This window comes from Bos mutus, chromosome 1 (assembly GCF_027580195.1).
Source record: "Bos mutus isolate GX-2022 chromosome 1, NWIPB_WYAK_1.1, whole genome shotgun sequence".
Lineage (NCBI taxonomy): Eukaryota > Metazoa > Chordata > Mammalia > Artiodactyla > Bovidae > Bos > Bos mutus.
In genome coordinates this window covers 143,287,563-143,423,320 of record NC_091617.1, presented here as the reverse complement: position 1 = coordinate 143,423,320, position 135,758 = coordinate 143,287,563, and the positions used below count along the sequence as shown (strand labels likewise).

General features: G+C 47.8%; 2 protein-coding genes across 2 annotated transcripts in view; one reads left to right on the top strand and one right to left on the bottom strand.

The window, feature by feature from the left end:
• Positions 1-16,077: 16,077 nt before the first annotated feature.
• On the top strand, positions 16,078-112,622 carry KAT2B (lysine acetyltransferase 2B). The gene is made up of 18 exons (XM_070364330.1): positions 16,078-16,317; positions 42,022-42,148; positions 59,604-59,749; positions 64,004-64,096; positions 65,398-65,579; positions 73,152-73,343; positions 78,160-78,266; positions 82,485-82,610; positions 84,944-85,080; positions 87,268-87,476; positions 88,817-88,943; positions 96,444-96,554; positions 99,547-99,690; positions 104,891-105,005; positions 106,491-106,527; positions 106,765-106,828; positions 106,927-107,011; positions 110,579-112,622. The coding sequence occupies exons 1-18, from the start codon at positions 16,078-16,080 to the stop codon at positions 110,770-110,772; spliced, it is 2,436 nt and encodes an 811-aa protein (XP_070220431.1). The 3' UTR covers positions 110,773-112,622.
• A 15,413-nt stretch (positions 112,623-128,035) lies between these two features.
• The window catches only part of SGO1 (shugoshin 1), a 19,741-nt gene continuing 12,018 nt past the window's right edge, over positions 128,036-135,758 (bottom strand). Inside the window, exons 7-8 of the mRNA XM_005898350.3 lie at positions 131,083-131,275; positions 128,036-130,860 (exon numbers count right to left, since the gene is read on the bottom strand). Coding sequence (XP_005898412.2) covers positions 130,758-130,860; positions 131,083-131,275 — 296 coding nt within the window. The 3' untranslated portion in view covers positions 128,036-130,757. The remainder of the gene's footprint in view (positions 130,861-131,082; positions 131,276-135,758) is intronic.

Genomic DNA, 135,758 nt, shown 5'->3' with positions numbered 1-135,758 from the left:
CTACAGCAGAGCGCATGGGAACTCTACTCGGTGCTCTGCAATAACCTATATGGAAAAGAATCTTAAAAAGAGTGGACTATGTGAATGTATAACTAATTTACTCTGCTGTACACTTGCAACTTGCACAACATTGTAAACCAACTGTGCTCTGATAAAAATTAAAAGCAAAGCAGTAGCCACTGTTGTGTCTGAAAGTTAAAATGATTAAGAACAAGAAAGAGACTGGTCTAAGTTACTTATGTTCTCTGAGCCGCAAGTTCCTCACCCCGCAGCTGGGGATACTGTAGTAGCTTTCACATCCAGGTAAGGATTAGATGGGGCGCTTTGCAGAAATGGGCTAATGCAGTGCCTACCATGTGGTAAGTGAACCAAAACTGTTAGCTGAAAGCGAAAGTGAAAGTTGCTCAGTCGTGTCCAACTCTTTTCGACCCCCTGGACTGTCCATGGGATTCTCCAGGCCAGAGTACTGGAGTGGGTAGCCGGTCCCTTCTCCAGGGGATCTGCCCAACCCAGGGATTAAACCCAGGTGTTGCACATTGCAGGCGGATGCTTTACTAACTGAGCCACCTGCTGCTGCTGCTGCTAAGTCGCTTCAGTCATGTCCGACTCTGTGCAACCCCATAGGTGGCAGCCCACGAGGCTCCCCCGTCCCTGGGATTCTCCAGGCAAGAACACTAGAGTGGGTTGCCAGTTCCTTCTCCAATGCATGAAAGTGGAAAGTGAAAGTGAAGTCACTCAGTCTTGTCCGACTCTTCGAGACCCCATGGACTGCAGCCCACCGGGCTCCTCCGTCCATGGGATTTTCCAGGTAAGAGTGCTGGAGTGGGTGCCACTGCCTTCTCCGAAGTGAGCCACCAGGGAAGCCCAAAACTGTTAGTTATCCTTCCTTTATTGTTGCTGAGCGCTACAACAAATTTGATTTTCTCATAGATCAACTCAGAAATTGGATTCCAGCTGTGAAAACATTCCACGTGTGTGCCTAAAGCTGTGAGGATGTGGCTGGCAGGGCTAACTTCCTGAAGCTTTCATTTGGTTTGCTGAGGACTCAGCCCAACTTGTAAATCCAATGGTTAGTAAGAATCAGTTAGATTCCTTTAATCAGACCCACATCTCTGGGATGCCCAAGACGGCTCACCAGGCTAAGGAGCGCCCGACTTATGCTGTAGGTCAGAATTCTGCAAAAAGAACTGGTTATCTCTAACAATTGAGCTTTTAATTAAGCCACAATAAGGCTCCGTAAGGTCTCCTGTCAGTTCTGGCTCTGTTTTCTTCCAAATTTTAGACTTGTTTCCATAAGGCAACCAAGTTCCAAACAGGATACGTATGTTTGTATTTGGAGAGTGGAGAGTGGGAAAAAAAGAGCGAGGGAAAGGATGTTTAATCTGATGTCAAGTTAAAACCAAGAGAGGAAAGGTGTGGGTGGCAGACAGGGAGCCCTAATATTTCTTTAATACCCACCATTTGCTAGACAATGTTCTGAGTACTTTTTCTTGTGGACTTTCTTTTTTCTTATTTTTTTTTAATTCAAAAGAATACTTAACCATATGGTCAAAATATAATTATATTTAAAGTCTATAAAATTTAAATGCATGTTTATATTAAAAAGGTAAATGACATGAATATAAAATTTTTTAAAATTAAAACTATTTTTTACATTAAAAAAATGCTATTTTTCTTCTACCAGAGGCAAAATGACCTTTCAAAACTAAAAAACAAAGTGAAGTCATAACCACTGTCAGATTTTTAGTCGAAGATACTAAAATAAGCTGTTTTATTAGCTTTTTAGAAAATTCAATGATGTCTTCCTAAATAATTTTATAAAATTGTTCACATTCTTTGCACTCAAAAGTTCATCTATTAATGAAAAAGAAAATCTACTTCATGCTTCCCAGATGTAAGGTTTAGATGTATAAGCACATACATTTAAGGATAACATGAATTCTTTACCATTACAAAGTGTCTAGGCACTGTGCGGCATTAGCGAATGCGGGTCTCCTGGAAGAGAAGCTTCAGAACCGTGAACTGAAGACAAAGGGAAGCCAGGAAGCGCGCCCGGAGCTCTGGGAAACAGCACTTTGTTATGCAAGAGTCTTCTGCATTCATGCTTAGGAGGATTTGACAAGTTAATTAATTTGTCTTTTCTCTTACCTAAGCATTCCTGCCACTCAAAACTTGCCTGCACTCCAAAACGGTGCCTCTTTCAGATGCAAAACTTCTCAGTATTCTGATGCGGGCGACTTCTGTTTCCAGGCTCCAGGATGAGATGCGGGGAACAGCGCCTCAAGTGCGGGCTTGCTGCTGCGTGGAAGGTTCGGGCTCGGCTCACTAGGAACTGCACCGTCCGGAGCTCACATCAAGTGACAAATAAAAAGATGAGTGTTAACGATTCGAGGGATTCTCTGAGCTGTGGATCCCAGCATAGGGCTCCTCTTGCCTGAGGCTAAGGGTGATCCTGCTTTAAAAAGAAATTAAACAGCACGCAATCTTTCATAGGGGTGTGAAGACTATTCTTAAAAGGCAATATTACAGTGAACTCTCAGTGAAGACTGAGCTAGAAGGCCATGCAATAAGGCACTCCTTTTGCTCCAAACATCTCACACGATGGTTTAGAAATAAAATACAAAGAGAGAGTTTAATATGATGACGACCGTGACCACGGCCATCTCACTATACTCAGTAACTGAGACACAAAAAAGATGTGCATGTGAAAGATAAGGTCGGTAAGGCTCACACAGCGGGTAGGAGAGTGCCTGTACAAACAGGGCTAGGCAAAGAGTTCTTAAATGGGACACACGGAAGCTCCAGACATAAAACACCGACAAATTACATCTTAAAAGTAAAAGCTTCTGATCGTTAAAGGACACTATTAAGAGTCAAAGGCAAATCACAGACTAAGAGGAGAGATTTACAACATACATGCCCATCAACGAGCTTCCCCGGTGGCTCAGTGGGAAAGAACTGGCCTGCCAAAGCAGGAGACAAAAGACAAAAGGTTCGATCCCTGGGTTGGGAAGTTCCCCTGTAGAAGGAAATGGCAACCCACTGTAGTGTTCTTGCCCGGGAAATCCCATGGACAGAGAAGCCTGGTGGGCAAAGTCCAATGGGGTCACAAAAGAGTCAGACACGACTCAGTGACTAAACAACACAGCCATTGAAGGATTCAAATCTAGGCTGTGCACTAAAAAAAAAGCGAAGTTGCTCAGTCGTGTCCAACTCTTGTGACCCCACGGACTGTAGCCCACCGGGCTCCTGCGTCCATGGGATTCTCCAGGCAAGAATACTGGAATGGGTTGCCATTTCCTTCTCCAGGGGATCTTCCTGACCCCGGAATCGAACCCAGGTCTCCCACACTGCAGGCAGATGCTTTATCGTCTGAGACACTAAAAGTCCACCACAAATAATAAAAAAGACAAACTGATTTTAAAATGGGTAAAAGACTAGCTGCTGCTAAGTTGCTTCAGTCGTGTCCGACTCTGTGTGACCCCACAGACGGCAGCCCATCAGGCTCTCCCATCCGAGGGATTCTCCAGGCAAGAACACTGGAGTGGGTTGCCATTTCCTTCTCCAATGCATGAAAGTGAAAAGTGAAAGTGAAGTCGCTCAGTCATGTCTGACTCTTAGCGACCCCATGGACTCCAGCCCACCAGGCTCCTTCATCCATGGGATTTTCAGGCAAGAGTACTGGAGTGGGGTGCCATTGCCTTCTCTAGGTAAAAGACTAGAGCAGACATTTATTTGATGAAAGAGGATATCCTAAATGCCAGTTTACAAATGAAAACGTGCTCAAGGCTATTACACATGTTGTAAACGCTAATGAAAATAAAAGAAAATAGAGCCACCCCAACAGTGAAAATTAAACAGACTGACAGCACCAAAGCCCAGTGAAGAGGGCACATAAGTTGGTACAGTCGTTTTGAAGAACTGGCAGGACCTCTTAAAGTTTGACACGCACTTTCCCTATGAGCTAGCAACTAACTGCTCCCCTAGGTACCTACCCTGGAGAAATGAGCATATTCTGTTAGGGGAAACACCGACTGAAACCTCCCACCCTGGCCAGGTGACCATCTGCATGAGTCATTTTACAACAGGAGGTCCTGGTAAGGAACGCAGAACTCACAAGTCACTACCAACCGGAAGAATCGGGAAAGGGCGAAAGAGGAGAGGACGCGCCAGTCCACGTGTCCTCCCGGAATCCTCCTTGCTGGAATCCATGTTGGCTGAGCGGTGAGGGCGCCCCCAGGAGGGACCCTGGGTCAGAAAGATCGGCCACAGACAACCCGAAACGAATCCCCTCACCATAAACCCGGGACCGCGCGCCGCGTGCGGAGCCGTCCTCCCGGGGCTCCTCACCCCGCTACTCTCGCCCCGGCCCCTGCCCAATGACGTCTCCTGCTTCGTGAGCACATGTCTCCTTGGATAATTCATTTCTGAGCTTCGATGAGAGTCCACTTTCCGGATCTCCCTTCCTGCAACGGTATGACTACAGACATTATAAAAATAGTCTTAGAAATTTTATTCATAGTAATAAAAAAAAAACATTGGAACTGTTCACCAATAAAAGAAGGAATACACACGTGGTACAGTCATGTAATGGAATACTAAACAATAAAAAGTAACATATGGGTACATGGAACAACATAACAGATATCATAATATTAGTACTCCAAAAAATGCCTGACAATGAGAGCCCATGCTGTATGGTCATATTTATACGAAGTTCAAAACCTACAAGACTAATCTACAGTGATGAAGCCAGAATAATGATTGCCTTAGGGTCCTGACTAAAGGGTCCTGGAGAAGGCAATGGCAACCCACTCCACTATTCTTGCCTGGAGAATCCCATGGACCGAGGAGCTTGGTGGGCTACAGTCCACGGGTCGCAAAGAGTCGGACACGACTGAGCGACTTCACTTTAGGGTCCTGACTAGAAAGGAGCAAAAAGAAGTCTCCTTGGGTATTAGGAAAATTCTTTGTATCAATCTGGAGAGGCCAAGTAAATGCATTTATAAAAATTCATTAAGCTGGACAATTAATGTCAATGTGCTTACCCCAATGTTCATAAAGCAATGTTTTCAATTATTTGCCAAGACATGGAAGCAGCCTAAATGTCCACTGACAGATTAATGGATAAAGAAGATGTGGTCGTGTCCGACCCTGTTCGACCCCAGAGACGGCAGCCTGCCAGGCTCCCTGTCCCTGGGATTCTCCAGGCAAGAACACTGGAGTGGGGTGCCATTTCCTTCTCCAATGCATGAAAGTGAAAAGTGAAAGTCAAGTCTGACTCTTAGAGACCCCATGGACTGCAGCCTACCAGGCTCCTCCATCCATGGGATTTTCCAGGCAAGCGTACTGGAGTGGGGTGCCATTGCCTTCTCTGATATATAAATATAAATATATATATATGTAAATACAAAATGAGCTAGTAACTTTAAAAAAAGAATGAAATAACGCCATTTGCGGCAGGACCTAGAGACTATCATACTAGGTGAAGTCTGTTGGTCTGTTTCTGTTTTGTAAGCACGTGCATTTGTATCATTTTTTCAGATTCTGCATGTGATGTGTGTTAGCTGTTCAGTTGTGTCTGACTCTGAGATCCCAAGGACTGAAGCCCCCAGGTTCTTCCATCCATGGGATTTTCCAGGCACGAATACTGGAGTGGGCTGCCATTCTCTTCTCCAGGGGATCTTCCTGACCCAGGAATCGAACCCGGATCTCCTGCATTACAGGCAGATTCTTTACCATCTGGCGACTAGGGAAGCCTACCGTCCATGGGATTTTCCAGGCAAGAATACTGGAGTGGGCTGCCAGTTCCTTCTCCAGACATATGTGTTACCATATGATATTTGTCTTTCTCTGTCCAAGAATATGTATATATTTATAAAATGAAGTATTACTCATTAAAATAAAAGAATGAAAAAATGCCATTTGCAGCCGCACGGATGGAAATGTTTCACCTCCTTTAGATTTAAGGCCTTCCTTTAATAGAAGACCGAAAGAACTGCTAAACAATGCATTCAGCAAGAAAAGAAAAAAAAAGCAAATCTAGACTGAAGGCGTATCATGCAAGAAACAGGGAGCTTGGGCTTTGTTAAAATATGTTGGCATACTGGGGAAGGATAGAAGGAAGAGATAGCTAGGGAGTTTGGGATGGACGTGTACACACTGCTGTATTTAAAATGGATCACCAAAAATAAAATAAATAAATAAATAAAATAAAATAAAATGGATCACCAACAAGGGCCTACTGAACAGCACAGGGAACTCTGCTCCATGTTCTGTGGCAGCCTGGGTGGAGGGGGTTCCAGGGGAGAATGGATACATGTATGTGTATGGCTGAGTCTCTCTGCTGTCCACCTGATGCAATCACAGCATTGTTAATCAGCTGTACCCCAATACAAAAGAAACAGTTTTTAAACAGTTGGCATAAATTGTTAAATATGTTAATTAAGTTTGTCCTGCATGTTATGGACTGAATTGTGGGCCCCCCTCAAAAAAACTTTATATGGTAAAGTCCTAAACCTTAGTACCCCCAATGAGATTATCCTCTGGGACAGGATCTTTTAAGAGACAAGGCTAAATGAGGTCACTGGGCTGGGCCTTCAGCCACCACGGCTGGATCCTGATAGGAAGAGGAGATTAGGACATGAACACACAGACGAAGAGCATGTGAGGACACAGGCAGAACACATCCGTCTAGGCACCAAGGAGGGACCTCAGGAGAAGCCAGCCCTGTCGGAACCTTGATCTTGGACTTCCCGCCTTCAGCACTGTGAGGAAAGAGACCTGCTGTTTGAGCCACCGGTCTGTGGCACTTTGCTGCAGCAGCCCTAGCAAACAAATGTGTTGTCCAGTCGCTCAGTCATGTCCCGCTCTTTGCAACCTCGTGGACTGCAGCACACCAGACTTCTCTATCCTTCACCATCTCCCAGAGCTTGTTCAAACTCATGTCCGTTGAGTCAGTGCTGCCATCCAACCATCTCATCCTCTGTCATCCCCTTCTCCTTCTGCCTTCAGTCTTTCCCAGCATCAGGGGCTTTTCTGATGAGTCAGTTCTTCACATCAGGTGGCCAAAGTATTGGAGCTTCAACTTCACCATCAGTCCTTCCAGTGAATATTAAGGACTGATTTCCTTTAGGATCGACTGGTTTGATCTTGCAGTCCACGGGACTCTCAAGAGTCTTCTCCAACACCACAGTTCAAAAGCATCAATTCTTCAGCACTCAGCCTTCTTTATAGTCCAGTTCTCACATCCATACATGACCACTGGAAAAGACATAGTTTTGACTGTACGGACCTTTGCTGGCAAAGTGATGTCTCTGCTTTTTAATATGCTGTCTAGTTTTGTCATAGCTATTCTTCAAAGAAGCAAGTGTCTTGTAATTTTGTGGCTAAAGTCACCGTCCGCATTGATTTTGGAGCCCAAGAAAATGAAATCTGACACTGTTTCCTCATTTTCCCCATCTATTTGCCATGAAGTGATAAGACCAGATGCCACAATCTTGATATTTTGAATGTTGATTTTTAAGCCAGCTTTCTCACTCTCCTCTTTCATCTTCATCAAGAGGCTTTTTAGTTCCTCTTCACTTTCTGCCATTAAAGTAGTATCATCTGCATATCTGAGGTTGCTGATATTTCTCCCAGCAATCTTGATTCCAGCTTGTGCTTCATCCAGCCCAGCATTTCTCATGATGTACTCTGCATATAAGTTAAATAAGCAGAGTGACAATATACAGCCTTGACGTACTCCTTTCCCAATTTGGAACCAGTCTATTGTTCCATGTCCAGTTCTAACTGTTGCTTCTTGTCCTGCATACAGATTTCTCAGGAGGCAGGTAAGGTGGTCTGGTATTCCCATCTCATTAAGAATATTCCACACACACACACAAAAAGAATATTCCACAGTTTGTTGTGATCCACACAGTGAAATGTTTTAGCATAGTCAATGAAGCATAAGTAGATGTTATTTTGGAATTCCCTTACCTTTTCTGTGATCCAGTGGATGTTGGCAATTTGATCTCTGGTTCCTCTCCCTTTTCTAAATCCAGTTTCAACCTCTGGAAGTTAAAGGTTCATGTATTGATGAACCTGGCTTGAAGGATTTTGAGCATAATCTTGCAGGCATGGGAAATGATTGCAATTGTATGGTAATTTGAACATTCTTTGGCATTGCCTTTCTTTGAGATTGGAATGAAAACTGACCTTTTCTAGTCCTGTGGCCACTGCTGAGTTTTCCCAATTTGCTGGCATATTGAGTGCTGCACTTTAACAGCATCATCTTTTAGGATTTGAAATATCTCAACTGGAATTCCATCACCTCCACTAGCTTTGTTTCTAGTAAAGTTCCCTAAGGCCCACTTGACTTCACACTCCAGGATATCTGGTTCTAGGTGAGTGACCACATCATCATGGTCATTTGGGTCATTAAGAGCTTTTTTGTACAGTTCTGTGTATTCTTGCCACATTTTCTTTTCTTAATCTGTTCTGCTTCTGTTAGGTCCTTCCTGTTTTTGTCCTTTATTGTACCTATCTTTGTATGACATGTTCCCTTGGTATCTCCAGTTTTCTTAAAGAGATCTCTAGTCTTGGCGTTGGTCACTTAAGGAGGCTTTCTTATCTGTCCTTGCTATTTTCTGGAACTCTGCATTCTGTTAGGCATAGCCTTCCCTTTCTCCTTTGTCTTTCGATTCTCTTTTTTTCTTTTCTCTTCTTTTTGTTTCTCTTCTCTTCTTTTGTTTTGAGGAACACAATGAAGCAGGGCAAAGCCTGACAGAGTTTTGCCAAGAGAATGCACTGGTCATAGCAAACACCCTCTTCCAACAACACAAGAGACAACTCTACATATGAACATCACCAGATGGTCAGTACCAAAATCAGATTGCTTATATTCTTAGCAGCCAAAGATGAAGAAACTCTATACAGTCAGCAAAAACAAGACCTGGAGTTGACTGTGGCTCAGATCATCAGCTCCTTATTGCAAAATTTAGGCTCAAATTAAAGAAAGTAGGGAAAACCACTAGGCCATTCATGTATGACCTAAATCAGATCCCTCATGATTACACAGTGGAGGTGAGCAGTAGATTCAAGGGACTAGATCTGGTAGACAGAGTGCCTGAAGAACTAGGGATGGAGGTTCGTAACATTGTACAGGAGTGATGACCAAAACCATCCCAAAGAAAAAGAAATGCAAGCAAACAAATATATTGTGGTAAAGTGAGAAGTTGCTTTTTGTCGTACAAAATGTGGATCAAGTATTCTTCTAGACAAGAGGAAAGATGTGCCTGTTTGGCCAGGAGTGGAAATGTGTGTGCATCCTGCTTAGTTTCTATGTCAGAGAGAGAAGGGTTCCTTCCCAGAACACTGTTGGCAGTTGCGTGCTTCTAATAGAGACTGACCCTCAAAGCCTAAAGTACCTGGATCTAGGCCCGCAGAGTAAAGGTGCGTCTAACCCTTGTCCACAGGCTTCATTCTGTACATGCTGAGAAACATGAGCAAGAAGGAAGCAGCCTTCCTTAGAGTGTTTACTTCTGGGGAGGCAGGCATCTGGGGAATGAGGTAAAAGCAGTGAGGAAGGAGGACTTCCTTCTTTTTCTCTCCTCGGCCATGCGGCTTGGGGGACCTTCTCCTGGACCAGGGCTGGGTCCAGGCCCCCTGCAGTGGAAGCGCAGAGTCTTAGCCACTGGCCCCCCACCGAGGACGATGGCTTCTTTAATAATACACATCTCTCTGGCAAATGAACACATTAAGAAAGCGTGGTTGGTGAGCGTGCAGATATTAAATCACTCTCTCTGATTTTCTATAAGTTTGAGACATTTTATAACAATGCGCACAGCTTTGTGCTTTGGGGGGGGTGTCATGTTACCATGCCTCACCTTGTTTTCGTTTGTTTTCTTCATCCAAAGTGTTTGCTGACGTACAGCACTTCTTTTATAAATTTTGAAACACTCCCCTCTGGATTTTGATTTTAGCCCCAGAGGGTCAGCCAGCCAGGACTTAAGATTACAGAACTGAAGAGACAGACTTTCCCTTGATAAGGAGACCCTAAACTGGGAAACCTGTCCTAATACAAGCTTTTTCTTAATGGATGTGAAAGTTGGACTGTGAGGAAAGCTGAGCGCCGAAGAATTGATGCTTTTGAACTGTGGTGTTGGAGAAGACTCTTGAGAGTCCCTTGGACTGCAAGGAGATCCAACCAGTCTATTCTGAAGGAGATCAGCCCTGGGATTTCTTTGGAAGGAATGATGCTAAAGCTGAAACTCCAGTACTTTGGCCACCTCATGTGAAGAGTTGACTCATTGGAAAAGACTCTGATGCTGGGAGGGATTGGAGGCAGGAGGAGAAGGGGACGACAGAGGATGAGATGGCTGGATGGCATCACTGACTCGATGGACATTGAGTCTGAGTGAACTCCGGGAGTTGGTGATGGACAGGGAGGCCTGTCGTGCTGTGATTCATGGGGTCGCAAAGAGTTGGACACGACTGAGTGACTGAACTGAACTGAACTGAACTGAAACTGGGAAACCTGTCCTAATACAAACTTTTTCTTAATTTGTGAAATTATGTGTATGAACATTTTTATAGAGTTTGAGGATTAGACTCCCTCTTACAATGATCTGACACTAACATTAGTAAAATTCATGATATTCAGACTTTTTTACAGAAAATCTAGGTCACACCAAAGTTTGGTTCTTTGGAAATTTGATTTTATCATATAATGTTGAAGTTGCTCAAAGAGATAAATATTCATATATTGCTTTAGATAAGCAGTCAGTCATTTAGCCGGAGTTCAGAAAAAGGAAACTTTCTTTTACTTACTTTGCACCTTTATTGTACACGACAGGTAGGTTGGTAAAACAGGTGTATGTATTAGTAATTATAAATAAAAAACAAAAGTGAAAAATCTTCTCTCTTTTCAAATGCCATGCTCAGCCAAACACGGAAAATCCCATGGACGGCAGAGCCTGGTAGGCTGCAGTCCGTGGGGTTGCTAAAAGTCGGACATGACTGAGCAACTTCCCCAACATTAGATATGAAAATTTCTATTAAGAACACCTAAAAATAAAAATGAATAAAATTTAGCACTAATAGTATTTGGGGCATAGTTAAGGCTCACACTGGAAATCATGATTTAATTGCAAAAATGCTTGAAAACCAAGGAAGGAGATTTTATGTCTCCCCATCCTAGGACTCATTTGATGCTTATTTTTCAATAATTTTTCCTTAGAAGGATAGACCTTATTTTATGTATATATGTGCTCAGTCACGTATGACTCTTTGTGACCCTATGGACTGTAGCCCGCCAGGCTCCTCTGTTCACGGAATTTTCCAGGCAAGAATACTGGTGTGAGTTGCCATTTCCTTCTCTTTCTTCTTTATTTTATTGGTTATCAAAATAAAAGTCCAGTGATCACAGTCACTTTCTCCAGTGGGAAGCTGGCCCAAGGATCTCCACGCTAAGGCCTCTGCCTGCCCCGTCTTCATCTTATACTCCTGGCGAGCCTCTGACTCCAGAAGCAGGCGGCTGTGCTGGGAGGGATGATGTCAGTCACCAGGCACCTGCTCTGCCACCTGGTGCAGACCCAGCCCTTGGAGAGGAGACGCGCCCTTGGTGGGAACAGCGTCAATCCGCTTGTGGCCTTCAGGGTTGGTGTTTTACAGAAGCTGAGTAGGAAGTATGACCCAAAGGTACTAGATGTTGGAGCAGCAACTGATGGTCCCAAACCTGCCTTTCTTGGATGGAAAGGTGTCTCCAGCCAAAGGATCCTGGATGAACAGGGGCCAGCCGTACTGTTTGGGGGAGGGTGTCAGGCCGGACAGAAAACGTGAAGGCCCTCAGGCAGGAAAAGCTTTCTGAGTTAAACCACTCATTTGGGAGAAGGGCCCAGAGAGGTGGCCCCTGCCAATCGGGTTATGGGGTTGAGAGTGTATTTGCAATGTTATGAGAAGCTATCCGGGGGTTTCAGGCAGGGGGTTGTGGGATCAGGCTTGCATTTACAGTTTGAAGGCTCAACTATGAAGAGGGGATTGTGGTAGAACGAGGGCAAAAGCAGACAGACCAGAAGGGGAGCTGTCAGTGGCCTGGGCAATAAGTGAGAGCCATGGAGACAGAGTGGGGAAGGAAATGGCAGCCACTCCAACGTCCTTGCTGGGAAACCCCACGGGCAGAGAGGCGTGGTGGGCGACAGTCCAAGGGGCCACAGAAGAGCTGGAGCTGGACACGGCTTGGCGATGAAACAACAGCAACGTGGAGACAGAGATGAACAGACTGGAGACTGAGTTTACAGGAAAAGGAAAATGGGGAAAAGATGGCGTATGGCAGAAACCAGCGCAGTATTGCAAAGCAATTATCCTTTGATTAAAAACAAATTTTTAATCAAAAAATTGATTAAAGGATAATCACTTTATCCTTTGAGGATTCACTCTCAAAGGAGTCCAGTGAATGGCAACTCCATCTAGAAGCTGGCTGCAAATGTTTCTAGGTCTTTGTTTTGCTTTTGCGTTTTTATTTTTATTTGTTTTTTTTTAAATAGTCGATTGCTTTATTTATTTAATTGTAGTTGTGCTGGGTCTTCATTGTGGCACAAGGGCGCTTCAGTTTAGCACACAGCTTCTCTAGTTGCGGTGCATGGACTCTCTAGTTGCGCTGTGTGGGTGCTTTTGCGTTTTTAAATGCACTGATCGGACACAGAATTGTGCTTGTATGCCAGCATGAGTTTGTTTTGTTTTTGGCCGTGCGTCGAGGCACGTGAAATCTTGGTTCCTCAACCCGGGATGGAACCTATGCGCCCTGCAGTGGAAGCATGGAGTCTTAACCACTGGGCAGTAAGGGAAGCTTCAGTGTGAGTTTGGCTTTAACATAGACGGTATCACCTTGTACAGGGTTCATTCAGTAGTATTTCTGGAGATTTACCTATGCTATTACCCTTGTATGAGAAGGAAATGGCAACCCACTGCAGTACTCGTACCTGGAAAATTCCATGGATGGAGGAGCCTGGTGGGCTACAGTCCATGGGGTTGCAAAGAGTTGGATAGGCCCGAGTGACTTCACTTCACTTTCACTTACTTGTCCTTGCGTAAATTCTACAGCATTTATAAGCCAGAAGTAATTTCCAGACGGTGACCTGCTCCCTTAATTCCTTTTCTCCAAGCCTTTTCTTTCCTAATTGTGGTTTTCTTCCTTCAGCAAGTTGTGTCAGGCTAAATAAAGAGGTAAACTGAGGCAAGCTAGAACTACCAGAAACCGAGATTACTTGGGAATAGAATAGGAATTGCAGTTTGAGGAAATGCAGATCCCAGGAGGCTACAGGCGAGCGAGTTAGGTGGAGGGGCTGTAGCGGGGCGGGGGGAGCGGGGCGTGGTCAAGCAGGGTCAGCAGCTCGAGGACCGCTGAGACGCTCTGGCTGTTACCGGTCAGGAAGCAAGGGGGCCGTCTGCAGGACCAGCCTTTCGGGCGAATCCCTGGCTCAGTTCTTAAGTTCAACATTTCTTTCTTTTCAGGGCCCCGGGGGGTGAGAGTTACATTTTAGATCGTCCTTTCTCAGTTGTGAATTCTTTCTAATTGAAAACCTTGCCTTTTATTTTCTTGGTGCTTGCTTCATAAAAGGACGGCACCCGGTGCTTCCTAAATGCTCACAGCGCCTGATTATGTAGACGCAGCAAGCCTCCGGGATCCTGTGCCCTTGAACTGTACCGGCCTGGCGCTTACAACACATTTTGAAGCAGGCCTTGACACTGTGGGCCTTCAGCCTAAGGCAGAATGTCATCTGGACGCTCGAGCGGGGAAATGATGAAAAATAACATTCAGTGGATGTCACAAGCGATTCACCACTCGGACAGTGATGGTTTTCAGGGTAGGCCGAAATGAGGTTATTTTCTTCTGCTGCAAAACATCCTGGAAATAGCCTGCCTCCTGAATTCTGGGGACAGCTTGGGAGGGAGAGGTGATGGGCAAGTTAATATTGATGCTGGGTTCCCCCCACTATTTTATGATGAAAATTTCAAACGTACAGAGAAGATTTAAAAATTGCAGTGAACACTCATATACCTGTCTAGATTCAACATTCCGCTGTACTGGTTTTATCGTATATAACTATCTGATCATCTGCCTGCTTGGCCATTCACAGATGGATCAGTCCACCTTTTTTTTAATGATTCTTAAAGCACACGGTGTATATCGGGACACTGTGTCCCTAAACTTTCAGCAGGAGAACCACCAACTAGACTTTAATATTTATGATTTTTTTATTTATTTTAAAAATATTTATAATTTTTTAAATATTGAAGGGTATTTTTATCCAGTGAAATGAACAAATCTCAAGGGGACCATCAGTTTGACAAATGCCGCCAGGTGGAACCTAAGCTCCTCGCCTCATCCGCTGACATCCTGATGTTTGACTTTGCTCATGGGATCGCAGCCTTTAAGACATCCTGCTGAGACTGTCCTGATGGAACTGAAGTCTACCATTTCAGACCTTCGGCTGGGGCTCAAGTTGGGAGGGGCCCTTTCCTTTTGTGCTGTCTCCAGTACTCTTGCCTGGAAAATCCCATGGACCGAGGAACCTGGTGGGCTGCAGTCCATGGGGTCGCACAGAGTCGGACACGACTGAAGCGACTTAGCAGCAGCAGCCCCAGCAATGTCACTGGATTTACAAACTTAGAAAAAATAGAGTTCATTTTTATATATCACTCTATTAAAAGTAGAAAGAACACAGAGAACCTAGAAAAAGGCTAGAGAAAATTAACTGGAAAAAAATGGGATGGGAAAGGGAATAATTCCAGGGAAAAGCACATTCCTCCAAGCGTTCTGGCTGGAGTTGGGAGAGAACTATAAAGTATGCAAAGAATTTGATAACACACACATTAATGGCCCGTATTATGTAAAAATTACGACCGTTACAAAAGCAGAACACTTGTGGAGGGTCTTGAAATATAGTGCTGGGCTTTAAAAAGCTGCTTCGGAAAGGCCGACCCAGAGTGCACAACCTTCAAATGAAAAAAACTGAAACGTATTCTCCGAATTACTAACTACCATCCTCCTTGTCATCAACCATGGGAACGGTAGTCTGCGACAGTCTCAACAAAGCTGAAAACGCTGAGTTGAGTTTTTTTTTTTTTTTTTTTTAAGTTTGAGGCCAGAATCAACACATTCTTTTGGGTGCTGCCTAATTGTTTTCATGGTTAATATGCATGCTGGTGATATCAATTTTGAAAACTGTGAAACATTGCAGGAAAGGATACAGAAAGGAGTACGGTTCTAACCCCCACCTGCAGAGATGAGCCCGAGCAGCCAACTTCTCCCCCTGTGTTTAGTTCTCATACGGCGTTTCTTGGACGACCGTTCTTTCCACAACCAGCCCTTTCGAACAAAAATGTCAGAAAATATCGATTAACTGTCTTTCCCTTTCTCTCCCGGATGGGATCCAGAGATCGCTTATAGGCTCAAAGCGTTCTGGATTAAAAGAGAGACTTTGGAAGGCAAAGGAACTGCAAAGAGACACCCAAAACATCACGCCTTTATTTTGGTGAATTAGCAACAAAGAAAAGGATTAGCGTGGACGGGTACTTTTCAAAAATGTTTTTTTCCCTCGGGCTCCCGCTAGGGTGGAGGAAGTTGCCCGGCTCCGAGGGAGGGTGGACTGGAGTCGAGGGACGGACGGGGCGCGTCTCTCCCGCCTGCGCCCCCGCGGGGACGGCTTGGAGGGGGGGCGGCCGGCAGGTGCCCGGGTCTCCCTCCCTCTCCACCCCCTCCAACCCCCGGGCGGGCCTCGCCCCGGGCGGCCGCGGGGGAGGGGCCGGGGGAGGAGCGCGGGGAGCCGGGAGGAGGAGCGCGGGGAGGAGCGGGGAGGAGCGCCCGGGCGGGCGGGGAGGCCCGCGGGGAGGAGGCCCGGGCGGGCGGCGGGCGGCGCCGGCCCCTCCCTCCGCGAGCAGCTGCGGCCTCGGCGCGCGGCGCGCGGCGGGCGGCGGCGGGCGGCGGGCGGCGGGCGACGGGCGGGGTCCCGCGCTCCGGCGCCCAGAGCCGGGCGGAGACCCTGGCGGCGGCCGCGGCCCCGACTGGCGGCGCCTGCTGCGCTCCGGGCCGGCATGTCGGAGGCGGGCGGGCCCGCGCCCGGGCGCCCCCGCTGCCCCGCGCCCCGCAGGGCCCCCAGGCGCGGCGGCCGGGGCGCGGGCTCCTGCGGGCCGGCCGCGGCGGGGGCGGCGGCGGGCGCGGCCGAGGGCCCGGGCGGCGGCTGCTCGGCCCGGATCGCCGTGAAGAAGGCGCAGCTGCGCTCCGCCCCGCGGGCCAAGAAGCTGGAGAAACTCGGGGTGTACTCCGCCTGTAAGGTAGGCGCGCCGCCCGGCCCCCGCCCGCCCCCGGGCCGGAGGGCCGCCCCGGGCCGAGCCCCGTCAGGGGGCGCCGACCCCAAGAGGACCACCCCTTTCGGCCCCCCCGCAGGCTTTGCTCCGCGCCCGCTCTGCCCTGGGGCGCTGCTGCTCTGTAGGAGCTCGCCGGAGGCGCCTTCCGGGAGCGGAGCGGGTCCCTGGGAGCCCCTCTCGGGGACCTGCGCGCCCCGCTCGGTCCTCACCTCGCTGGGCGGAGCTGGGTGGAAGCGGGGGCGCGACCCCGGACTCGGGGCTCGCGGGCCGGGGGGAGCGGCCGCGGGGGCCCGGGGCGCTGCGCGTGCGGGCGGCCGGGCGCCCCGTGCTGTTACTGGTGCAGCCGGGACGCTGCCCCGGCTCTCGGCTGTAAACAGCACTCCGGCTCCCCTGCCCGTCCGGACGAGACGCCGCCGGGGGGCCGCTGTCAGCTCGGCTTGGACTGGGTGACGGCGGGGCGGGGACGGGCGTCCCGGCCCTGCGCCCCCAGCAGAGGCGGCCAGGCCGGGCGCTCGGGGTCGGTGACCCCGCGCGCGCGTCCCCCGGCCAGGAGGCTTCAGCGTCTGCAGGGGCTTCTCGGCTCCTGGGTGCGCTCCCCTCCGCGCCGCTCACGCCCTGTGTGGACCCTTCCCGGTTCCGTACAGGCTTGTCGCCTGGTGTAGCATCCACTCAAACTTGAGTGTTCACGGGCATCTCCCGGGAGCCGCTTCCATGCTCACTCCGTGTCCGAAGGGCTGGGACGAGGCTTAGAGGCTGCTCTCAGGTGGTGTGATGCTGGGCGGCTCACAGGCCCCATCCCGAGGGGCAAACCCCAGTGCCACCCGGGACGGTATCGGATTACTGAAACTGGGAGACAGCGGTGCCCCGAGGCTGGTGTTTGTGAAGGAGCAAAAGTGACCGAAGAGGAGAGTGTTTCTTAGAAGGGCCCGGAGGGTGCCTGCCAGGCGCCCTAGATGAGTGAGAACGAGGCGGGGGAGCCGCGGGCGCAAGGCAGGTCTGCGCCGGGCCGGGAACGGGCCCAGGTACCCCGCGGCCGCGGGTTCAGAACCAGAGGGGCTCGGCCCGGCGGCGCCTGTCCGCTCCCTGTTTCTAGTCTGGTTTTTTAATCGGGTTCCTTCTCACCCTGCTGCTACCCTAACTTGCCTGAAGTTTTGGTTCTGTCTAAAACCCTTGAGCATCTGTGCCCTGCATTCATATTTTTAATCCTTTCAAATGTTCATGAGTGAAATTAGCACCTTTTCTAAAGTTTGTAACTTGAGTGTTTTACGTTCCCATTGACAACCAAACCTATTGGAAGGGAAAACCTTGTCATCGAGGGTCTCTTTTCTTGGTCCTGGGAGGCTGCAAGTCTCCATATCTAGTTGCTCATTCACTCATTCATTCAGTGTTAGAGGGATTCCCATCAGGGGGCCAGGCATTGTGCTAGCTGGGACAGGGACACCCAGAATGTGTCCTTCTGGGGCTACTGGCCGGACGTGTGCACGGCCTTGCGTGCAAGTGGTGGGTGAACCAGTTACAATGAATCTCAGAAAACCTGCCTCCTTAGAATGCTGTTGGCACTCAGAGCAGGGCCTTCAGGGACTGAAGCTCGGGTTGGGCAGGAATAGCTTCCTGGAGGAAGTGTCAGTGGGTGCTAAGGACTCTTAGCGGTGCAGGGGTGAGCTGCGGCTTCTTGTAGTGGAGAAACTGAAAGTAGTTATGACAGCTTGGAGCTGGGCCAGCGGGACCTAGAGGGTTGGTGGGGAGGTGTGCGTGGCCAAGAGGGAGGCCAGGGGTCTTAATATTATCTCGGGCTTTTTGTTTGTTTGTTTTTTAACTGTTCTTGAGTGTGAGGAGGTGCAGGAGACCAGCATGTGTATTCTTTTCTGAGCTTGCCTGTACCTTTTATGTAAGAAAACCCCAAAGGACAGATTCCTCTACCTTCTGTCGCTGAGCGGCCACTTGGCAAAAGTGACATCTCTCTGGAAAGAGACAAGTACGTTCCTGGGGGTGAGGGGTGGGGCGGGTGTTGGAGCTATTGAAAGAAAATAAGCCTCAGACCTGATAAAAGATCTGGCCTTTAAACTTCACAAACAGACAGAAAAAGAAGGGAGCTAGTTCCTAGCCAGGGAGGGGCACCACACCCCAGAGAGGGAAAAAAAAGAAACAAACTTGTTTTGCAGGATCCAGAGTAGAGTTCTTTGAACTGTGTCCTGGCTCAGGTCGCTCAGGTGACCCAGGCAGAGCGATCGTTAAAAATGTAGGTCTGACCGTATTCTGTCCCTCGGTTTAGTTCAGTTCAGTGCAGTCGCTCAGTTGTGTCTGACTCTTTGCGACCCCATGAATCTCGGCACGCCAGGCCTCCCTGTCCATCACCAACTCCCGGAGTTCACTCAGACTCACCTCCATCGAGTCAGTGATGCCATCCAGCCATCTCATCCTCTGTTGTCCCCTTCTCCTCCTACCCCCAATCCCTCCCAGCATCAGTCTTTTCCAGTGAGTCAACTCTTCACATGAGGTGGCCAAAGTACTGGAGTTTCAGCTTTAGCATCATTCCTTCCAAAGAAATCCCAGGGCTGATCTCCTTCAGCATGGACTGGTTGGATCTCCTTGCAGTCCAAGGGACTCTCAAACCACAAGGCCCTGTGTGGGCTGGCCACTGCTGTCTCTCTGGCCCCTTTTGAGGGCCGTGCATGCAGGGTTCCCTTCTGCCTCAGGGCCTTTGCACGTACTGTTCACCAGGACCGAAAGCTCCTCTTCCCTCACCTTCAAGTGAACTCCCAGCTCTTCCTGAAAATCTCAGATTCCTTGCATCACATTTACAACCCTAGTCAGCCTTCCCATTCTAAATTTTCAGAAACCCCCTCTGTACTTATTTCTTCTTCCTGGTGCTTTTATCTTGACTTTTAATTGTGTGATTATTTGATAATGTGTTTGTCACTCTGAATAGATCCTAAGTGATGTGGTTATTGACTGGCTGAATGAGCTAGAAAAAACCGAGATGATTAACTGCTAGAAGACCAGTAGTGAAATTGTAGCCTGACCACTCCTTGACAGTTGGGTGGAGGGAATTGGCAATTTTTCACATAGGGCATTTCCAGGGCTCTCACAGATGTGCATAGGACTAGATTTTTAGTGTTATAGAAGGAACCCCGAGTAAGTTACAAGGAGCCCACATCCACATCTGTTTGAATGAGAGTGTAATTTATGTACCGGAAAACCAAAACCATTACCTGACTTTTCCTAGTGAAATAGGCTATTTCTTGACGAGAGGAGGCTGAAGGGGGTGGTGAGCGAGAGCCCCCTGAGTTCACATTTCAGGCCCCACTGCGTGACCCTGGACACGGACTTTACCTCACTCTCCGTTTCCTTGTCTACAACGCGGGCCTAGGAGCCTCCACCTCACAGGGTGACACTGAGGACTTCAGATGGGCTCCTGTGTCTGAGCACCAGCAGGTGTGTGGTCCATGCATCCTCTGAGCAGCTCAGAGGAGGGTACCCTGGAGACGTGGGAGTTGAGAAGGAACGAGGGGCTTAGTCTCCTGTCTCAGCTCTGCCACGTGTGTGGCCTTGGGCACCAGTCACGGAGTTTCCCTCTGAACCTGGCTTGCTTCATCTCTAAGACGGAGACCATGACTTCAGCCTTGAAGTTCAAAGACAGAAGGTCCCAGAATGTTCCTGGAACCTTAGACTGTTGGGTCCGCGCTGGCAAAATGAACCTGCCTGGTGCTGAAACAGAAATAGAGTTTCAGATGTAGAAAACAAACTTATAGTTACCAGGAGAGAAAGCCGTGGGGGGGATAAATTGGGAGATTGGGGTTGACGCGTGCACACTGCTGTGTATCATATAAGCACAGGAAATCATCCTCAACAAGCTGTGGTTCCCCACACGGGAAAAGACTCTGAGGAAGAGTGGGTGAATGTATATGTGTAACTGATTCACGGTGGTGTACACCTGAGCTAACGCAGCACTGTAAATCCACAATACTGCACTGCTGCTGCTGAGTCACTTCAGTCGTGTCCGACTCTGTGCGACCCCAGAGACGGCAGCCCACCAGGCTCCCCCGTCCCTGGGGTTCTCCAGGCTGGAGTGGGTTGCCATTTCCTTCCTCAATGCAGGAAGGTGAAAAGTGAAAGTGAAGTCGCTCAGTCGTGTCCGACTCTTAGCGACCCCATGGACTGCAGCCTACCAGGCTCCTCCGTCCATGGGATTTTCCAGGCAAGAGTACTGGAGTGGGGTGCCATTGCCTTCTCTGCAATACTGCACTAAAAATTACTAAAAACAAGAAAAGAAATTGCCTGGCGCTGTGCTCAGGGTCCCAGTCAGGGGCCACCAAGCAGTTACAGAGGACTCAGTTGATGGGATTCTGGGCTGAGAGCCATACTTGAGAGAGAGACGTGGGCACAGGGCTAGAAAATTAGTCATTTAAAAAATAATGGTTTATCATCTAGAAGGGGCCCTGAGTGTGAAACGCATCGGGCACAGGCACAGGTGCTGCTGTGAGAGAGAAAGCTCCCTGCGCTGGGGGTGTCGGGGCCGCTGGCAAACGGGGGGGCGAGAACCAGCCTTGAAGTTGCGGGGAGCGCGGGAAGCCTCTGTTTGCGTTTGTCCGTCCTCCTGGGAGCAGACTGCTGTTCCAGCATCTGGAGCAGCGGCTCTTCTTACCCAGGAGCCCTTGTGCCTGCCGCGGGATGTTTGGCAAAGTCTGGGGACATTTTCGGCCATTGTAACGGGGGGAGGCGGCCCTGGTGGCAGCTGGTGAACAGGCCTGGGGTGTTGGTGACGGCCCATAGTGCGGACCACCCCTCCCCACCCACCGCGGGGACCCGGCCCCTGAGACAACGGTGCAGAAGCCGAGAAACTGCCTCAGGAGAACGTTGATTTGTCCCCCAGTACCATAACTTTGCAGCCGGGGAAAAAATGAATACTTTTCATGTTAATTTGAATAGCACTCAAAACCTGAAAAAAATCTCATTTGTGAATCCTGGGCATATTTTTAAACAGCTTTATTTTGGTATAATTTATAGACCATGAAACTCATCAACTGTGTGCAGTCAGATGCTTTTGAGTAAACGTGTCCAGTAGTGCTTACAGGACTGCAGTCCAGTGTTATCACCGTGCCATCCCTCCCACCCCCCAAAAGTCTGGGCCCCACCCCCCACCTCCCACTGTGGGCACCCTTTTAAAAGGTGATGTTTTATAAAAGTAAGGTGATTGTTGGTTTGCAAACAGAAACTCAGCTGAAAGTGGAGACATTTTCAGATCAGCAATATTGTTACAGCAAAGCACAGCACACCCAGGTGGGTAGATAAAATGTTTAAAACAAAAAAACCTTCTCAGCCTCTAGCCACATTGCTCTAAAATGGGGTGCCGTGGAACCAGGCACTTGGGCAGAACGTTTCATTTGGCAGGCACCATACAGAAAGTGAGAAAGATGACCAAGTTGGATTATGTCCTCCTGAACTCTCAGAGAAGATTGAAATGCCAGCCTGCAAAGCCTTCAGATTACAATTTGCAGTTTTATGTAACTGAGAAAAGTAGTTTATAGGGCAAAACAGCACAAAAATCTGCTGAGGACTGTTTTGTTTTAGGAAGCCTGTGATTGCAAAAATAAGCGTTTTGTGAGCCCGTGCTGGTGGGTCTTGTGTGTGTGTGTGTTTACCGTTCAGTAGATCTAAACTTGGTTACCTTCCACACTGGCAGGATTTAATCCTGCGTCCATTTAATTCTGTAAATCCACGGGTCTGACCGGTCATAGGGATCGTTGAAGGTGAAACATGCAGTTTCATTCCAGGTACCGTGGAACAATCAGAACATCTCCTTCTCAGATGAGAGACCTGGATACTCAACTCAGTGCCAGTAAAGCCTGGGTGTCTGCGGCTCAGCGGCTTCTGACGGAGTTGTCTGTTCCATCCTGAGAGGAAGGTTCGGGAAGAGCTGTCAGAGGTTTCTGGCTCTGGACAGCCTCCTAATTTGAACCCTACTCCACGCTTTGAATCTGCCGCGGTGCCTGTGCGGGACTGCAGGCCAGCCGACCCCCTGGAGGGGGGCCTGCCCCCCAGCCTGGTGCCCCCGGGCAGGCCTCACCTGCCTGCCTTTCAGTCTCCTCGTGGGTGGAGCGGGTGGCAGGGGCCGCTTCGAAGGTTTACCGTGAAGACAAGATTGTCGAGCTTCTCCGAGCCTTCTTAGGACACAGGCGTTCCACGGACGTCTGTGCTATTTTTTAAGTTTCCTTTGCTGTCAGCAGTTTTGTCGCTAGCTAGCGTTTTGCTGCACATCATCTGATGCTTCCACCTGGGGGAACGAAAGGCTGGGAGGTCGTCTCAGCCACTGCAGGGCTGAGAGCGGAGGAGGGAGCCGCCCGCACCCGCGTCCTCGTGTCCCAGGCGGGGAGGGCGCCTTCCTGCAGATGGTTTATCGAGGCCTGCGTTCGTGGCAGGCCTTCTCCTGCTCCCGATTGGTGTGTACTGTGCTCCTGTTGAGAGAGATGTTCAAAGGCTTTCTCTAGTTCATTGAGACGCGCAGGCCGTAACGTGAGCAGAGTAAGTGTTCTTTATGACTGACCCGGGCAGACAGATGCATGCCCTAGATTGTTTTAAAGCTGACAATCAAGAGCGCCACCGCTCTGGCCCCAGAGAGTTCCCTGTGGAAGGGAGATGAAAGGGATATCGACTCCGGCCGTCCCAGGTGCCAGATGGGCTGGAGAGGTGAGGACTCGCAGGTCCTGGGAATTTAGGAGTCCCTGAACAGCTCCAGATAAGACTGCACATGCGGCAGAATTTCAGCACAATCCAGACGAAACAGTCTCTCTACACTTGTGCTGCGCAGCTGGTGCAGTGCTCAGGTCTTCAGTGTGTGTGAGGATTTGGGGGTGCGCGTTTGCATATTTGCACGTCTGTGCCACTGTCACGCAGATAATGCTGTGGAGCGTTTCCAGCCCCCAGAGGACCCGCATGCGCCCTCCCCACTGCCAGGACTCTCCTTCCTGATGCTCCTTGCCTCCTGGCAGCTTTGCCTCCTGTGGAGGTCACATCAGTGGAGTCACAGCACGGCAGAGCCTCCTTGCCTCTGGCTCTGGCGCTCCACGTGGCAGCCTAGGCTGCGTGTGTGTTCTCAGCTGTAGCCCTAGTTCATAAAAGCCCATGTTTTTAAGCTAGAAAACAAGTTAAAATTGGTTAACCATTTACAGAATGGAAGTCATTGGATGTGGACAGCTTACTAGGATGAATTTTAATTAGGCTTGTGAAACTTTTATTTTATTTTTTTTTGGTGGCTGCACCGCTCTGCGTGGCTTGTGGGCTCTCAGTCCCCTGACCAGGGATTGAACCCAGGCTCCCGGCAGTGACCATGGCCTCCTAACCCCTGGACTGCCGGGGAAGTCCCCTGATTAGGCTTCTGAAAGAAAAGATGGGAATTTGATCTTGAGATGTACAGGAAGAACCCACGAGGGTAAGACTGTGGCGGGAAATCTGGGAGGTGTGCTGGCTGCTCTGATGGAGACAGGGGCTGGATGAGACGCGGGCCCTGCAGCCTGTGGCCTCCCTCCTCCCTGCAGCCCTTGGGGAGCCCTTGCCGGTGAATGTCACGCCAGGTCCTGCCATCGCCCCCCTTGTCTCTGGACGGTGACTGAGCTGTACACTGTGTCCTGTGGGCCACGCAGAGCCATGCATATTGTGTGTGGTGGCTGGAGTCTGGTCCAGAAGGCTCCAGTGGACGCCGACACCTCCCTGTTACCTGCCCAGGGGGTGGACACGCAGCACAGAGACCGTTCCTCCTGGTTCACACCCACCCGGTCTCCAGAACTGTCTGCTGAGGCCGCTAAGGGCCCCGTCCTCCCCAGGAGTGGCAATGAGGCAGCTCGATTACTGTACAGCCTCTGGTTTTCCCAAACAACTCATCCTTGAAAACCCGTGTTAAATATTGAAGATAAGCTTACTATTTAATGGAATCATATGGACCATAAAGTAATCTTTTCTGTAGTTGATACGGTTAGCACACCTGGATTTTCATCTTTCTGTCTTGTGTGTGCGTATATATAACAGGGGGGTGTTATCCCCATTTATATATTCACTTAACATTTGTTTCCAAGGGCAATTTAGGAAGACTGCCACTCAGGTGGGCTTTCTTTTTTAAAACTGCTTACTGGAGTGCAGTTTCTGAACAGCGTTGTGTTAGCTTCCGGTGTCCAGCAGAGCGAATCAGTTACACACAAAACCACCCTGTTTTGATTCTTTCCCGCTCAGGTCATCACTGAACACTGTGCTGCACGGTACGTCCTTGAGTGAAAGTGAGAGTCGCTCAGTCGTGTCCCATAGTCCATGGAATTCTCCAGGCCAGAATACTGGAGTGGGTAGTCTTTCCCTTCTCCAAGGGATCTTCCCAACCAAGGGATCAAACCCAGGTTCTCCTGCATTGCAGGCGGATTCTTCACCAGCTGAGCCTCCAGGGAAGCCCACAGTGTGCCCTTGTTTTCTGTGTTACACATGGCAGTGTGTTTATGTCCATTCCAATCTCCCAATTTATTCCTCCCCACACGATAGGCTTTCTTTAATTTGTTCTTCTGTTTGTACCCAGAGGCCCAGACACAGGACTTACTATGTTTTTAAGCAGGAGTCAAATGCATTTATTTTGGAAAAAAAAGTGTGAGTGATGTCTCTAATGATTCCCTTGGAGTGACGCACCACCTCACCTTAGGAGGAGTTTTCCTGTAGTCTCTTCAGTGACCTCAGGGCAAGGTGTGAGGGGGTATTTCCATAGAGTCCACACCATCAAGCTGGCCCCCACCTACGCTGGGCATGGGCAGCCTCCTGGGAGGCTTCTGTGGTCTTCGGGAGAGTCCAGAAGTGCAGGGTGACTCCTAACATCCTAGTGACTGATGGCCGCTGCTCGGCTTGGCCGAGTTTGCATCGGCTCTAACAAGCCGGTGTTGAAACTGGCTGGCAGAAGGCCAGGGAAGCCAAGGTCAGCGCACTGAAACAGCGCCGTGAGTCCTGGCAGCCAGGCCTTGCGTGTCCCCGCAGGACCACCTGCCCTGCCATCCCCCGGGGATGTGTCCACGAGCGCTGGCAGGATGGGGGGTGGGGGGCTCCCCAACATGCTGTGAGTCTGCGGGGCGGTGAGGGTCCCGCCCCCTGCACAAGCCTTGGATCTCAGGGCTGTCAAGCGGAGAGAGGGGTCCTGCCAGCATCCCCGTTCATCCGGCAAACCCTCCTGGATCGCGCCGGGCGCTGGCCTAGACACAGGGACACAGCGACAGATGGGCGCTCGCTCTGGGAGAGCTTGCTTTCTGGTGGCAGAAGCAGACAGTAAACAAGAAAATAGCAGAGAGTGCTAAGTGCCGTGCACACACAGTGAAAACAGAGCCGTGGACAAGGCTCCCTGGGCGGCTCCGCCAGACGTGTGCCCGGAAAGCCCTCTCTGAAGAGGGGACTGTCCTGGACCTGAGTGATGGCAGGGAGCCAGCTCTGCATGGGGCCCCGGGACCCGGGGAGAGGCTGCCGCAGAGACTCCAACCCAGGGGGCTTGGCGGAGTCACAGGCAGCTGGGACCACTAGGCTGGGGGAGCGGGGGTGAGGTGGGGGAGCCGATGGGGCCCCTCCATTGGATCATCCTCACAGGGTGAAATGATCTGATCTCCCACTTCCGAGCAGTTTCAACAAATACATAGCCAGACCCAGAACGTTTTTGTCACCTTGGAAAGTCCCCCCAGAAGCAACCGCGGATCTAGTGTGTATCCCGCTAAGCTTAGTTTTGGTATTCCTGCATTTCTTACAAATGACCCCACATGGCACACACTGTTCCTTTTTCACTCTGCTCAGGGTTTTGGGGGTTCATTCATGTTGCTGCATGCATCAGTAGTTTACTTCTTTTTATTGTTGAGAAATAAATCCACCGTATGGATGTACTGTGGTTTATCTGTCTACCTGTTGATAGATCTGGCCTGTTTCCAGTATCTTCAGAGAAGACATGCTTATTTTAAGCATCCTCTTTGGCTGCTCTAAGAAGGATAAAGTGTGTAAGAGAAAGAGTAGAAAAAGAGGGCCATTTGAAGTTATTACAGGCTGGGTCTAAGTGGATGGTGGCTTGGATGAAGGCAGAGGACAGGTGAGGAGACAGCTTGAGGCTGTATTATGAGTTTAGAAGCAACAGGATTTGAGTTACTGGGGGGGTGTGCTGGCGTGTGAAGAAAAGACAGGTGAATGTGTGTGATGTGTAGGTTGTTGGCCTGAGCAGCTGAGAGGAGGGAATCCATTTATCAAGATGGTGAGAGAAACCACGGGAGAAACATTCAGATGGGTCGGAGTTGAGAACTCTCTTATGGACGTGTTACAGTGTGATTCTGAGTCAAGGGTGATGTTAAAGTGAGATGATTCATTTAGCAGTTGTGTGTAATATCTGGAGCATTCTAAATAGTTAGCAAATGGTGGCTACTATTCCCGGAGAAGGCAATGGCAACCCACTCCAGTCCTCTTGCCTGGAAAATCCCATGGACGGAGGAGCCTGGTAGGCTGCAGTCCATGGGGTCACGGAGAGTCGGATACGACTGAGCAACTTCACTTTCACTTTTCATTTTCATACATTGGAGAAGGAAATGGCAACCCACTCCAGTGTTCTTGCCTGGAGAATCCCAGGGACGGGGGAGCCTGGTGGGTGGCCATCTATGGGGTCGCACAGAGTCTGTGCGACTGAAGCGACTTAGCAGCAGCAGCAGCAGCTACTATTCCAGTTACAGGCAGCACTAATTAAATCTAAGTGTCTGCAAAGATGAATGGATAGAGAGGTGTGGTGTGTATACACACTGGGTTGTTCAGTTCAGTTCAGTTCAGCTCAGTCGCTCAGTCGTGTCCGACTCTTTGCAACCCCATCGCAGCACGCCAGGCCTCCCTATCCATCACCAACTCCCGGAGTTCACCAAAACTCATGTCCATCGAGTTGGTGATGCCATCTCATCCTCTGTCATCCCCTTCTCCTCCTGCCCCTAATCCTTCCCAGCATCAGAGTCTTTTCCAGTGAGTCAACTCTTTGCATGAGGTGGCCAAAGTATTGGAGTTTCAGCTTCAACATCAGTCCTTCCAAAGAACACCGAGGCCTGATCTCCTTTAGAATGGACTGGTTGGATCTCCTTGCAGTCCAAGGGACTCTCAAGAGTCTTCTCCAACACCACAGTTCAAAAGCATCAATTCTTCGGCGCTCAGCTTTCTTCACAGTCCAACTTTCACATCTATACATGACCACTGGAAAAACCATAGCCTTGACTAGACGGACCTTTGTTGGCAAAGTAATGTCTCTGCTTTTGAATATGCTATCTAGGTTGGTCATAACTTTCCTTCCAAGGAGTAAGCATCTTTTAATTTCATGGATGCAGTCACCATCTGCAGTGATTCTGGAGCCCCCCAAAATAAAGTCTGACACTGTTTCCACTGTTTCCCCATCTATTTCCCATGAAGTGATGGGACCAGATGCCTAGTTTTCGGAATGTTGAGCTTGAAGCCAACTTTTTCACTCTCCTCTTTCACTTTCATCAAGAGGCTTTTTAGTTCCTCTTCACTTTCTGCCACTGGGCTGTTGCTTAGTCCTAGAATGGATGAAATGATGTCACTTGCCACAGCAGGGATGGATCTAGGGATTATCCTACTAAGTGAAGTAAGACGAATGCCATATGGTATCACTTACATGTGGACGCTAAAATAGTACAAGTGAACTTACAAAACAGAAACAGACTCATAGAAAGCAAGCTTATGGTCCCCAGAGTGGGGGGTGGATACCTTAGGAGCCTGGGTTTAACGTATACACACTGCTGTGTGCAAAACAGGTGAACAGCAAGGCCCTGCTGTATAGCACAGGGCACTGGATTCAGTGTCTTGTGAGAACCTGTTAACACACAGTGTAACTGAGTTACTTTGCTGTACACCTGGAACGCACACAGTATTGTAAGTCAGCTAAACTTGAAAAAAAACCAGTGCTAAGTGGTGATTATTGATCTTAATACAGTGACTTGCCCAACTGGAGGCCAAGGAAGAGTGAGTAAACAGAAACAGTGGGAAACAGGGTCCCCTGGGTAAAGAGGAGAGCGGCTGACGGAAGGTCTTGGGTTTCAGGCAGAAAACTTCACACTGAATCCGCGTGCTAACAGTGTCTTTGCACCAGGAAGGAAACACAGGATATTTTAGAGCCAGGAGGTCGAGGTCGAGGTTTTGGCGTGGGGTGCTTGCTCCTTGGCCAGCTGGGTGAGCGCAACAAGCAGGCCTCTCTGAGCGCGGACTCGCGGGTCCTGCAGGCCCTGGGGTGGGGAGATAGGACGATGCAGGGGACAGTGGCCTTGGGAGCTGCAGACCCAAGGGCTTGGTTTTGCTGGTGGCGTTTTTGAGCGGAGCTCGTGTTCCGTGCAGGGCGGGGCGGGCGTGTGCTCAAGGTGGGGGGGGGCCGTTCCTTCCAGCCGCTGGTGGGGGGCTGCGGGGCCTGGTGGTGAGAGAGGAGTGAGCCAGGAGAGGCTTCGAAAGGAGAGCCAGGTGGCCTGGGATGGGGCCTCGCAGCCAGGTGGTCGTCCTGGGAGCTGGGGACGTGGATGTAGGGAAGGGCGGTGGGCAGGCTGCTGGGGCTGAGGGCAGCCTCGAGAACCTGGCGGAGGAGCCGGGTGGGGAGCGGGGTGGGGGCCTGCTCTGCAGCTGGTGGGGCTGCGAGGCTGACCGGCGCGGTCTGTGCCACTCGTCTGGTCGGTTCGGTGCCGAGACAGCAGGTGGGACCAAGGGGTCCCATCACCGGCAGCCCGAGGGGCCCCTGCCCGCCCTGGAGGCCGTGCCGGCCGCTTTGGGAGTCTCTGGCGAAGCCCACGGTGGGCACGCACGCCGGTCGAGGCCCCAGGAACGTCCACGGCTCTGCGCTCCGTGGCCGCAGCCTCCTGAGCCCCTCCGGGGGATGCTGCTGGCTTTGGGCCTGGAGGGCTGACTCGGCTGAGATGAGGGGTCCGGTCCCTCGTAGGCCGGCCGCGGCCCTGGAGTTGTTCTGACGGCGTCTGGAGGTCACGGGGGTCACCGTGAAGACTCAGGTCTTGACTTGACTCCAGCCTGGATGCAGGGACGGCTTCCGGAGCCAGGGCTCTCCTCCCAGAGCTTTCCCGTTGGTCTGATGTTGGTGCGTCTCGGAGGGTCTGCAAGGGTGCTGTGTGCATCCTGCCTGTACCCGGTGGTCTTCCCTGGGGTCATTTCTCAGGGCTGAGTTCTCTTCTCCTCTGTACCCCTGACCACTCTCCTCAGTCCTTTTTGTACTGGTTCCACGTGGCTTCCAGACCAGAATGGCACCTTTCCTCAAGGTCTGCAGAGACGCCTGTGTTTCCGAGTGCCTCACTGGTTGTCTGTTTTCTCCTTCCAATTCTGTTTCCACTTTTTTTCTTTTTTTGGCTGTACCCTGCTGCACGTGGGGTCTTGGTTCCTGAACCAGGGCTCAACCCTCCTCGCCCTGCAGGGGAAGCGCGGAGTCTTAACCGCTGACCACCATGGGATCCCCAGTTTTCACCTTCAGTCCCGGGCAAATTCCATCTCCTGAGGAAAGACTTTCTCCCCACTCCCACTTCCTTTTACCTGCGCTCAAAGCCCCCAAATCTTAAAGATCCCGGTTTCCAGTCACAGCTTTATGCTGTCTGCAGGCCGTCCACGGGCAGTTGTGTAAGCCAGAGGGATTATCACCGAGTGAGGAAAGAAAAAAGTTCGCGTCCCATAAAGGATGGCTTAGCCACTTAAATTCACAGCATATGTGGAAAGCTCCCGTTAATCAGGGAGAAGAGAGGTTTGTAACAGTCGCATCCCTGAGGCCACCTTCACATTTCGCTGCTCAAAGTGAGGTCCTCACCTCCCTTTTTAGAAATGAGATTCTGGGGCCTCATCCTGGCCCTCCTGATTCTGAATCTGCATTTTAACAAGATTGCTGAGGCAATTCGGGGGCAGATTAAAGTTTGAGAAACGTGGCTGCAAATCCCATGAGTATCATTCAAACTGCTTCCAAAGCGGTTCACTTCCAGAGACAGCATTTATTGGAATCACAGCTCATACAGCAGTCTCCGGGTGTTGTTGCTGTTTTAAAATAGGAGGAAAGAAATTTTTTTTTTCCAAATAAATACATGATTAAAAAAAAAAAAAAAGCCATGCTCACAGTTAAGAGCAGAATTCAGATGGCTCACAATGGTGGCAAATCAAATCTTAGACGCTCCCACCCCAGTCCTCCCAACCCCAGCTCGCTCTTCCTTCTCTTGGAATCATTTTCAGAAATTGTCGGTCTCCCTTCTTCTGCTCTCCTGAGGCTGCATCTTCCATTTTCTACTATAGTTTAAGGAGGGGAACTGGGGTCATTGTACAGAAACCCATTTCTGATTCCGGTAGAATGAATTTGCAAACAAGCTAGAAAGTTGCAGGGCAGCAGGTCAAAGGTGTCATTGAGAGAGGAACGCCAGCTAGAGGGCTTTTATTATTAGCCCGTCTTAATTGTTTCAGCCTCTCCACTAATTGTGAAAACAGGGCAGCCTACTTAAGGGCTTATTTCTGTCGCTTGTTATTTCTCCTTTGCTGGGGTGGATTCTGACAGGCGTGGTCACCTGGATGCTCTGACTTTTGCTTTTTCCCCGATCAGAAAGGACAGTGATGGAGACCCGCCCACCAGGGGCTGGTTTTTCATGGTGACGGTGGTTTTTAAATGTAACTTATTGAGGCTCTCCCATCTGTATTTGAGAAAATAAGCCTCAGTTTGGGACACACTGTGGAAGACTCATGTTCGAATAGATATGAGTTCAGTAGCGAGTTCTTGCCCTTTTAAACCACAGCTTTATCGAGGTATAATTTGCATGGCATAAATTCCTCTGGCTTTAAGTGTGCAATTCAATAATTTTAGGAAACTGTCTGAGTAGTCTAGTCATCACTGAAATCCAGTTTCCATTGCCCCAGAAAGGGCCTTGTGTCCTTTTGAAGTCAACCCCGTGTGCACTTCCAGCCCAGACTACCGTCGACTTTCTGCTGTTGCTGCTCAGCCGGGTCCGACGGTGCAACCCCGTGGACTGCAGCCCCCCAGGCTCCTCTGTCCGTGGGATGCTCCAGGTGAGAGTACTGGAGTGGGTTGCCATCCCTCCTCGAGCGGATCTTGCCAACCCAGGGATCGAACCCGGGTCTCCTGCATTGCAGGCAGTTGCTTTACCGATGAGCCGCCAGGGAAGCCCAGTCAACTTTCCACCTCCATACATTTGCCTTTTCTGGAGATTTATATAACTGAAATGTATTCTATGCGATGTTTTGGTGACTGGCTCCTTGCATAATGCTTTGCAGCTCTTCCCTGTGGTAGCTCGTATCATCCCATTGCTGGTTTCTGCCGTGTCGTATTCCAGGAGGTATGCGCCATTTTATGAATTCACCGGTTGATGGACTTTGGGTTCTTTTCACTTTTGGCCAATATGAATAATGTTACTGAAAATGATTTTTTTTAAGTTGTGGTAGAATACGTATCACATAAAATTTATCATCTTAACCATTTTTAAGTTCAGCAGTGTTGAGAAATTCACCCTGTTGTACAATCATCATTGTCTCTCTAGTGTATTTCATCCTGCAAACGGAAACTCTGTTCTTATTGAACAACAGCTCCCCACAGCTTCAGTTACTCAATTCCTGGCAGCCTCCCCTTGTCTCTATGATTTGACTACTTTTCACTCTGTGTTCTTCTGATGCACAGAAATTTTACATTTTGATTAAGTCGTGTTTTTGTTGTTGCTGTCTATGCTTTTGGTGTCCTGTCCAAGAAATCATCAACAAGTCTAATGTCAAGAAGCTTTTCCCTTATGTTTTCTGTTAAGAGTTTCATTGTTTTAGGTCTTTAATCCATTTGAGGTTAGTTTTTCTAACAACTTGATTCTTTTGCATGTGAATATTCAGTTTTTCCCTTTGTCGAAAAGGTTGCCCTTTTCCCATTGAATGGTCTTGGCCCCCTTGTCAAGAATCATTTGACCACCGATGTGAGGGTTTATTTGGGGGTTTTCTGTTAGTTTAACTTTTTATGAAACTGCTGAGTTGTCTTCCAAAGCAGCTGCTCCATGTTACAGGCCCCTTCAGCAGTGCCCAAGGACTCGTGTGTCTTCATGATCAGACGTATCACCTGCTCTTTGGATTGCGGTCATCCTCGTTGGGGAGAAGTTGTATCCCACTGTGGTTTTTGTTCTTAACCTTTGAACGTTTTGCTTTTGTCCAGCCTGGAACAGAGAAGTAGCAGAACAGACAGACACACGTGCACAACCACAGGGCCTGAACGCACTCGGTGCTTCTCAGGGCAGACTGAGCAAACGCGGGGAGGTGTCTTAACGTCTAGAGTTTCTGCCTTCTCTTCTGAGTAGCGGGAGCAATAAATCCCTTCCTCACACAGGCTGAGACGGGAATGTGTATGCAAGTGCCTGTTTTAGCCAGTGCCGTAATGTTGGAGTCACAGTTTTACTCCCTAATCCCGTCTGTATGTTTTCGCTGTGGGACATTCCCTGCCACTGGTCTAACTTCTTGGGGAAGCACGACTCTCTGGCATTTTAAGCCTGACAGCGTCCTGCTGGAGGGCCTGGCGCTCCTGCTGCGGCTCCTCTGGGTGCCAACCAGGACTCTTCAGGCCCGGAGCACCCCGCTCCCTGTCTGCCTGCCATCTAGGTCATGGTTACTTGTTTATCCAGTTCTGCTTCCTTCTGTCCTGGCTTCTGCATCCTCTGACCTCTCACCCTGGATCCTGCCGGGGCAGAGACCGTTTTTATGCCTTCAGCTTGTCGGCAGCACTGAGGCGGCCTTTTCTCTCTTGGTGCTGCTGCTCTGTAGAGATGAGCTCCTGGGGAATGAGCTCCCCACCCCCCCATGCCCGGGTTATAGCTGCCACAGTAATTGGCTTGGCAGTCACTCCCTGCGAGGTTGTCCTGCAGCTGATACTTTGTTGAAGCTGCAAGGCCAACCCCCTTGGGAGTTCCCCGAGCCAGCAGCCGTCTGGTTTAATTAAGGTGTTTTGAAGGGAGCCCTCTTATCTCAGAGAACAGTGGCGGCCGGAACATCTGGAAGGGAGATAGGGAGGCCAAGGCGGAGGGCAGGTAGCAGCAGCTTGGGGCACTTGGCAGAAAATGCGCTGCTGGCATCAGGGGTGATGCTGAGTGTTTTCTCAGGACTTAGTACGTCCTCTCTCGTAAACTGGGCTGAAGGTCCCGCACACGTTAAAAATACGGTGCACTTGGGGTTCAGCATGTCCTGTGATATTTGTACACATGTAGGAAGTACTGTTCTTTCCCACCAACATGAAAAATCCAGAAACAAGTGAGCAAAATCCAGAGACTTTCAGATATTTCAATTGGGTATAACTTTCATCACTTAGAAGCATTTAAGAAATATGGGGACTCTTCTGTACCTAAGCAGTTAGGCTCCATAGTGAAGACTTGGGTTTGGAGGGGTGAATTCCCTTTGAACTCTAGTGCAGCAACATCAATAGGAACAGAACATGTCTGTAACTTAACATTTCCTAATAGCCACTTGTATTCTTAAACTTTTTACTAGAGTTTGTTTACAATGTTGTGTTAGCATCAGGTGTACAGCAGAGTGAATTGGTCATGTGTGTACATACATCCACTCTGTTTTAGAGTCTTTTCTCATGTAGGTCATTACAGAGTACTGAGTGGCGTTTCCTGTGTTACACAGCAGGTTCTTTTTTTTTTTTTTACACAGCAGGTTCTTATCTGTTTTATGCCACTTGCATTAATTTTCTCGAAATGCCATAAAAAATGATCACAAACATTATCAGGAAGTTCCTTTAATTCAGTTTTGGAGGCCAGAGGTCTGAAATCAAGGTGTCAGCAGGGCAGGGCTCTGAAGGGTCTGGGAAGAATCCTTCCTGGGTCTTCCTAAGCATCTGGTGGCTCCCCAGCCTTGGCCAGGACCAGGGATCGACCCGTGTTCCCTGCATTGCAGAGTGGGTTGTTAATCCCTGAACCACTGGGGAAGTTCTCTCTTGGTTTTATAGATTCTCCTCTCCAGTCTCTGCCCCTGTCTCCACAGGGCGTCTTCCATATGTGTGAGTGACTTGGGGTCCAGATCTCCCTCTCCTTTCTCTTACAGAAATACCACTTATTGGTTTTAAGGCCCGGTCTAAACTAGGCTAATTTTGTCTCAAGACCCTTAAGTAACCCCATGTCCAGACAAGGTCCCTTTGTGATGTTCTGGGTGGTCATAATCTTTGGGGACAAGTATTCACCACATAAAAAATGGAAAGAAAACACTTTCATTAGTTTTAATGTTTTACCTAATACTCTAAAATATCATTATAACATGGAGTTAGTGGAAAAGAATTCCTAATTCGATAGTTTAGCATTCTTTCCCCGCCTTTGACACTCAGTCTCTGACAACGCGGATCTGACAACGCGGCTCACCTTGGCCTTGCCCGCGGGCCTCAGAGTGGTCTGGAGCCCTGCACGTGGCTGACACAGCTTTCCCACTTCAGGGTTTCTCTGTCCTCCCTCCCTCCACCCTTCTCTTAGTTTTCATGGAATTTTTCTGTTTATTTGGGAAAAGTCTCAGTCCTTCTGAACAAAAGAAACAAAAACCTACTTTGTAAAAGCTACTGGGTTCCCAAGACTCAGCGTTAGCCAATTTTGAAAGAAAAGTCTTTTATTCAGTTACTTTCTAAATCATTGGAGTTTCTTGTTGTGCAATTTATTAAGCTCTTCTGTCACAAGTGGCTTCAATGTGGGGGGTGTAGCCTTTTATTGAGTAGGGGGAATGCAAGGGTCTTGGGAGGACTCTCCCTGCTGTGAGGTTCATGACCTACCCACTTCTCAGGCCCCCAAGAACATGGCAGTCTTCTGTGATATTAAGAAGAGGCATCAACTTTTAACTTCCGGACTCTAAGTCTGTTGCAATCATGAGGTTAAGATTTTTATCTCTGAAAATCCATATCCTTTCTCCAAGAACTGGAAGCTTGTTCCTGTCTTGGCTTGAACCTCAGTGAGGGGAGGGGGCTTATAAGCAGCACCACAGGGACAAGGGTGTTGGATCCTGGAATTCTTACACGTGGTTTATGATAAGGATGTGGTTTCTACCCTCTCTCTGTGTGTACTGAGCCTCTGTTACTGTTGTTGGAATCTCTCTGGAATTATGTTTTTTCGTTCAGAGGAATCAATGTTAAAGAAAATCAGCAATCAGCCCATGAATATGAACTCCAGAGAAGAATACAGAATACAAAGGGAATGTCCCTTCCCCTCCCCAACTTTCACCCCCCCCCAAAGTGTGTATCTTTCTAGTCCTCTGCATATCCGCATTCCTACATTTGAAATTGCTTATGCGTTTAACAAACACACATCAAATTCTGCTCCGTATTATTCTGTGGGCTTGTCTTTGCTGCCATCTACTAGGACCTAGAGAGGTTCCTTGTCAGCACAAATATTTAGCCTTATTTTTTTTAAACCATTAAAAAATGAAGTATAGTTGATAAATAATATTGTTGTAGGTGTAAGCAAGGTGAATCAGTTACATATATATATCTTCACACATTTAAAAGATTCTTTCCCCATAGAGTCATTAGAGGGTGTTGAGTAGATCCTGTGCTATTCAGGAGGTGCTCGTTAGTTACTCCTTTATATGTAGTGTGTGTAGATGTCAATCCCAGTCTCCCAGTTTATCCCTCCCCCCTTCCCCTGCTGGGAACAGTAAGTTTGTTGTCTACATCTGTAACTCTATCTCTGTTTTGTAAATAAGTTCATTTGTACCTTTTTTTTTAAGATTCCACATATAAGTGATATCATATGGTATTTATGTGTCTCTGACTTACTTTACTCAGTATGACAATCTCTAGGTCTATCAATGTTGTTGCAAATGGTATTCTTTCTTTTTTATGGCTAACATTCCATCGTGTATGCTTGTTTTTGTTCTCTCGGTCAGTCGTGTCTGACTCTTTGCGACCCCATGGACTGCAGCACGCCAGGCCTCCGTCCTTCACCATCTCCCAGAGTTTACTCAAACTCATGTCCATCGAGTCAGTGATGCCATCCAGCCCTCTCATCCTCTGTCGTCCCCTTCTCCTCCTGCCCCCAATCCCTCCCAGCATCAGGGTCTTTTCCACTGAGTCAGGCGGCCAAGGTGTCGGAGCTCCAGCTCCAGCCCTTCCAGTGTGCATTGTGCACACGTACCACATCTTTTTTTATCCATTCTTCTGTCGATGGACATTTAAAGTGCTTCCATATCTTGGCTATTGTAAATAGTGTTGCAGTGAATGTTGGGATGCATATATCTTTTTTGTTGTTTAATACTGAGCAAGTGACTTCAAGTTAGGAATAACTTTTTTTTTTAATTAGAGGATAATTGCTTAACAATGTTGTGTTAGTTTGCATGTATCTTTTAAATTAGTTTTCTCCAGATTCATGCCCAGGAATGGGATTGTTGATCATGTACGTGAGGAACGTCACTTTTCATTTGTAAGCTGACCAGTCTTTGGTTCAGTAAGTGCTGTGATTCCACAGTGGTCGGGACCAGTATCTTCAAGCTACTTTCACTGGTTGCATCCTCTTCAGGTCCTTGCTTTAAAGTATTAACTGTCATAGCTGATCAGAACTTAGAGAGCTCTGGTTTCAGCTAATCCTTCACCTAACAGGGCTCTCCTAGCATGTTACCAGCAAGCATCTTCATTACCACTTCCATCCACTCAGCGCCTACCCACCTTCATTCCTTAGTGCCTCTAACAGCCTTGCGGGATGGATATTTTGTGCTCCTTTCGTAGATTAGGAAGCTTAAGGTTAAGGGGTTTACCCCAGGTTCATACAGTTAGCAGACGTTAAAGTTAAGATTTGAAATTGCCTTTACATCGCTCCAGGCCCACCCTCCTGACAGAGCTTTGCTACTGTGTGCTGTCCCCTGCCGCCTGTCTGCCAACCTAAGCCCAGGATGAAACACTTGGCTGGCAAACACATTCCTTGCCCCGTCGCTGCTATGGGCTGGTCCGGGGCAGATGCCGGGGGCCGCGGGGAAGCGGCTGAGTCCTCCCGGACGCGCTCCGCCTTCCCCAGGTTCCTGCCAGCCTCTGGCGCGGAGCGCGGTCCTGCCTTCCCCCTGCCCTCCCCGCTGGCTCTATCCCTGCCTTCTGCGCGCCTTCAGGCTCGGAGGAAGCATATCCTGAAGGAAGATCCCGTTCCTGGGACTTGGCTGCAGGAAGATCCAGTCTGGGAGAATTTAATCATTCGCTTAGAGAAGACGGAGGCCTGCTTCCCTCTGGCGCTGTCCGCACTCCCAGACGCCACTTTACTTCTCTGAGGAAGTTCTCCAGTGACTCCAGGGCTTCTTAAGGCCGAACGCCACTGGGCTGCATCTTCATCTCCTGTGAAGAGAGGGTTCTGGTGTCTCAGCATGCAGGCTTGTGATGTGAGGGATGCGCAGAAGGTGCTCAGGATTTGAACAGTGAGTACACGGCACGTGAGGAGCAGGAGAGGCTCAGGGTTTGCCTCCTTTCCCCTCTCCTCCCTGTGCATGTCGCCCCCCCCGCCCTCCAAGCGCAGGGAGCCCGCCTGTAGCCGGGTCTCGTGAGCTGTGCCGTCTGCGTGCCGTGGGAGGAGCTGCAGGGAGGCCCCATCCCAGGCACGGCCACGGGCTTTCTTACCTGTGGACTCAGATTTTTGCCGCAGAAAGTGCTGTCTTGGGGTGATGGCTGTCCTCTTAGCCGTGGAGGGAACAGAGTTGATCAGGCCTGTTGGCGGCCTCCCCCGCGTCCTCGTAATGAGGACCCTCATGCCTAACCAGGTCAGCGTCTCTCTGAGTGTCTGGAGTGACAGATGCGGCCTTTGGTGGCTTTAATTCTGGTGCACACGGAGCTCCTGCCTCGGTACTTCCTTCCCGGGGCTGGCCTGCCCGTGAAGCAGACTGCGGCTGTGGTTACTTTCGTGACCAGGCAAAAATCCATCGTGTCTGTGAAAAGCTGCAGAGGTCGCTGAGGCAGACTGAGGACAGTGCACTTCTGTCATTATCCGCTTGACCCCACACCCAACACAAGCCCTCGGCATTGCTAAGTCAGGAAACCCTTGACTGGCAGCTTGGCATCTTTATGACAGTTCAGGGAGCATGCTGCGGTCTCTTGGTGGGCCTTCCTTTCTGTCCAGGTATCAGAGATTTATAAATGCTGGGTCGTATTTGTTGTTAATGTGTTTCCCCGTGTGATAAGAGCATCGTTATCCTGGACTGGAAGTTAAAAGCAGAAGGAAGTAAGACGATTTACTGATACAGATTAGTGACAGGAAAGTGGGTGGATTCCCCCCTCCCTGCACCCCCATGATTGCTATTTAAGGAAAAAAAGAGAGTGGGGATGGTTGGCCCTAATGACTAAAGGAAAGAGTGAAAGAGAAAGAAAATGTTTGCAGACACCCTGCCTCAAGCCCTGTGTTCTGTCTCCATCCCTGTTTGAAGCCCGGAGGACCCTCCTTGAGAGGAAGAGAAGAGACGAGTAAGCAGGCTGGCGTGTTGTCGTTCTCAGGAGGCCTTCCCTGTGGGGTCCCCCTGCAGCTCTCCGCTTTCCGCCCTGAGCTCCGCCCGCCCTGGCCGCTGCACTCTGTTGAGCAAACCAGGCATGGTTGCCTTTGCACAGGTTGTTCCTTCTTCCTGGGATGCTCTTGTGCCAGCGAGCTTCATCGTCAAACCTTTGCTTAAATGCCCCCGTCTGTAAAAGTCCCGGCTAAAACCGTACGTTTGACGTCTCTGTTCCCAGACCTTCGTGACCCGCCGTCCGCCTTTCTCTCCCAGCACCACCCGTCTCTGCCAGCCTGTGCGCTGTGCTCACCCGTGCTGCCCGTCCGCCGTCCCCAGCGCCCCCGCGGCTGCTCCCCCGGGCCCGGCAGGGTCTCCTTGACTCCTTCCATACCCGGCAAACGTAGCCGGCAGAGAGTAGACCCTCGGTGCCTGTCGTGAGTCCTTGGCTTGGGATGTAGTTCTCCCGACTCCAGGTTTCTCCTTTCAGGTCTGGCACGCCCTCCTCCAGTGGCTTCTTCTGTCATCGTTTGCTTTTCTCTACCCAAAAGCCTTTTTTGGAAAGGGCAGCTGAATCAGACCAACTGCTCAGAACAGCTGGAGGCGGGGCTGCTGGCCCACCAAGAGGAGAAGAGGAGTGGATTGGGGGGGTCTCCTCCCAGCTCTCGAGATTGTAGGGTGCTTTCTGGGGAGCAGACTCTCATGAACATCACCTCAGGAACATGGCTTTGGAGACTGTGTCTCTAAGAGGCAGATGGCTTTCCTCAGAGGATTTCAGGGCCTGGTTTAGATTAGTATCAGAGCATGTGGGTAACGGTAGGCCCTGCCTGGTGCCTGGCCAGACCGAAGAGGGTCCCTAGAGCTAGGCACTGGGGGCTGCTTTGCTGGGGTCGCTGGTGGAAGGTCCTTCCTCAGCCCATCCTCACTGTGAGGAGCAGCCAGGTGGGGCCTGCCAGGTTCCACGCGCCCACAGGGAAGGGCTTACCATCAAACGCAGGTTTTTCTTATTGCATCTTGACCCTTCCTGCCTCACCAGTTTATTCTTTCTTTTCTTACTCTCCTCTACATGCACACACTTCAGAAACTATTCCTATCTTGGAGAATTTTCTGTGTGAGGTCAAGGCAGCAGCCGTTCTGAAATTTTCAGACTTCTGTTAACTTCAGCCATCTGGTACACCAGGGGCTGGGGGGGAGGGGCAGAGGTGGGGCTAGGAGATCCAAACCTGGGAAAAAAGACGTCTGAGGGGACGAAAGAGCTAACAGAGCCCAAGTACAAAAATCTATCGCAGTTTATTTAAAGGCCAGTACTGTCCAGGAGAAACGTAGTGTGAACCACGTGTGTCATTTTAAATGTTCTGTAGCCACATTTCGGAGAAGGCAATGGCACCCCACTCCAGTCCTCTTGCCTGGAAATCCCATGGACGGAGGAGCCTGGTAGGCTGCAGTCCATGGGGTCGCGAAGAGTCAGACACGACTGAGCGACTTCACTTTCACTTTTCACTTTCATGCATTGGAGAAGGAAATGGCAACCCACTCCAGTGTTCTTGCCTGGAGAATCCCAGGGACAGCGGAGTCTGGTGGTCTGCTGTCTATGGGGTCGCACAGAGTCGGACACGACTGAAGTAACTTAGCAGCAGCAGTAGCCACATTAAAAAAGAAAAAAGAAACTGGCCAAATGGATTTTAATATCTCTTAACTCCCTGTATCTAAAATATTGACATTTCAGCATGTAACGAATATGAAAGCTGTCGAGGTTGTTTCTGCTCCAGTCTTCTAAGTCTGTTGTGTACCTTGCATCTCCAGTGTTTCCGTGTGCACAGACCACAGTGCAGGGGCCCGGTAGCCACTTGTGACTCCTGTGTTGGATGGTGTACACAGAAGGCTCTTACCCAGAGTGAATCAGCCTGTGTTTCATGTTGTTTTAGCAATTCGTATTTTTGATTTCTCAGCCATAGAAGATTTCAAGCTTTCAATAAGAGAGGGCTGGCGTGGTCAAGGATAGAGTCACTGGATGGAGTAAAGGTTGGAGTCATTCAGTACAAGCTTTCCACGTTTCCCTCCACACCTTATGACCGGTGAAGACCCAGAGTGGTACTCGGTAGAATAATCGGGAATAATCGATACCTTTCCACTCTTGTCCTCAGCTTTATAACCCAGGTCATCACAGAAACACTTGAGCATTTTTGCTGTTTTCTAAGAAGGTGGGGAAATGTGCAAAGTGGGAAAAGTTTAAGAAAGATGCTGTCAAGCGTTACTAAAAAGTGCTCTGGCGTGGGAGACCGGGGAGATTCTTGGGAGGGAGAACTCGCGGCCTCCACAGAGAACCCTCTCCCTGTGTACAGCTCAGGGCCCACGGGGGACTGGGAGGAGCCGGCAAGGGAGTGGGAGGAGCCCGCGGGGGGGTGGGAGGAGCCGGCGAGGGAGTGGGAGGAGCCCGCGGGGGAGTGGGAGGAGCTGGTGAGGGAGTGGGAGGAGCCGGCGAGGGAGTGGGAGGAGCCCGCGGGGGGAATGGGAGGAGCCGGCGAGGGAGTGGGAGGAGCCCGCGCGGGGACTGGGAGGAGCCAGCGTGAGCCGGCGAGGGAGTGGGAGGAGCCCGCGGGGGGAATGGGAGGAGCCGGCGAGGGAGTGGGAGGAGCCCGCGCGGGGACTGGGAGGAGCCCGCGCGGGGACTGGGAGGAGCCCGCGCGGGGACTGGGAGGAGCCAGCGAGGGAGTGGGAGGAGCCCGCGGGGGGAGTGGGAGGAGCCGTCGAGGGACAGGGAGGAGCCAGCGAGGCGTCCTAACCTGCTGTGTTCCTCCTGTGGCCCCGGGGTCCCTGACCCCGTCAGTCCCTTGGGCAGAGCTGTCGCCGGAGCCCCACATGTTGCGGGGACCTCAGGAGTCTGGCTTTTCCCTTCGGAAAGCTTGATGGATGGACTCTGTAGATGCTCGCTGGGGGCTGTGGTACCAGAGCGGAGGGCACAGTCCTCTCTTTGTGAGGCAGGATCAGCGGAAAAGAAACCAAAACCCAAAAAGCAACGACAAAATAATATGTCTGAGTCACACACCCTCTTTGCATTTTTTTCTGCTTTTGTTTCCTGCTAATACAGAGAACATAATAAGTCAGGAGTGGGAAGGTTGCTGTCCTGTGACTGGTGTGTGTTACTTATGTGTAAAACGTTCAGTTCCTTGCTGTCTGGTATTTAATTTTCTTTCTTTATTCGTTTTTTAGGCAGAGGAATCTTGTAAATGCAATGGCTGGAAAAACCCCAATCCTTCGCCCACGCCCCCCAGAGCCGACCTGCAGCAGATCATCGTCAGCCTGACGGAGTCCTGCCGGAGCTGCAGCCATGCCCTCGGTGAGTCCCGCACCTCCGGGAGACCAGCGGTGTCCCCTGAGACTCTGCCCTGCTGGGCTCGGCGGGTTAGCCAGACTTGTACACCTCGCCTCTGAGGAGGCCGCAACACGACCCCTGAACCTCCTGGTGCTGCTGGGAGGCTTCTCGTGGGAGGCGAATCATGCCCCGTGTGCCCTCATTCTTCTTTTTCTTGAATTTATCGCCTGTGCCGGGTCTTCGCTGCGGCTCAGGCTTTTCTTGAGCTGTGGCAAGCAGAGCCTGCTCTCTGATCGCGGTTCGAGAGGGCTTCCCATCTGGCGGCTCCTCTGGACGGGCTTCAGCTGTTGGGCTCAGGAGTTGTGACACTCGGGCTTAGCCCATCTGGCGCGCGGCATCTTCTGGGAGCGCGGCATCTTCTGGGATCCGGGCTCGCACTGTGTGTCCTGCGAGCGGATTCTTGGCATTCTCCACAGCCGCTTTCATCCCTTTTTGTCTCCGCTCACTTTTCCCAAGAGCTGGGCTGACCGCTGACGGGGGCGGGGCAGGGGATTGCCAAATGGGACAAAACGTGGCCGCTGAACTAGTTAGGATAATACGTAGCATGTCCTGATTCACTCTGATTTTTTTTTTTTTAATTCTTTTCTGATTCCCTGAATTTTCTGGGAGTGCTTCATTTTATCTTCATATTCTTTAATTTCCTGGGTCTGCTATCTCTTTTCTTCCTTGGAATTGTGTTTGGTAAATATTTACTTGTCTCTTCCCTTTCAACGTTCTTATCTGTCCCTGCAAGCTAATCACTGTCAGCCTAGCCAGACTCTGCCGAGTTAGTTACCAGGACTGTGGTAATATAGTCTGTGTCCTGATACTAGTTTTAGGACAAACATTTTCTTTTTAAATTATATTCTGTCTGAGTGGATAAAGGTTACTGAGTAGTTTTCCCTAGATATTCAAATTCACAAGGGATCCTGGACTGTTGTCCATACTTTTCTGCCTTCAGTCATCCGGTCTCCCGAAGAATGGCGCCCCGGCCACACAGCCTAATATACTTTTATCTTTTCCACCTGCCCCCTTATGAGGGGTGGGTGCTCTTAGCCATCATCTTTCTCTCAAGCTTCCCGCTCATCTCAGATGGAGCATCAGCCTTCGTTAGCCAGCAGTTAGGTCTAGTTTGAAGCGTGATTGTGTGTTCAGCTAGAGAGGGTTTCAGTCTGTATAGAACAAAGTAGGAAATAGTGCGATCTCCTCAGGAAGTTACCACACCAGAGTGACCTGAGGAAAGGAACTGGAGACACTCAGTTACCACACCAGAGTGACCTGAGGAAAGGAACTGGAGACACTCAGTCTCATGGGAGGTGTAAATGCACCTACAGTCACATCACCGTGTTGATTTAACTGGCGTCTCTTCTGGCTCTTGAAGCAGCCAGTGCAAAGCAAAGAGGCCAAGAGTCACAGGACCGTCTTTGCTTGTAACTCACCTTTTCCACAGTCATCCCTGAGTGATGCCCTTTAGAATTGCCTCAGGGAATGTGACACAATAGAGCTCCTCAAACACTGGACTTGAACTGGACTTGGTATTGATTGGGAAATCCTATTATCCTTCACCAATTAACATTTAAAAACAGAGTCTTCTTTCTTATTTAGCTGAGCAGATTGTCTTTTCCGAGCACACAGGAATGCCCAAAGGCAGAAACAGCCTTTCTCAAAGAAAAGCTGACTTTGTTCTCTTTTATATTTCTTAACAAGCTGTGAAAACAAATACCCGTACTGTACTATACATAATTGAGAATGGGAAAAAGGGTACACATCCTTTTTAACCTGACAAACCCATGCCAGAAAGTGAACCTAACTGTAAATTGGATGTGCCTTCAGATTAAAAGGGCAGCTATTAGAGCCGTATTCATGATACTGAAAAACTAAAACAACCTAAATATCCCAATGAAAGAGGTCCTTGGTTGAATTATGAAATTCACTGTTCAGTTCAGTTGCTCAGTTGTGTCTGACTCTTTGCGACCCCATGAATTGCAGCACCCCAGGCCTCCCTGTCCATCACCAACTCCCGGAGTTCCCTCAAACTCACGTCCATCGAGTCAGTGATGCCATCCAACCATCTCATCCTCTGTCGTCCCCTTCTCCTCCTGCCCCCAATCCCTCCCAGCATCAGAGTCTTTTCCAATGAGTCAACTCTTCGCATGAGGTGGCCAAAGTACTGGAGTTTCAGCTTTAGCATCATTCCTTCCAAAGAAATCCCAGGGCTGATCTCCTTCAGAATGGACTGGTTGGATCTCCTTGCAGTCCAAGAGACTCTCAAGAGTCTTCTCCAACACCACAGTTCAAAAGCATCAATTCTTCGGCGCTCAGCTTTCTTCACAGTCCAACTCTCACATCCATAGATGACCACTGGAAAAACCATAGCCTTGACGGACCTTTGTTGGCAAAGTAATGTCTCTGCTTTTGAATATGCTATCTATGTTGGCCATAACTTTCCTTCCAAGGAGTAAGCATCTTTTAATTTCATGGCTGCAATCACCATCTGCAGTGATTTTGGAGCCCCAAAAAATAAAGTCTGATTGTGGCTATTAACAAAAGATGTATTTTCCAACATGCAAAGACATTCTTAACATATAGTTAATGAAAAAAGCAGGCTAGAAAGCAGCTTATTTGAAGGTTTTATGATTTTGGACAAAATGGCAAGATCCACCAGCCTAAGTTAAAATCCCAGCTCAACAACCAGTAGCTGTAAGCTGGGACATATTATTTAATTTGCCTGGATCTCTAGTTTTTCAGTTCTGAAATGGAGTCAGTGGTAGTATTTACCTCATGGGCGTGTTTGAGGAGTAAATGAATTAACTCCAATCAAAATTTTAGCACAGTCCCTGGCGGAAAATTCGTTATTCCTCTTGTTGGAGTTCTTTACTTCAAACAATGGATGGGAACTCTGTCCAGCTTAAAGGAGAAAACCGTGTTTGTAAGAAGGGTACTGGTTGCTTTCACAAGCTGGAGACAGAGAAATTAGGAGTCAGTCGGGTCCTGGGATCCCAGCTGCAGGAATTCAAAGTCCTCTGTCCAGGACCCTGGATGATTCCCATCCACTACCTGGAGAAGTCTCTTGAGAGTCCCTTGAACTGCAGGGAGATCACACTGGTCAAGTCTAAAGGAAATCAGCTCTAAATATTCATTGGAAGGACTGATGCTGATGCTTCAGTGGTTTGGCCACTTGATGCAAAGAGCCCACTCATCGGGAAAGACCCTGATGCTGGGAAAGACTGAAGGCCAAAGGAGAGGGCAGCAGAGGATGAGATGGTTGGATGGCATCACCGACTCGGCGGAGAGGAATCTGAGCGAACTCCAGGAGGTAGTGTAGGACAGGAGCTGGGTGTGCTGCAGTCCCTGGGGTTGCAAAGAGTGGGACACACTCAGGGACTGAACAACAGCCACTGCCCTGCCCTGGTTGGGGATTTAAGTCTTCAGAGGAGGGGCTGTGTCATACAAGTATCCGTTACTTGCCCGGCCCAGAGTTTGACCCTCCCACTGAGAACCACCTGGAAGGCGGCGCTTCCCGAAGCGGGGGGAGGCCCCCGCCTGGAGAGCAGCCCTGCACATCGCCTATGATCAGGCCGGAGGCCGTGATACACGTTTCAGTAAACAGACTGGATTGTCCAGAGGGTGTATGTTGAGTTGCTGCTGACAGTGGTTTTCTGAGGGCGTTGGGGTTGTGGGCATTTAAAAAATATTTTCCCTCTTTCCTTCCTTCTGCTCCGCATTCGGTCACTTCCTTAAAATTGAAACGTCTGCACATGTTCAAGTGCTCTTGGGATTATCACCAGAATGCCGGAGTCTGTTTATTTGTCCTGGTGTCAGGGCTCTGACACTAGGAAGCTTCCTCTTTTAGAAAGAGGACTATGCCCCCCTCCCTCCTCCCTCCTTTTTTTAAAAAAACTTATTATTGTGGAAACTTTCATGTATACGTAAAGGAAGGAAGGATCATTTAATATAATAAAGAGCCTTGTATCCGTCACCCAGCTTTAACAATGATTAACATGTGACAGTTTCCCTCTCTCCCTTTTTTGGGCCAGAGTGTTTTCTTTTAAGCAAGGCATCTTTTCTGATTCCTGCAGATTGCTTCTTTTTCTTTATGATTTCTTTGTCTTTGGCGGTGCTGGGTCTTCATCGCTGTGTGCGGGCTCTCTAGTTGTGCTGAGCGGGGCTGGCCTGCAGAGTGTGGGCTTGCTACTGTGGAGCCTCTCCTGTTGCAGAGCGTGGGCTCTAGGCTCACGGGCTGCAGTGGTTGCTGCTGCATGCAGGATCTTCCCAGGCCAGGGATCGAACCCGGCTCCCCTGCATTGGCAGGTGGGTTTTTGTCCACCCCGATTACTTCTTAAGTATTAACAACAGTGTAGAGGGTCAGGGTGTCATGGAAGCTTGAATTTTCAAAACCTTTCCATCTGTGTGCACCGTGCTGTTTTCACAGTCACTATTCTGAGCCTGGGGAATTTGGATCCTACAATACGTGTAATGTTCTCAGACTTGTCAAAACAAAGCATCCAGGCCTACCGATTGATAGGGTCTGCTCTGTTGATCTGCTGTTGGGTGTCCTTTGGTTCAGCCAGACACGCTCTTTTGACATTGAGCTCTGGTTTCACACGGTCTCTTGACAGTGACTTGCACCCCGGGCATCCTTGGCCTGCCTTAATTTGATACTCTCTGTGTCTCCTGGGTGTAAATCGCAGGGCCCACAGTCTGATTACACAGAACGTTTGATTGGGAGTTAGAAGCGACTCTAGGCCTGGCTGGGCAGGTTACCTGCCCCCTAACCACTTTGCTGTTTAGAATCTTCACCACAGAATGGAGCTTGCTACATTTGTCTAATGAGCATTTGAATTGTAGCTGCTCCAAATTGAGATGAGCTGTAGGTGTGAAATCCAGGCCAAATGTTGAAGGTTTTGTATGAGAAAAAGTGAGATATTTCATTAATTTTGATTACATGGTGAAATGATATTTTGGATATATTCGGTTAATAAAATGTATAAAGATTCTTCAAATTAATCTCACCTGTTTCTTTTTTCTTTAATGTTGCTACTGGAAAACTTAAAATCATGTGTGTCAGCATTGTATTTCTGTTGGATGGCGTAGGCCCAGAACATTCTACTCCATTCTCTGAAGTTATTTGATATTTGGGATTGTTATAATTACATCCAAAGTTTGACAAAGGGGCCTAACAGAGCACTTCGTTTGGCCCAACACATTTCCTTACTTTAGTATTAATCAGAATTTCTTATTTTGGGACTGCTTGTTTAAGTGGCAGCCTCCCTCTATGACCAGGACACGAGGAAACACCCATTGTGATCACAACACAACTGGGATTTTTGTTGTCTTTTAGAGTCTGTTGTTGTGAACTGTGCTGAGACATACTGCTTATTAAATTTGAGTAGTGATAATGTTTTACAGGTTTATGGAGATTTCTTATTGTTTTGTTTTTTAATTTATTTATCTTTGGCTGAGCTGAGTCTTCCTTGCCGTGTGGGCCTTTTTCCAGTTCCCGAGCGGGGGCTCCTCTCCGGCTGTGACGCTCAGGCCTCGCACTGGGGTGGCGTCTCCTGTTGCCGAGCGCCATCTCTGGAGCAGGGCTCAGTAGTTGCGGCTCCTGAGCTCAGTCACCCTGCGGTATGTGCGGTCCTCCCAGACCAGGACTGAAGACCACGGCGCCATCAGGGAAGCCCCTGATTGTTCTGTTAATGCCATCAGATTTTCCTGATACACACATGTATTTAAACATCAAAAAAGTGGAAATTGGTGTTTATTCGACCTGGGTTCGATCCCTGGGAAGATCCCCTGGAGAAGGGAAGGGCTGCCCACTCCAGTATTCTGGCCTGGAGAATTCCATGGACCGTGTAGTCCATGGGGTTGCAAAGAGTCGGACACGACTGAGTGACTTCCATTTTCACTTGTGGTTATCTCTGCTTACCTGCTTGTTTACAGTAGAAACTTTCCAAGCAAAGTAAAGACCAGCATTAACAGTTACACCAGACTTGTTTCTTGAGCAGCGTAGCTTACCACCTGCGTTTTTCTAATGGACTGTTGAAGCTGATCTGGCGTTTGTACCCCAACATCAAATTAAATCTCGGAAACTTTTGGAGATTTGGAGATTTTGGAAATTTTGGAAAGAGTTTTGGGTGAAGTAGCAGAGAATAGCTTTATTGATTTGTCAGGCAAAAGGGGACACAGCAGGCTAATGCCCTAAAAACTGTGTGTTTCCACCTGGCAGGTAGCGCGAAGTTTTACAGTAATGGTTCAGAGGGAGCCATCAGCTGGAGGACCTTCTTCCGGTTGGTTGGTGGCGAGGTCATCGGGAGTTGGCATCAAAAGCCTTGTTCCAGCTGCTCTGGGGTCTGCATGCTTACGGGCAGCAAACACCTAACTTCTCCCACGTGGTGGGGGTTTCATAGCTGAAAGCTGCTCAGAGTCACTGCTGTGTACCGCGTGAGGGGTCCCGGGACCCTGCCTCCAGGCCGCCTTCTTTCTGACTGCTCCTCCCTTGCCTCGCATCCCCTCCCTTCCCTGACTAGCAGCTGTTTGAACCTGCTGTTTGGAATTTCTGGAAGGTCATAGAGGAGGAATGAAACCTGTTCCTGTAAGCAAGAGATGGGGACACGGGAAGGCTCTCCTGCCCGGGAGCCTCACAGGGTCCTGCCTGGAATCACAGGGGACCAAGCCCTCCTCTGTGTTCCCACCACATCGCGAGCCCCACACCACCTGGTACCCCGGGCCTTGTGTACACGTGTCCCTGGCAGATGCCACGTGACTGACATGTGGGGCCCAGCCAGACACAGACACAGCCACCTGGATCAAGTCTGCTTATTCCTCTCGGGAAGGGGCCCCTGTTTTTCTGTACGCTTTCTCCATGGCCTCAGAGTTGTCGGGAGCTGTGAGTCTGTGGCAGGATTCAGGGATAAAGCTGGTAGCATTTTGTGCTCACTTGGTATATCATTACTTTCCCAGCACCCTGAGGTCCTGAAGTCCTGGGATTGCTTTGAGCCCCCGGGGTCCTGAAGTCCTGGGGGATTGCTCTGAGCCCCAGGGTCCTGAAGTCCTGGGATTGCTCTGAGCGCCTGGGGTCCTGAAGTCCTGGGGGATCTCTCTGAGCCCCCGGGGTCCTGAAGTCCTGGGGGATTGCTCTGAGCGCCCCTCTCACCAGCTGGTCCTGTGCTCACACCTGCTGCAGCACCGGGAGCTGAGTCTCTTCTTGCACACCTGGCTTCCCACACAGGCGTGTGTGTGCGTGGTCAGTCGTGTCCTCGCAGTCAAATCCGGGCATGCTCTTCTGCTTCAGCCCACTGGGCGCCTATTCCTCTCAGGACGGAGCCCCCTGGGCTGAGTGTGTGAGGGTAAGGTGCCTGCCGGCCCGTCCTCCCCTCTGCCTTGCATGTGGAGGCGCACAGCGCTGGCCTTGACCTTCCGTCCTTCCCCGCAGGGGAGCCTGACTCGCCTCTGCGTCCTGGCTAACCCAGCCCTTGGTACAGAGAATCCAGACCTCCCTGTAGCTGCACTGCAGCAGTGCTCACCTCATTTAACTGTGGTCCTCTAACCATTGTTGCTTTTCTATGCTGGATGGACATGAAGGCAAAACAAGACCAGGAGCTGACTGTGGCTCGGATCATGAACTCCTTATTGTCAAATTCAGACTGAAATTGAAGAAAGTGGAGAAAACCACTAGACCATTCAGGTATGACCTAAATCAAATCCCTTACAATTATACAGTGGAAGTGAGAAATAGATTTAAGGGACTAGATCTGATAGAGTGCCTGAAGAACTATGGATGGAGGTTCATGACATTGTACAGGAGACAGGAATCAAGACCATCCCCAAGAAAAAGAAATGCGAAAAAGCAAAATGGTTGTCTGAGGAGGCCTTACAAATAGCTGAGAAAAGAAGAGAAGCTAAAGGCAAAGGAGAAAAGGAAAGATATTCCCATTTAAATGCAGAGTTCCAAAGAATAGCAAGGAGAGATAAGAAAGACTTCCTCAGCAATCAATGGAAAGAAATAGAGGAAAACAACAGACTGGGAAAGACTAGAGATCTCTTCAAGAAAATTAGAGATACCAAGGGAACATTTCATGCAAAGATGGGCTCCATAAAGGACAGAAATGGTAGGGACCTAACAGAAGCAGAAGATATTAAGAAGAAATGGCAAGAACACACAGAAGAACTGTACAAAAAAGATCTTCACGACCCAGATAATCACGATGATGTGATCACTCACCTAGAGCCAGACATCCTGGAATGCGAAATCAAGTGGGCCTTAGGAAGCATCACTACGAACAAAGCTAGTGGAGGTGATGGAATTCCAGTTGAGCTATTTCAAATCCTGAAAGATGATGCTGTGAAAGTGCTGCACTCAATATTTCAGCAAATTTGGAAAACTCAGCAGTGGCCACAGGACTGGAAAAGGTCAGTTTTCATTCCAATCCCAAAGCAAGGCAATGCCAAAGAATGCTCAAACTACCGCACAATTGCACTCATCTCACACGCTAGTAAAGTAGTGCTCAAAATTCTCCAAGCCAGGCTTCAGCAATACGTGCCCTTGAACTTCCAGACATTCAAGCTGGTTTTAGAAAAGGCAGAGGAGCCAGAGATCAAATTGCCAACATCAGTTGGATCATCGAAAAAGCAAGAGAGTTCCAAAAAAACATCAGTTTCTGCTTTGTTGACTATGCCAAAGCCTTTGACTGTGTGGATCACAATAAACTGTGGAAAATTCTGAAGGAGATGGGAATACCAGACCACCTGACCTGCCTCTTGAGAAACCTGTATGCAGGTCAGGAAGCAACAGTTAGAAATGGACATGGAACAACAGACTGGTTCCAAATAGGAAAAGGAGTACGTCAAGGCTGTATATTGTCACCCTGCTTATTTAACTTATATGCAGAGTACATCATGAGAAACGCTGGGCTGGAGGAAGCACAAGCTGGAATCAAGATTGCTGGGAGAAATCGCAATAACTTCATATATGCAGATGACACCACCCTTATGGCAGCAAGTGAAGAGGAACTAAAGAGCCTCTTGATGAAAGTGAAAGAAGAGAGTGAAAAAGTTGGCTTAAAGGTCAACATTCAGAATACTAAGATCATGGCATCCTGTCCCATCACTTCGTGGCAAATAGATGGGAAACAGTGGCTGAGTTTATTTTTCTGGGCTCCAAAATCACTGCAGATGGTGATTGCAGCCATGAAATTAAAAGATGCTTACTCCTTGGAAGGAAAGTTATGACTAACCTAGATAGCATATTCAAAAGCAGAGACATTACTTTGCCAACAAAGGTCTGTCTCGTCAAGGCAATGGTTTTTCCAGTGGTCATGTATGGATGGGAGAGTTGGACTATAAAGAAAGCTGAGTGCCAAAGAATTGATGCTTTTGAACTGTGGTGTTGGAGAAGACTCTTGAGAGTCCCTTGGACTGGGAGGAGATCCAACCAGCCCATCCTAAAGGAGATCGGTCCTGGGTGTTCATTGGAAGGACTGATGTTGAAGCTGAAACTCCAATACTTTGGCCACCTGATGTGAAGAGCTGACTCATTTGAAAAGACGCTGATGCTGGGAAGGATTGAGGGCAAGAGGAGAAGGGGACGACAAAGGCTGAGATGGTTGGATGGCATCACTGACTCGATGGACATGGGTTTGGGTGGACTCTGGGAGTTGGTGATGGACAGGGAGGCCTGGCATCCTGCGGTTCATGGGGTTGCAAAGAGTTGGAAACGACTGAGCAACTGAACTCAACTCAACTGACATGAAGGGGATTGAGTTTTTCCCTAGTTCCTGGTATGTTTAGTTCCTTGGGTATCACTGGATTTTTGCTAAAATATCCATTGCATTCACGGCCACTAAAAAGATGGCTGGTGGCGTTTATTCACAGAAGGGTTTTTATGGTTCATGATCGGTACCTGATCTATGCCGAGTGGTAGCTGCTAGCCATGTGTGACTGATGACCAGACTTGAAAGGTGGCTGTTCCAGTTGAAATGTGCTGCCCGTGGAGAATGCGAACCAGTCTTGAAGACTTAATATGAGAAAAGAATTTAAAATATTTTAATATTGAGTATGCATTGAGATAATTTGGTGTCCCCATGGACGGAAGAGCCTGGTAGGCTGCAGTCCATGGGGTCGCTAAGAGTCGGATAGGACTGAGCGACTTTACTTTCACTTTTCACTTTCATGCATTGGAGAAGGAAATGGCAACCCACTCTAGTGTTCTTGCCTGGAGAATCCCAGGGACGGCAGAGCCTGGTGGGCTGCCATCTGTGGGGTGGCACAGAGTGGGACATGGCTGAAGCGACTTAGCAGCAGCAGCAGGTTAGATACAGTGTATTACAATTGACTTCACCTGTTTCTTTTTACCTTTGTAAAAGTGGTTCCTAGGGGCTTCCTTGGTGCTCCAGAGGTTGGCCTGCCTGCTTGCACTGCAGGGGGCAGAAGTTCAGCCCCTGGTCGGGGAGCAAAGATCCTGCAAACTGTGCGGTTTGGCCAGATAGTTTTAATTAACATGTTCTTTGAACACCTATTAGAAAATGTTAACGTGGTTGCTAGAATATTTAAATGTGGTTAAATGTGGTTCTTGGGTTCCCCGGTGGTTCAGCTGGTAAAGAATCCATCTGCAATGCAGGAGATGTGGATTCGGTCCCTGGGTCAGGAAAATCCCTTAGAGCAGAGAATGGCAAGCCACTCCAGTATGCTTCCCTGGAGAATTCCATGGGCAGAGGAGCCTGACAGGCTCCAGTCCATGGGGTCGCAATGCCTGACACACACACACACACACCCACCCACCGACATGGTTCACATATTCCTTTGGATTGAGCTCTCTAGAGGGTTCTTACTCTTAAATGACCCTTTTTCTCCATTCCAGATGTGAGGTTACTGAAGATGAAACCACTTTTATTTTTTAAATTCTTTCATTAAAATTTTTTTTTTTACTGAAGTATTTGACTATGAAGGCTTACCACGTTGTGCTAGTTTAGGTGTACAGCAGAGTGATTCAGTTGTCCCTCTACCTGCCTACCCATCTATCCATCCATCTCTATAGTGTTGCGGATTCTTTTCTGTTACAGGAAATTACTTTTAAATTAGGAGACTTTTGCGTGTGGTCGGAAGCTGTCATTGAAGGACTTCATTTGATCTCTTCTAGCCTTGACCTCAGATTTCCAGGAACCGAATACGTATTTGAGCAGCTTGCGCATCCCCCAGATGCCGTGCCGCTTGCTTTCTGTCCAGTCCAGTCCAGAGGAACGAGCCGTGCTCTGGCCCCGCCACAGGGCCTGAGAACCGGGCTGCCCCGAGAGGAGGAGGTGCTTACTGGGGGCCAGGGCTGGAGGCGCGAAGGTCACGGCCCGTTCGGCGAGGCGCGGCGCTGGGGTCCCTAGCGGGTGGCTGTGGCCCCCTGGCGTCTGCGTTCTGACCTACTGCACCGTGACCACCGCCCCGCCGGGGAGACGCACGGTGGTCAGCCTGCCGCCCTGGATGCGCCTCTCGCCCTTCGCGTGGTGGACGCTGCAGGGACACCACTGCTGGAAGTGAGCCTGCCCCAAGTTGGGGGTTGGTCCTTCTTGGGTAATTATGTGGATGCTTTGTGCCAGGATCTCGGACGACGGTTTGAAATGAAAGCAGGGTCCTTTAGGTTTGACTATCAAATTCCAGGTGGAAGAAAGATTTTTCGGACGACAGTTTGAAATGAAAGCAGGGTCCTTTAGGTTTGACTATCAAATTCCAGGTGGAAGAAAGATTTTTTTAAAAAAAACTTTTCTTTGGAAATGTTTTCAAGCTTACAGAAAAGTGGTGAGAATAGTAACAAGGAACATCCCATGTATCTTTTGCCCAGATGTACCTGTTGGTAACATTTTGCCCTCTTTGCTTTGTCCTGTACTCTCACATGTGTGTGCACACGCCCACACTCACATATCACACGTGAGTCTGTGTGTGTATGTGTCTATTTGTATGTATTATACTTTTTCTGGATCATGTGAGAATAAGATGCATTTATATCATGGCTTTTTCCTCTTAAAATACTTAAGTATATATTTTCTAAAAATCAGGATATTCTTTCTTATAAAAAGTTTTTTGTTACTTTTTTGCCTGTGCTGCACAGCTTGCAGGATCCTCATTGCCCAGCCGCCGCTGCCCCCCCACCCCCCACCCCCTGCCACAACCTCTGGACTGCCAGGGGATTCCCATATATTCTTTTACATAACCTCAGTTTAGTTACCAACTTCAGTAAATATTAGCATTGATGTAATACTTCATCTAGTGCTTGCTTGTGTTCCAATTTTAGAGTTGACCCAAAAATGTCTTTTAGAGCGTTTTTTCCTCTCCATTAAGCACCCAGCAGGCTAGGATCACATCTGTATGTAGTTGTCACGTGAAAATCAGACAGTGAGTCTCCTCTCCTCAGCACTTGCAGAAGCTTCTGACAGCAGATGCACAGGCTTTTCTACTCAGCTCTCCAGCAAACCCCGACGTTTGGCGTCCGGCAACTTAATTCCAGCACTACTTGCCTGTGATTAGCGCAGACCCCACAGGGGCCGGGGTCTGCACCCCCTTCAGATGCTGATCCCAAATTCAGGTCATCACCCGTCTTTCCCACTGGCCAGCTGTAAACTGGAGGTTCCTACTCCTGGGCTTTGATAACTTTGCGTAGTGGCTCACAGAACTCAGGAAAGCAGTCACTAGATTTCTGGTTTTTTCATAAAAGGATACAAGTCAGGAACAGCGGTGGAGGAGAAGCCTGGAGCAGAGTGGGGTGCACAGAGCACCTCCACATATCCAAGCGGGCCGCCTCCCAGCACCTCTCGGCTTCCCCTCCCGGAGCCCCTCAGTTCAGGGTTTGACGGAGGCCTCTTAGGCATGGTGGTCAGAGCATTGGCCGGTAGTGATTAGCTCAGCCTCCAGGCCCTCTCCCCTCCCGAGGTGGGGGTTCCAACCCTCTCCTCTCTGTGTGCTTCCCCTGCCCGCAGTCCCCATCCTTGGGGCTTTGCAAAAGCCACTCATGGAAACGCAGGTGTGGCTGGAATGGTCTTTATGAACAACAACAGACACTCCTTTCGCTTTATTGTTGCCATCATTTGTGCAATTCCAGGAGTTTTCGGAGCACTTTGCGAAGAAGACCAAACGTGTGTTTCTTGTTACAAGTCACAGTGTCAGTGCACGCCTCTCCCGTCTGCTCTGATGTGGACCAGCTCCTCCTCCCACCACCCTCCCTCTTTTTGTCTTTTATGATACTGATGTTTTGGTAGAGCAATGTTTTCAATTTTAAGACTAAACCTGTTAAAAGCTGGGAGAAAATACATTTTTTTCATCTTTTGATTCTACGGGAAACACCTTTGCAAGCAAGACCTTGAAGAAATGCCAGACATAGATTTGACTTTCTGAAAAATGTAAAATTCCTACATAATCAAACCACAAACCAACACACAAAAACCCCAACGAATCTGGGAGGACAGACAGAAAAAGACCCCCATCCTAGAAAAGCAGGCAGAGGACCTGAATAGGTAGCAAGCAAAAGAACAAACCCGAGTGGCCAGGAACACGGAAACGATTCCAGGGGCGTTCCCGTGAGTGCAGATCACAGCGGTGGGGGACTTTGGTTTTCAAAAGGCTGGTCGTGAGCAGAGTCTCCACTGTTAGCCAGTGTGGGGAGGGCTCTGTCTCAGCGCTCATGTGGTGGACTGGCACGGACTTTACTGGGAAGACAAATTAGGGAACATATATCAAAACTTTGAATAGCACTGACTCTGTTATGAGTTCTGTGGCTGAATTAACTGTTGTAGATTTGTGCGTTGTAGTATAGAGGCGTATCTCTTCAAGAAAATACACTTTTGGCTCATTGAAGTGAACTGATTTGCATCAAAAGGTTTCTTTGGAAAAGACTGAGTTTTTTTCCTTCAGTAGTGAGTGAGTCCTTGGTTAAATATGAGTTCAGTAAGTAGTTTAGCTTTTCAGTTAGAGTGAAGTGTATCTGGGTTTTGCATGATGTGCGGTTGACTTTGGGCACCTTGGTGAATCTGTTTAATTCGCTTGTGCATGCTTTTGTGCTCAGTCGCTTCAGTCGTGTCTGACTCTTTACAACCCCATGGACTGTGGCCCGCCAGGCTCCTCTGTCCATGGGATTGTCCAGGCAAGAACACTGGAGTGGGTAGCCATGCCCTCCTCCAGGGGATCTTCCTGACCCAGGGATCATGCTATGTAATGTCTCTTGCAATGATGGGTGAGTTCTTCACCACTAATTCTGGGAAGCCCCTAATCCTGCCCATCAGCCCCCGAGGAGCCATCTCTGGACTCAGTAGACATGGGTCTGATGGGGATGGTCTCCCTCCCTCCCATGGCGACAGAGCAGTCTGGGGGAAGCCTCGAGGTCCCCGTGATCAGAGGTGGGAGTGGGGAAGAGTGTTGGGGGTGCCCAGCTGTGTCTGGTGCGGGCACTGTGCCAGGGAAGGGCGTGAGGCAGTAAGAGCCAGGCTCCTTGGCCGGAGGGGCCGCCGTTCTGAGGGTGACCTCAAGGACTGTAAGTCCGAGGTCAAGTGTGTGGGGACGGTGGTGGTGCCCGGGTTGTTGGGGTGGGAGGTGATGAGGGGTGCGGGGATGATTGGGTTGGCGTGGGGTGTGGATTTGGTGAGAGAGAAAGCTAAGTGTAGGGTGTTCAGAGATCACAAGGAGCATTGGTGAGAGGGGCCCGTAGCTGGAGAGCCTGAGAACGTTACCAGGTCCGAGTGCGCCCTGCGCGCTGCACAGTCGGCCAGTGAGCCCCAGAGATGAGGCCTTGAGGCGAGGACTCCTTTTATTAGGCAAGTTGGCTGACCTAGAGAAGAGCAGACTAGTGTCTTAAAATACCCATTTATGGATTTTGATGGATATGGATCCATATAAATTTATGGATCAGAAACGGCGGGGTAAGGAAACACAGTACAGAGACCATTTAATTCTGGCAAGCCCCAGGCAGAAGGATGCGCTCGCTTCTTTAGGGTCATACACAGGTGGGCAGGTTCAGGGTACCTCCCTGGGAGCGAAACTGGAGCTCTTTAGTTTAAGAGAGGCAGTGGGGCAGGGGGTCATTCACAGGTGGGCAGGCTCACAGTACCTCCCTGGGAGCGAAACTGGAGCTCTTTAGTTTAAGAGAGGCAGAGGGGCAGGGTTCTCTGAGGCAGGCCATTATGTACGATTATAACAACAAAGACAGGAGTTCAGGTCTTAGCCTGGAGTCAAAATTAACCCTCCAGGCTACTAAGTACTGATGCCATGTGGTAGGCTGTCCGCTTTCTCACCGTGGGGAAGCGTCTCTTTCTTGGCAGCTTGTCCAGAGCAGCTTTTTTTCTTCTCTGGTGGGTGGTCTACTCCCCCTGTTTTCATCTGATCTCCCCCCTCCACCTCAACCAATTATTCATTCTAGAAATTTAGCCCTTTCCGTGCACTCCATGTAGCCCCACCCCCGACCTGCCCCTCCCTTCTTTCCGGAGGAGAATCCCCACGGTCTTCGGCTGTAAGAGTCGCCCTGGGTCCAGCAGAGCCTCGCCCTCCTCCCTCTGGGAACCTGCTGTTGTGTTTCCAAGTTTCTGCATCACCAGCTCTGGTTCTCTGTACCCGGGGTCACACAGAGCTTGAAGGAGAGATGACGGATTCCCTTCTGGGCAGAGTCAGAAGCAGGTAGACCTCCTCAGGTCTCCTGTCTTAAGCATTTAAATTTCCATCTAAAAAAAAAATAAATAAATAAATTTCCATCTAGCCTGCTCTTCACCATGTGCAGGAGGCGGTGCTAGTGGTGAAGAACCCGCCTGTCAGCAGGAGACTTGGGGTGCAGGTTCGATCCCTGGGTCGGGAAGATCCCCTGGAGGAGGGCAGGGCAACTCACTCCATATTCTTGCCTGGAGAATCCATGGACTGAGGAGCCTGGTGGGCTACAATCCATAGGGTCGCAAAGAGTCGGACACAACTGAAGCAACTCAGTGTGCCCTTGAAAAAGGCAAGGAAAGGCCCACCTCTGCTCTCCACAGTTGAGACTTTCTTTAGAAGTCATCTCAAGCACTTCTAGGTCCAAGGATTTTCAGCCAGCACACCAAGAGCTCTGCCTCAAAGGATCGCTCTTGCAGGGCCTCTGTCTGTCAGCAAGTGTAGTGACGGTTCCTGGAGACAGACTGAGAGCTGGGCCGCCTCCCGGAGGTGCTCCTGGTGGGTTCTCGGTAGGCTTACCTCCGGAGACCCTCACGGCCCCCAGAGACCCTCGCGACCCCGAGACACCCTTGCGACCTCCAGAGACCCTCGCGACCCTGAGACACCCTTGTGACCTCCACCCTCGCGACCTCCAGAGACCCTCGCGGCCCCCAGAGACCCTCGTGGCCCCGAGAGACCCTGGCGACCTCCAGAGACCCTCGCGGCCCCAAGAGACCCTCGCGACCCCCAGAGACCCTCGCGACGCCGAGACACCCTCGCGACCTCCAGAGACCCTTGTGGCCCCGAGAGACCCTCACGACCTCAAGAGACCCTTATGGTCTTGGAGACCTCGAGAGACCCTTACGAGTGAGGAGGACATGAAGCGAATCAGCTAATCATCCAAAAAGCACATGTGTTCGTGCTTCAGGATTGGAGTCAGAGCTGCTTTGCCTTCAGACCGTGTCTCTGCCTTGCGGGCTGACACTGGAGGAGACAGCGTTCAGTCTCAGCCTGTTTTCTCAACCGTAGAACAGGGTTACTCAGACCTACCTCATGTGATGCTTTGAGGATAAAATGTGTTCACCTCGAAAAGTGGACTGGATTTGGGTAGAAGAGAGGACCGGGGCATGGGAGGGGGGCGATATGGATAGTTCACCTAACGATAATGAGGCCACAGAAGGAGGCAGGGAAGGCGGTTTGGGGCGCGACCTTGGAGGATGCTGACTCTTGAACGCAAACTGGCCTCAGGGTTTCGCTGTAGAGACTGAGCTTCCAGTGTGTCTCAGGGCTGAGGAGAAAGGCTTCATTCAGATTTTACTGATATTTTTTCGGTTTTTACTGAGATGTGATGTTCTTGGCCACCAGAACTGTTCGCAGGACTTAGATCTAAATGCTTAGGGAGTTTCGTTTCTGTATCCCCTGAATCCACAGTCCTCAGATCCTAGATCCAGGCTCCACGGCCACAGGGCCCTCTTGGCCTGACGGGAGTTGGCTTCTATAGGGACATAGCAGAATTTAACGTAAGTCAGTTTTGTGAGCAGACTTCAGTCTTGTAGCAGTTCAGAAAGTTCCTCTATTTACAATGCAATCTGATGTATTGGTATTCCAGAAGGTTCCTGGGAGAGAATGTTCCAGACTGGGACTTCCCTGGCAGTCTGGTGGCTAAGACTCCATGCTTCCAGTGCAAGGGGCATGGGTTTGGCCCCTGGGTGGGGACTGGACCCCACAGGCGGAGAAGCCTGGCTGTAAGGAAGGGGTGAGCTGTGCTGACTCCCACTGTGCTCCTTTCTGTCCACAGCTGCTCACGTGTCGCATCTGGAGAACGTGTCGGAGGAGGAGATGAACAGACTGCTGGGCATCGTGCTGGATGTGGAGTATCTCTTTACCTGCGTCCACAGGGAAGAAGATGCCGACACCAAGCAGGTTTATTTCTACCTGTTCAAGGTGAGACGTCCACATTTGGAAAGGCTTGCTTCTCCCTCTGTCTGTCCAGATGCAGCAGGTCACGGGCGGCTGGCCCTGGATCTGCGGAGGCGTGTTTCTCCAGGGCACTCTGCTGTGGGCACCGTGCTTGGAGCGCACCCCTCTCCCTGAGTGCCGCCTATGTGTCGGCCGAGTTGGGTATCTTTATGCTCGTGGATTTCTTCCCATCGCGCCCTGTTCATCCCTCCGTCCATCCATTTGTCCGTCCAAGCATGTGTCCAACCGTCTGCCTATCTGACAAGGACTTAGTGCATGCCTTCTCTATGCGGGTGCTCGTGTGGGCGTGAAGCCTGGGTCCCTGGGCAGCGAAGTCCTTGGCTTCGTGGAGTTTAGGTTTCAGTAGGAGAGGCGGAGACCGTCAGCAGGTCTGCAGTGTGCGGCCCGAGCCGGCAGAGTGAGTGCGCTCCGCTTGCGAGGGCGCCGGCGGGCGGGGACTAGGGCCAGGAAGACTAGGGCCAGGGAGGATGAGCTGACGGCTGCACAGCGACGCGAGCGGGGGCCAGGGGCTGCCCCTGAAGAGGGCTGCGGAGGCGCCTTCTGGGTGGGGCGCGGTCACACGGCGTCAGACCCCCGGTGGGCGTGAAGCCCCCAGCCCAGCCCAGCGTGGGGGGTGGTGGGGTGCGTGTGGTCACAGAGCATCAAGACCCACAGTGGGCATGAAGCCTCCAGCCCAGTGCGGGGGCCCGGCGGCGGGGAGGCAGGAGGCCTGGCTGGATGGTGGCTGGACTCAGCGTCCTAAGCACAGGAGCGAAGGCTACGGTGGGCGCCTCCCCGCTCCCCACCCCCTGCCTCCTTGGGGAGCAGCCTCAGCTCCAGAGAGTCCCAGTCCTGTTTCCCTAGATGTGGGTTGGTTTGCACTGACGGGGGGAGGGAGGTGGTGGGGGTGGGTGGGGAACAGAAGAAATTCAGGTCACCAAAAAGAAGATTCGCAAAGGTGGCTGACAGAAGGAATAATTTTAAAAACCCCAAACCGACCACTCTGGGCTCTGTAGACTATACTGTGTTGTGTAGCCCTTACAAGGACCTTAAAAACAAAACCCCGAACCCTTCACCGGAGCTGACACCCAGGAGGCGTTTGTATCTCCTCGTGAGGCTGGGCTTCATTTCCTGTGACCAGGAGTTTGCTCTTTTGCTCTGGCAGCCAGGAATCTCGGCAGGTTTCCCACCCAGTTCTGTCGCTTTGGGTTGGGGCAGGGAGTGCCCGAATTTACCTGATACATAATGCTTCCTTTGCTTCTTCTGTTAACTTTTGTCTTTGAGTATAGTGGGATATTCGGGGTCGACAGGGGCAAGAGTGGGAAAGACGATTATATTTTTAAACATTGGAATCTTGTGGGGATTTTAACCAAAAAGGTAAGTAATGGGGGGAGGGGGTGAGAGAGAGCACAGCTGTTAGCAGGCACCAGACTCCTCCAGGTGACAACTTGTTGACATGACCGTGGGCCTGAGTCATCTGGACTGAACCCCGCCAGCTTCATGCTGTTTAGAGCGTCTTTGGAAAAAACTCTTAGTTGGAGAAAAACAGCGTCTGCATGGCTGCAGCTATGATTTGTCTTGGAGCTCAGCTCCCTGGCGGGTGGTTCCCCAGCGCCCTGCTGGAGGGGAAGGTTTCCATCCTGGTGACCTCTGCTCAGTTCTGTTTAGAACCACGTAAGAGGCAGAAAATGCCGCTCTGCCTTTTTCCTCTCATCTTTACCAGTACACATGTATTTGCTCCTGAGAACAAAATCCAAAATACTCCGCATTCTCCCCTCCCCTCCCCCAACGTCACTCGTTGGGCAAGTGTGTAATAAATCATCCATTTCTTCTTAGCTTTGGAAAAGCAATTCCTGTGTCTCCTATGTCTCTAAATTAAATCGCAATTACACATTTTAGTGTTTTTTGGAAACTTTTGCCCTAGATGTTGAAAATGAACTCAGTGAAAAGCTGCTTCCTGAAGCTGATTCTGCCCTGGAGCCCATCGGCGTGGTGCCAGAGCACAGCTGGCTGCTCCCAGGCCTGGCTGCACCCCTTAGTGACGTGACCTCGGCCAGGTCGTGCCGTTTGCTTATCTGTAAAGTGTAGATCGTGCTGCACGTGCGGCTGAGTTCCTCGCTGGTCACCCGAAACTACCACAACATTGTTAATCAGCTGTACCCCAGGACAAAATGTTTTTGGTGTTAAAAAAAGATTAAAAGTGTAGACCATGATATGATAGCACTTCCCTCAAAAGGCTGTGAGGAGGATTCGTGAGATAGTACAGGTCGAGCTACAGAGGGTGCTTGGCAAGTAAGGGGGCAAATGCTGCTGCTGCTTGGTAACATTTTTATGTTGAATATTTGCCTGTTTATCCCAGCCCCGTCCTGTTTTAGACAAGGAAGCTAAGACTCAGCATCTCCCCTGTTCATCCATCTGCCTCCAGATTGAAACCCCCGATGGATCAGGTTTCCAAATGATTTTAACTGGGGAAGAAAAGTAGACAGCCCAAATCATTTGTATCTCAATGTGATGATCAGCCTTTGCATATCCTTAGAAACATAGAACAACTTATCGTTATGGCACCTTTATTTTTGTAAAGATGGGTATGATGCCCTGAAAGGATCAGCAAATGCTCAGTGTGAGTAATTGATACGGCACCTCCAGAAGAACTGAGGTCTTTGTCAGACCCAGCCTGGGCACAGGGCGCTCTTCCGCCTCGGGCAGCGTCGTCTGTTCCCACTAATTCCTGGGAGAAAGTTCGCCATGCTTTGTTTCTGTTGAAAAAGCAATCAATAGAGAAAGGAGGGAAAGATGTAAATAAATGTGTAATAAATAAATAATACGTGGGTGAGTGGATAAACGAGTGATTGCATATGTGTCATAACTGGCCTGTGTGAAGGGTCATGGAAGGGTCACACGAAGGTGGAAGGTAAAGAAGTTCAGTATCGAATGTATTTTCAAGTTGGGTCTTGATGACTGGCTCTGTGTTCTTTCTCCCTCTGGTATTTGCTCTTTGAGGAGCTGGAATTCCCGTGGCTGGGATTCAGAGCGGTGTTTTGTTCTGTGGGCTCAGTGATGCCAGGACCCTTGGCGTGCACTCTGCACTCTGCGTGTGGAGAGGGAGTGGGAACAAGCCCGCGACCATGCGCGGCGCCCGCAGGAGCCCTCGGCGGCCCCTCGGGGCTGGGACCGCGCCTGTGACACGCGGCCGCTGCACACAGCTCCTGTGTACAGAGTGGGCCTCGGCCTTTTCTGGGTTAGAGCAGGCCCCCCAGGGCGTGAGCACCCCTGCATGGCCTGGGGGCATATGCGGAGTGTGCTCCAGGCCTTGGAGTTAGCGGAAGCCAGGAGCGGGGTGGTGAGGGGGGTGAGCAGGAGAGGTTTGGGGGTGCGGCGGGAGCCCCCTGGTGCGCGGATCGTGAGACCAGCCCCTCACAGCTCAGGTCAGGACGGGGGCCATGGGGCTCCCTGGTGGTCTCCTGTCTGTTTTGTGAGAATTCACTGGCCTGTAACTGGATGGCACCACTGACTCAGTTGACATGAATTTGAGCAGACTCTGAGAGATTGCAGAGGATGGGCAAGCCTGGTGTGCTGCCATCCGTGGGGTTGCAAAGAGTCAGATGTGACTTGGAGACAGCAGCAACATAATTAAGATAAATGGAATATGGTGACTTCCCTTCCAAAGGCTCTCTGCGTGGGACAAGGAGTATTTTAGAGAAAAGCCTAAGCTTACATGTGTCAGAGGAAGATTTTAAAATGAAGACTAAATTTGGTACTCTTATGGATTACTTTTGATTCACATCTTGGTTGATTAAACGCCTTACGAAGAAAAAGCTCCAAGGTCTCGGGTCCTCTGACCACCTTCTGGGGCAGCCTCACAGGACGAGCTCCTCGAGGCTGCCGTCACCCCTCACCTTCCTCAAACGCCGTTCCATCCAACTGTGTCCCATACCTGTCCTCCCTTCACACTCAGTACACCCTTTCTCAGCTGTGACGCCTTCCCTCAGTCCCAGATTTCTGAGCTCTCAGCTCTGAGCTTAGACAGCACTTACTGCCTTTGCAATTTATTTGGAATGTTTCTGCTGCCAACTTGAATTGTTTCTTTTCTTCCTTTTGTATGTGGGAGACAGCATGATATGACCTGGCCCAGCACCATTATGTGGCCCTTTTCTCCCCAACAAGATTGTAAGCTTGGAGATGCCAGTGTGTGTGTGAGAGAGAGATGGACACTGATTTTTTAAAAATGATTTCTTACAGCTCTTGAGGAAGTCTATTTTACAAAGAGGAAAACCTGTGGTTGAAGGTTCTTTGGAGAAGAAGCCCCCTTTTGAAAAACCTAGTATTGAACAGGTAAAAAAATAAGAGAAGCCCCCTTTTAAAAATTGCTTTAAGGCTGAACAAACCTCATCTTCATCTTCATAGCTGGCTTAGAGATGTTCAAGTCTGTAAGAATCGTCTCAAGCCCTTTGGATCAGAAGTGAATACTCCATGTAGTAAATGATTCAGCTTTTGTCTCTTAGGTTGCTGAATGCTCAGAATTCACTGTGTGTTTGGGAAATAAAAAAAAAATTAAGTAGAACATGTAGTTCGTCAGAACACATGAAATGGGCTTTTTCTTGGTGTTGACGTTTTAAAATTAAGTCTTTGTCCCCGTGTTTGGCACTGTTGAAAAGTCTATTGAGGTGAGGGAATTCAGGAGCAATGTGAAGAACATTGTAAGTCAAGCAAAAAGCACAGAAAAGAAATAAGATTTTGTATCCAGAAATTGGCTTCCTGCCACAGGATTCCTGCCACGAAACTGAGATCCACTTGGGGCATCTGTTAATATGTACAGACCTTTCCTGTTAGGTGTTGTCAGGATCTGTCATCAGTATCAATTTTTTAGCCTCTCATTATTTTCTTAAGTAAATATCAAACACTCTGGACTGAGTTTCCTGATGAGAGTAGTTACAGAAGACATGATATGAGATACAAATAAGTGTATTTTATCAGTCAGTTTTTAGTAGAAGAAATGTTGTCTTCAAACCCTACAAAATAAGATTTCATTGTTACTTTATTTGAAGTTAAATTAGATGAGAGTGTTCTGAAGACAGATTAAATTAATCCACAGATTTTTTTCAAAAGCTCATATCAAAATTACTCAAAATGTAAGAATTTGTGGGGGGGTAAGTTTACTAAAAACTGAAAGGATGACAGTAAAGAGTTTAAAGTCTCGTGGTTTAGTTCATTGCAAGGCCTTGCTAGCAGACTTTTGATTAAAATTTTGTGAATGTAAAAACAGATTTATGCAAGAATCTCATTATATGTGAGCTCCTGTTTTGATTGCACAGCAAGAGTTATTCTGCAAAACAGCCATATTTTATTGTTTAGGGGGTTTGACCTTTTCAGCCCACTGTGTTGATTTTTTGTTGGTTCATGATTGCAGCAGGCAGAGAATTGCAGCTCCCAGCTTCTGTGTCTTGTCACTTTTCATAGGCTGTGATCTGAGGCATGATTCCCTCTGGGCATTCCTGTGTTCTAATGGAAAGAAAAAGAGGTTTTTGTGAATAGAGAACTGTCTGTTCTTTTGCTAATGGCCACCACTGGTGCTGACTGGGTGGGCGTTCAGGATTGCAAAGCTGCATGAGTAAACTGCCTTCCCTCCTTTTAAGGGTGTGAATAACTTTGTACAGTACAAATTCAGTCACCTGCCACCCAAAGAAAGGCAAACGATCGTTGAGCTGGCAAAAATGTTCCTGAACCGTATCAACTATTGGCATCTGGAGGCACCATCTCAGCGAAGACTGCGCTCTCCCAACGATGACATCTCTGGGTACAAGGAGAACTACACCAGGTGAGCGGGGCTGGCTCCTCCCCTCTGGCCTTGATATTCTGAGTGTGAAGGATCCGGATCATTTAGAGCTGAACTACTTAGTACAGTAGTTGCCCACCACACGTGGCCACTGAGCCCTGGAAGTGTGGCTGGCCTGAATTGAGATTTCCAAGATTGTACAAAAAAAGAACGTGAAGTATTTCATTAATCATTTTTTATATCGATTGCATGTTGAAATGGTAGCATTTTGGATATATTAAGTTAAATAATAAGTTAAAGTTAATTTCACCTGTTGCTATTTACTTTTTTAATGTGACTACTGGGAAATTTAAAATTACCTATGTGGCTTGCATTGTATTTCTATTGAGCACTGCTGGTCTAGATATTATGACTCTGTGATTATTATACAGAGACCTTATTCTGAAAAAAAAAATGCAGTGCCCAAGAATATCAGTTCAGTTCAGTTCAGTCACTCAGTCGTGTTCAACTCTTTGTGACCCCATGGACTGCAGCACGCCAGGCCTCACTGTCTATCACGAGCTCCCAGAGCTTGCTCAGACTCATCTCCATTGGGTGGGTGATGCCATCCAACCACCTCATCCTCTCTTGCTCCGTTCTCCTCCTGCCTTCAATCTTTCCCAGCATCAGGGTCTTTTCCAGTGAGTCAGTTCTTCACATAAGGTGGCCAAAGTATTGGAGCTTCAGCTTCAGCATCAGTCCTTCCAGTGAATATTCAGGGTTGATTTCCTTAAGGATGGACAGTTTTAATCTCCTTGCAGTCCAAGGACTCTCCAGAGTCTTCTCCAAAGAAGGAAAGACCACCATAGTCTCAGGACTTTGGTGTAAATATAATAGTGTTATATACATGGTCTCACAGTCTTCGTCTCTTTAAATACATATTTTACATTTGTTAGGATGAAAGAAAAGAGAGCGTTTGCGTCTTCTTTGTCCACCCCTCCCCTGCCACGTTTAAACATTTTACTGGTTACGTTACTCTCTGTTGATGCAGCTTTTCTCTGTTGGTGGACATCAAACTCTGCACATACTCTTGATTAAGTGTATTTTTTCTAAAATGGGAATTTATTTTTATTACCTATGATTTGCAGAATAATAGAATTGAGTTTATGACTTAAGCTTCATAAACGTGGACCGTACAAAATAGTGTGACATATTCATTTTTAAGGAAGAGAGTGGTTTGTATTATCTACTTTATTCACCTTTTTTATAACTTTTCCCATTTACATTTTATAGGCATATCAAGCTTGCTTCAGGGTTTTTTGTTTTTAGCCTTTTTTTCCCCCTTGAGTTAAAATAAGCAATGTTTTTTGACAACCTGTAAAGATAACTTGTACTCAGATTTAACCACAGATAACAAGTAGAAATGGGTAGAGTTAAAGCTAAACTTTCCTCTCTAATGACTGACCTGATGTTATGAGTAACATCCCAAGTTTTCGCCTCTCACCCAGCCTTTTACAATATATACTATTTGAATTATAAAGTATTTTATCTTAATAAGTGTAAATAGGATTTGCAGATTGCTTCATAATCCACTTTTAAAATGATACCTTTATTTTCACATCTTCATTTCAGAGTGTTGAATTATTGCTAGTTCCTATATTATTGTAACTCTATAATGAGTTGAAATAGTAGAACTCTCTCTCTCTCTCTCTATCTCTCTCTCTCTCTCTATATATATATATGGAGTGTGTGCTGGGGGAGAGCACGGGATCTGGGGTTGCTGAAGGAAGGGCGGTGACAGCCCAGAGTCCAGCAGGGTCCGGGGCCAGCCTCCCCCGGGGCGGAGGGTGCATCCCTCCTGAGTGGGTGCATCCCGCTGGAGGTGGTGACTGGCTGACCCCTGGGTGGGCGACCTGCAGCCTCGGTGGGTGATAATAGGGAAGCTCCCCTGGCACCTGGCCTGCTGGTGAAGAGGGGAAGCGGGGAGGACCAACCTGTGAACGCTGTGAGATGCTCCGCTCGCTTAGAGTCAGACCTCAGGGTCCTGACCACTTGAGAAGCAAGGAAAGCTCACACTGACCGTCTCACTGTGATGCCGTTTCTCAAACGCGGCCCTCTTACCCCTGTGGGCAACACGGCCCGTGGGGATGGCGGGAGCCGGGGCCCTGGAAGGGTGGCTCAGCTTGTCCGTGCGGTCCAGTTCTTTGGGAAGATTCCGGAATCACAGCACGAAGGTGGGAGAGACAGGATCCTCGTGGACAGGATAGACTCAGAAAGTGATTGTGTTCCTTATCACGTGAGGACTTAGCCCATGAAAGATGAAATGCTTGCTGAACAGTAGAACTGCTTATATTACTTATACTCTCTGTTCTGAAGTTAGGCAAAATGTAAGTATTTTATATGTTGAAAAATCTGATATATTAATGTTAACATATACTTAACCTTAATAATCTATATGAGTATATATTAAATGTACCTTTATATGTCCTCCAGAAGTCACTGTGATTTTAGAGACAGACCCGGACAAATATTTTGAAATTTTCTGATGGTGTGCTAATATAATTCCATGAGAAAATAGCTGGAAAAGTGTCGGAGGAATATAACTTCTTAAAATACATCTGACCAACAGAATATCCTAAAGTGAAGTGTAAGTTGCTCAGTCCTGTCTGACTTTTTGTGATCCCGTGGACTGTAGCCCACCAGGCTCCTCTGTCCATGGAATTTCCCAGGCAAGAATACTGGGGTGGTTTGCCATTTCCTTCTCGTGGAGATCTTCCCAACCCAGGGATCAAATCCGGGTCTTCTGCATTGCAGGTGGATTCTTTACCATCTGAACCCCCAGAGAAGCCCATGCTAAAGGAATGTGGCAAATTATTAGCCTTAGATTCTGAGCTGTGCGGAACATCTCAAAATTAGAAGTTACGCTTATCCTGGGGAGATGTTTTGTAAGAGTCCAAGCGAATTAGAGATGACTAAATTCAGTCTGGTGAAAGCTTGCTGTAACTACCGCACTGTGGGGCATGGACCATCACCAGGCTTCCTGAACGTTCGTAGTTAGGCGTGTCATCCTGGGACTGTGGGAGGAACAGTGTGAGGGGGCTTCAGAGAGCCAGCTGCTAGTCTGGACTCTGAAAGTAACTAGCCTTTCGTGCGGGAAAACCGGGCGGGGTCACCTAATCCCTGAGAGCCGTAGGACTTTCCGTCCAGCAGGGAGTAGGCGCCATGGCCTTCCACACTCAAGTCCTCCAGCTCTACTCATGTCTTAGAGAAAGCAGGGCACTGCAAGTAATCCCAGTGCTATGAAAACCTGAGCGCTGTTTGAGCAGTCAGTGACTCGCACGCCATGCTGTCTCTGTTAGGCATACGAAAATGACTGAACCGTCCTTTCACTTCTTTTGAGAAGACCTGAAACCAGAGGTTTAGGTCCAGTCTTGTTTTCCAGGTTAGTCTTTAGAGGAACGTCTGAGCAGCAAGACACACAGCCATTCCTGTTTCCTTCTGTCTCACCGCACGCCTGGACCGTGTCAATGACTACAACACCCAGAAAACCCAAAACATGTTGACTCATCTCCTGTCTTTTCATACAGCGCCCTTAGACATTTATAAGATTAGTTTTGGAAGCAAAAACAGAACTAAACTAAAAAAGTATAAACTTAAGTACTATAAAGTGATTTTCAGAGGAAATAAATGAAAAGCTTTTATTTGACAATTTTGACTAGATAATATTAATCTACATTGCCTTCCTCTGCCCCGTGGAGAGTGAATGACCTGTTAAGCACTTCAGATAACATTTTATGATTGTATAATATTTATCACTAACCTTGTTGTAACAGAAATAGCATCTGTCTTCAGTGGAGTCTCAGACATCTGTGTCCTCCATAGATAGGAATGCTCTTCAGACTCAAAACCTGCCCAATAGAATATAACATGATCCACAAATGTGAGCCACATCTGTAATTTGACATTTTTAGTAACTACATTTAAAAAGAATAAACAGGACACTAATATTAATAGTGTTTTATTTGACCCAGTGTATAAAAATGTTATCACTTCACATGGAATCAATATGAGCAATTATTAATGATGCCTTTTACTTTTGTTTGTACTAAATCTTTCAAATCCAGTGTGGGGGGTTTATAATTAACGCATATTTTAATTCATTCACTACATTTTAAGTGGTTAAAGCTAAATGGAGTTCTACCAAAACAGTAAAGTTGTGTTTAATGAAAATGTATTTCTCAGGGTTTCCATTTGAAAGTAAATTTTTAAATATTTTTTCCTCTTTATTTTAAAATTTCAGTGTTGTTGATTTACAGTGGTGTTAGTTTCAGGCATATAGCAGAATGATTCAGACATATGTGTGTGTGTGGTAAAGAACCTGCCTGCCAACGCAGGAGACGTACGTAAGAGATGCGGGTTCAATCCCTGGGTCAAGAAGATCCCCTGGAGAAGGAAATGGCAACCCGCTCTGGTATTCTTGCCTGGGGAATCCTGTGGACAGAAGAGCCTGGCAGGCTACAGTCCATGGGGTCACAAAGAGTCAGGCACGACTGAGCTACTGCACATGCATATATATTAAGAGAATATAACTTTATTCTTTTCAGAGTCTTTTGCATCGGGGTTTATCACAGGGTAGTTCACTGTGCTATACAGTAGGCCCTTTGGTTGAAAGTAAGTTTTAAATTGATTGAAATTAGTTGTTGCTCAGCCACTTTGTGACCCCCTGGACGGTGGCACGCCAGGCTTCCCTGCCCTGCACCATCTCCTTTTGCTCAGACTCACGTCCATGGAGTTGGTGACTCCATCAGCCATCTTGTTCTCTGTGTCCCCCTCTCCTGCCTTAAATCCTTCCCAGAATCAGTCTCTTCAGGAAAACAAACGTGGTTACCAGAGAGAAAAGGGGTGGGGGCGATGAATCAGGAGTTCGGGGCTCGCAGACGCAACTGCTGTGTATAAAACAGATAAACGCAAGGACTGACTGCAGCAGCACAGGGAGCCACGCTCAGTGCTTTGTAATAATAACCTACAAGGGAAAAGAATCTGCATGCGCACACACGTAAACCTGAATCACTTTGCTGCATACCTGAAGCTGGCACAGCCTTGTACCAGCTATACTTCAAGTAAAGTCAAAAAGAAAAACGTGTTTTCATTTATCCAAGTGCTCAGCAGTTACACATGGCTGGTGGCTACACAGCTGTACTGGTTCTTGTACACTGTCAACGGGTGTACAGCAGTCTTGTCATCACAGAACCCTTTATCGGACAGTACTTCTAAGTCCTTAAATCCTTAGATCTCCCATTGCACCACACTGGACATACTTTTATTAAGATTTACAGTCTTATGATCGCCTAAGTCTCATGAAATTGATCTGATGGTTATGGTTTGTGATTACATTTGTACTTTCATAATGTGTTCCCTGGGAGCTGGCCTGCCTTCAACTCCAAATATTTTATTTTTATTTTTTTTAACTCCAAATATTTTAACTTCATTAAGTGGCCATGGACTAACTTCCAGCAAAGACTAGCTTTGAAGGTGATGAATTTCTATATGATGTGCCTTATAAATTACAAGATAAATGTATCCTTTAGTTTTTTCTGTTGCCAAGGTCACTCTTGACAGGACATAGCACAGCACTCAAGATGCCCATCTGGGTCCTGTATGGTAGAGTGACATTTGGGTGTGAATTAGAGAGGAAGAGAAATAGTAGCAGGGTTTTAAGGTTAATTTTGAATCTAGGTAGATGAACTCACACTAATGAAGGTTTTCTTCCCCAAAGATGAAACGGCCCCACCCCATACACAGGGGAGCTATGAAATAATTCAGAGTAACATAAAGAATAAGTCAAAAAGCCTGAGTAGGTGAACATTACTCCACTCTTTATTGAGGACGGACAGTCATCAAGGCTCCTCCAGCCATCTGGGCGTGTGGGAACTCAGCCGCCCACCTGAAAGGGTGCCAGAAAGGGGTCCCTTGTGGGGTAGAGGGTCCTATATGGGGAAAGGGGTCCCCTGCCTGGCAGAGGGTTCCATCTGGGGAGAGAGGTCCCCTGTGGGGCAGAGGGTTCTATCCAGGGATAGGGGTCCCCGGTGGGGCAGAGGGTTCCATCCAGGAGAGAGGGGTCCCCTGTGGGGCAGAGAGTTCTATCTGGGGAGAGGGGTCCCCTGCAGGGCAGAGGGTTCTATCTGGGGAGAGGGGTCCCCGGCGGGGCAGAGGGTTCCATCTGGGGAGAGGGGTCCCTGGTGAGGCAGAGGGTTCCGTCTGGGGAGAGGGGGAGAGGGGTCCCGGCGGGGTGGAGGGTTCCATCTGGGGAGAGGGGTCCCTGCGGGGCAGAGGGTTCCATCTGGGAAAGGGGTCCCTGGCGGGGCAGAGGGTCCTCTCTCGGGGAGAGGGGTCCTGGCGGGGCGGAGGGTTCCATCTGGGGAGAGGGGTCCCTGCGGGGCAGAGGGTCGTATCTGGGAAAGGGCTCCCTGGCGGGCGGAAGGTTCTATCTGGGGAGAGGGGTCCTGGGTCGGGCAGAGGGTTCCGTCTGAGGAGAGGGGTCCCCGGCGGGGCAGAGGTTTCTATCCGGGGAGAGAGGTCCCGGGAGTGGCGGAGGGTTCCATCCGGGGAAAGGGGTCCCCACTGGGGGAGAGGATCGTCTTTGGGGCAGAGGGGTCCCTGCGGGGCAGAGGGTCCTATCTGGGAAAGGAGTCCTGGTGGGGTGGAGGGTTCCATCTGGGGAGAGGGGTCCTGGCGGGGCGGAGGGTTCCGTTTGGGGAAAGGGGTCCCTGTTGGGGCAGAGGATCGTCTCTGGGGAAGAGGAGTCCCGGTGGGGCAGAGGGTTCCATCTGGGGAGAGGGGTCCCTGGTGGGGCAGAGGGTTCCTGGGGAGAGGGGTTCTCTCCCTGAAGAGGGGGAGCTGGGTCCTCCTCCGAGGAGCAGGACTTGGGCACTGAAGTCCGGTCCCTCCCTGGTCTCCGCTGCCTGCTGGGCCCCCCTGCCCCCACTGCCGGGAATTTCAGGCCTTGAGTCTCCGGGAGGCCCTGGAGCAGGTGGTGGCGGATGAATGTTCGTTTTCCAGCTTCTCAGCTGATGCGGCGTTCTGAATCTGCCTTGCATCAGCCCTGTGCCCCACTCTGTGCTCAGGCGTCAGGAAAGGCCTGGTTTCCCTCGGGGCCCGGCACCCCTCCAGCCCCACGCGACACCGAGAAGCAGTTTTGACTCTGAGTCACTGAACATGGACCTAGGTGACAGATGGTGGAAGCTTATCACTTCCTGCGTTTTGACTGAGTTTTGAGCAGTCGTGGAGATCTTTATCTTCCCACCGAAGCTGTGGGGGTGTGAGTGCTGCGTAGGCATTTTAAAGAAGCCTTAAGTTCAAGAGGGTTCAATGGAGGAGTTCTGCTTCTCCTCCAAAAGGGACATCCTCTGTTCCCTTGAATCCATCCTCCTGTTGAAAGGATGCTGCAGACTGGAGTGATTCTCGTAGAGCTGGGCCTGAGGGCTCTGGCAGGGTGAGCCAGCATTTGACCCGCTGATGGTGCTTCCCGGCGCGTCTGCAGCCTGGTCTCCCGCCGAGGGCGACGGTGTCGAGCAGCGTCCTGGGTGTTCCTCGTGCGGGGCTCGCGGGTGCTGATGCTGTGGTCTCCCCGTGCAGGTGGCTGTGTTACTGCAACGTTCCCCAGTTCTGCGACAGCCTGCCGCGGTACGAGACGGCCCAGGTGTTCGGGAGGACGCTGCTGCGCTCCGTCTTCACTGTGATGCGGCGGCAGCTGCTGGAGCAGGCGAGGCAGGAGAAGGACAAACTGCCGCTGGAGAAGCGGACTCTGATCCTCACACACTTCCCGAAGTAAGGGAGTGCTCCTGCGGGTCTTTGTTCCGTGCCACGCTTGAGATGGACGGACGCACACCGAAGCTTCAGGGACAGAACTGGAGAGGTGGGGGGCGGGACCCCCATCCTCGCATTCCCTTGGGAGCCTCGTGGCGTTTCCAGCCCGTCTGAGATGAGGTTGACTTTGGGTCGACTGCTCCCTTGGCCTGTCTTATCCCTCCCGAGTCTCAGAACACAGGCCGGGGCTGTGTGTGGGGTTTTCAGCTCCAGGGTAGTGGGGACCCTGCAGAAGTGGTCTCCAAGAGGGGGTGCAGGAGAGCCCGGGGCTGTTTCTGGCACCCAGTTCTCCAGCGCTTCCTGAGGCCACCGGGTCATCCCTGTCTCAGCTGGAACAAACTGGATTCCGAGGGAGGGAGCCAGCCTGGGATAGACCTGTCTCTGGCAGGAGGATCTTCGAGCCTCTGTACTCAGCTTCCCAGGCCCAGACAGGCGTGCCCTTGGGCCCCTTGCTGCTTGAACCTGCTAGACGTCCAGCGTGTAAAGACTCACTTAAATATTTTCCAAATGTAGGAAATAGGTCAGGGTGGTAGGAAGGTACAGTGTACACCATTGAGCTTGGAAATGGGTTTTCAGTGTGAAGAACGCAGACTTTAGCCTAAGTGGCTGGCAGCTGAGGGTGCAGGTGACGACGCATCAGAGCTGTGACGGTGGGGGCGGAAGATGTCATTTGAACAGGCTTTCTAGGTCTGAGAGAGTTCTGTCACGGACAGCTGTGAGGTGGACAGCAGTTTAGGAGAGGTGCTGTTTTGCTCCTGGAACAAAGATGGATGGAAGCCTGTTTTATCTGAAAAGCTAGATTTTTATGATTGCTGCTATTTCTGGGTTACCTAATTTGTGTCTCAGGAAAGACGATCATTTTAATTTTTAAAGATAAGTTAGGTCCAAAACAACAACAAAAATGATTTTCTGATGGAAACGGACAGAACGATTTGTTTTTGCAGTCTAGCGTGAATCTCCAGTGTTAGGTAGAGGATAATTCTCACGAGCTTTAGCTGAACGCGGGTTTGTTTTTGCAGTCTAGCGTGAATCTCCAGTGTTAGGTAGAGGATAATTCTCACGAGCTTTAGCTGAACATGGGTCCTAGTGACCTGGTTTGCAGCGTTTCCTGAGGACAGCCAGCACCCAGGATGAGGCAGGGCCCGAACACTTGGTGTCCTGCAGGGAGGAAGGTCCAGAAGGACTTAAACAGCAGCTCAGTATTGCCCCTAAACAGGTTAGGAACTCTGGGATGCTCCTGTATTTCCGTGGCTGCCTTTTAACTGGTCTAAGCTCCTTTCCTTAGAGATTAAAGTAGTTTTCTTGTTTCTCTGTTACATCTGCTGCATAAGCCATGTTTCGTGTGTTCAGATTATAGTTGTCGTCGTCCTGCCTCTGAGCCAAGGGACAGAGGACCCCTCCCTCATCACACCTTTTATGATGCTTAAAGGGAAATTTTAATTATCTTGCATAGGAGAGGATTTTCCCATAGCAAGCTCATTTTCCTTCTTGCAGATATTTGCCAATTCAGTGCTTTGTTCCTTCAGCCTGTAGTTCTGGCGTGCTCACGCCGGTCAGCTGGGAAGGTCAATGCCACTTTCTTTGCTTCTCTATTACTAGTGGTGGGGTAAAGCTACCACCCACTTCTCCTCCTCAGTCCCTTTCCATGGAATATGATAGCAGTTTGCTTCTCTGTTACTAGTGGTGGGGTAAAGCTACCACCCACTTCTCGTCCTCAGTCCCTTTCCATGGAATATGACAACAGTGGCGGCTGTTAGGGATTATACCTGCAGACGTGGCAGCAGAGTCTCGTGTACTGAAGCCAGAGGTGCCATTTGGAGCCAGGGCCTGGCTCAACATCAGGCTGCAGATGTCACTCACCCCATGGGGCCCCTGCTTGTCAGGCGCATCCTCAGGGCTTGCACCTTACTTTCCTGCACTTCCTGCGCTGCCCTTTCTTCCTTCTTTTTCTGGCTGTGCTGCTCGGCAGGCGGGATCCTGGTTCCCCAGCCGGGCATTGAACCCAGACCCCTGCAGGAGAAGAGTGGCCCCAACCTCTGCATCAGCAGGGGCTCCAGCCGTTCCTCCTGCTTGACTTTCGCGTGTGCCGTGCCCCACATGGGCCGAGTCACACAGGTGTTTGAAACGTTAGTGTCTGCATTTCCTTCTAAAAGCAATGAGTGGGCACTTGGTGGAGATGTGACTCAGAGAGAGCAAAGAGGCAAAGGGTCACCGGAGCCCCACCACTGCGGTCTGCGTTCTGTGCTTTTAGACATTTCTGTCTTTTTCTCCATGTATTGTGTTCTTTTATCCTACGTACACTTCATGACATTAGATGAGACTGTCTTTTATTGTATTGAAGTAATTATATACATGTATAACACACGCATGACTATTTTCCTAAATTATTATTGGCATTTTTCTTTGGTAAGTCTCTTAGGGCTTCATGAAGTGTTCCTATTGTGTAATTGCTCATAAAGAAGGAGCCTGGGAAAGGAAAGGAAATGTGCTTCTGTGATGAAGGGCAGTCGGGAAGTCTTGAGGGCTGGGCGAGGTGACAGCAGGCTCTCCTGGGCCGCTGGAAGAGATGCGTCCGGAACCTCCCCTCGTCAGCAAGGGCAAGCTGTGATCTCAGTAAGGATGCTGCCTCCTGTTGCTGCCAGTCTTTCTGTGTTAGGTGGGAAACATCCAGAAGTGTTTCAAAGCGTCAGTTAATGGTGACGAGCTTGGCAAAAAGTGGCTCCTGCTGTTTCTTTAAACCACGTGTCCCATGGCGAAGTGCAGGTCGATGTTCGTGCTGCTGCTGCTGCTGAGTCGCTTCAGTCGTGTCCGACTCTGTGTGACCCCATAGACGGCAGCCCACCAGACTCCCCCGTCCCTGGGATTCTCCAGGCAAGAACACTGGAGTGGGTTGCCATTTCCTCCTCCAATGCAGGAAAGTGAAAAGTGAAAGTGAAGTCGCTCAGTCGTGTCCGACCCTCAGTGACCCCATGGACCGCAGCCCACCAGGCTCCTCCGTCCATGGGATTTTCCAGGCAGGAGTATTGGAGTGGGATGCCATTGCCTTCTCCGATCCTTATTCTTAAATCTTCTGAGTGTGAGAGGCGAGTCAGAAGACCCTCAGGACTTTTCCTACCTGTCTTCACTGTCGAAACCCAGCCTCCCCCTGCCTTCTTTGATTAATGAGGAGATTAGTGGTACTTTCCCTAATTGTGATGATGATGATGTTAATTTTAATCTAAGTCCTTAATCAGTGATCCAAACTTGGTAGGATTCACAATTCAAGTTTTAAGGTAACTTGACCCCTTTATAAAGATAACAGGACTTAGAATATATGTCATAGCTTTGGGGTGGGGGTAGGTCCCCCGAAGAAAATCCATTTATAAAGACTGTAAATAATCTTGCGTATGTTCAGGTCAGATTTTGTTGCTAAATGGATTAGAAGAAATACTTTTTAAAGGGTTTTTGCATTTCTAAATTTCAGTGACGTTTAATCGCTAACCTTTTACTTCGTTGCAATATAAACTTCTTGAAGGCAAGGCAAGGTTGTGTTTACTCTGTCCTCAAGGGCCTGACCCGGCACCTGGCGTGTGGTGGGCATTCAGTGTTGCTAAGTGAATGAAGGAGCACTTTCTCAGCGGTCAGTACCAGCTGAAGCATGGCAGTGTGTTCCTTGCCGCCACCTTGTACAGAAGTTACTATTGATGTTTCCATTTTATAAAAGGGGAACCGAGGAAGAGGAAAGCTAAGAATTTGTCCCAAGGTCACAGAAATAGTAAGTGGTGAGCTTGGTAGCTGGGTTCTAGACCCTAAGCTCTTAGCCGTTATTCTATATTTCTCCATGGGAATGAATGTGCCCTGAAGAGAGGTTTGCAGGAAGACTTTCCAATACCAGAAGTATAGATTTGTGTTGGTATTTTAATCACAGTCTTTGCATCTGGGGGGAACATAAGAGCTGTCCAAGGTGCTTCTCGGCGTCTGGTTGCCGGGCCTCTCTCGCGGCCTCCAGTTCAGTGAGCCTGGGTGGGGCTTGGGGGCTGCACTCCGACCAGGCTGTGCAGGTGGTCTCCGTGGGGCCGAAACTTGAGGCCGGCTTGTTTTATGATGTGACAGGAGATAGAACACGGTAGTCAGTCTCGGCCTGTGGTTCGCTGGCTGTGGGCCTTTGAACCAGTTATTGAGTCTGCCTGTGCACTACGTTACTTTTATCGGTGAAATGAGCACAGTGATGGATCCTACCTCATCGGGTTATTCGGAAGAGCGAGTGAATTAATATACGTTCATTGCTTACAACAGTGTCCATCTTATAGTAAGAGCTATGTGTACATGTGTGTGATAAATAAAAATAAAATCTGTAACTCATTGTGTTGATGAGAAGATTCAATAAAACATTCTCAGAACAGTGTAGGCATGTGGCAAGGACTCAGTAAACACGAGCAGCTTTTGTGATGGAAATGACAACCACAGCTCTGAGGAGAGACGAGCTCTCGGTCCAGGATTCTCCCGGGGGACTTGGTGAAGTGCATTTCCACTGATGTAATTCTCTGTGTGGTCTAGTTGTATCTATTAATACCTACATGGAGCCCAAAGAGAATACATTTGTAGAAATGCATTTCTGTTTGAATATACCAAGGCTGCCCAATTAAATCATCACCCGGGTCATAACTGACCGACTATTTCATATTTCTGAACTGAGGATGAGATGCTAGTGTTGGTGTGATTACCATGGGTGCCTGGCACTTGTCCCCTAGTAATGTATAGCTTGTGATCTCACTCTTGCCTTTATTCTTATGCCTAGGTTTCTGTCCATGTTAGAAGAAGAAGTTTATAGTCAAAACTCTCCTATCTGGGATCAGGATTTTCTCTCAGCTTCTTCCAGAACCAGCCAGCTTGGAATCCAAACAGGTAAAAAAAAAAAAAAATTGTTTTTGCATAAATCAGAACACAACCAGGAAGTGTTTGTTGCCCTTCACCGTGCATTTGTTTGCATTTTTCATCAAGAAATTAAAGACTAGAGTCAGCAAAGAAAAGTAAACACTTTGGCAAACCTGGCATCGACATCTCTGTTCCCGAGGAGAGCAGGTGCGAGGCAGACAGCTAAGACCGCTGCAGCTGCTGCTCTGCCCTGAGGTTTGCTCAGCCCGCCCTGCACAGCTGTGCGGAGGGCGAAGCACCCGGCACTCAGGTCTGCAGGCAGACGGCAACTGTTTAAAGACACAGTCTTGGTCACAGCCTGCCCTGCAGTCACGTCTCAGTCTGGCTTGTGAGTCTGGACGTCTGTTTTGAGCATCAGGCTGCTCTCGGGTAACGGTGGGGCCGAGTCTCAGGACGTGCAGTGCCCTGTGGGCTCAGGGCCTCAGCAGGCCTTTGGTGAGGACATGTGGCCTGGAGTCACACTGACTCTGGAGACGGGGTCTGAATTCCTGCCTTGATGCTCAGAAGCCTCGGAGAAGGTTGTCAGGAGGTCCCAGAGCAGGCATTTCTGTGTGGCCTTGGGGAGAGGCAGAACGCAGAATGTTGGTGTCGACTTTTCAGTAGATCTGGTTCAGTGTGTCCTGGGGGCCCGTGAGTGCTGCCTCCAGCAAAGGCCATTTGTTCTTGCCATTCTCCACACCTCCCCTGGTTTGTTTTTATATCCAGCAAAAGTCACCCCTAGTGTGTGGTCCTGTGGCTTCTGGTGAACCCCCGGCGCTGTGTCCCCCCGCGGCTTCGAGCTCAGCGCTGAGCCTGGCCGGGGCAGCCCCCTCTGGTTCCTCCTTTGTTCGTGCAGCTGTGCTTTTCTAGAGCACCACACGAGCAGGATCACACAGAACGCAACTTCTTTCACTGAGCATACTGCACCAGAGAAGGTGATTAAAACAGCATTTCATCTGGAGCCTGAGTTTGGATGTGAATATAATGAAATCCTACCCAGCAGAATAATTAGGAATGAGGTATTTTGGTTTGGATCACACCTTCTTTGTTTGGATTCTTGTTCCCAAAACCATGTCAAAGACACCTTTTGTGTTGTGTTTTTTCACTTTAGGCCATAAAATATAATCTCACGTTTCTCTGGTTCACAGTCCGCAGCCCTTCGGGGCCTTTCTGTGCGTGGACAGGACTCCAGCCCTGTGTCGGCTTTTCCTGGCGAGCTCCCCCCGCACCTGGGCGCCGTGTCTGTCTCTGCCCCCGTGCTGTTCGCTTGTCTGTCTGTAACTTACCTGACTTTTGGACGACGTCTCCCCGACAAACCCTTTTCTAATTCTCGCCATGCCTTCCAGCAAGGGCTGAGTCTCCTTTCTTCCAAACATTCATGGAACCTTGATAATATCCTGTCCCTGGTTCTTCAGCTTGGCTGCTCAGAGGCACCACCCACGGGATCTAAATGCCGCTGATGCTGGGGCTTACCTGAGGGCCAGTGGCTCATGCGCCTCACTCCCCGAAAGGGGCTTGGCTTCCCTCCTCGGCCAGCGAACCAAATTGCACATGCCACCATGAAGAGCTTGAAGGCTGCAGCTGCTGCTGCTGCTAAGTCGCTTCAACTCTGTGTGACCCCATAGAAGGCAGCCCACCAGGCTCCCCCGTCCCTGGGATTCTCCAGGCAAGAACACTGGAGTGGGTTGCCATTTCCTTCTCCAATGCATGAAAGTGAAAAGTGAAAGTGAAGTCGCTTAGTCGTGTCCGACTCTTTGTGACCCCATGGACTGCAGCCTATCAGGCTCCTCCATCCATGGGATTTTCCAGGCAAGAGTACTGGAGTGGGGTGCCATCGCCGTCTCCTAAAACCCCACAATCCAAATGCATAAATATTAAAAAAAATGAAAAATAAAAACCTACTGATTCTGAGGCCCCTGCCAAGAGGCTGTGGCATAATTGGCCGAGGGCATGGCCTTCGGATGTTTGAGCTCCTGGAGGGTCTGACGGGCGTCAGCTCGAGCCCTGCTGTCCTCAGCACTCACCACGCTGCCCAATCCCCTTTTCGTGAGTGTGACACCTACGTGGTCAGATCCAGTTTATCCATGAGAATAGTTTGCACTTCCAGTGAGTGCTGGCTGGTGAGGTTTGCCTTGGGTCTTTAAGCTCTAGCCAGAACCAGGAGAAGTTGGTGAGGTTAACCCCTGTATATGGATGAGAGATGGGAGCTCAGAGAGGAGCAGTCAGTGTCCCCAAAGCAGGGCCTCCCGAGTGATGGGACTGGGTTTCCCATCGCGTCTGATTGCCGCTGCACTGCCCTGCGTGCCCCGTGTGCCTCGCAGACCCGCAGGCAGACCCATGTGCAAGGAAAGAGGAATGATCGGGTGCGGACCCAGGACTCCAGGCAGGCCCAGTAGGTTCTCTTCTGGAGGGATGGAGCCGGTGAGACTTCCCTGACCCTGTTGCTCACGATGCCTCCTGGCCTGCCCTGCTCCCCAGGTCTCACCCGTCGCTGCATAGCATGGAGATGGCGGTGTCTCTGCCCCAGGATGTCAGGTTCACCCCCAGTGGTTCCGGCTGTCACCCAGTTCAGCCGGATCGCACTCAGTGTTCCCTGCCGCCGTCGGAAGCCAGCTGACTTCTGTTCTGCTGTAATTGCAGTGTGTTCTCTGTGGGGGAAGAAAAGGGTAATCTTCTCCCTAATTGGCATGTCTGCGCATCCAGGTGCCTGTGAGAATGACAGTCACAATGATGGCTCTGAACTTTGGCGAGGTTCTCGGATGTCTTGTGAGTCACCAGAGCTTCCTCTTTGTGTGGAAGCGATCTGGTGTCCTTTGAAATTCAGGAGGCCTGTTTGCTGGAAGGGAAGGCCTGCAGCCTGGCGCTTCAGTCTCTTCTGCTTCCTTCGTGTGTGTGCATCTGAGGGGGGTCTCACCTATATATGGCTATTTTTATTTTTAACACTTATTGTGATGGCCTGTATGAGAAAAGAACATAAAAAAGAGTGGGTATATGTAAGTGTGTAACGGGTTCACCTTGCTCTGTACTTGAAGCTAACACACACTGGCGATCAGTATATTCCGATTCTTTACATACCAGTTGCTGTTCAGTTAGGAGCTGTGTGCACGGGTCTCTGTAGCTCGTTTTGCGTATTTCACCACTCTTGGCTGCGGGGGCGTCCCCTGTGGTCGCCCCGACACCGAGATGGCGTGCTCTGGGGCCTCTGTCTGCGCCATCAGACGAGGTCTGTGTGCGGTGTCACTGACGGCTGTGCTGCCATCAGCCACGCTTGGGCAAACAACGTCCTACTTCCTACCTTGGCTTTTTCTTTTTTTTTAAAGACAAGACAAAATGGTTTTGTTTGGAGACACTATTTGCTGCTCCAGACTCACTGTTGTTAATTCTCCTGCTTCTCTCTGTCTCTCTCCATGTACTAACGTGTGTGTATGTACCTGTCTGTCTTCTGAACGGTCTGATGGTTACAAAGGTCATGTCCCTTTGCTGACTTCAGTAGGGATCTCCTAAGAGCAAGAGTGTTTTTGTATTTAACCCCAGCAGTTATCACAGTGATGAATTTCAACCTTGATGCAGTATTATTCCTTAATCTGGCTACTGTTTTCCATCCTGCTTTTTAGCCACGCGGTTCACAGCCGTTTTCTGTCGCACCGGGAGGCGTGTAGTGTTGGCCTCTCCTGTTGTCGCTGGCGTGAAGTTTGTTGCTGGGTTAGGATGGGGTTTTTGAGATTTCTCCACTGCAGTGTTAACTTTTCTGCTTTGGTAATTTTAAAAAAAAAGGTACTTTTGTCGGGAGATACTTTGAGGCTATTCTATCTTTATCAAAATTACAGTCACAAGATTCAGTGTATACAGACGATTCTTCCCTGAATCGGTCATTATGTGCTGGCTGTTCCCTAACCGCCCCTCTCTCCCCAACTTCCATCATTGCTTCCTTATTTCTTGCCATTCTCCTGTAAGGAGAGTTTTACCTTCTCCCCATTATTTATTTGTTCATTTCTTACTTTATCACTTTGGACTCAAATGTCTTTATTTTATCCAGTCGGTTGTGACTACCTTTGTCTGTATCATCAAGCTCACACTGGCCGCGTAGCTTCTGTCTTAGAGATGACTTCTTTGGGGTGCTGGGCAGCAGTGGGTGGTCTCATGTGCACTTGGTTCATTACCACTGAAGAAAGATGCGTTTAATGCTTTCTCTTCCTTCTCCTGGGGCAGTTATCAGTCCACCTCCCGTGGCCGGGACAGTTTCCTACAATTCAAGCTCCGCTTCCCTTGAACAGCAGAACGGAGGGAGCGCCAGTCCGTCCTGTCGAGGCGCATCCGGGCTTGAGGCAAACCCAGGTAAGCTCGGAGGGCATCAGCGAGGGCTGTGATTCACCTGAGAAGCTCCGTTATCTGAGGAGTGCCAAAGGGAGCCTCAGGTCGCCTGCGCTCTGTGCGTGTCAGGGATCTAATGGCTGGAACTCCCTCTGAGCTGCATGGGTTATTGCTGTGTAAAAACCAACTTGAAATGCAGAGTCTCAAACTGTGATCCTTTACCGTCACAGCTCACTCATTCTGTGTGCTGCCTAGGAGGTGGCTGATACGGCTCGTCTCCTACAGGCTGTGCTTGCGTAATTCTCACCCTCCTTTGAGGACCACTGGGTGTCTTTTCCTTTCCTTGGGGCAGAATACGGCCTTATGATGATGGCAGAAGCACCAGAGAGCAGGAAGAAACGCAGTTTCCTGCAGCTTAAGCTTGTAGCTGGCACACCATGCTGCCTGCTTTAGTTTGTCATCGGAAGCGAATCACATGGTCAGACTCAGAGTCAAGGGGTGAGGAGATGGCCTTGACTCCTTTTGTAGGAAGAGCCGCAGAATCATATGGCAGAAGCAGGAGACAGGAGGGGAAGGAATTTGGCCATGAATGTAATCTGCCATGTGGGCAAAAAACTCTCTTAATGCTAGAGGCGTTTCACAGTTACAGAATGTTCCGAAGGCTGCATTTGTGTCCACAGCCGTGACATCAGACACATCTTGGCACAAGCAAAGTTTGACAGAGAAGTGTCATGAAATGGGGAGAGAACAGGGTTTTCTGTGAAGGACTAAGCGTGCAGCACTGGGGCCACTTCCAAGGGGGACGTTACTGATCATTCTAGAAACTCTGCCATTGAACTTGGATATAGCCCACGGTGCTTTCTTACTGTAGCACTCAGCAGGCTATCAAGTTTGGGGCATATTGGGTATAAATCTCAGCTCCAAAATAAATAGTTCACACCATTATTCTTGTGGAATTGTGGGGTTTGAAGAGTTGGTCAAATGAAGGAAAATATTCTCACTCACCTCCAATAATAACAACTAAAAAGTTATAAAAACACAAACTCAACAAAAGCTGTTTTAGTAAGTAGCCTCATATTTGGAAAAGCATCTTGTATGGATAAGATGCTTGACATTGCTCTGCTGCTGTTTAGCTCAAGATGGAGCAAATGCTGTATGGAGCCTGCTTACTGGAATCCACAACCGAGGGATAAATTAGATTTGAGCATTTAAAAATTTAATTGTAAAATAAATAAATTATGACAGAAGGAAAAAAAAAGAAAAACCAAACATCATGTTAGTAGGACAGAAAGCGGCCATGTAGTCTAAGGAGTCGAGTGGGATAGAGTTCTCCCTGCTTTTGCCTGGCCTGTTCCAACTTGTGATATATTGTGACATCCTGGGAATGAATGTACCTACTTCCAAGGCCAGGGGCCCTGCTCACTTTGTGAAGCATCATTTTAAGGCAAAAAAGGATTATGAGAGATCATGAGGGTCATTTTGTAATGACAAAAATTAAATTCACCAGCAAAGTGAAACAGTCCATGAGTGTGTTTCCAGTACATGTAGACACACACATATGTAACATACATTCACAGATGTGTATACACATACATCCACGCAAAACATGTATGAAAGGAAGACTTAACAGAACTACAAGGAGAAATGATCAAATCAACCAGAAGTTGAACACTTGAAGAAACATCTCTGATTAATTCATAGATCAAACAAACAAAACTCCCAGGAAGGACAGAAGCCCCACAGACACGATCGACACAGAGAGAGCTCTGAAAATCGGGAAGTACACGTTCTCTCAAGAAGATGCTTAATTTACAAACAGTTGGTCAAGTTTTAGGTCATAACTCAAGTTTCAAGCAGTTTTGGCCTTTGTTATAAGGACCATATTCTTCTGACCACAAAGGGACAGTTAATCTCCAACATGGAGATTAACAACCAGTGACAGTCAGACTCACTCTCAGTGTGCACATGAAGAGGCGGCGCCTTAATAACTCACGTCAGGTTAAAAACCTTAGCATAGAGAGCAAATGCTCTTCAGAATGGTGGGTACTTGGGGGCTCCCTGGTGGGCCAGCGGTTAAGCCTCTGTGTCCCAGTGCAGGGGGCAGAGATTCAGTCCCTGCTCAAGGAAATCCCACATGCTGCCCAGCCAATAAATAAAATAGAAAAAAAAGAATGGTGGGCAGTTACTGCAAAAAGAGTTACCTCCTCTTTCCCGCCTTCTGCTGTGCCGCTTCTCCCTGGTACAGGGAGGGCAGATGTCCACACCTTTCAGTGATATTAGAAAATCAGTTGGATTAGTTGGCACGTGCTTTGTGTTTGAAATAACCCATCGTTTGCCCTTTTGTTTTGATCATCAAGGAGAAAAGAGGAAAATGAACGAGTCTCATGTTTTGGAGGAGACCAAGAAGCCCCGGGTGATGGGCGATATCCCACTGGAGTTAATCCACGAGGTCATGTCCACCATCACAGACCCCACCGCGATGCTTGGGCCAGAGGTCAGCAGGGGGAGCTCGAGCCGCCCGCGGGTGGACCCCGTCCGCTCTGCAGCCGCTTGTGCTGTTGGGGACGGGGTGGAGTTGCCGGGGGAGCTGTGCCCCCGTTTGCGTGTTGTCTGATGCTCAGGGTTGAGCGGCAGGCAGGCTGACGAGAGGTTAATTCTGCTGATGACGGCCGCATCGTGGGGAAACATAATCCCCACCGTTGAAGGCATTCCTCCTGCTTCAACTTTTTATCTTGAAAAATTTAAACCCTCATAAATGTTGCAAAAATTCCGTGATAAAGATCCAGAGGCTCTTTATTTAGACTCACAAATGGCTTGCATGGCACGTTCACTATCCCTCTGTCTCCCTCTCCTGTAAGCCATGTGGAACCATTTCAGGGTTAGATACAGATGTTGTAACACTGCACCCCTGACTGTTTTCTGCATGTGTCTCTGAAGACTGAGACTACTCATTTGCATTCCCACAGTGTAGTTATCACTACCAGAAAGTTTAGCTGGATTACCCTATTATCTGATGTGTGGATAGGCAGTTTTACTGAAGTGTGTCCACAAAGCCTAAGATATTTGTCACCTGGCCCTTTGTCGAAAAGTTTGCTTAGAGTTATATTACTCTTGGCCTCATGTACAGCCCATATCCAGATTCCCCATATATCCTAATTCTGTTTTTATAGTATCTATTCCTGTTGTTAGAGGATCAGTCTGGGGTTACACATTGCATTTAATTCTGATCTCTTCACCTCTTTAATCTGTTTAGTTTATCCTAGAACAGTTTCCCAGCCCTCTTTTGGCCTTTTGTGGCAGGACCATTGTTGCAGAGTCCTGCTTTGTCTGTTTACTCATGATTAGATTCAAGTAAAGCCTTTGGGCAAAAGGACTGCTGTCTTCTCATGTCGTATCCAGGGGCAAAGCAGTTTTAGACGTTTCTGACAGCTTCCAGGAAATGAAGAAATGAGATGATTTTTCAAAACGTGTAAAAATTTTTTTTTAGAACGGCTCTGCTGGGTGAAGGTGTTCATGTTTAATTTGTCATGTTTCCTTAGAGATTTGTTTTGTGCAGTTGAGGATAATTCACAGGATTGGAATGCTGTTAAGAGATGATCTCCTTGTAAAATTGTTCTTCCCATTTCCTTTTAGGTATCCGGTCCTTGGGACTTTTTGTGTACATGTCTGTCGGGGATTTAGTAACTTCACAGAATAGTTTTGCTCAGTTTGTTTCATCTGTGAAGTGTAGATATAGTCACACATTTCAGGATTTGTTGGGTGGATTTAGTAGTGTCTTGAAGTCGCCTTGTACTGGTACACACAAGGCAACTGTTAAATTCTCAGGAATTTAAACGTGTTGGCCGCAGTGGCACATGGGCCTCCAGCATCAGCCACAGACCAGTGAAGCGGGCGTGTGCAAGCAGCTGGCCCTTCTGCCTTGGAGGTCTGTTTGTTGAACACTGACCTGCACCCGACTGCGTGGGTTAGATAGGATGGGGCGCAGGTGTTGGTAGGAGGTTGTACTGCCAGCTTGGTTGAGAGTGGTCAACATGACTCCTTTCAAAGAAGCCTCTCTTCCTCCGAGAAAGAGGTGCTGGTAGTATAGATGTGACTGCCAGTCGTGGGTCTTCAGGGAGAATTTGGGGTCTGGGATCCCAAGGGTGCTCAGCCAGACGGGATTCCCAAAACCAAGGACTGGCAGGCTGTAGCGCACAGGACAGACACAGGCTGCCTCCCCCATTAAATCAAGTCCTCGGGCGCTTTGCCCTGCCCACACATGTCCACGTGGTCCTGGCGCATTCTCCCCGCCGCGGTGTCCGCGTGGTCCCGGCGCGTTCTCCCTGCCTTGGTGTCCGCGTGGTCCCAGCGGGTTCTTCTCACGGCAGTGTCTGCGTGGTCCTGGCCACGTTCACCCCGCCGCAGTGTCTGGAGCTGCCGCAGAGGCCTCCTGACTTGCAGATCCAAACATGAGCTGTTTGGCCCTTCAGAGACAGCCTGGTGACTCCTGGTCTGTACCAAGTCTCCGTGGACACACGGGAGGCTCTGCCTAGCTGTCTTTTCATGGCTTATGTGTTATTGGTTGGGACCCCGAAACCCAAAAATACATATCGTCCTAGCACACGGAGGAGAGGCACTGCCGTGAACTGTCCCTTCTGTCTTAGGGAGGGGCTCTGTGTAACCTCCTCTCTCCTGCTCCCAGACCAACTTTCTGTCGGCGCACTCGGCCAGGGACGAGGCGGCCAGGCTTGAGGAGCGGAGGGGTGTAATCGAGTTCCACGTGGTGGGCAACTCCCTGAGCCAGAAGCCCAACAAGAAGGTGCTCATGTGGCTGGTAGGGCTGCAGAACGTGTTCTCGCACCAGCTGCCGCGTATGCCCAAGGAGTACATCACCCGGCTCGTCTTCGACCCGTGAGTCGTGCCCCGCTCTGCTTTCCACTTTCCTGATTTATTTTGTAAAATGCATTCTTTTTTTTTTTTTTACTTAAATTATTAATTTTTAATTGAAGGATAATTGCTTTACAGAATTGTGTCGGTTTCTACCAAACATCAACGTGAACCAGCTTTCAAGATTTTTTTTTTGATGTGGACCATTTTTAAAGTCTCTTTTGAATTTGTTGCAATATTGTTTCTGTCTTATGTTTTTGTTTTTTCGCCCTGAGGCACGTGTAATCTCAGCTCCCTGGTCAGGAAGCAAATAGGGGTTTGATCCCACCCTCTGTGTTGAAAGGTTAGGTCTTCACTGGACCATCAAGGACTTCACTCTCCTTTTTAAATGAAAGAGGAACCACTCGGGTAGTAAAAGTCAGTCACAGTCACCCACCAAGTCCTGCTGCTGCTCGTCAGCTGTGCAGAGAGAGTGATGTCACAGGCATGGCCACAGCCACAGGCGTTCAGATTAGTTTTCCAGCAGCTGATCAATTTTTTGTTAATGAGGCTTTATATTTTAAGCTGCCGGTGACGAGGCTTTATATTTTAAGCTGCCGGTGACCATCCTGTGCTTCATTCATTGCATCGATGAAGGAATATATAAACATTAAGAGGATGTCCCAATTTTCTCATAGTCAAATATTCTGATTTTGGCATCTTAAGTAGTTTCCATTCTTGCCTGAGTCTGTAAGCCCTGGCAAGATTATTGTGGTGTTAGGTTAACTTTGATCATCCATTGCATTAAAGCAAAGGAAAAGACAGGAAAGGAAGCTTCCGTAATTGAATGCATTTTAACATTTAGAGCCCAGTCGCCTGTGTGGACTGTGACCCGTGCCCGTGACTGTTCAGAGTGACGTTTTAGGCAGAAGGCCTGACGGGATTCTGGAAGGCAGGTTTTAGCAAATCGTGCAGGTGGATTGTGTTTTCGTTTCCTTATAACTTCTGTGGTATTTCTGAATGAGAGTGAACTCTTCAGAAGCGTGTGCCCACGTCCCTGGCTTTTGCTCCCCCGGGCTCGCGGGCGTCGGACGTGACCCTGTCTCAGCGCCTGTCAGCGCCTGTCCATAGGCGCCGTTCTTCGTCTGGGGGCTCAGACCCCCTCAGGTGGCTGGCGCTTGTCTTCATGGACACTCTGGGGATGTCTCAGGAGGCATGCTTGCTCTAAGACATCCACTTAGAGAATGTTCTACTTAGAGAATCCACTAGAGGGGTTTCCATGGAAAAATCAAGAAGGAACCCCCCTCCCTTCCAGTTTTCCTGACTGGTTAGTGAGGGACCCCCCAAACAGGAGGTGAAACAGTGGTGCAATCTTATTCTTCCAGGAAACACAAAACCCTTGCTTTAATCAAAGATGGCCGTGTCATTGGCGGTATCTGCTTCCGGATGTTCCCGTCCCAGGGCTTCACAGAGATTGTTTTCTGCGCTGTAACCTCTAACGAACAAGTCAAGGTAAGGCTCACGCAGGGTCTCAGAAGAAATGCAGGATGTGGTGCAGAAGCGGCAGAGTGTGGCAGGGTCTCCATGTCCAGAGAGCCCTGGACTCTCTGAGGAGCATCCTCTCATCGCGAGTGTGTGTGTGTGTGTGTGTGGAAGGCACCTGCTTCTGTATACCCACAGTCAGGCTCCACTGGGCTTTGCCGGACCTCGGGGCTGGGGCCAGGGACACCAGGACGCCCCAGGAGCAGGTCAGGGTTTGTTTGTGGCTTGTGAAGAGGTGTCTGAGAACACTCTCGGTGGCACCGGCGGTTTCCATATACAGACGTGTCCACACACGCCTGGGCACGTGGCACCACCAGAAGGGGTGGGGTGTTGTGTAGGTTAGGGAGAGGACTGAGGTGGCTCAGACCTCAGGAAGATTCCTTATGACCTTGTGCCTGAAGTTGGGGGTCAAGGACTAAAGAAATGCTGTCGGGGAATTCACGAAAAATTTGAATAAATATATGACTGAGTTTCAGAAATACTCAGGCAAGGTTTGGAATGTGGTCTTTTGGGGAGTGTGAGTGTGTGAGTGACTGTGTGAGTGTGTGTGTGATTCTGATCTGTGTGAGTGTGTGAGAGACGGATCTGTGTGATTGTGTGAGAGACTGATTTGTGTGAGTGTGTGAGAGACGGATCTGTGTGTGTGTGAGAGATGGATCTGTGTGAGTGAGAGATGGATCTTTGTGAGTGTGAGAGACAGATCTGTGTGAGTGTGAGACACTGATCTGTAATGTGTGTGAGACTGATCTGTGAGTGTGTGAGGCTGATTTGTGTGAGTGTGAGAGACTGATTCGTGTGATTGTGAGAGACTGATCTGTGAGTGTGTGAGAGTCTGATCTGTGTGAGTGTGAGAGACGGATCTGTGTGAGTGTGAGAGACGGATCTGTGAGTGTGTTAAGAGTCTGATCTGTGTGTGTGTGAGAGTCTGATCTGTGTGAGTGTGAGAGACGGATCTGTGTGAGTGTGAGAGACGGATCTGTGTGAGTGTGAGAGACGGACCTGTGTGAGTGTGAGAGATGGATCTGTGAGTGTGTGTGATTCTGATTGTGTGTGTGTGAGTCTGATCTGTGTGTGATTCTGATCTGTGTGTGTGTGAGAGTCTGATCTGTGTGACTGTGAGAGGCGGATATGTGTGAGTGTGAGAGTCTGATCTGTGTGAGTGTGAGAAGTGGATATGTGTGAGTGTGAGAGTTTGATCTGTGTGAGTGAGAGATGGATCTGTGTGAGTGTAAGAGACGGATCTGTGTGTGAGAGATGGATCTGTGTGAGTGAGAGACGGATCTGTGTGTGTGTGATTCTGATCTGTGAGTGTGTGAGAGACGGATCTGTGTGAGTTGAGACACTAATCTGTAATGTGTGTGAGAGATTGATCTGTGAGTGTGTGAGGCTTTGTGTCAGTGTGAGAGACTGATTTGTGTGAGTGTGAGAGACTGATCTGTGAGTGTGTGTGAGACGGATCTGTGTGAGTGTGAGAGACAGATCTGTGTAAGTGTGAGTCTGATCTGTGAGTGTGTGTGATTCTGATCTGTGTGTGTGTGAGAGGTGGATCTGAGTGTGAGAGTCTGATCTGTGTGTGTGATTCTGATGTGTGTGTGTGAGAGACGGATCTGTGTGAGTGTGAGAGATGGATCTGTGAGTGTGTGTGATTCTGATCTGTGTGTGACAGTCTGATCTGTGTGAGTGTGAGAGACTGATCTGTGAGTGTGTGAGAGATGGATCTGTGTGAGTGTGAGAGTCTGATCTGTGAGTGTGAGAGTGATCTATGTGTGTGAGAGATGGATCTGTGTGAGTGTGAGAGTCTGATCTATGTGTGTGATTCTGATGTGTGAGTGTGAGAGACTGATCTGTGTGAGTGTGAGAGACTGATCTGTGTGAGTGTGAGTCTGCTCTGTGAGTGTGTGTGATTCTGGTCTGTGAGTGTGTGTGATTTTGACCTGTGTGAGTGTGAGTGTGCTCTGTGAGTGTGTGTGATTCTGGTCTGTGAGTGTGTGTGATTCTGACCTGTGTGAGTGTGAGTCTGCTCTGTGAGTGTGTGACTCTGATCCGCCGTCCCAGCTGTCCTTGGCACAAGTCCCTCCCCAGGAACCAGACTGTCGTGCTGACAGTGTGGTTGGTTTGCCATCTTCCTGGAATAGACCAGACTCCTCGTTGGCAGGAAGATACAGATGATGTTGTAACCGACTCAGTTGCTTTTATGAAAGCGGAACCAGAAACGTGTCTTCAGAGTGTTATTCATTTGGTACTTGGGGAGTCCTAAAGTCAGGCAAAAATATGGCAATTGGTGGAAAGATAAGAAGTGCAGGATTCAGAAGCTACTGAGATAAATTACTGGAGTCTAAGGCAGCGCTGCCCAGTGGTCTTTAACACGTGCGCACATCGGCCACATACGTGAGTTTAAATGTTTTGTTAGCTACGTTGAAGATACGCGAAAGTGTTCTAAAAACAGATTCCTTATTTTACTCAGTATATCGGAAGTGCTGTCATTGCAGCGGCACTCGGTGTCCAAGAATCATGGAGACCGTTTGCATCTTTGGTTTGTGTAAGTCTCTGAAATCCACAGTGTGTTATACGCTGCACCTGTCTCGCTCTGGACTCGGGCTCTCTGGGCTTGGACAATGGGGCCTAAGGACACTGTTGCCTTCTTCAGTTACCATGAAGCAGTGCCAGATACAGAAGCCGAGACGGATGATCTCTGGAAGGAATCGTGCTTGGCCTGGGGGCCGCAGCCGGCGCTGAGGGTGCTTTTGGCTTCATTAACAGCTCTCCTCTGTGTCACAGTCGCCATGTCGATTACAACAGCTGTGGTCTCCTCTCAGAAAGCACAAATGGGGCTTTTGACGTTGACTCACCGCGCGAAGCGTCCAAGTGTCACATTCGCCCTTCTGGCGGGGGCAGGTGCGGGCGCACAGCTGCGTGAGGCTGACCTCTGCCCCGTGTTAGGGCGCTTTTGGCGGTGTGTCTTCAGGTGGTGTGGTCGCTGTGCTTGTCACAGGTTCACTTCCCCATAGCCAAACTGAGAAACAATTCCAGGGGTCCAGAGTTTAGGAACTCGCTTAAAAAGAAAATTTGGTTGGGCTTTTCGTAGGGAGAGGAACTTGAAAATATGCCCTTGGTTTATAATTTCAGAAGATTGCGTAATGTTTGTTTGCACAGAAAGCTACACCAAGCAACTTGTTTGGAAAGGTTAGCTAAGGTTGCCTTGGACACTCTTAGGTCCAGAGGGAAACTAAAGGTGTTGAATATGAATTGGGTGCTTTGTCTTACTGCTTCCCAGAAGGGCAGTATATGTTTTTTTCCCCCAAACCATGTAATTTTCTAAAGACTTGAAGGAAGGTGGCCAAATATCACAAACTGAGCAGGAAAAATGAAAAGAAAAGCCATTTTTTGTAAGTGACTTGAAAGTGAAGTTAAGTGAAGTGAAGTGGCTCAGTCGTGTCTGACTCTTTGCGACCCCGTGGACTGTAGCCCACCACGCTTCTCTGTCCATGGAATTTTCCAGGCAAGAGTACTGGAGTGGGTTGCCATTCTTTCTCCAGGGGATCTTCCCGACTCAGGGATCAAACCCAGGTTTCCCGAATTGTAAGCAAGACGCTTTACCATCTGAGCCACCAGGGAAGTCTTGAAAGTAGTTTTAGCAAATGAAGATTAATCTTTAAAAACTAGATAGAGTGGGTGAACCTGGTGGAAGCCAATGCTGCTAGTACTTACTTGTGAAAACAGCAAGATCATAAGCGGAGGTTTACAATTTTGATTTGAGGTATTAAAAATCTGGGCTAAATGGTACTTTAAAATTTGCATCCACTCATTTTGGAGACTTAAGCTTATATATAAATTTCTGTAATGCTTCAAATAAGATTTTTGTGTGAATTTATCTTGCTCAGAACACATGCAAGATAACATTTGAGAATTTACTTAAAGCTCCTAACCTGGTTTTAAAATAGATTATCTAACTATTTGGTTTTGATATTATATGCAACTTTAAAGTTACGGGGCTGATACTTATTTAACCGTAATAAGTATTTGAAGAAACACTGAAGTTACCAGGTGGATTTGGAAAGGAACCCTTTTGGTGACAGGTGAAGTGAAGTGAAAGTTGCTCAGTCATGTCTGACTCTGCGACCGCATGGACTGACTATACAGGCAGTGGAATTCTCCAGGACAGAATCCTGGAGAGGGTAACCTTTCCCTTCTCCAGGGTATCTTCCCAACCCAGGGATTGAACCCAGGTCTCCTACACTGCAGGAAGATTCTTTATCAGCTGAGCCACGAGGGAAAACCAAGAACACTGGAGCGGGTAGCCTATCCCTTCTCTAGATGATCTTCCCGATCCAGGAATCGAACTGGGGTCTCCTGCCTTGCAGGAGGATTGGATTGGATTGGATTGGATCGGATCCATTTCCTTGCAGGAGGATTGGATTGGATTGGATCAGATCCATTGCATTGGATTCTTTACCAACTGAGCTATCAGGGGAGCCCATGACAGTTGAAAATAAAGGCATGCAGAGAAGGGAGATGGTGCTGGGGTGAAAATCCAAGCATTTCTGCATATAATGGCTTGACTCTGTTACCACTTCTTTAAACAAGCAGGTATTTGCGGTTCTGCGACTGCTGGTCACAATACTAGGCACACAGGATTCAAGACGAAAGATAGCCCCTCCTCACAAGCAGCTGGAATCTGAAAGTTCTTTGGAGAGGTGATGGATCAGTGGCCAGTGATAAAGACTATCCATGCAGAGTTTGAGACGCTACTAACAACAGAACCGTTACTGTTCTTTTTGAGTAAAATTCTTGGATTGTGGATGAAGGGGAGAAAATGTATAGTTCTATTCAGTTCAGTTCAGTCGCTCAGTCATGTCCAACTCTTTGCAGCCCCACGGACTGCAGCACGCCAGGCCTCCCTGTCCATCACCGACTCCTGGAGTTCACTCAGACTCATGTCCATTGAGTTGGTGATGCCATCCAACCATCTCATCCTCTGATAAATCTATTATTAACAATGTCAGTGATATAGTAAGATGAAAAAGTGCAGACTATTGGTTCTAGAAGTTCCCAGGGGAAAACTATCATCTGATAGTTATTGAGTATATACCAGGTACCTGGAATTGATTTGCATGCTGGAAATACAACAAAGAGGAACCCCCTGGAGGTTCAGAGGTAAAGAATCTGCCTGCAATGCAGGAGGCACAGGAGACCCAAGTTTGATCCCTGGATTGGGAAGACCCCCTGGAGAAGGGCTTGACAACCCACTTCAGCATTCCTGCCTGGAGGCTCCCATGGACAGAGGAGCCCGTGGGATTCTAACAGTTCTATTAGCTCCTTACAAGGCGGCGTATACAGCAAAAGCCTCTCTCTCTTCCATCAGCCGCATCTAGGTTTCATCAGAAGATGTGTTTCTTACTCATCCCCAGACATTACTATTCCTCTGCACACGAAGTAGCAAATCCTTCCCTTTTCTCCAGTCCCCCCCCCCAACTTTTCTTCAAAAATAATATTTAATGTTGTAGGTCATGTACAAATACGTTTTCGTATAAAGCAGAAATCCCACCCCCAGTCTCCGGTCCGTCCCATCGCCTTCCCCACTTGCTGTCCGTACGTTTGTTCTCTCTGTCTGTGTCTGTTTCTGTTTTGCAGACGTTTTCTATTTAACTGAACGTGTCCAAAGTACTGTCATTTCAATATGTAATAAACTTGGTTAGAGGTTTTTTTTTCGTGGTGTGTATTTTATACTTGCACACCTCAATTTGGATTTGTCATATTTCCATTGCTCAGTAGCTACACATGACTAGTTGTTGCCGTATTGAACAGCTAGTTGTATACTGTAATTATGAGTTTATATGTTTATTTTCCCCATTTCACTCTCTTCTCCTTAAGAGAGGTTTCCTTCATCCTTTAATCTGAGTTATATTCAGATTTGAAGTGTGTCAGTATTGTGATATCTTTGGGAAAAGCTAACATGTCTATGGTTAATACCAACGGGAAAATAATTTCCAAAATAGGGAGACGGTTGTACTCTTTTCCTACATACTGGACAGATCCTCCCCTGGATATTATTATGCTTGGTCTTGGGATCCGTGCTTTAGAAGTGTATTGTTACACAGGAGCAAGCCTTGAAAGATACGAGTAACTTGAGATAGGGTCTTCCAGTCGAGCGTGCGAGGCAGGACTGAAGCCTCGATGAGGCTGGACCTGGGACCTGGGCGGCAGGGATGGGCGTGGGTGATTTCCAAGGGCTTGGGGAGTTGTGAAGAGCAGGGAAGAGTCACTGTACTCTCGGAGCAGAACTAAGGTCAGTAGGTAGAAAGAGCAAGGGATCAGATCACAGGTGAAAATTAGAAAGAACTTCCCAACCACAACAGCGGCTGAATATGAACTGGCCCAAGGACTCAGCGAGCACCCTAAGCTGGGGGTTTTCTAGCAGCTGACCTCCCCGAGGTAGATGGCAGGAGACTCCTAGCTTCACATGGGGAAGAATTAGGCAAATGACTTCCTAAGACCCTTCTCCCTGTGGTGCTGAGGTTCCATGACGTCATAGCTGTGAGCCTCTTTGAGTTCTTTAGAAAAACATGTCGTCATATTCTAAAATACTGATGTAATGGTATTCGTGTCTGGGTTTACTTTCATCTTTTATTAGATTCTCAAACCATCCCTTTAAATCTGTACATTTTCTTTAAGCTTTGTCCATCACCAAAAAACTTGTTTACTTTTTTTTTCATATTTCAATCATTAATTTATTCAACATGGTTCACTGTTTTCACTGCTGTTGTTCAGTTGCTAAGTCACGTCCAACTCTTCATGACCCCATGGACTGCAGCACACCAGGCCTCCCTGTCCCTCACCATCTCCCAGAGTAGCCCAAATTCACGTCCATCGAATCGGTGATGCCGTCCAACCATCCCATCCGCTGTCACTGTTCTTAGTCTCACTCAGAGCTTCAGGGCTCCTCAGACTTTGCTGGGAAAGGTCTGAAAAGACCAAGTTGAAGATCCTTTGTGTGTGATGATACAATTCTTTGGAAGGATTGCTGATTTGTTGTATATAGGAAACACTTGGATTAGTTAATATTCTAGAAAAGGTTAGCCCTTCTCATTTTCATTGCTCTTTTGATCTCAGGTTCTCAAATACTCTAAGCATAAGCAGAAATTCATGATCAATATTTACTTCAGACACCTCTTTATTAATATTCAGCCTGTAGCCTCTAGGTGTGAATGAGCAGCTTGTAGCTTTGGTATATTCTTTTCTAAGAGCCAGAAACTTATGTTTTCAAGTGATGATTGTATCTTGATCCAAGGATTTTGAATTTTTTGGCTCATTTTCAAAGTTCAGAAACTCAAGAACCAATACCAATACTCAAGGTGTTGGTATTACACTGGTAATACATACTCCTAAAGTTGCCAGTATTTCTCAGTGAAATGTGGGACTTTCTTTTGTCCAGAACCTAATATATTTGTCTGCATGCTGACTTGCCCTTAGGGCTATGGAACACACCTGATGAACCACTTGAAGGAATACCACATAAAACACGACATCCTGAACTTCCTCACCTACGCAGATGAATACGCAATTGGATATTTCAAGAAGCAGGTGGGTTTTGTGGCTGTGCAAACCTGTTCTGTCCTTCCTTTTCTTGATATGCACTCAAGTAGCTTTCATGCAAATAAGTCCTCCCCCCAGGACATTTATTTTGCAAGCCTTAAGCCAGAGGTAAGCCTCAGCCTGGATTAGAGAGTGTGACCAGCACACCATCAGTACAAAATAAATGTTTGAGTGAGTGAAGGGATGTCATCTGTGAGTGGAGTGCACTGTCGCATCCTAACATTCTAAAACGGGGTCTCCCCAGGCTGAGGAGAGATTCACGTTGGGGGACTGGAGTTCGCCCTGAATGAGAGAGAGAGATTTAATCTCTGGAAGGCAGAGTGTGTTTCTGATGGCAGAGAGGAGGTTCTGATGCTACAGAGGGCTCCCGACACTCCTGCTCCGTCAGCACATAGGCGGCTGGGTGCTTGGCCGCATCTTCGTTCTTTCTACCAGAAGTTTCGTATCAGCTCTCTGATTCTTCGGTTTCTTTGCCCTTATGACTCCGTATGTGGGACCCTCCTTCCCCGACCTGGTGTAAAGCCCCTGCAGTGGAAGTGGTGTCTGAACCACTGGACCGCGAGGGAAGTCCCTGCTGCGTGCTTTTAATAGTGCTTTATAACTCTAGGTTCCTAAACATTTTCCGTTTACTTTTTTGATGACAAAAGTAATGTATAGTTATTAGAAATATAACTGGAAAATGAAATTGGAAAATGAAATAAAACTCCAAAAAAAAGAGAAAAATTGCACGTGATTCCACCACCCAGAGAAGTTGACTGTTAATGTTTTGACAGATACCCTTCTGATGTTTTTTTCTCTGTGTGTGTTTGTGTATATATAAACAGAAAATTGGCTCATGCTATATACAGTTTAATTAATTGTCTTTTTTACTTAATATAGTCTGATTTTTAAATTATGAGTTTTGATGGTTCTCTGAATTGTTGTAGAAATGGAAACTGATTTCTCACACCAGTCCCACATTTAGGGAACATTTATGTGTTTTTTGTAAATAAGTGTCCAAGTGTGAGTGTGGGCTTCCAGGCGTGTCTAATGTTTTGCTATGCACTGCAGCGAATAATGACAGACACTGTAACAATCTCTGTTCCTGTCAGCAGCATGTAAAGGGCTCAGGAAAGGAGCTGGTTGAAAAAGCAATTTTTTTTAGCCCTTTCCTAGGTAACAAATTGCCCATGTTTGCATTTATTTGATTATTTTGAGATTTGGCCTGTTTTTCCTTATTTATTGACCCTTTGCACTTCTTTTTTTGAATTGCCACTTCATTGTATTTTGCCTCTCTTTCTATTAAAATATTTATTTTTCTGTTGATTTATGAGAACTCATATATAAGGATATGAGAGTAGTAACCTTTTATGATTTTTCTCCCCTACTTGTCTGTTTCAGCATTACTTATGGCTTTTTTTCAATGTACAGAACTTTACAGATTTTATTATATAAAATCTGTTAACCTCTTTGAAAAATATAAGTCCTTATACATATGACTAAAAAGCTTTCCCTCCAATGTCAGATAATTAACCTTTTTACTTTCTTCTCATTTTTTGGGATGCATTTGGTAACTTTTCTAGTAAAACTCACTAGAGAGAACTCAGTGGCATTAAATACTGCGACTTGAGTGTGAGCTTTCCCAGGCTGTACCTACACTGCAGAGACAGTAACAGCCAGGATTCTTTTTTTAGGAAAAGATTAGGAAGTTTTCATTAATTTGTCTCTGCCTGTCGCTGCGCTGGCTTCTCTCAGCTGCTGCGAGCGGGCATCCTTCCCCGCGGCCCCGGCTCCGGGGGACCTGCGCTGGTTGCAGGGCGCAGGCTCTGGAGCGCACGGTCCTGGAGCGCACGGTCCTGGAGCGCACGGTCCTGGAGCGCACGGTCCTGGAGCGCACGGTCCTGGAGCGCACGGTCCTGGAGCGCGGGCGCAGCGGGACCTTCCTGGACCAGGGAGCCAACCTGTGTTTCTGCATCTGCAGGCAGATTCTGTACCACAGAGCCACCAGGGAAGCCCTCAGCCATGCTTCCTGCCCCCCCATCCCCCCCGCCCCCGAAACGGATTTATTTTTAATGAAGGAAGATTGCTTCCCATTCCTGGGCTGCGGTCCTCCGCATCACGTGGATCCGCGCAGGCTCACGTTGGCTCCTCCGTCCTCACCTGCCTCCCACCGCCCACCCCTCCCCACCGCTCTGGGGAGTTGCGGAGCCCCAGTTCGGGTTCCCTGAGTCACACAGAAAGCTCTCACTGGTTATTATTTTACACGTGGCGGTGTGTATGCTTCCATGTGAGTCTCTCCATTCTTTTTTCAATGACCTGTCTGCGTCTGTGGTCCTCTCTGAGGCTGATGGCAATAAGTGCTTGGAAAATAAGTTTTTACTGAAACAGGAGGCAGGAAACTGAAGTCCCAACTAATTTTCTACAAAAATTTGAAACACCCTTAAGGAAAATTGTTATAAATAATATGACTATGTTCCCTATTATTATAGCTTAAAGTATATAAATGAATATATTGCAAAGCATTAATGTCCCTGAAACAGCCACACTTGTGATGGTCTGGAAGTTTTTTGCCTATTAAGTGTTTCATTTCTTCAGTATCAAGGTTCTTCTTGCTATATTTTTGAACAAATTTTGCTTTCAAAATAGGGTTCACTGTTAGTTGATTTCCAGAACATCCTAGAGGCCCCCTGTCTACTTTGGGAGAAAGCATGCAATTTAATGCTAAATTAAATCTTATTTTTACTTAAGAGCCATTTGTGTTAATGAATTTTTAATACTGTGTTTTACTAGGATTATTATTATTATTTTATGTTGGAGTGCTTCCTATTTGCACGGTTTGATTTTTGATGAACTTCTTAGAGGAGTTTCATGCTAATCCTCAGGATAGTTGGAAAGGAGCTTGGACCTCTGCCAGCACCAAGCCAGGCCTCGCACGTAGCTCGCACTCAGACAGGGTGTTTGATGCTCAGGGCCTTTTTAAATGGAGTTACTGGTTTTGCAGGGTTTCTCCAAAGAAATTAAAATCCCTAAAACCAAATATGTTGGCTACATCAAGGATTATGAAGGCGCCACTTTAATGGGATGTGAGCTAAATCCACGGATCCCGTACACGGAGTTCTCTGTCATCATTAAGAAGCAGAAGGAGGTAAGCGTGTGGCCGACTTGGGTTCCCACTGCACAGGCCAGGCTCCTTTGGGGCAAAGTGTGCACCCCTGGGCTCTGTGTGGGGGCGTCTGATGGACACCAGGACCTCAGTTTGCTCTGGTTTGTCTGGATTTCTTCTGTGAAGGTATCCTTTACCTCCTGTCTAAATCACCACTTCGAAGCGGGGGTCAATACCTATTAAATTGGTGTAAAATGCAAAACTTGTAAAATACAGTGGTTTTACCTTCAAGGCCTTTTACATGCTGGCCCCATGCCTTCTTCCCAGACTCATCTCTTTATCCCTTTTCTAACTGCTAGGCTGTTACTGATGTGCTAACCCTTTTACGTGGTGTCTTCATCCTTCACCCACTTCCTCTCCCAGTTCACGCGCGCACACACTCAAACACACACACACACACACACACACACACCACTTCTGCCTGTGTCCATTCCTCTTTGAACTTCTCAAGCACTAGTTTGATCCACTTATTTGAACTTCAGTTACTCATCATCTTCCATATTTATCTTAGTGAGTATTCACCTTTTTTTTCCATTGTAAGTTCTGAGAGTGTATGCTTCCAGATATTAAGTGATTTGTGATCTGGGGAGAATTCTTTTTTTGGCCACACCACACAGCTTGCAGAGTCTTAGCTCCCTGACCAAGGGTTGAACTCACGCCCCCTGCAGTGGATGTGCTGGGTCTTAACCACGGGACCCCCAGGGAAGTCCCAAGTGATTTGTCCTCTGATACTGGGCTCAAGTCTTTTATGCGTATGAACTAAAAGAGAAGGGGTAAAGGGGAAGGTTGATGGATTTGATTACGTAACAAGTTTTATATTTCTGTAAGACAGGAAAAAGAAACATACAAAGCATAATTAGGGGAGAGCAACACAGGCCACTTATTAAATGAATAAACTTTACATATTAAACCCAGGATCACCCTCCTGGTCCCCTAGTTCTTGGAGTTCAAAAACTGGGAAATCGCACCCAACATCACTCCCGCTTTGTACCTGTCCTGTTAGTCTCCTTTGGTCGAGTCCGAGTCTCTGCGACCATATGTACTGTAGCCCCCAAGCTCCTCTGACCGTGGGGTTCTCCGGGCAAGAACCCTGGAGTGGGTTGCCAGGACCTCCTCCAGGGGATCTCCCTGACTTGCATCTCCTGGGGAGATCTCACAGGGATCCAACTCATATCTCCTGTGTCTCCTGCAGTGTAGGTGGACACTTTACCCCCTGAGCCACCTGGGAAGCCCAGTCCCACTTTATATTTCTGTTATTCAGTCAAAGGTGCTTTTCTCTGCTGCTGCTGCTGCTAAGTCGCTTCAGTCGTGTCCGACTCTGTGCGACCCCATAGACGGCAGCCCACCAGGCTCCCCTATCCCTGGGATTCTCCGGGCAAGAACACTGGAGTGGGTTGCCATTTCCTTCTCCAATGCATGAACAGGAAAAGGGAAAGTGACGCGACTCCTAGCGACCCCATGGATTGCAGCCTACCAGGCTCCTCCGTCCCTGGGATTTTCCAGGCAAGAGCACTGGAGTGGGGTGCCATTTCCTTCTCCGGTGCATGAACGGGAAAAGGGAAAGTGACGCGACTCTTCGTGACCCCATGGACTGCAGCCCACCAGGCTCCCCCGTCCCTGGGATTCTCCAGGCAGGAGCACTGGAGTGGGTGCCAGTGCCTTCTCCATGCTTTTCTCTAGTGAGTAACAAAAAAGACGTCTGCCTCAAGCCTGTCTTTGTTTCCTGGTTTCTGCTCATGTGCCTCCATTCCAGTTCTTAGTTCCTTGTCGATGTCTCTGACATCGCAGAGATAGACCCGTCTTCTCAGGGTGCGTCCTAAGAACAGGTGCTCAGTGAGTGTCTCCCTTTTAGTTAAAGTAGCTCAGACTTCTCCGTACACGTCCCACGGAAGTGAGCCAAAGGCTTTTTATTAAACTAGAAAATAGAAGCAGCGTCTGTTGTTTCTTGGGCAGAGGTTCCAGTGTGAGACGGAGTTCTGAGAAGGCTGCTGGGAGCTGGTGCCCCGCTCCTTGTGCCCGCACTGTGGAGGCTGGAGCAGGACCCCACGGGGTCCCCAGACTCCGAGTTCAGACCCCTGGGCGGGGGACCCTCTGTCTGGGCTGCTTCAAATCCCGCGGAGCCCAGCATTGGAGAAGACAGGGCCCCCCTTCCACTCCGTCCCGTTGGGTCCCCCACCTCAGCTTCCAGTGTCTCCAACAGGCACCCCTGAATGTAGCTGTTCACCTTCTTCTTTTAAAAGAGCTTGGAAGTCACCCTAGTGAGGTTCTTGGATTTACCTGGTAACCTCTACAGAATTCATGTGACTGTCACAAGTGTTGAGTCCAGCTCTGGAGGGCCCTGAGGAGGCAGGGACGGATGGTGCTCAGGAGCAGACAGGCAGACGGTGAGCCTTCCCCCTGGGGCGCAGGCGCAGAGGCCGCGTGGTTGCTGTGATCAGCGTGCAGAGGGAGACCAGGACCGCAGCCGCGGGGCTGAGCGCCAGGTGAGCGGCGACCCGGAGTGCAGAGGGCCAGCATCACCTGCGTCATCAGGGGCCAGGGGGCCCGTGTGAGGACGGGAGGCCCAGAAGGCGGTCAGCATGGGCAGACGGAGCCCTGCAGGAAGAGTCCCGGGGCCGGAGCACCTGGAGCCCGAGGCGTGCACGTGATGAGAGCCTCTGAGAAAGGGTGGAGGGGCGGGAGCTGGCAGGACAGAGCAGGGGGCGTGTGTGGGGCTGGGGGAGGGTCGGCTTAAGCTCGGTTCACATGTGAGCTGCGACCCTGGGCTTGGAGGAGCCAAAGAGTGAAGAAGAGCAGCGTTTTGTAGGGAGACATCCTGCGACTCGGTGAACTATAAAAGTGGCTGATATGCCCCCTGGTTCTCTGTTTGGGAAGATGAAAAATGACCAAAATGGAACGAAAGATGGATTTGAGAGGGAGATGAAGACATGGTGATGAGCTGAAGAGAGTTTCTAGGGAGGCGAAGATATGAGGCTAGAATGGGGTTGGAAGGTCTGCTTTCTCTAAAGTGATCCTCAGGGTTAGAGAGGTCGGGTAGCCCCCTCCCCCCATTACCAGTGGCCTCAAGGTGGTCGTGAGAGGGTTGGAAGCCCCGTGCACTGTCTCATCTGAGAGCAAGCACCCTTGGTGAAGAGAGAAAAACATTAAAGCTGTGTTTGAAATTAAGTTTTCTGAAGGCCTTCATTTAAGAAATTGCCGTTGTGATTCTTTGAAAAAAATTTTAGCTGAAATACAGTTGATTGACAATGTTGGTGTTAGTTCCAGGTGCACAGCAAAGTGAATGACATATATATGTATTTGTTTTAGATTTTTTCCCATGTAAGATATTATGAAATATCGAGTAGAGTTCCCTCTGCTATGCAGTAGGTCCTTGCTGACTGTCTGCTTTTTATATAGCAGTGTGCCTCTGTTAATCCCAAAGCCTCAGTTTATTCCCCACTCCTCTCCTTTAGTAATCGTAAGTTTGTTTTCTGAGTTTGTTTCTGCTTTGTAAATAAGTTCGTGTCCACTTTTTTAGATTCCACATATAAGCGATAACATACGGTATTTATCTTTCTCTGACTCAGCTTCAGTTAGTATGATAATCTTTAGGTCCTTCCACGTTGCAAATGGCATTATTTCATTCTTTTTTATGGCTGAGTAATACTCCATTGTATACATGTTTCCAGAAATTCTTCTTTTTTTTGGGTGGGATCTTAGTTGGAAGTGTGCAGTCTTAGCCACAGGCCCACCAGGGAAGGCCTGAGGAGTCTTTTTAAAAAGACCTGGAGTTACACGTCCTGCAGAGCGTCCAATCGGATCTGCCCATCACAGTGGCAGCCACATGCGGCCACTGGGTGCTAGCTGCATGGCCAGTCAAAGCTGAGATGTTCTGCAAGTGTACAATGCATTCTGATTTTGAAGACCTAGTGTGAATAAAAGCATGTAAAAATCTCATATTTTTTCTCTTGATTATATGCTGCAGTGATAGTATTTTAGCTATATTGGATTGAATAAAAATATATTGTTAAAATCAATTTCTCCTATTTCTTTTTACTTTTTTTTAAAGTAGCTACTGAAAAATTTTAAATTACACGACTGGTTTACATGATATTGGACAACCCTGAGCAGATTTACCAGCAGTCTATTTTGCCACTTCTGTTCATTTTATGAAGTCCTGTGTTTAATTGTTAAGATTATGTATTCGTGCTGTAGCATTTATCAGTCTTCCATTTGAGATCAAGAAGTTAGGAAATTGAAGTTTTTCATTAATTTGATTAATGACTGCTACTGTTGTAGTGTTTTCCAAAATTCAGCACTGATACAGTTAATCTCAAGTTGGTGGTTTTTGAGTTTGTTGTTGCTCTTTCTTTTTTTGTTTTTTGGCTGCTCTGTGTAGTGCAGGGTCTTAGTTCTCTGACCAGGAATCGAACCTGTTCCCCTGCGTTGGGAGTATGCAGCCCTAACCACTGGACCCTTGACTTCTTTAAGGGGAACACTGCCCTGGAATTAGTTACATCAGAACATTGGGCTTCCCTGGGAGCTCAGACGGTACAAATCCAGCTGCAGTGCAGGAGACCTGGGTGTGATTCCTGGGTCGGGAAGCTCCACTGGAGAAGGGAATTATTTTATAAGACAAACGGACTCCTCTCAAAAATTCCCTAAGTAGTTCTGGCGGCCCCTGTCCTGACTGCGTCGCCTTCAGTCTTCAGAGCTGCTTTTTGGATGTGAGCATCGTAGGTTGGGGCTCACACGTTGGAACACCTGAGCACTAGGAAGTCCGTCCTCCCGGGCTCTGGGGACTCGGTGAGTCTGCCTGCCCCTCAGGTGCAAGTGGGCAGCGCCTGGTCTTGAGACGCCCAGGGGTGCTGACGGTGCCTGGGCTGCAGGGCCGTTTCTCCTCTCTGTGGCTGAGGCTCGCGGGGGAGGGCCGAGATAACTGGCACTTACGCTAAAGAGGGCAGTGGGCTCTTAATACTGGCTTTTTTTGCAATGGCAGGGGACAAGCATTCAAAGACAGCTCTGTCAGTGACACTCAATGTGCATGGCCTTGTAGAATGTTTTCATGTCTCACCATTTAATATCGTTCACCCTTTTGTTTCCTGAAGACTTAATTTTGTTGGGAAAATAACTTAGATTGACTGACTTAAGCTGGAGCCACAAACTTCGGTCACTAAAGGTAGTTTCTTCTTGTGCTTTGCAGATCATTAAAAAGCTGATAGAAAGAAAACAAGCCCAGATTCGGAAAGTCTACCCGGGACTTTCCTGTTTTAAAGATGGAGTTCGGCAGATCCCGATAGAAAGCATTCCTGGAATTCGTATGTATTGATCTAAAGGCAGAAGCTTTTGGTTGTGCCCCGAGACCCCGGAAGTAGCTCCGCCGGAGCGCAGTGGTTCGGGAGGCCGCTCGCCCGCAGGCTCTAGTCGGGATGCTGCGGTCTCAGAAGAGCGCGTTTCCTTTGCGTCTGCTCTGCTTCCGGGGCCATCTCCGGCTTTAACTGTTAACGCGCATCGCTTTGAGAGCCTGTTGTTTGTGGCACAGTGTCGGCCACTCCCACAGGTGACCTTGAAGGCAGGGAATTCTGCTCAGAGGGTGGGAGGTTGAGTCTCAGGCTGGCTCAGTCCGGTAGCCGCGAGCGGCTCGTGGCCAGTGACCGAGGGAGCAGCGGCCCTGCCTCCTCCAGGGGGCTTCCCGTCCACGCCCTTCTCCGTGCCCCGGGCAGTCCCGGGCAGAGCTGTGCTCGGCCGAGTTTAGCGCCCCCGACTTCGAAACCACGTGACCCGACAGCGTCACACTGGTTTCTGGTTCCCTGTTTTAGAGTGGTTTTCCAAGGGTTCTTCTCTGTGAGTATGTTAGAAGTGAATTATCTTGGGTTAAAACATACAAAATAGGTGTTTTTGTCGATCAGAAGCTATAAATATTGGCACTTTCAATCAGTTCAAATCCAGGGTCTGCTAGTGTATTGAAGATTTAATAAATCAAACTAAAATTCTCCAAAAGAAAATAAGACATTATTTGAGCAAGATAGACATCTTCATTACGAAGTATACCCTACAGCAGATCTTACTTTCTTTGCTAGACCTGGAAATTGTACTTCTGTGTATTATCCTTATTAATGGCGTAATAGCTATCCTCTCCCTGAATGTGTGTGTGTGCCAAACATTATTCTGTTTTGGGGTGTTTTTTTAAAAATTTTTTACACATACATCAACTAATCTCAAAAGGAATCAGCTCAGTTCTGGAGTTCTGTCTTATACATTGATAAACAGAGGCAAAGGCTGACTAACTTATGGAGGGTAGCTTAGCTTAAGGAGAGAACAAGAAATCAAATCCAGGTCTGTTGGACTCCAGGCTGTGTCTTCTTTCTGCTGCCTGAGACCATCTTGCGTTACAAGCAGGGTCTGTGCCAGATAAAATAGAGAGCAGGACAGAGTTTGTTCCAACCTAAAATAACAGCTTAACGCTTTCACGTGGTGGTTAGCAGAAAATGTGACTTCGAGTTTTAAAAATATACGCGCCCACAGGACCAAACATGCTTGCTTATTATGCGTTCCTCTGAAAGGCTGGAGTTCCTGCTTTAAAAAATACTAGCAGATGGAGCAATGCCAGTCTTGGGAATGTTTTTATATCCAAGTGTGTAAGGAAGTAAAGAATTAATTGCAGTTAATTTCAGTCTCTTTTCAAAAGTAGTCTTTTACTGATCATGGCTGTAAGTTATTGCGTTTTTGATAAGTATTAACTGTGTTATTCTCTTGACTGAAAGCAGTTCTCATTCAGTGTTTAATTTCGTTGGTATGTATAGGAGAGACAGGCTGGAAGCCGAGTGGAAGAGAGAGAAGGTAAGTGTGATGGGCTGGAGGATATTGATGGAAGTGCTCTGTCTCCCCTCCCAGCAGCTTAGAGCAAACAGGGAAACTGGCTGTAGTCACCACCGCACTTGTTAGGGTTCACTTTTCATAAAACGTGCTGAAGTAGCTCCAACCTTAGGTTTCTGTACAGATGAGCTGGATAGGAGTTGCCTGGCAAGGGGGCAGGGTGCTAACCCTTGCTTCTTCTGTGTGCCCTTTCCTTTCAAGTAAAGAGGCCAGAGACCCCGACCAGCTGTACAGCACGCTCAGGAGCATCCTGCAGCAGGTGAAGGTGGGTGTTCGCTTTTCCTCCACTTCACGCAGATGTTTTGAAATTATTTCCCACATGGAATTTCCATATGAGATACCTTACTTTTTTCTTTACCCAAGAGCCATCAAAGCGCTTGGCCCTTCATGGAACCCGTGAAGAGAACAGAAGCTCCGGGATATTATGAAGTTATAAGGTTCCCCATGGGTAATGCCATTAACATTTTCTAAGTATAGACTTAAAGCTCTGGACGGCGGTGTGGGGGACAGCGGGTGGCCGACGGTGTGCTTCTCTGTCATAGGTTAGGGCGCGTGTGCCGGGCAGTGGAGGGTTAGGAGTGTTAGAGCAGGGAGAGGGTGCCAGGGTGGGCAGGGGAGCGGGGCGGGCAGGGGCTCAGAGCAGGGAGAGGGCACCGGGGTGGGCAGGGGGTTAGAGTAGGGAGAGGGGAGCGGGGTGGGCAGGGGATCAGAGCAGGGAGAGGGGAGCAGGGTGGGCCAGGGGGTCAGAGCAGGGAGCGGGCAGCGGGGCGAGCAGGGGCTCAGAGCAGGGAGCGGGCACTGGGGCAGGAAGGGGGTCAGAGCAGGGAGCGGGCACCAGGGCGGGCAGGGGGTCAGAGCAGAGAGAGGGGAGCGGGGCGGGCAGGGGCTCAGAGCAGGGAGCGGACACGAGGTGGCCGTGTTTTTAGAGACGACTCTGCTGTCCTGTAAAGGCTGCTCCGTCAGTGTGAGCTCAGATGGCACCAGAAACTGCTGTTTGAACACAACCTTGCTTATAACCTGTTGGGCTGCAAGTGGAAAAGGGTCAGCTTGTCCCCTTGGTAGCTTTGAGAGCCTGAGAGATTTGGAAGGTAAACAGGTGAAGTTAACTGAAGCCGCTGGCCCGCTGTCCTTGTAGACAGCAGTGGCCGCTCCGCTGCTTTGACTCTCCCAGGCGCTCGATGGAGACTGGGAGGCTCACTACTTAGACTCCCGTGTCCCACACCCAAAACAAACAGGAGATGCCTTTAGAAATGTAGACCTGTGGGATTCGCTGCCGAGTCTGCACCAGCCTAAAATGAATGATTAACGGAGTCAGTTGAGAACCCCCAAATTAAACTAATGTGGCATTGTGCAGATTGAAGACCACTAGCTGAATTTCTTTTTTTTCCAATCAGTTGTGGGGCCATCTTTTGGAGGAGAGCCTGTATCTTCTGTTCCTTTCCTCTTGCAGTCTCCTGGTGCTGAGAGGGCGTTAAGTGAAAGGAGAGGGAGCGGGGTCCCTCGGCTCCCCTGGGGCAGTCGTTTGTGGATGTTTTCTCTGACCTTAGTTATCTCAGGAGTGTTTCCATCGTGCAGCGGTGGCTCCAGTGGTCTTCAGGCCTTGCGGTGAACACGCATGCTTGCCATTCTCTTTCCCTTTTCTCTTGGCCTTGTTTCTGTGGATTTCAGTCTGAAAGTCTGAGTGAGGGTTGAGAGAGTGGAGAATTCTAGAAGGAAGGCTGACTGGGCATTGGTAATTCCTGTGACGTGGAAAGGGCTTCCCAGGTGCCACTGGTGGTGGAGAGCCCGCCCGCGAGCGCAGGAGACCCGAGAGGGTGGACCCGGGTCGGGAAGACCCTCCACCCGAGAGACAGGTGGATCCGGGTCGGGAAGACCCTCCACCCGAGAGACAGGGTGGATCCCGGGTCGGGAAGACCCTCCACCCGAGACGGGTGGACCCGGGTCGGGAAGACCCCCGGAGGAGGGCCTAGCCACCCGCTGCAGGATTTGCCTGGAGAATCCACGGATGGAGGAGCCTGGGGGCGGCAGTCCACGGGGTCGCAGAGAGTGGGACCCGACTGAGCGACTTAGCGCACACGCACGATGTGAGAGATGCTGGAACCCTCTAAGCCCGTGTCCAGACCTCAGTGGCCTTTGCAGCCTTGTCACCGGGTCCGCCCCAGGCCCTCCTGACAACTGGCCCGGGAGGTTCCTGCTCCTGGGGCCACGGTCCTCAGCCCTCTCCACCGATTGTTCCCACTGGTGTGCGATCACCTCCTGTGACCCGGGCCATTTGGTCAACTGAAAGATTCTAAGAAGGTCAGAGGAAGGAAGATGCTCTCTGTCAGTTTAGAGGAGAAAGGAAACGGAGAAGGAAGCATGCAGCACTGATTGTCCTATTCACTCCTTCAGCCCTCCCCAGCTGTTCTTTCGTCCTCTCTTCCAAAGAACAGTTGGAAAGGTTTAGGCTGAGCTTCTTTGTGTCAAGTTTCATTCTCTCCCCACCCCACCTGTTTTTGCTATACCTGTCTTCCTTCTAAACATTGTAACACGTTCTCAGCCACCAATAACGGGCATTTAGGTGGAAGGAAGGGTAAGCCTCCAGTCTCCCCCAGGAAGGTGGTGGCTCTTTATTAAACGAGAGCACACCGTCACCTGCCCACTCACACTTGGGAGGTGGTTCCTGGGGCGTCTGCTGAGCCGTCACACACTTCTCAGGTTTTGTCTCCCTCTAAACTGAGAAGAAAGAAAGTGGAAAGGTGAACTCACACACGTGATGACTTATTTCTAACCAAGATAGGCTTCAATCAAAAAAAGAAAAAAGATAGGCTTTAATCAAAGGAAAGGGGAAAGCAGGTGTTCCCCGCGCCTCCTTTCGAGTTTGGTGGTGGATTTAAGAAGAGTCTTGGTGCAAATCAGTTTCTGCCCACTGGGGACGTGGCGCATCAATTTATTTATCTTATTAAATGATAATCCCACTGTATTTGTAAGTGTCTTTTCCTCTGGAAAATTTGATAATAGGGTGGGAATTTGGGTCAGTGGTAGTCAAAAGCATTTCTTGAGTGGTTTTGACTCATGATTAATATATATATAAATTTTTTCATGCTTAGCTTATATAGTTTTTCTCATATTCTTTTTCATTTTGGTTTATTACAAGATATTGAATATAATTCCCTGTGCAACACAGAAGAGCCTTGTTTATCTGTTTTGTATGCAGTAGTGTATATCTGCTAATCCAGTTTAATAGTTGATATACTTTTTAATGATAGAACCAGACTGAGAGACAACTAGGGACCTATAAACAGACAAATGTCAGCATCTTCTAATCTGCATGGATTTCTTTAAATTGGTTCTGAGAGTGGGAATTAAAGAAACCCCATTATATTCTTACAAGTTTAGATGAAGCACTGTTTTCATTTGTAAAGTAATATTATTTAAAGCAAGTAGACATATTGGAGAAACATTCTTTTTACAATTGTCTTGCAAGGTTTACATGCTTTAGAAAATATTTGGTTAAGTAAATCATCAGTGGGGCATGAAACTAAATTCACTGGAAACATTTTCCGGTCACTGGTGTACTTGCAGATGCATTTATGATCTGTTTCCCACTTTAGTTCTGTCTCTGCAACACCAAAATAACTGGGAGTTCAGAGAAACAAACCCAGGTAGTGAGTGTTCCAGCCGCTGCACTCCATGTAGGTAGAGCCTCTTCTCTACACTTTTGAGTGAAGAGCTCACAGTACTTAATCGGACTTATCACTGCTAATCTACAGCTTCCTTGCGCTGAATAGGGGACTGCACCAGATGACTACTAATGGTCCTTCACTGTTAAAACACTGATTTTGCACAGGATGCTCTCACAACAGGAAGAACACAAGCTGCAAGCACTGTTTTCCTTGATCATACGAATCTCTCTTAAGCCACTGAGGTGGTGAGAACGTGGGCAGACTGGCGACACGTCTCTTCCCAGTCTCACTTTTGTCGGCCCGTGTTTGAAAGGAGTCAAAAATTGCTAATATTTTTTTTTCCTGTGTAGATCTGAAAACCATGAGTGAACGCCTCAAGAATAGGTACTACGTGTCTAAGAAACTGTTCATGGCAGATTTGCAGCGAGTCTTTACCAATTGCAAAGAGTACAACCCCCCTGAGAGTGAATACTACAAATGTGCCAGTATCCTGGAGAAATTCTTCTTCAGTAAAATTAAGGAAGCTGGATTAATTGACAAGTGATATTTTTTCCTCTGCTTCTTAGAAACTCATCAAACAGTGTGCCTAAAGCATGGTTTAGTTTTACAAAGAATTGGACATAATGTATTGAAGATATTGTAACAATTAGCACTTTTGAAAAACAAAAAACCTCCTCTTAGCTTTACAGATATGTATTTAAATTGAAGTCATAGAGCATTTTTATTTTATGGAATAGATTTTAATCTATTTACTACTATTAATGTCAGTTTTCTATGGCATGTCCATTAGCTGAATATTCAGTACTAGATGATCAGGGGTTTCCTCACAACTTGTATATGAGGGAATTGCACACAGCACCAAGATCTGGGGGAATGCAGAAAATTTTCAGACCGTGAATGTTTCCATTTTTTTCTAATGGAATGTGAGAGTTTATTTTTATTTTATTCTGAAGGACTTTAAAGGAAGGGACACATGATAAAAAGCCCGTAAAAGGTGAAACGTGATGTTTGAAGTCTCATGGTAGACTTTTTATATGTATTTTTAAAAAACACTCATTTAGATGAGGTGCTTTGAGCAGTTCTGAAAAATGCAGTTCCAGAAAAGCAACTGCTTTGATTTCTAAAGAAGAAATTCCAAATAATGCAGACTTTTTTTTATAAGTGTCTGGGTTTTTGATAATTCTGTCTACCTACAACAGACTTGTAAGTGCATAACCACTATTTTAATAATTATTTTCTCTACACGAGTCTGTAATACTGTATTTGACTTTGCTTATGCAGGCCATAAGTTCCAAAAGGCAATTTCTTGGGCCACAAAGGCATCCATTTGAAAACACTTGAGATTGAATTAACATGCTTTAATTTAAAAAGATGTATAATCTATATTATGGATCAAATTTAGTGAATCCCTCACTTTTTTTACAAATAAAGATTTTCCCCCCCTTTTCTACAATATACTCTGCCCAACTGATAATGTATTTATGGACACTTGTCCTTTGGCATCTCCAGATTATATTCATTTTGGAGATGAATTCAGTTACCACCAAGACCTTCTGTCAGTATTTTAACGCCTGCTTTGGTACAGGGTAATAATATCCCACTAAAATCCATCATACACCTTACCTGTCTTGGGATTCCGGCTTCGTGCTGGGATTTATTTCCTGATTAACACTACACTGGACAGTGGGAGGTCTGCAACCCCAGCTCTGGGAGAACCAACTCATATAAAGCAAACGGTGGCCATCTTGATGGTCTCGACACTAATTTTTATGATACAAATTTATAAACTGATTTTTGTAAAAGGACTAGGTTTTAAAGGTGTCTCTAACTCAGTGTTTTCTATCAGCATAAACTAATTGAAATGATCATTTGATAGACATTGGACACAGTTGCCAGAGAATCTGCATGAAGGAGAAAACCCTGCAGATGGCTGTGGAGTTGGAAGGATGGTTTTTAATGTGTAAGATACACTCAGAATGCTCACAACTGAGAATGCCTCAACTGTTTAAAGAAACCACCTTGAGTGGCGTCTAGATTTCTAATGAAGAATGATACAGTTTGGATTAAGTATCTTGGACTGGTTTTAAACAAGTGCTTTGTCCTGGATCTGTTGAAGCACCTGGCCAGCTTGGTATCCTGTGAAACGTTTGTTATTTTCTGGGTAGACATTCTTATAGAGTATTGTCTTTAAAATCAGATCGTCTCTTCTATATTGAAAGCATTTTTATGTTTTCTAATTTAAAAATTAATATTTTCTTATAGATATTGTGCAATAAAGCTGAAGTAGGATGTGTGGTTTTTGCAAATGCTTTAACAGCGGATAAAATTTTACATTTGTAAAATTAATATATTGTATTGGTACAAAATAGTTTTAAATTATATTTTAAAAAGCTCTGTCTGCTGGTGTGTTTTCTTCTGACAGATTTGTGTTTAATGGGGCACATGTGTGATCTGGTTGATGACTGACTACATCCTTAGTTCTTAGGATGTAAGTATTTTGAGGGAGGTGTTCAGAATTGTTGCATTTGTGGGCAGTTTCATAAAAACTCACAGCCCATTACTGAGAGATTTTCAAGAGCAGAGACACTGTGTGTCTCAAGTAATCCGCGGCATCTTGCCAGTTGTCACCACAAAAGAAAAAAAATGCAGCTAAAGAAGTGGTCCTGGTTTTAGAAGCAGCCACCCCATGCCCCAGTTTTTCCTGCTTGGCATCTGTGAGATAGATGAATAAGTAGACACCCCCCCCCCCAAAATACAGCTGATTTTTAGACATCTCCCATATGTTTCTAACGTTATTCACAGTGCTGAAAAAACTGTGTCCTGCTGGGCTGTGAGTATCCACCAACGAGCATCATTCTTTCTGAATTCCGAGCCAGCTCAGCAGTCGAAGGAATGAGGCACACGGCGCGCAGAATGTCTTTATTAATACTAGAACGCGCATCGGGGAGGGTGACTTCCGTACCTGCGGCAGATGGGCTAATACTGAACCTCGTGGCTGACTCACCAGCGGCTCCGCTCCCCGTCCCGTCCCCGCGGGGCAGGGCCTTTCCCCTTGAGCTCCGTGCTTGGCCCGGGCAGCGATGCCCTCCACAGCAGGCCCGCTCCGAGGACGCACAGGAGAGGAAGGAGCGGCCAGCCCAGGCCAGGCCCTCGTCTAAGCGAGTCTGAGGCGAGCTGCTCCTGGAGGGGGCCGGCGTGGGGCGCAGGCGGAGCCGATGGCGTCCTCCTGGGGGCAGTGGGCACGTGGAACGCGACTGCCTCCCTCCCACCCCAGCCCGAGGTCAGCAGTCTTCCTAAAAGTGTTGTTTTGATGGTGCAATGCTGGTTGTATTCATTATAAAAGAAAGCACTGTGGTTTTCTTGTTACCTGGAAGTAAAGTTTATGGAACCTAAGAAGTAGAAACAGGATCAGACTGAGTTATCGTGGTCAGCTTAATAATGTCACCCCTCTAAGCTGGCGTTCCTCAGACCGACCCTCGCGGTTTTGTGTAAGAGACGCTAGAGCCGCCCAAGGGAGGGCTACTGGCCGCAGCCCTTGGCCTGTGCTGTGTTCTGAGCTGCTCCTCTCTGGCCCTGTCCTTACCTTTCTTAACAAAGTAGAAAACCCGAAGAGAAGACCAAAGCCACTCTGGAATCTCAAAAGACATGATGGCTGCACGTTTGCAATTGAGTTGCTCAGTTGTGTCCGACTCTGCGACCCCATGAACTGCAGCACACCAGGCCTCCCTGTCCATCACCAACTCCCAGAGTTACTCAAACTCATGTCCATCGAGTCAGTGATGCCATCCAGCCATCTCATCCTCTGTCATCCCCTTCTCGTCCTGCCCTCAATCTTTCCCAGCATCAGGGTCTTTTCCAATGAGCCAGCTCTGCACAGCAAGTTGCCAAAGTATTGGAGTTTCAGCTTCAGCATCAGTCTTTTCCAATGAATATTCAGAACTGATTTCCTTTAGGATGGACTGGTTGGATCTCCTCACAGGCCAAAGTTCTCTCAAGAGTCTTCTCCAACACCACAGTTCAAAAGCATCAAACTAAGGTAGCTTTTTTTCTTTATCATCATGAAATAAATGTTTAGATTTGTTGACTATTCGTTTATCCCTGGCAGGAAAAGAGGGATGTGTTTGCAGAGGTGGAGGTTGGGGTGGGAGGAGGGCGGCAGGGAAAGAAAGTGGTGCCTTTACCAGAGTCTCCAGGCTTTTAGTGATGCTTTCTCCTCTGGGTGCATCAGTGCTGTTAGTATCAGATGGAGGCTGAAAGGGGAAAATAGGGTCAGTAATGTTCCGGTTTGGGAAAGAGATGAACGTGAAGCTAGAAAAACAAGAAACAAAGTAGAAGAAGGTTTTCAGGGGCTCTTTAGAGAAGAAGTTTCAACAAAGTAAACAGGACTTTGGGGGTGTGAGAACACCCGTAAATATCAAAGTTTTCAGATGTGATTCATGTGTATTCAGGCCTTGGTTTCTTCGTGGTAGAATTTTTTTTTTTTTAACAGAGTAAGAATGTCAAAGCTAGAGATGTTCTTTGGGTTTATTTTAAAAAGCAATATAATTTCAACAAAGCAGAGAAAACCCAGAAAAACATAAGCCAGCCTTCCTCCCCGCTCCTGTTACTGGGAAGTCTGGCACCACCTTGGCAGAATTAGCTTAAAAAATGAGAAACAACACATATTATTTGTGTGTGTAATTTTCTGAGCTGAAGTGAAGGTTACCAGTTTTTGTTTGTCTAAGTTTGAAGTTATTTTTCTTAGGAAATCCCCTGGAAAATATTGGACTAAAGGACCTTCTCAAAGTAATGCACATGTTAACAAACATTTTGCATACCTGTTCCCTTGGTTCTTGGACGCTCCCTAAAATTCACTGATCTCTGTCCTTTGCTCTGTTAACCTCATATTTTTGACAGTAAAAGATGGATATCTAATTTACACTTTAAAATACCTAAGAACAGAGAATCTGCCTTTTTGTACAATTGAGCTCTCCGACAATAAACACAGGCAGAGGTGATGAAGTCGTTAGGTTGATGTTGGCTATTTTAAAGAGTTGAGTAGAACACGCTCTTGGTTGATGCAGAGTGTGATCAAGGTCCCTCTCAAGTCTCTGCCCTTTAGAGTGCTGTTCAGTCATCAAGGTCCCTCTCAAGTCTCTGCTGTTCAGTCATCGGGCAGCACTGTTTCTCCTCAGCACACCCCAAATGCCATGCTCAGCTGCTCAGTCACGTTCTACTCTGTGCAACCCCATAGACTGCAGCCCACCAGGCTCCTCTGTCCGTGGGATCCTCCAGGAAAGAATATGGAGTGGGTTGCCCTGCGGTCCTCCAGGCGATCTTCCCGACCCAGGGATCTAACCCAGGTCTCCCACGTTGTAGGTGGGTTCTTTACCGTCTGAGCCACCAGGGAAGCCTATATACATTTTCAGTTGAAGTATAGTTGATGTACAATATTGTGTTAATTTCTGCTGAATAGCAAAGTGGTTTAGTTATTTATATATACACACACACACACGTTCTTTTTTTATATTCTTTTCCATTTTGATTATCACAGGATATCGAATATTGTTCCCTGTGCTATAAAGTAGGACCTTGTTGTTTATCGGTTCTTCCTGGGTCTTCGTTTTGGCATGCGGGGTCTCCAGTCTCTGTTGCAGCCTGAGGGATCTTAGTTGTGATGTGCAGACTCTTGGTTGCCACGTGTGGTGTCTCACTCCCTGGCCGGGGATTGAACCTGGGCCCGCTGCACTGGGAGTGTGGAGTCTTAGCTGCTGAACCGCCCGGGGTGTCCCATGTCCATTCTGTATGGAAGAGTCCGCCTCCCGCCCCCTCCATCCCTCCTCTCGCCCTCGGCAGTCACAAGTCTGTTCTCTGCGTCTGTGATTCTGTTTCCTGGGTAGGTTCATTTGCGTCATATCCTCATAAATGATGTCATATGGTATTTGTCTTTCTCTGACTTCTCTAATTCCATCCTCATTGCTACAAACGGCATTATTTCATTCTTTTTATGGCTGAGTAATATTCCGTCTATATACACACACACACACACACACACACACACACACACACACACACACGGAGAGGGAAATGGCAACCACTCCAGTATCTTGCCTGGGAAATCCCATGGACAGGGGAGCCTGGCGGGCTTCAGTCCACAGGGTGGCCAAAGAGTCAGACACGACTTAGCGACTGAACAACACAGATACGCACACACCCCCCTGCACCTTGTCCATTCATCCAGCAGTGGGCATTGATCGCTGCGTCCACGTCTTGGCTGTTGTAAATAATGCTGCAGTGAACATTGGGGTGCATTATCTTTCTGAACTAAGCTTTGTCTGGATATATGTCCAGGAGCAGGATTGCAGGAGGCAGCTCTAGTCTAGTTTTTTGAGGACCGTCCCTACTGTCCTCCACAGTGGGTGCACCAAGCTGCATTCCCACCACCAGTGTAGGAGGGTTCCCTTTTCTCCACACCCTCTCCCGATTTGTTATTTGTAGACTTGGATGGTGGCCATTTTGACCGTTGTGGGGTGGTGTCTCACTGTAGTTCAGATTTGCATTTCTCTAATAATTAGCAATGTTGAATGGCTTTTCCTGTGCCTGTTGGCCACCTGTCTCCTTTGGAGAAATGTCTGTTTAGGTCTTCAGGCATTTTTTGATTGGGTTGTTTTGCTGCTATTGAGTTGTATGAGCTGTCTGTATATTTTGGAAACTAAACCTTTGGAGGTCACAAATGTTTGCAAATATTTTCTCTTGTTCCACAGGTTGTCTTTTTCCCCTGGGCATATATGCATAATTTCTCCCAATACATTTTTGAAGCCCTCTCTTCCTTCTTCTAGCATTTCTAATATGTGGAGGTTGGCACATAATCCCGTAAGCCTCTTATTTCAATTTCATTTTCTGTCAGCTGTTCTGGCTGGGTGACTTGCATTATTGTTTTCCAGAGCACTGACTCCTGCATCGTTATTTTGGTCTTCAGTACCTGTAGCCTAGCTTTGCGTCTTAGTGAATGTGTTTTCTAAGTTTTCTTGGCTCCTCTTTCTAGTTCGTTCTTATAATCATCTGCATTTCTGTCAATAGCTTTTCTTAATCTCTTCAGTATTTTTATTATCTCCTTTTTGAACTCTATATCTAGACTGAAGAAGTCTTTTTCATTGTCTTTTCAGGGGAGTTTTCTTGGTCTTACAACTGGGGATGGTTCCTTCGCTCCTCAATTTTACTTGTATTTCCCTTGCTCTGTGAAAGTGAAGTTGCTCAGTTGCGTCCGACTCTTTGCGACCCCAGGGACTGTAGCCCACCAGGCTCCTCCGGCCACGGGATTTTCCAGGCAAGAGTATTGGCGTGGGGTCCCATTTCCTTCTGCCCTGCTCTATGAGTTTAGGAGAAAAAAACCACCTCCTGTGTCTTCAAGGGCTGTTTTTGTGGGAGTGCCCCTTGTAGGGTTAAGGTTTCTGGGATGAGGTCGGTGAGTCCACACTCAGTCCTGCTGCTCTGCCCCCAGTCGCCGCTGCCCGCCCGGAGCCCGCGCCTGGCGGGCACGCCTGCAGCGCGTGGAAGGCTGCGCGTTGCTGAGAGCGAGCGGAAGAAAGCGGCTTCTGGGGCCCAGCAGGCTGTGCGCACCGCCACCCGCGCTCCCCGCAGGCCTGTCCGCCAGAGCCTGGGCCTCAGCCCCAGACACGGCAGACGCACGGCTCCGGCCGGGGGTGCGGGGCTGCCCCCGGGGGCGGGGGGCGTTGCGGGCCTCTGTCCGTGAGCGAGAGCGGCGCTCTCCCCAGGGGCACTGAAGCGCCGCTCCGTCCTGGCCGACTTCCCTGCCAGTGTGGGGCCTTTCCAGACTTCTCGCTCTGGGGTTCTCTTGCCCTACCCAGTTGCATGGAGACTTTTCTCGCCCTTCAGAAGTCTGAAGTCCTCTGCTAGGGCTCCATGGGGCTCCTGTCAGCACTGTCCCACGTGCGAGTTTTTGCTGTATTTGTGGAAGGATGTGAGCTCTACATGTCTGCCCTGCCATCTTGATTGTCCCCCCCCCAATATCTAACATAAAAAATGGAAGTATAATAACAGTGCAGTTTTATACACAGACTTCAGGGGTTCCTTGTGTCCTTTTAATCTGTGGGGCTTTGTTGTAGCCACACGTGGCGTCCGGAGTGCACAGGCTCAGCGGCTGCAGCACGTGGCCTTGGCTGCCCGGGGACTCAGGCAAGTAATTTTCTTTCTTGGGAAGCACTTACCAAGCACTGACTAGGTGTCAGGCACTCTTCTCAGCATTTTACTTAAGCATCTTAAGTCACTGAATCCTGGTAACAGTTTAATAAAAACACTGCGAAACAAAGAAGCAGTTTTGCTAAAGAAGTCACACGCTGGGATTCTTGATCCGGAGTCAGGATTATTAAACTCAGAGCAGCACCAGCCACGTCTACAGCTAAAGAGCTATCCTCCTGTGTTGCATGAAGTCTCTAAATACTGTGTATCTACATATTAACTGTAGTTCCAATTCCTTTTATACTATGAATTCTTACTATATTCCACATTAAACATTTTTTATGCATAAAATGACAAGAATACAAAGGTGAGTTGCCAGCTTTTGAGACTAAAATCTATTACTGGAGATGAAACGTAAGCCATGTGAGAGGTATAACATGTGAATTCAGAGGTGGGACTGTGAGGCTGGGGTGAAGGCTGATAATGTGCTCTGGATGGGTCATCAGCCACCTCTCTAAGGAGCCTGGGCTTTGCTAATAGGCTCATAAGAGCTGCGGAAACTGGATGTGTGTGTATTTGTGTGTATTTTGTGTGTGTTTGTGTGTATTTTGTGTGTGTGTCTTTGTGTGTGTATGCACCAAATGACCAGAGTTGGAGGCACACGTCACAGAGGTCAGACACTGAACAAGTTTTGACAAAGGGCTGCCGGGAGAGAGGCAGCTTGCAGAGGGGGCGCAAAGGGGGGCTTCCGCCAACACACAAGTTGATAGAAAAAGACAAGCATATGAATTGCTTATATGCGGAATCTAAAAAAAAGTGAACTTATTTACAAAACAGAAACACGCACAGAAAACAAACATGGTTCTAAAGGGTTAAGGATGAGGAGAGAGGAATCAGGAGTTTGGGATTAGCAGACACACTGATGCGTATAAAATAAACGCGGACCTAGTGTACAACACAGGACACTGTTCAATAACTCGTGACAATCTGTGATGGAAGAAAATCTGAAAATCGCGCACACAGAAGCCCCACAGGTGGTGCAGTGGTAAAGAATCTGCCTGCCAACGCAGGAGACATGGTACACATGGGTTTGACCCCTGGGTCAAGAAGATGCCCTGGAGTAGGAAATGGCACCCCACTCCAGTATTCTTGCCTGGGAAGTCCCATGGACAGAGGAACCTGGTGGGCTGCACTGCATGGGGTTGCAGAAGAGTCAGACAGGACGTAGTGACTAAGCAACAACAACAACAGAAATCACAACAGTGGGGAACTGGCACAAAAACAGATACAGTTACATGGAACAGGACAGAAAGCCAGAAGTAAACCCATTACTCTATGGTCAACTAATCCACAACAGGGTAGGCAAGAATACACACTGGAGAAGAGACATCTTCGATGAGTAGTGCTGTAAAAACTGGACTGCTACTTGCAAAAAAAAAAAAAAAGAAACTAGAACATTCTCTAAACCACACAGAAAACTAAAATGGATTAAAGACAAATGTAAGACTGGATACTATAAAACTCCTAGAGCAAAATATAGAATAATCATTGACATAAACCATAGCAATATCTTTTTGGTGCTGTCTCCTCTGATCAGTTCAGTCGCTCAGTAATGACCCCATGGACTGCACCACACCAGGCTTCCCTGTTCATCACCAACTCCCGAAGCTTGCTCAAACACATGCCCATCAAGTTGGTGATGCCATCCAACCATCTCATCCCGTCGTCCCCTTCTCCTCCTGCCTTCAATCTTTCCAGCATTAGGGTCTTTTCCAATGAGGCAGTTCTTCACATTAGGTGGCCAAAGTATTGGAGTTGCAGCTTCAGCATCAGTCCTTCCAGTGAATATTCAGGGTTGATTTCCTTTAGGATGGACTGGTTGGATCTCCTTGCAGTCCAAGGGACTCTCAAGAGTCTTCTCCAACACCACAGTTCAAAAGCATCAATTCTTTGGCACTCTGCTTTCTTTATAGTCCAACTCTCATATCCATACATGACCACAGGAAAAACCATAGCCTTGACTAGAAGGACCTTTGTTGGCAAATAATGTCTCTGCTTTTTAATATGCTATCTAGGTTGATCACAGCTTTTCTTCCAAGGAGTAAGTGTCTTTTAATTTCATGGCTGTAGTCACCATCTGCAGTGATTTTGGAGCCCCCAAAAATAAAGTCTGACACTGTTTCCACTGTTTCCCCATCTATTTCCCATGAAGTGATGGGACCAGATGCCATGATCTTCGTTTTCTGAATGTTGAGCTTTAAGCCAACTTTTTCACTCTCCACTTTCACTTTCATCATGAGGCTTTTTAGTTCCTCTTCACTTTCTGCCATAAGGGTGGTGTCATCTGCATATCTGAGGTTATTGATATTTCTCCTGGCAATCTTGATTCCAGCTTGTGCTTCTTCCAGCCCAGCGTTTCTCATGATACTCTGCATAGAAGTTAAATAAGCAGGGTGATAACATACAGTCTTGATGTACTCCTTTCCCGATTTACAACCAGTCTGTTGTTCCATGTCCAGTTCTGTTATTTCTTGACATGCATAGATTTCTCAGGAAGCAGGTCAGGTGTCTGCTATTGCCATCTCTTGAATAATTTTCCACAGTTTGTTGGGATTCTCACAGTCAAAGGCTTTGGTGTAGTCAATAAAGCAGATGTTTTTCTGGAACTCTCTTGCTTTTTCAATGATCCAGTAGATGTTGGCAATTTGATCTTTGGTTCCTCTGCCTTTTCTAAATCCAGCTTGAACATCTGGAATTTCACAGTTCACATATTGCTGAAGCCTGGCTTGGAGAATTTTGAGCATTACTTTACTAGCGTGTGAGATGAGTACAGTTGTGTGGTAGTTTGAGCATTCTTTGGCATTGCCTTTCTTTGGCATTGGAATGAAAACTGACCCTTTCCAGTCCTGTGGCCACTGCTGAGTTTTCCAAATTTGCTGGCATATTGAGTGCAGCACTTTCACAGCTTCCTCTTTCAGGATTTGAAATAGCTCAACTGGAATTCCATCACCTCCACTAGCTGTGTTCGTAGTGATGCTTTCTAAGGCCCACTTGACTTCACATTCCACGATGTCTGGCTCTAGGTGAGTGATCACACCATCGTGGTTATCTGGGTCATGAAGCTCTTTTTTGTACAGTTCTTCTGTGTATTCTTGCTACCTCTTCTTAGTATCTTCTGCTTCTGTTAGGTCCATATCATTTCTGTCCTTTATTGAGCCCTTCTTTGCATGAAATGTTCCCTTGGTATCTCTAATTTTCTTGAAGAGGTCTCTAGTCTTTCCCATTCTGTTGTTTTCCTCTATTTCTTTGCATTGATGACTGAGGAAGGCTTTCTTATCTCTCCTTGCTATTCTTTGGCACTCTGCATTTAAATGGGAATATCTTTCCTCTTCTCCTTTGCCTTTCATTTGTCTTCTCTTCTCAGCTATTTGTAAGGCCTCCTCAGACAACCATTTTACTTTTTTGCATTTCTTTTTCTTGGGGATGGACTTGATCACTGCCTCCTGTATAGTCATGAACCTCCGTCCATAGTTCATCAGGCACTCTGTCTATGAGATCTAGTCCCTTAAATCTATTTCTCACTTCCACTGTATAATCATAAGGGATTTGATTTAGGTCATACCTGAATGGTCTAGTGGTTTTCCCTACTTTCTTCAATTTTATTTTGCAATAAGGAGTTCATGATCTGAGACATAGTCAGGTCCTGGTCTTGTTTTTGCCGACTGTGTGGAGCTTCTCCATCTTTGGCTGCAAAGAATATAATCAGTCTGATTTTGGTGTTGGCCATCTGGTGATGTCCATGTGTAGAGTCTTCTCTTGTGTTGTTGGAAGAAGGTGTTTGCTATGACCAGCGCGTTCTCTTGGCAAAACTCTATTAGCCTTTGCCCTGCTTCATTTTGTACCCAAAGGCTAAACTTGCTTGTTACTCCAGGTATCTCTTGACTTTCTACTTTTGCATTCCAGTCCCCTATGATGAAAAGGACATCTTTTTTGGGTATTAGTTCTAGAAAGTCTTGTAGTTCTTCAGAGAACCATTCAACTTCTGCTTCTTCAGCATTACTGGTTGGGGCATAGACTTGGATTACTGTGATATTGAATGGTTTGCCTTGGAAATGAACAGAGATCATTCTGTTGTTTTTGAGATTGCATCCAGGTACTGCATTTCAGAGTCTTTTGTTGACTATGAGGACTACTCCATTTTTTCTAAGGGATTCTTGCCCACAGTAGTAGATATAATAGTCATCTGAATTAAACTTTCCCATTCTGGTCCATGTTAGCTGATTCCTTAAATGTCGATGTTCACTCTTGCCATCTCTGGTTTGACCACTTCTCATTTACCTTGATTCATGAACCTAACATTCCAGGTTCCTTTGCAGTATTGGACAACCTAAGTCCATAAATTTTCCTCAAAAAAAAAAAAAAAAAAAAATTGCACTGAAAGATGAGCTCACAAAAAGCTGGGAAATATGCGTGACCAAATCATATTCAAAAGTCAGATGATCAAATATCAGGTTTAGCCACCTAATGTGAGAAAACCATACTCTGAAAGAAAATGCATGTTTATGGTTGTTAGAAGGAAACATAAGGGGCTGGCTAAACAGACTAGGATACAGCCAAGAATAGAGTGAATGAGAACACAGAGCCGAAGAAATTTTATAGAAAGAACACAGCTAAAGAGATGAAAATAGGAAAGAGGCACAGGACAGACCCAACAATGTGAATTGCATCAGAGCTGAGCATTTGCTCACTGAACTCTTCTGAACGCCAAGAACCGTGCCTGCTGCTGCTGACAGTTGATGCTGAGTATTAGTTAAAGCCTAATAATTATCAGAAGTTAGGAGAGAATGAGGAAAAGGTAATTTTTAATGAACTAAGAATTTTTCTTACAATGAAAGGCATGAATATTTATAATCAGTTGAATCCCAAGCATGGTGAATTACGCTCCACTTGTTCCCATGAATGCGTATCAGCTGCAGGACTTCTTGACCCACTGTAAATGAGAGAACTGGGCTTAATGTAATAACCACTTTTATAAAGTGGGCAATAGGTATTACAGGTTTATGATCCTAGACAGAAGGAAATGAGGAGAGTGAACCCTATTTTCATCCCATAGTTCTTCCCCAGAGTTTCCCTAGGAAAGGAGAGGGAGTCCAGAGTCCAGTGTGATCACTGGGTTAAGGAGACAGAGAAGGAAGTTTCAAGGAAGAAGAACTTGCAAACAAAGTGTTGGAGAGGAAGGAGCCATGCAGGGGAAAGGTTCCAGAATTCTGCTCAGGGATCCCTGAATCTCAGTTGAATACTAATCTGCCGTGTGTGGGATGAAACTTCATGAAGCCAGGGAAAGAACAGCTGCAGGGCACAGAACAATCATGTAAGCCAAATCACTGTCAGAGTTTACACGGGGTGGGAGCCACTCGTGCACTCAGCAGCCAGAAGGGACAGATCTGATCACTAACAGATACACGAGACAAGCAGTGGAGACCTTAGATGCTTCGCATTTACTACTGGGGCTAAAGGAGCCTAGAGGAAAAGGTATCCTAGACCTGCCCACAAAGCCTAAAACCAAGCTCATGAGGGATCAAGCTGATCTCCAAGAAATTTAATTGCCCAACAAAGTTCAAAACTCTGTTTGAAGACCTATAATAAAATATAGCTTATGGCTTCCCTGGTAGCTCAGACAGTAAAGCATCTGTCTGCAATGTAGGAGACCCGGGTTCGATCCCTGGGTTGGGAAGATCCCCTGGAGAAGGAAATGGCAGTGCACTCCAGTATCTTTGCCTGGAGAATCCCATGGATGGTGGAGCTTGGTAGGCTACTGTCCATGGGGTCGCAAAGAGTCGGACACAACTGAGTGACTTCACTTCACTATACGGATGTTAAATTCCCAATGTACAATATCCAATAAAAAAATTAAGATATATGAAGCCGGAAACTGTGGTACATAACCAAGAGAAATTTGCCAATAAAACTGACCCAGAAATTAGCAGAAAAGGATATTAACATGGCTTTTTAAACATAAATATGCTTAAGGATATAAAGAAACCATGAATATACTGAGGAATAAAATAGAATATATATAAAGAAGACCCACATGGAGTTTCTAAAGGTGAAAACCATACAGTATGAATCATTTCCCATTCAATGGGTGGGATCAATAAAAGATTTGACACAGCAGAAAATACAAGTAAACTTAAAGATGCAGCAATAGAAGATACCCAAAATGAAGCACAAAAAAATGACCAAAAGTCACAAACAAAATTAGAGCATATACTGAACTAAATGAAAGTGAAAATACAACACTTCAGATTTGTGAGATGGAGCTAACACAGTGCGTAAAAGAAAAATTACGAATTATTACCAATATCAGGAATGAAAGAGGGAAAATTAGAGCTCTTTCACGCAAGATGTTAAAAGGATAAGGAGGTTATTATAAACATCATTCCCATGTATTTGATAACTTAGATGAAATGAACAAATACTTTGTGTTACACAAAGTAGTGAAACTGAAGAAATTAAAACCTAAACATCTTTTTTATCAAGTTAAAAAAAACAGATAAAAACTGAGGAGAGAGTGTTATAACCCATGTAAATAAAGACAAGGAACAGAACCTAGACTGTTAAAGAGCCCATACTATTTATCAAGGAAAAGACACTCCAGTAGAACAGGAGGCAGCTTTCAGTTGCATAAGCAACGCACAGAAGCGGTGAGAATGACCACTGACACTCGAGTTGTCTCAAGTGATGAACTCAGTGAAAGAAAATCTCATAAGTAATTAGGAAGAAACTGTGTCACATTCACTGGCGTGGCTACTTTAAAAGCTCAGTAATACCAAGTGATCACGGGTGGGGGAGCCTGGAACTTATAAACTGCTATTAGGGACAGTGGCCAAGATGGTGGAGGAGAAAGGCCCCGAGCTCACCCGTCACAAGCAGGCCACGATCACACCTATCTGCAGAATAACCTCAAAGAAAAAGACTGGAACCTCAAGGTAGCAGCTTCGACAGCTAAAGACATAAAGAAGGAACCACAAAAAGGCATACCTGTCTCGTGAGACAATCAAATCTGACATGCCCTGGGTGGGTGACCCACAGACTAGAGAATAATTCTATCACAGAAGCTCTCCCACAGGACTGAGAGTTCTGAGCCCCACGTCAGGTTCCCAGTCTGGGGCTCTGGCACTAGGAAGACGAGCCCCCAGAGCATTTGGTTTTGAAGAGCAGCAGGTCTTGATTGCAAGAGTTCCACAAGGCTGGGGGAAACAGACTCTATTCTTGGGAGGGCTTACAGGAGATCTTTATGTTTTTTTTCTTTTGTAATTTACTTATCTTTGGCTATGCCTTAGGAAGCATCACTACAAACAAAGCTAGTGGAGGTGATGGAATTCCAGTTGAGCTATTTCAAATCCTGAAAGATGATGCTGTGAAAGTGCTGCACTCAATATGCCAGCAAATTTGGAAAACTCAGCAGTGGCCACAGGACTAGAAAAGGTCAATTTTCATTCCATTCTATTGGAATGACTATCTCAAAGAATGTTCAAACTACCGCACGATTGCACTCATCTCACATGCTAGTAAATTAATCTCGAAATTCTCCAAGCCAGGCTTCATCAATACGTGAACTGTCAACTTCTAGATGTTCAAGCTGGATTTATAAAAGGCAGAGGAACCAGAAATCAAATTGTCAACATCTGTTGCATCATCAAAAAAGCAAGAGAGTTCCATAAAAACATCGGCTTTATTTATTACATCAAAGCCATTGACTGTGTAGATCACAACAAACTATGGAAAATTCTTCAAAAGATGGGAATACCGGGGTAACTTACCTGCCCTTCTGTGAAACCTGTATGCAGGTCAGGAAGCAACAGTTACAACCAGACATGGAACAACAAACTGGTTCCAAATCAGGAAAGGAGTATGTCAAAAATTTCTCATCAAAACGTGGAGAAAACATTTGAAGAGAGAGTAACTGAAAAATGAAAACTTTCCTAACCTGGGAAAGGAAATAGTGAACCAAATCCAGGAGTGCAGAGTCTGATACAGGACAAACCGAAAAGGAACACACCAAGACACATTGTAATCAAAACGGTAAGAATTAAAAATACAGATAAGGTGCTAAAAGCAGCAAGGGAAAAGCAATGAATTACATGTGAAAGAATCCCCTGAACAAGACCAGCTGCTGTTTCACTCACAAACAAAAAACACAGAAAAAGCATTTGACAAAATCCAACACCCATTTATGATAGAAACTCTCCAGAAAGTGGGCATAGAGGGAACCTACCTCAACATACCAGAAGCCATATATGACAGTCACAGCCACTTACGTACTCAAATGGTGAAGAGTTGAAAGCCTTCTCTCCAATATCAGAAACAAGGATGCCCACTCTTGCCACTGTTTTGGGGGCTGCACCAGCTGGCATGTGGAACTTCACTGGCCAGGGCTTGTCCCCTACACTGGGAACAGTCTTAGCGCTGGACCATCAGGGAAGTCCTCTTGCCACTTGTATTTAATGTAGTTTAGGAAGCCTGAAGCAAAGCAACCAGGGGGAAAAAGAAAGAATCCAACTGCAAAAGGAAGAAGACTGTCACTGTTTGCAGATGCCATGATATTAAACAAAGAACGCCTAACGTGCCATGAGAGAACTACTATAGCTCATCAATGAACTTGGTAAAGTTGCAGGATACAAAAATTAACATATTAGAAATGTTATATTTCTATAAACAACAAATTATCAGAAAGAAATTAAGGGGACAATCTAATTTACAACTATATAAAAAAGAATAGCATACCTAGGAATAAACCTACCTAGGAAAACAACTTGTACTTCAAAAACAGTATCTTACAGTTCTCACTCAGCTGTAAAAAGAGCAAAAGGGTGCCACCTGCAGCAACATGGATGGACCTAGAGATGACCGTGCTCAGGGGGTCAGACAGAGCAGCACAGACACCACACGACGCCACTTGCACGTGGGATCCAAAAAACGACACGGGGCTCCCCCTGTGGTCCAGTGGCCAAGACTCCATGCTCCCAACGCAGGCGGCCTGGGTCTGACCCCTGATCAGGGAACAGGGTCTTACGTGCTGCGACTGAAAAGTCTGTTAGGAGGAGGTCCTGTGCGCTGCAGCCAAGACCTGGGACAGCCAAATAAGTAAATATTTAAAAAGTGGCACAAGTGAGCTTATTTACAAAACAGAAATAGGCTCAAAGAAAACAAACTTACGGACTAAAAGGGAAAGGTGAGGGACGGAGGATAAGTTTGAGACCAACAGACACGCACTGTATATGGAATAAACAAGGACCTACGGTGTAGCACAGGGACGTCTAGTCAGTGCTTTACAATAACCCTTAAGAAGAGTCTCCACTATAGGCTATATATAAGTGAATGACTTTGCTGTATACTTATCAGAAACGAACGAAACATTGTAAATCAAGTATACTACAAAGAGTAAACACATATTTAAATTTTAAAAAATTGTTGTTTGGAAAATGACATACTCGTTTTATCAGGAGAAGAGCAACCCTACTCTTAGGTACTAACTCCCTGGAAACTTATTTATACATATGAGAACACAGAATATTCAGTGAAGCACTAATTTATAATAATGACAAAGTGGAAGCCAATTATTTCTGAAAAGAAGAGGAAGTCTGGTTTATATAATAAAATTTTGTACACCAAGCAAAATAAGTTACATCTGTCAACATGGACAAGTCTAAAAACAGTGCTGAGTAAAAAGTTGTTATTAAAAGATGTATACAACATAACATTCATCTAAAAATGTTAAAATACAAAGCAGTTTTAATAGTCTACGGATAAACACTACAACAAGAATAAAGAAATAGTAAAAAACAGAAACTACAGAAGTACAGGATTTCCCTGGTGATGCAGTGGATAAGAACCCGCCTGCCAATGCAGGGGATACAGGTTCGACCCCTGGTCCAGGAAGGTTCCGCATGCCGAGGAGCAACTAAGCCTGTGTCCCACCACCACTGGAGCCCACGGGCCCTAGAGCCAGCGAGCCGCCAACACTGAGCCGGTGCGCTGCGACTGCCGAGGCCCGCACACCGAGAGCCTGTGCTCGGCAGTGAGAGGGGCCGCTGCTGTGAACACCCGCGCACCGCACCCGAGCAGAGAACTGCAGAGAAGGTCCGCGTGCGGCAACGGAGACCCAGCCAGAAGTAAAGTAAACCAAATTCAGAATAATCGAGTTTGGAGATGAAGGGAAGGTGAGGATAAAGGTAGATCAAAAGCGTCAGAAGAGAAAGATCCATAAAGTGATAAACAGTAAAGGCAGTCAATGGCGAAGAGCAGGACTTGGCAAGCTTTTGGGGTAAAGGGCTTGAGAGTAAATATTTTAGACTTTGCAAGCTTAAGGGATAAAATAAATCAACAGCAAGTTTTTGATTTAAAGACAAAAAAGCATCTTTACCTGGCAGACCATGCAAAAGCAGACTGTGTTAAAACATTAATTTTTGATTTAAAGAAAAATATACTTTACAAAACAGATTCTTTTTCACTGAATGCATTATTACTAAGACAGAAACAAGTTATACTTGGACCTGCAGGCTGCACACTGCTAGCCTAGAAGAGCCATCAGCCCGGCAGGACCTTCTGGAGTGACCGGAGTGGACTGCATCTGCGTGGTCCCCAGCGTGGTAACCACTAGACTTGTGGCTCCTGAGCACTTGCAATGCAGCAGCTGCGACTGAGAAGTTAAGCTTTAAAAATTGTACTGAATCCTAAGACAGCCATCCTAGAGTTTGAATGAATTCAAACAGCAGGTGGAAGGGCAGCAGCTGAATAAACAGACTGGAAAAGTAAGACTGTGATGGGAGAGTAGGGCATGTGAACCCATGATTCCATCAGGGGCAGGAAAGTCTGGGCTGACTCTCAAGGAGCGCAGGTGGGCGTGGAGGTGCAGGAGAGAGCTTGAGGTCAGGGTTGGAAGAGGCAGCTGGGACACAGACACTGCTCCCGGGACAGGGAGGCTCCCGTGAGAAGAGGAAAGAGAAGAGACACGTGAGGATGGCATTGTGACAGAAGCGACGACCACGGGGAAAGCCAAGGTTTGGGGGAGAAACGTCCAGGGAGGATGAGAGCCGTGACGGCTGAGACAGAGACGACCGGAGAGACAGGATACCTCTGTATTTAAAGACTGGAAAAAAACAAACTCACTGTCTTATACAAACTTTATTGCTCTCTAAACATGAATCAAAATTTATAGAAGTATATAAAAGTATGGGCTTCAAACTCTCAGAACTGAACTCTTATTGAATTTACTTTTTTCTTAGAAAGGTAGATTCTATTCTCTAATTAGGAACCTTGAGAAAATGAAGTCACACCAGGATCTACAGGCAGAGGCAGAGACCCCAAGCCAGCTGGTCCTCCCCGGGCAGCTGGAGCAGTTAAACCAGGCCAGACCCACTCCAGCTCGGGCCGCCATCTACTCTCCACATTGGGGTCCCAGGGTGGCTGGGTCGCAAGCTGGCTTCACATCACCTGAGTCCCTGACTCGAGTGAATTCGTGGCTTCAGGTTTGAGCACGCCTCACTTCTGCCGCTGGAGTGTCCCTCGGCCATGGACTTAGGAATTTGATCAAATGCACAAAAAAGGTCTTGGCTTTCACACACTTAACATCTGGCATTTTTGACTAAACAAGGAACTATTCTGACAGGCCGTGACGCAATAATCTGTGATTTTGCTAACGCATCACTTTCAACTACGGGCACGTGGCATTGTGGGTTTAGAGGCAGTCACTTGCCCAGTCCCTGAGCCTAAGCAACCTCCAGTTCTCTAATCACGATCTCCAACACATTTTGTCCGAAAAAATCAAATACAGCGATGGTATAAGGAACCCACAAGCAGCTCAGTGTATACTCTACTGTGAACGACAAGGATTCGTTTTATTCAAACACTGTACAAAGAGTTTCAAAAGGTCTTCAGTCTGTCTTCAAAAATTCATTCAGTCATAGTACTACCCACTTAAGGGAAAAAAAGATGCCTTATAACGAAAACATCTTAATTTGGAGAAACATGATTAATTTCCCAATGTTGGTATAAGATACATCAATTAAGTTTTTGGCAATATAAAAAAATCTAAACTACGATAGTGCTTCAGTCCAATTACTTATAGCTAGAAGAAAAATAAACCAAGTGTATCAAAGGTTTAGGAAGACACATCACTTTTGAAGTACAGTTTTGAAGACATGTTCATGATCTATAGACTTGTCAAGAGAATATTCTATGGCAACAGTTCAACCATTTGAGTACTTTTACAGATTCCCTCTTGGCGCCACAGAAGCGGGTGCAGGATGAATTTCAATAGCATCTAACACAGGCTTCATTGTACTTGCTTCACATTTTTTTTTTAGAACAGTGTCTGGAATCTTTTTTCTGCTTGAAAATAGGCGAATTCAAGAAACACAAATCCGTGAAAGGGTCCCCTCTCCTCAGTTTCCTGTAAGAGCAGAGAGAACTCTTAAGCATGAGGATAAGCATCCCAATACTAACTTACTCTTCAGTTTAAGTTTATTGTAGATCATGCCATTGTTAATATTCTCACTTCAGTTTTTCATCAAAACAGTGTATTTCAAATAAGGCTCACCCTTTAATGAAGCTCTGTAACCTTACTCTCCCAGGGGTGTCATTAAAAGTGAATTCCCACAAGCCAAATACTTACGAAGCGAGCGTGGGTTCCTTATAGTTCACGACGGCGGCTGTGCACCTACGTTTACGTAAAGACACTGGTGGGCTTTCTACATTCTTTTTTGGAGAAAGAGAAAGCTTTCTGGTTTTCATCACAGGATACAAAGGGACATTAGTGATATCCTTCAGGCTAAAATGAGGCGACTGGGGAGCTTCAGGTAGTACACCTACAAAAACAAGAACAAGTTTTATTGAGTACGCTTCCAAAAATCAGACAAACACAGGGACTGAAGCCATGTGATTACACACCTTAGATGCATCCAAAATCTGCAGAGGAAGGAAAACTCCCAAACTCATTCTACAAGCCACCCTTACCCTGACACCAAAATCAGACAAAGATACACAAAAAAAGAAAATCACAGGCCAATATCACTGATGAACATAGATGCAAAAATCCTCAACAAGATTCTAGCAAACAGAATCCAACAATACTCTGACAGGATCAGGGCTCCTGTAATGTAGGAGATGCAGGTTCAATCCCTGGGTGGGGAAAAAAGAGCCCCTGGAGGAGGAAATGGCAACCTATTTACGATAAAAAACTCTCCAGAAAGCAGGCTTAGAAGGAACATACCTCAACACAATAAAGGCCACAGACAACAAACCCACAGTAAACGTTATTCTCAACAGTGAGAAAGTGAAAGCATTTCCTCTTAATATCGGGAACGAGACAGGCTGCCCATTCTCGTCATGATTATTCAACGTACTTTTGGAAGTCCTGGCCATAGCAATCAGAGAGGAAAAGGAAATAAAAGAAACCCAAATCAGAAAAGAAGTAAAACTCTATTTGCTACTATACACAGAAAACCCTAAAGATTCCACCAGAAAATTACTAGAGCTAATCAATGAATACAGAAAGTTGCAGGATACAAAACTAGCACAGAAATCCCTTGCATTCATACACACTAACAATGAAAAATCAGAAAGAGAAATTAAGGAAACAATTCCATTCACCACTGCAACAAAAAGAATACCGAGGAATAAACCTACCTAAGGAGACAGAAGTCCTGTATGCAAACAACTAAAACACTGATGCATGAGATCAGAGATGACGAGTGGAGAGATACACCACGTTCTTGGATTAGAAGAACAATATTATGAAAAATGACTATACTACCCAAAGTAATTAGATTCAATGCAATCCCTAATCAAACTGCCATTTGTATTTTTCACAGAACAAAAAATTTCACAATTTATATGGAAACACAAAAGTCCCCAAATAGCCAAAGCGATCTTGAGAAAGAAGAATGGAGCTGGAAGAATCAACCTTCCTGACTTCAGACTATACTACAAAACTACAGTCATCAAGCCAATATGGTACTGGCACAAAAAAAGAAATATAAATCAATGGAACAAGATAGAAAGCCCACAGACAAACCTATGCACCTATGGGTAGCTTTTTTTTGACAAAGGAGGCAAGAATACACAATAGAGAAAAGACAGCCTCTTCACTGAAGTGGTGCTGGGAAAACTGGACAGCTACGCGTGAAAGAATGAAACTAGAACACTTTCTAATACCATCTGTCCATGGGATTCTCCAGGCGAGAATACTGGAATGGATTGCCATTTCCTTCTCCAGAGGATCTCCCTGACACAAGGATCAAATCCAGGTCTCTTCCCTTGCAGGCAGATTCTTTTGTCTGAGCCACCAGGGAAGCCCTTCTAATACCACACACAAAAAATAAACTCAAAATAGATGAAAGATTTAAATATAAGGCCAGAAACTATAAAGCTCTTAGAAGAAAATATAGGCAGTACATTCATTGACATACATCACAGCAAGATCCTCTGTGACCCACTTCCTAGAGTAATGGAAATAAAAACAAAAGTAAACAAACGGGACTTAATAAAACTTAAAAGCTTTTGCACAGCAAAGTGAGTCACTCAGTTGTGCCTGACTCTTTGTGACCCCATGGAGTTCTCCAGGCCAGAATACTGGAGTGGGTAACCATTCCCTTCTCCAGGGGATCATCCCAAACCAGGTCTCCTGTACTGCAGGGAAGCCCAAGAATACTGGAGGGTGTAGCCTATCCCTTCTCCAGGGGATCTTCCTGACCCAGGAATTGAACCAGGGTCGCCTGCATTGCAGGCAGATTCTTTACCAGCTGAGCTACCTGGGAAGCCCTCCAAAGGGCAAAGCAACGGAAACGATAAACAAGATTAAAAGACAACCCTCAGAATGAGAAAAAATAATTGCAAACAAAACTGACAAAGGATTCATCTGCAAAATATACAAGCAGTTCACACAGCTCAATACCAGAAAAACAGAAGACCTAAACAGACTTTTCTCTAAAGACGACATAAACAGATGGCCAACAAACACATGAAAAGATGCTCGACATTGCTCATTATTAGAATGCAGTATCACCTCACACCAGTCAGAAAGGCCATCATTAAAAAATCTACAACCAATAAATTTGCAGAGATATGGAGAAAAGGGAACCCTCTTACACCACTGGGAATGTAAACTGATACAGCCACATACAAAGAACAGTACAGAGTTTGCTTAAAAACTAGGAATAGAACTACCATATGATCCAGCAACCCCACTACTGGGCTATACCCTGAGAAAACCATAATTGGGAAAGAGATGCATGTACCCCAATGTTCACTGCAGCACTTTTTACAACAGCTGGGACGTGGAAGCAGCCTAGATGTTCATCAACAGATGAATGGATACAGAAATTGTGGTACATGATGATGCTGTGAAAGTGCTGCACTCAATATGCCAGCAAATATGGAAAACTCAACAGTGGCCACAGGACTGGAAAAGGTCAGTTTTCATTCCAGTCCCAAAGAAAGGCAATGCCAAAGAATGCTCAAACTACCGCACAATTGCACTCATCTCACACGCTAGTAAAGTAATGCTCAAAATTCTCCAAGCCAGGCTTCAGCAATACGTGACCTGTAAACTTCCAGATGTTTAAGCTGGTTTTAGAAAAGGCAGAGGAACCAGAGATCAAATCGCCAACATCTACTGGATCATCGAAAAAGCAAGAGAGTTCCAGAAAAGCATCTATTTCTGCTTTATTGACTATGCCAAAGCCTTTGTGTGGATCACAATAAACCGTGGAAAATTCTGAAAGAGATGGGCATACCAGACTATTTGACCTGTCTCTTGAGAAACCTGTATGCAGGTCAGGAAGCAACAGTTAGAACTGGACATGGAACAACAGACTGGTTCCAAATAGGAAAAGGAGTACGTCAAGGCTGTATATTGTCACCCTGCTTATTTAACTTATACACAGAGTACATCATGAGAAACACTGGGCTGGAGGAAGCACAAGCTGGAATCAAGACTGCTGGGAGAAATATCAATAACCTCAGATATGCAGATGACACCACCCTTATGGCAGAAAGTGAAGAGGAACTAAAAAGCCTCTTGATGAAGGTGAAGGAGGAGAGTGAAAAAGTTGGCTTAAAAGCTCAACATTCAGAAAATGAAGATCATGGCATCTGGTCCCATCACTTCATGGGAAATAGATGGGGAAACAGTGGAAACAGTGTCAGACTTTATGTTTTGGGGCTCCAAAATCACTGCAGATGGTTATTGCAGCCATGAAATTAAAAGACGCTTATTCCTTGGAAGAAAAGTTATGACCACCCTAGACAGCATATTAAAAAGCAGAGACATTACTTTGCCAACAAAGGTCCGTCTAGTCAAGACTATGGTTTTTCCAGTGGTCATGTATGGATGTGAGAATTGGGACTATAAAGAAAGCTGATCGCCGAAGAACTGACGCTTTTGAACTGTGGTATTGGAGAAGACTCTTGAGAGTCCCTTGGACTGCAAGGAGATCCAACCAGTCCATCCTAAAGGAGATCAATTCTGGGTGTTCACTGGAAGGACTGATGCTGAAGCTGCAACTCCAATACTTTGGCCACCTCATGTGATGAGTTGACTCATTGGAAAAGACCCTCATGCTGGGAGGGATTGGGGGCAGGAGGAGAAGGGGACAACAGAGGATGAGATGGCTGGATGGCATCACCGACTCGATGGATATGGGTTTGGGTAAACTCTGGGAGCTGGTGATGGACAGGGAGGCCTGGCCTGCTGCGATTCATGGGGTTACAAAGAGTCGGACACGACTGAACTGAACTGACTGATACCATTGAAAGTTACTCAGCCTTAAAATAGGACACATTTGAGTCAGTTTTGATGTGGTTGAACTTAGAGCCTACTGTACAGAGTGATGTAAGAAAGATATTGTATACTGACACACGTGTATGGAATCTAGAAGGGTGGTCCTGATGAACTTATTTGTGGGGCAGGGATGGAGACAGACCTAGAGAACAGGCTTGTGGGCGGTGTGGGAGGAGCTGAGAGCGGCAGGGAGACGCACATCAGCACGTGCAGACAGAGCGCCACGCCCGTGCTCTGCACAACCTGTGGGGTGGGGTGGGCTGAGAGATGCGAACGTGAGGGGGACACGCGGACACCTGTGGGTGATTCATGCTGATGTGTGGCAGAAACCAGTACATTGTAAAGCAAGTATCTTTCAGTAAAAAAAAGTACACAAAATCCAGCATTTTATAATACAGGTTTTTAAAAACTTGTTCATCTTTTCCTCTCGGTATAACACTGAAATAATTATTGTGGCTGTGAAGAACTTACTAAAACAATAGCTTACTAAAACTTAAAATTCTTAAAAA

Bases quoted from the DNA above. Each gene is read 5' to 3' on its own strand.
- KAT2B (XM_070364330.1), top strand. From the start codon at position 16,078: ATGTCGGAGGCGGGCGGGCCCGCGCCCGGGCGCCCCCGCTGCCCCGCG. The intron at 87,477-88,816 runs GTGAGTCGTGCC...TTATTCTTCCAG, and splicing joins ACCCGGCTCGTCTTCGACCC to GAAACACAAAACCCTTGCTT. The intron at 88,944-96,443 runs GTAAGGCTCACG...ACTTGCCCTTAG, and splicing joins CCTCTAACGAACAAGTCAAG to GGCTATGGAACACACCTGAT.